The 144,179-nt window shown below is 35.3% G+C and overlaps 1 protein-coding gene across 1 annotated transcript; it reads right to left on the bottom strand.

Moving 5' to 3' along the window:
• Window positions 1–79,428: 79,428 nt before the first annotated feature.
• Ndfip2 (Nedd4 family interacting protein 2) lies at window positions 79,429–136,652 on the bottom strand. The gene is made up of 8 exons (XM_026400263.2): window positions 136,332–136,652; window positions 104,029–104,194; window positions 98,065–98,198; window positions 92,538–92,631; window positions 88,342–88,466; window positions 84,425–84,491; window positions 82,068–82,173; window positions 79,429–80,185 (listed from the first exon to the last, which is right to left on the bottom strand). The coding sequence occupies exons 1-7, from the start codon at window positions 136,650–136,652 to the stop codon at window positions 82,070–82,072; spliced, it is 1,011 nt and encodes a 336-aa protein (XP_026256048.2). The 3' UTR covers window positions 79,429–80,185; window positions 82,068–82,069.
• Between the last annotated feature and the right edge of the window lie 7,527 nt (window positions 136,653–144,179).

Below are 144,179 nucleotides of genomic sequence, written 5' to 3'. Positions count from 1 at the left end.
TGTTGAACATTTGAATCATGGCTACTGTGATGACGAAAATGAACTTTTAAACTTATTCTGTTGTAACTCATTTAAATTTATTTTTTGTACTGAAGATTGAACCAAGAAATGTTTTACCACTGAGCTACATCTCCAGTCCTTTTTATATTTCAACTGAGACAGGGTCTTCCCAAGTTTCTGAAAGTCTACCTAATTGCTGAGGCTGCCCTCAAACTTAAAATCCTCTTGTCTCAGCCTCCCAAGTCACTTTGATTACGGACATATACCACCACACCTGGCACTAATTTAACAGCCATGTGTGAGAGTTAGTTACCAATTCTGGATACCACATATGTGAAGCTTTCCCATGTTATCAGTTTTTGTTTGTTTGTTTTGTAAACATATTTTTTAAGATGTTGTGAACCTTTATTTTATTCATTTATTTATATGTGGTGCTGAGAATCCAACCCAGTGCCTCACATATGCTAGGCAAGTGCTCTACCACTGAGCCACAACCCCAGCCCCCATATGTTATCAGGTTCTGTTTGTTTGTTGGGTTGGTTGGTACTGGGGATTGAACTCAAGGGTACTTGACCACCAAGCCACATACCCAGCCCTATATTGTATTTTATTTAGAGACAGGGTCTCACTGAATTGTTTTGCACTTACCATTGCTGAGGCTGGCTTTGAACTCTTGATCATCCCATCTCAGCCTCCAGAACTGCTGGGATTACAGGTGTGCACCACCGTGCCTGGCTATGTTATTGGTTTTTAAGTCTAGTCCTCCTTTTCTTTTTAGGGAAATATAGGAATATTCATAATACCAGTTTTACCATATATACTTGGGTAAGAATCTTCAAGATCACCCTACACAGAAACTGGGTGTATTCACAATTCAAAAGTAAAATTATCTGTTGAAGGAACACTCACTTAGGTCACTACATCACAGAAAAATTGTGTCTCACCTTAGTCAAGCTTAAACCAGTATCACATTTTTTTAAAAAAAATAACGTCCTGAGATGCAATTCATGTACCATAGACTTTACTCCTTAAAAGTATGTAATTCAACGGTTTTCAATATATTCAGAGTTATGCAAGCATTGCCACTATTTAATATCAGCACATTTTCATCACTCCAAAAAGAGACCTATGACAATGACTCCCCAGTCTTTGGAAATTACTAATCTACCTTTTGTCTTGCTTGACACTCATATTCTCATTTATTAAACAACAAATCTGTGTGAAGTAAGGGGGTCCCTGGCTTACAATGGCTAGACTTAGGATTTTTTCTGATATACACACTCATTAGGAATGGTGCTTTGAATTTTGACTTTGGATCTTTTCCTGAGCTAGTAAAATGTGGTACGATCCTCTCCATGCTGGGTAGGGACAGTGTGCTGCACACCCCAGAAGATATGCGATCACCAGAGAAAACTGCTGATTTCAGTGCACTGTGTCCTGAGCTATGATATTTTGCAGGTTGGATGTATTAAGTACATTTTTCACATACTACATTTTCAACTTACAATGGTTTTATCAGGTTGTAACCTCATCATGGATCAAGGGCATCTGTCATCTTGGTTTTTCTTCCAATCTCTTCTTTTTCATGAATTTTAAAATTTTCCTTGCTATTTTCCATTTCCACATTGTCCTGAATTTCTCCTTGCCTGTCCTTCTTAGCTGACACTCCTGTGCCCACATTTTTTAATCCATCTTCATTCAGTGGATCTTAATTCTTTGAACTCCAGGACTCAGAGGCAACAGTCATTTTGTCACCAAAATAGGACAAGCCAGAAAAATTAGAATAGGCTTCAGGATCTAGAATTTAAGAGTCTGAGACTGAAAGGAAAAGCACGGGGAGAATGTTGAGTGTCTCTCAAGTTCAATTTAGAAGCTATCTGAATAGTGTTATTCCCACTCCTACTCCAGGCTCTGTCTGGTACCATTCCAATTCTCAGCATTTAAACAATGCCTGGCATATAATACCCTGTAATAAATCATTGTTGAGTGAAGGAAGGAATAAACATATTTCTCTATGATGTCTACTGGCTTGCCCCTCCCAGACAGCCATTCCGCTAGAGTGTTATTTATTTTCCTTCAAAAATTGCTTATTAAATGCCATCCAGGTGCTTGGAAGTAAAGTTATTTGTCAACTGGGAGTATTTCTCCCAGATAGCTGAAGCTGGGGAATTATCTGAATTCTTCCTTTGGATTTACACCAAATTATGAGGAAGGTTCATTTAAGCCCCAGAAAATAATGTCCTTTTCTCCACAGAATATGAAATTAGAAATACCTTCACTTAGAACTCAGATTTCCATGACTCTTCTTAGGCACTCTTTCTCCAGTTTACTCCACAGCCAGTGTTGTTGGGTGCATGCTGAGAATTTTTAAGGTCTCTGTGATATTCTTTAATGCATCCATGGGAGGGAAGGAAAAGAAGTGCGAGGGAGGGAGCTACAAGTCTCCACACAAACCTTTCTTTCAGTTCAAGTATGAAAAGGGAGATAAAAAAAAAAAAAAAGCCAACTGCAGACATACTGTACTCAGCATGAGCCAAGAGCTACCTTGAAGATTGGCAGTTCCAAAAGGCATCAACAGGAATCCTTTTGGTAATTACCAGTTCGGAAATGTCATCCCATTGATTGTGACAGACATAAACCAGCTGTGCTTTGTTGAGGAAGAACAGAGGCCAGGCCTGAGCGGTAACAAACGGCCGGGCCAGCTGCAGCCTGCATGCCGGCCTCCCCCCAACAGAGCTCTCCCATTTCATACTTGCCAAATGCTGAAGCAATTAATCACACCGTAGAAGTGGATCTAAAACGTCTGAAATTGCCTGTTGAAGATTAACTGAATCTATCATATTTCCAGTTGGATTGGGAGGGAGGGAGGGAAGTGTCTTTTCACTGTAGAAAGATGCTTGGTCAAATTAATTGCTGAGATCTCAGGCTGATTGCTTCAACTCCAACTGGAATTTAGAGAATCTTCTGGCCAGAAATCCTTATTCTTAAGTGAGAGGCAGAGAAAGGACATAGATTTTGCCTTTATGAATCCCTGGGGTGGAATCAAAGGCACTCAGCTCAAGCCAACACAGGTGTCCTTGTAGTCTAAACAATGATTGAAGAGCAGTTGTTCATCCCTCTGCACCAACGCCCACCCTCTCCTGGGTGGAGAGTCTCTGGCAGGGGTCACAAGGGCTCCTCAACAGGTCATCAGCCTCACCCTCGGGGGAAAGTGGGCCTCTCAGCTGGGCCAACAGTGCTGTCCTGGGCAATCTGAATCAGCCACAGCCTTGGAAAGCCATGCTGCCTAGGTTTCCAGAACAATCAACTGCTGGCATGTAGCTATGTGGGGCAGCTCACCCCTGAATGCCTGAAGTGGAAAGTGTCTGGTGACCCCAGACCTGGTTTGTGGGCAAGGGGTGGACCTCTTATCTCCAGCCCCTGAGTGGTGGGTCTGGGCTAACCCAGGGAGTCTGTATATAGTCGCTGTCCTCACATGCCCCAGACCTAGCCTCCAGGGAGCCCTGGGAGCTTGTCATCCCACAGAGGGAAATGACCATGTCTCCTTTTGACCCCGCCAGAGTGTCTCATTTAATTCTCTGCCTGTTCATTCCTTCAGAAATGTCGCCACTGCAGATCTGCAGGATCTGCAGGCAAGTTTACTGCTTTCTATTTCAGACTATTCATTTACATAACCTTGACTCCTGCCAAAAATACTGTTGTTGCTTTTATTTAAAAAATTTTTTTTTGTTTACACAAATAACTTCCTAATAACATAACTTCTAAATAATACCTAATGCATCTATTAACAATACTCTAAGTAGGATAAAAAGTCTATAGGTTCTTATATGGAAAGAAAGCCCAATATATATTGAAAATTGAAAAAGGCAACTATAGATTGTTTTGTATGAGTTCATTTCCAGAAAAATAGCCATATATGAATAACATTTGGAGGGGGAAAAAAAGTGCATTAAAATTGTGGATAACAGCTAATATTATTAGCTGTTATTTAATTATTAATATAATTATATGGGGAATTTTTTATTTCCTATATTTTGTGCTTCTGTCATGTCTGAATTTTTTCATTTGGAAAAAAATTAACATTAAAATATACACATAAAAATGGAATATTATTTAGCCATAAGGAAAAATAAATTCCTGTCTTTTTGTAGCAAAACTGACAGAACAAGAGGACATTATGCTACGTGAAATAAGCCAGACATAGAAAGACAAGAACCATATGTTCTCTCTCATATGTGGAAGCTAAAAAAAAAAAAAGAAAGAAAGAAAGAAAAAAATGTCGACCTGAATGTAGAATAGGGATTACTAGAAATTGGGAAGGGGGATGTGGTGGTGGAAGGAGATAAAAGGAGACGGGATTTGCTCAGGGCACACTATATTACCTGTGTTGAAATATCACACTTGACCCCATTCATATGTACATGTTAATCAAAAATAAGTAAATAAATAAAGATATTGCCATACTCGTGTCTGTTGTATTCTGCTTCCTTTCCTATCCTCTACTATCCCCCCTCCCCTTCCCTCCCTACCCCTCTTCTCTCTCTACCCCCTCTACTGTAATATGTAAATCAATGGAAGTGTAACCGGTGTGATTCTGCAATCTGTATACGGGGTAAAAATGGGAGTTCATAACCCACTTGAATCAAAGTGTGAAATATGATATATCAAGAACTATATAATGTTTTGAACAACCAACAATAAAAAAAAAGAAATCTCAAAAAAAAATTAAAAAAAAACAATGCTTAGGACTCCTAGATATTTATAAATTATGTACTTCTTTAGAATTATGTATTTTAGTTTAATAGAGAAAAAAAGACATTGTCAAGAACAAAAATTAATAGTGTTATTCTTTGACTCTGTTTTCTTTCTTACTTTTTATTTATTGATTGATTGTAATTTGTTGTATAACAGCAGAATGCATTTCAATTCATATTACTCACATAGAGCACAATTTCTCATATCTCTGGTTGTACACAAAGTAGAGTCGTACCATTTGTGTCTTCATACATATACTTATGGTAATGATGTTCATCTCATTCCACTTTCTTTCCTGGCTTTGCTTTCTTATGTCTAAGATGTAAATAAAATTAACTGTACATACTAAAAATAAATAAATAAAGATAAAAATAATTACTAAACAAAACCAATTATCATTGTGATTTGAGAACAGAGAAAGCCTAAGCTCTCCAGAACACCAACAGCAGCATCACCTGTTAGGAAAACAGACTCTCAGTTCCCACCATATGTCAATATTCATATCCTGGTTAAAATAAAAATGCACCGACTGTTCATGTTCAATATTACCTCCCTTACCTGGAGTATGTAACTACTTTACATAATGAAAACTAAATTTTTAAAACTTAGAAAATAAGAACATTTATTTTATTTTATAACTGGAATGGATAAACAGGTTTTTGTAGAAACAGATTTTCAATCACTTGATGACCTTTCCTCCAAATACCAGGCATTGATCTCTCTCTCCTGGAAATGGAAAGTCAAACTCAAGTCCACACTCTCAGGTGCACACAGAGAATAAAAGAAAGAGACAAATAAGCAAACAGATGGGGAAATACTTACACCAAGTACAAAAACAAAGTAAAAAGGGATATGGCCGTGGGGCTGGGGCTGTAGCTCAGTGGTAGAGCCCTTACCTAGGATGTATGTATTAGGCACTGGGTTCAATCCTTAGCACCATGAACATAAACAAATAAAATAAAGGCATTTTTTTAAAAAGTGACAGAGCCACAACAAAAGTTATAACTTATGTTGCTTGACTGAATATCCAACAATGTCTTTGCACCTTACTGACTTCTTATCACTCAGACCAGAGGAAAGATTTTGAAACAACCAACTCCAGGCTTAATTGTATCTATCAAGGAAGAATAAGTTGATGATATAAAAACAAAAAGAAATTGGGGGTGTCATCTTGAGCTTGTGATATTAAAAACAACAATCAAGAACAATGAGTATAGCCATATTTTAGACAAGACCATTGGTCCAAAATTCTTAAATTAATACAATTTGGTTGTAGTAGAATAGCCTGAAAAAAAAATCATTTGACCTGTACATCTATCCACAGTGCCGACTGGAAGAGAAAAGAAAGGGGGAAGCTTTTGTTTGTAAAAAGAAAGAAATTAAGAAAAAAGAAAACGGCTATAAGAGATTTTACTGAGGACCCAAAGTTTTAAAAGAGCATTAACAAATGATGAAATGATAGGTCCATGATCAATGGTTATGACCCTCTCTTTCAATATACTTATATTTGATGTTTGGCCTATGTGACGATGGAAATGATAATGGCGATTTTTTCCCCAAGGGCATTTCATAGAAGCTGAGACTTCTATGAAGAGCTGAAAATGTACAAATCTTTGGGAAAGGTTATCTGTGCGCTCCCCTGGGAATGGGAGCGTTGCACACTAGCAGGAAGAGAAAATGACACACTATGCTGGTCATTTTCTGAAGGAAGAAAATAAAAGGCTAAAAAAAAAAGTGCTTTGAAGTACCATTACATGCATGACTTTGGTGGACAGCCCTGGAGGCAGGGGAAAGAGAAGATGCACTGACCATTTAAGAATCAGGGGCCAGTTGAGCCTACAATCTTAGACGCTGCCCACACATCTGGAACATTTCAATAAAGGCCTGGGAGATAAGATTGACAGCTTCATGTCAGACACAATTAGAGGAATGAGTGTTTCAATCCCTGATATGTAAGATGAAAGTCAGGGAGGACAAAAGAAGAAATAATAGCAACTCTTCAGATAAAAGTGAATAGGACAGAGATATTTGTGAAGTAAATAAGACTGATCTGCCAGTCATTCTCCTTTGAACCAGCCACCTCTTGACAACCCTCGCTGACCTTCCAGCACTTGAGTCTCAAGAAATATCATAACAAAATCTTCCTCCAGGATTCTAGTCCTTATTAGTACTTGTCATTTCTAAAGATCATTATCATAGCTTATTAGTTGATCTTCATAATACTTAAATGAAAAAATAGAGATCCTGTTTTAAATATGGTTCTAACAGCCTTTTTTTAAAAAATACAAAAAAGATAGAATGCATTTCTGGTTTAATGACTAAAAGATGCTGCATCATTAGCATGATTTAATATGTGCTCTATTTCTCTTGGATTTAATTTTCAACTTAAACCTTTCAATTTTTTCAAACCAGCTCTGTCTGATTAAAACAATGGAATGAAATATGTTATTTATATTCCACCTTCTTCAAGTAGAGATTTGAGGTGATTTTCAGTAAAAAAGAAAATATATGCATGATAAAATTAGTAGAAATTCACAGAAAAATTAAAACCTAGGACAAAAGATATGACCATTCTATGCCTTATAGTTTACACGGCTGCTGTGAATGAGTTGCAAGCATTTCCCAGATCTTTTTGGTAGAATATAAATATTTTCATTATCATGAAAAATATCCAACATCCACCTATGAAAGAATATAGAAAAAACATATGCTGCTACTTTCTTTTGTTAATATTATGGACAAGGTGCAGTCAACATTAGCCACTGTTCCTGTCGAAAAATTACAGCACTCATTTTACTACTCCAAGTGTATTCCAGGGAACAATAGCATTGGCATCACCTGGGAGCTTGTCAGAAATTCAGAAACTCAGGCCCCATCCCAGACCTGGTGAATCAGAAGTTGCATTGCAACAAGACCCCAAGTGATCTCCAGTACATTAAAATTTGAGAAATACATCTTCTAGAAAAATTATCAGTTTAAGGCAGAAAATATCTTATTATTTTTTTTCCACAGCACTATAGAGAAAATATTACTGAGGTTGAATAAAAGTATAAATAAATTATTTTAAAACAAATGAACAAGTAGAGCAGGCAGATCAGAGGAGGGAGGATAAAAGGGAATGGGAAGATGTTGGGGAAAGAGATTGATCAAATTATGTGCACGTATGAATATAGCACAATAAATGTCACTATACGTGTAATTACAATGTGCCAATAAAAAATGAACAATCATAATAGAAAAAATATTAAACCACAAAGACCAAAATGTAGAACCAAAACCAATAGATACAACTCAAAATTACAGTATGTATTTTGCATTTTAATAATTATATTATTTTAAATAATATTAATAATAATGACTAATATCTATTGTTTATTTATGGCAGGTTCCCATAAGCACTTTTGATGACCTTCTCAACTCCGTGAAGTAATATTATGCCTGTTTTATAAATGAGGAAAGTGAGATTTGAGATTAAACAAATTGCTCAAATTAACTATTTAAAAGAAATAGACCTGTAATTTAAGCAGGGGCTGTGTGATTTTAAAAACATATACAACATAGCTACAGAAGTCTAATGAGAGCCTCTGATCCCTGGGTTTTTGAATGATGTAAAGTTCCAGGACCACATACTTAGATCAGGAGCTTGAAAAGTTTACAGTGGATCAAGAGATTGAATGTGATCAAAGTCAATAACTGAGTAGTTCACATATTTAAACAATTGTAACACACTTATATTTTTGTGATGCTATAAAAATCACAGGCATAGTTCCTCAAACTTAAAATATATTCTGGTACAATGTAGATAAGAAATAAAGAAATGAATTAGATAAATAATAGGAAATGACAAGAAAGCATACTTATTTCAACAATCCCAACTTCACAATATTTGACAAATATTCATCCCTGTGGATGTTTCTAAGTGTAAATTTTCCCTGTTTCCCTTGACAATAGCTGTCAAGTATAATTAATCCTCTCTACAACTGAGAAACTGAGGTTCCAATAGGCCAATGGGAATCAAGAGCCTCCTCAGGTGATATGTGGACCCATTGTTAAGATACCCATGTACATTATGACTTTCTATATTTTTTTCTCTTCTGTTGAAAAGTAAAGAAAGAGATAGCAGGTAATCTGTATGTGTATGCATAGGAGTGAACTCTATATAACAAATATAATCACAGTTGAGAATGAATGTATAGCTGGAAAGATATGTGAAAGGTGAGGTGCAGATCCACAAAGGAGATGAGATGCATTCCTTTGTAAGGGCTGGAACTTAGTTTCATTCTTTATAATGAATAAACAATGGCCCATGAACCCAGCACTTAGCACTGTGCCTGGTACTTAGAAGCTACTTGATACACAGCTATTAAGTACTAAAAATAAAATCACCTCTGAAAACTTTGTAATCAGATGTACCTGATACTTAAGTACCATTCTCACTAGTTCTATGATTTTAAGTAAGTAAGAAAGTCTCAGTTTCCTCCTCTGTAAAATGAACATAATGATGCCACTAACTTCATTTAGTTATGAGAATCAAGAGAGATAATTCGTATAAACTGTATAAATTGTGTATAAATTGCTTAGCACGACACATTAAGTGCCCAATAAATGTACCTAGAGATACCAACTTTCCAATGAGATTACATTCAACCTCAATTTTACCTTGACATCTGAGCCTCGTTGGTAAGTTTTCAGATGTATAGACTAGAAAGAACCATGAACTGACTGCCATTTTTGGCAAGTCTTAACCATGGCCATGTCCCTGACTCTGTTCACAATTCCTAGGAGATCTTTTATTAAAAGAAGATAATGAGTTGTCTGGGTGTTATTCTTCATCAGAAAGAGTCTGTCAGCCTCTTACGTACCCACAGGGTTCCCCTTCTAAACAAGAATCTCTGCAGTGCAGTTGAGACCACAATAGATAAAAGCTTCCCTCCTCTTTGTGAAGAGGAACTACTTATTTGATGTCCCGGCTTACCTAGGCCACACGTTCTTTTGAACACTGAAAATCACCAAATCCACCACCTCATATTCAGGTTTCTTTGACTTTTGGTGTCTTTGAGTTCTTAAATCCTTCACACAGCCCCTCAGGGGATACATGTAGTAGAGAAATTACCCGGGAACTCAGGCCTACCCTTGCTTACTTTCACAGAAGATGAAAACAACGCGAGATGGCTCCTGTGGGTCGCAAAGGAGGAATTAAGCCCTTCAGGACTGAGTTTCTGAAGTTATTCTGGATGTGACTGTTACAATTTTGACAAGAGACCACCATACAATTCTTAGCAGGAGTTGAAAAACAATGGCCCGTGAACCAAGTACATCCCGTGGCCTGTTTGTACATGGCTTACAAGCTGAGGTGGGATCTTACACTTTTAAAGGGTTACAAAAGAAGAAGAAGCAGTAACAGTGACAAAGATCATATGTAGTCTCCAATGCCTAAAATATTAAATATCTGGTTCTTTACGAACCAGTTGGCCAACTTCTGGTTAAACTTTGGAGCTCTTCTGCCTCAGATCAAGTCACATCAGGACATCTTACCAGCTAGAACTCTATAATTCGGTTTATACATCTCTCAAATGAGAAAATAGTAATTATCAGTGTTTGGCACAAAATAAGTCCCCTGTCGAATATTTGCTTTCATTACATATGTTGAGCCAAAGAAAGAGAGATAAGTGAAATTGGTGTAAATGTGATTTTCTTATTTGTTTTCTACTCTTATTCATCATTAGAGTCCCAAAACTCGGCATAGTTCTTGACATATAGTAAAAGTTCAATAAGAATTTAGTGAGTTAATGGGTATTAGATTCTTTGATTTTGGAATGCATTTTAATTTTTTAGTAAGTTCATTTTCTAAACATTACCTGTTGAATAGACAAACACGTGAAAGCTAAAAAATAAGGGATTTTTTTGTTTATTTGGTTTTTTTTTATAAATAACTCTTTAAAAAAGAAAACTACAAAGAAAAAAAGAGAAATTGAGGAAGAAAACTATAAATTAAAAGAAATGTAATAAACATATTAACCAACACAATGTTTAAACCTTATTTGGTTTGGGATCAAACAAAACTCTTTTTTTAAAATTGAAAATTTTACAATTTTAAAAATTGAAAATTTGAACATGAAATGGATATTTGGTGGTATCAAGGAACTAATATTATATTTTGGGAAGTGACAATATATTGTTCTTATGTTAAAAAATAAGATTTAAAAAAGAAAAGAATTTCCTGGAATTTTCTTCAAAGTAGTTTGGCTTAAAATAAAGAATTGAATCAATTATAAAAGAGGGGAGAAAAAAAGGAAACAAATCTCCCTTGTAGAGGAATTTCAAGCAATTTATGTAGATAATCCCTCAGGGAAGGACATAACTTAAGTGTGGGCTGGGCATAATGACTGCCCCTGGAGGGTGGAGGCTGGGAGGATGGGAGAAAGCAACCTTTCAGTGGAAAACCTACAGACGTTCCTGTAGCCCAGTGATCAAGCCAACATCAACAGTCATAAATCACTGTAATAGTGTGTAGGTGATGAAAATGGGACCTCCTCTCTATAGATTCCTCCCAATATCTCATAACCCTAGTCTTCTATGACGAGAAAAACACCAGACAGATAACAGTACAGAGCATTCTGAGCTCACTCCTCAAAATCATGAAGGTCTTCAACAAGAAGAAACTGTCGTGGCCAACTAAACACAACATGGCATCCTGGGTGGATCCTGAAATTTAAAAAAAGGGGCTTTAAGCTAAAACTGAGGGAATCTGAGTAAACTAAAGACTTTGTTTCATAATAATATATCAATATTGTTCATTATTTGTAATGAATGCATAATAGTAATGTGAGATGTTAATAACAGGAAAAGCTATGCGTGGGATAGATAATAATGTATATAACCCTGTGTACTATCTTCTCAATTTTCCTATAACTCTAAAATATTTTATGAAATAAACTAATTTAAAAATGTGGGCAAGGGGATTCAATGAGGGAATAAAGGAAACAAGATTTGACTCAGAATTAATAATTAACAAAGCTGGGTTATGGATACAGAGAGATGCATTACATTGCCCTATCTACCAAATATGCTTGAAATGTTTCATCAAAAGGATTAAGAAAAATAAATAACTCTTAATATGAAAATATTATTAAGAAATATTACATTTACCTCATCATTCTATTTAAATATTAGTAAGATTACCATCTACTCAGTAACTTTAGAAATAGAAATCTTGATTTTGGCATCAATTCCATATAGAGCACTATTTGTTTACTAACTAGTCTTTTCACATAATATCTATAACTACAGAGAGCAAACAACTAAGATCTCTGTTGAAATAGATTTATAAATTTACAAATGACATTTGTCTATTTCTAAATGTGAAAGTAATGTAGATTAAACTGTTCCATGTTAAGATTCCTGAGTAGATACTCTCTTTATCTTTAAAATTATTGCTTCCTGGGCTGGGATTGTGGCACAGTGGCAGAGCTGCTTGCCTCGCAAATACTTGGCACTGGGTTCATTCCTCAGCACCACATAAAAATAAATAAACAAAATAAAGGCATTTTGTCCATCTACAACTAAAAAAAATTTTTTTTTGAATTATTGCTTTCTGTTATTTTGCTGTCTGAGAAAAAGTCTAGGCTGATGAGCTGCTGGGTGTCTATCATTTACTAGTCACCACAGAATCCCCAACTCATACATTTCATCCAACTTGTTATATAATGCATATATATGCGATTATTTTTGTTAATATCAGGTAAATATTGGAATAATAGTACTTGATATGTTAAGTTTTAAAAAATAATTGTAGACAAGGAAAAATGTTCTTCTCTCTCACATAATTCATCTTCTAAGATAATTTAGTCTCAAGTAACAACCTTGATCAACCAAATAATAATTAGATAAGAGCACCTTACAATAATGATAGAGGTTAAGTAACTCATATTAAAAACAGGGAAGCTGCAGCAATGAGAGGTTAAATCCAAATTCACAGAACTGTTGAGTGACAATTCTGGATACACAAACACAAGCCTGGAGGAACTTAAAGCCCACGGTTTTGTACTATATCAGATGCCTTGCTTCTCAACTATTCTATACAAAGACCCAAACTGAAATATCTCAACTGCTCTACTTCCCTAGGGCCGGCTCCCTTTCTCCTTCTGTAAATAGCAGGTCAACACCAGCATTCTCACAAAGTTATGACATCAAGTTAGAAAAAACACACATATAACTTATGTTTTGTTCTTCTTGTCCCTTAATTCCATTGTGCAATTCATTTTCCTTTATGTTTATCAGGATACTAAATCATTTTTATTGCTATATTATTTGATCCCCAAACAACCATTTTCACCTGTTCAAATGTTGCCGTGGGCACTGTTACAGAGGTTTAGGGAGTTATTGAGTTCTGCTCTTACAACACAAGAGATTTTTGTCATTATTTATTAAATGTGCCAGACTGATGATGTGCAAAACAAACACTTGAGAGCAAGGTTAAGTCTATTTAAGAAAAAGGCTGCAATAAGAACCATACAGGAGTTGCAAAATCTGTTCTTTCTGAATGCTAAAAGGAGTCTTGATGATAGGAAAGCCTGCTCTGAGATTTACCCGTCATTCCAAATTTCACCTCTTTCATTCAAAAGGTTCAGTCAGGTAAATGAGACATAGCCCCAGAAAAAAGTTAAAGAAAACACTGGTTTATGAATGACACCTTCAGCAAACTGCTTTGTCTCCACCACCTTTCTGAAGGATGATCAAACTTCACACCTGCTCAGTGAAGAACTTGATGACAGAATGAATGAGATAATGCCTGTAAATCCTGGAAGCTTTCTCAGCTAAGGGTACCATATGCAGGTTTTTCCCCGGGTAACACTTTAACAAGCTGTATTACTTCAGTGGCCACCAAGAAGACTCTTTTACCCTGAAGGCATGACAGCAGTTTCTATGGTTAAGCCCCATTTCTTGCTAGGGGTCTCAATAACATGGAGAGTTCTTGGGAACACTGAATTCTAATCCTCACCATCTTTTTGAAACTCTGAATGCTTTAGTTTCACCCACAAAAGACCTAACAGATTTCCTACAGAATAAACAGGAGAGAGAATAATTGTAATGCCTTTTGCAGAAACAACTGTTATGACTATTTAGAGAGAGCCAGCAATGTACAAACTTGTCCCCACTTGTTGAGAAACCCTGGTGAGCTCCCCTTACTCACACAGTAGACAAGCCGCCCAGCCTGGCTCATGATGAGTCTTGTCGTAATTCAGCTGGAGCCACTGGTAAATATCCACCTGTCTATTACTCATTAATAGAGAGAGACAGGATGTCAGCTGTTTCCGTGACTTGGAGAAACAGGCTTTTACCACCTTCTGGCTTACTCTCAAAGCACCAGTAGAAACAATAAGACAGACAAAGATAAAAAGAGCAGGAAGATGCAGCGTCAAAAATAAAAATAAATCATCACTGGATACAAAGATTACAGCCTTTAACTTGCTTTACAGGCTTTCATAATTCAACGTTGGCAGTTTGGTCAACTTCTTAGAAGATGAAGAAAAATAGTTTCCAAACTCATTTACATGTGAGAGAAAAATTTTTCTGCTAATGCTGGTGGATATTGTGATCTTTGTTGCTTATTAACCCTCATGACTGATATTTAGATTATAGAACTTGGGCTGACTCTAGTTTGGGCAGTAAATAATTTATCTTGTAATATGCTTAATTATGATATTACAAGGCAGACAAAATTGCTTCCTGTATTCATTTTTAATCCCAGAAAGGGCTTCCCGTGTCAGTTATAATGCAAAAACCCTAAAATTTAGTGATTTAACAGAATAGATGTTTATTTCTCATTCATCTAACAGTCTGTGGTAGATGTTCCCAACAGCAGAGAATTTCCCATCACTTGACTAGCCAAGGACTCAGGCTTCATTCGCTCTATGGCTGTGCCATCCCTTAGAACTACATCATCTTCTGCACTCAGCAGTGAAAGAGGACAGGGAGCATGAAGAAGGCGATTGATCCTATGCATTGGCCTGGAAGTGACATCCATTGCACATGTAGCCCAACTTAAAAGGACACTCGGACATGCAATCCTGGCTGGGCTGCCACTGCCCACAGACACTACACCTTGGAAGGAATGCTAAAATCTCAGCAACAGAGAGTCACCTCTGTCATAGGTACAAACCTATAGGGATAGGACATACAAAGGAAATTATGCTCAAATGCACCCCCAGTCCATTGGAGAATGCCTAAAATTTAAAAAGTCTCTCTACCTGTTATCAGCAAACATTCTTCAGACTGTCTAGTGATTTACACAGGGAAAGGTTTTGTTTTGTTTTGGTACCAGGGATTGAACCCAATGGTGCTAAACACACTGGGGCACATCCTAGTTCTTTTTAATGCTTTATTTAAAAGAAACAGGGTCTTGTTAAGGTGCTTAGGTGAAGTCGCTAAATTGCTGAGGCTGGTTTTGAACTTGTGATCCTCCTGCCTCAGCCTCCTGAGCCGCTGAGATTACAGGCATGAACCACCACCCCAGCCAGGAACAGGTTTCTGTACCATCCTCTATAGAAGAAATTTATAGGATATAAAGTGTACTAGAAGAAGTGTACTAGAAGAAGAAATCCTGAGGATCTGAAGAGAAGAAGAACAGAAAGAGGGCTATGCGATCTCATCCTCTGAGGTCACCCAAACCTACAATAGAGCCCTGGGACCCCCATGAACACTCTTCTCTCCTATGTTCACTGGGAGACAAATTCTGACACTGACAAGGGAAGACTAAAGATTTCAAATGCAAATTCCCCCGAAATTCATGGTCAGTCACACCTACAGCCAGTGAGACTCTGGCCTTGTGCTAAAAGATGGTATTTGGGCTGGGGATGTGGCTCAAGAGGTAACGCGCTCGCCTGGCATGCGTGGGGCCCTGGGTTCAATCCTCAGCACCACATAAAATAAAATAAAAATGTTGTGTCCACCGAAACCTGAAAAATAAATATTAAAAATTTCTCTCTCTTCTCTCTCTCTCTCTTAAAAAAAAAAAAAAAAAGCTGGTATTTGGCTTTTGCTCTCAGCAACTGTGGCCAAGTGTCTGCCTTGAAAAACCTCCTTTAACTAGTTCCTTACCTCCATATCTGTGAAGGACTTAACTTTTTATGGCAACTTCATACCCATCAGACTCATACAATCTTTGCAGCAAGAAATGATAAGTAGGCATTATTATTCCCTTTACAAAAATAAGGTAGGAGAACTGTGGGGAGGTTAAGCATTCATTCAAGCCAAAGCCCAAACCTGAAGTCATCAGCCAATATTCTTTCCATCATGAAATGCCATCTTACTGGAAATGCCTATTCCTCTAGGCCTGGGGTGAAGCCCTGTTTGACAACACAGTCCTCTAGTCCAGTCTGTGTCGAGAGTTCAGTTCCTTTGATGCCTTTATCCCACGGATAATTATGTATCATTACTATGCACCAAGCGCTCAACGTGTGGCAAAACAAACACGCTGCTTTCCCAAGGTTAGAACACTCACCAACAAATAAATGTATAATTTCACATAATAAGTGCAACAAAGGAAACAAATGGTGCAATATAAAGAAATGCAGGTGCAGAGGTGGGAAAATAAGGAGAGGAAACCCATTTGGACAGGGCTGTCAGAAAAACTTCTCTGAGGAGTTGACACTTAAGCCAAGAGCTGAGAAATGATGAGTGCACAATGAGAAGTGGTAGTGTTGCTGAGGTGATTGTCCCTGGGGCAAGAAAGCTTGACATTACAAGGAGGGGGGAGGAGACCAGTGTGTGTGCATGTGATCAAGAGGGAACAGAGAGGAGAAAGAGGCAGGCCCAGGCATGGAGGAGTTCAGGCTTTATCTAATTTGCAGCTGGGATCCAGTGAAGGGTTTTTAGCAGAAGAGTGATGTGATCGCATTTATTAAAAGGTAATTCTGCTCTGCTACAAAGAATAGAAAAAGAGAGAGTGGCCGAGATAATGTAGAGACAAGGGTAAAAAAGCACTGCAGAGAGGCCCAGGAACAAGATGCTAATACCTTGGAATATGGCAGTGGTAGATAGATGGGATCAAGTACAGAGTTGAAATGTATTTTGGAGGCCTTGCCAAAGGACTGTCTTTTGAGAAACAAGAGAAAGCAAGGCATTAAGTTTATCTGTGGATTCTTGGCTTTTGCAACAGGCCTCTAAAGGTGCTATCTTTCAAGAACTTGGCCACCCTAATGGCAAAAATGACTAAGCATTCAAATTGGGAGGGGATGGGGCTTTGCCCACTTTATAATGACTACATTTCTCAATTCTAAGATGACTTGTTTCCATAATTTAATTTTCTGTAAAAAAAAAATGGGATGTGTCTTATACTTAATATTAAGGGAATATTCCCAAGAAGTGATCTGTGACAACACTGTCATCACGCATAAATATGTGAACTTAGTGGAGGTGGAAGGCATCTGTTCCTCAGATCATCAAGTCACTTAGGTTATTTGTTCTGATTGCACAATTCATGGTGCATCATAACACGCTTTGCTACCTTGCTTGAATAGAGATTACACTACAAAGCAGCCTTTAAAACAATAATGTATTATTGTGTATACAGCAGAAAAAAAGAAGACAATATAAAGCTGGAGGACACAAATTCACCATAAATGATGCACATATTTGATTCTGGAAAGTAGATTTTTTTTAACCCATAAACAAAGAGCTAGTGTTTTCTGGGCCCTAAAAATTAAAGATTGCCACAAGAAGATAAAACTAGGCTGGGAGCAAGGAGGAGGCAGCAGGGTAGAGAAAGTGGCTGGAGGAGTTGTCACTGAGAAAGATATAAATGTACTGGCTGTCATTTATTAGGCGATGTATTAAAGGTAGAACAAATTATATAGTGCTGAAGAGTTCATTGTAGAATTTTCTAATAGGAAAGGTTGACGTGAGCCATTCAGACACTAAACATCTATTGATCTAAAACATTCAAGTGACTTTCAAAGAAACTGAATTCTAGTGAAATGAAATTCAATTAATTGTGATAGGATGATATGCCAAACATTCATTTCACTTATACTTTGATCTTCTCCACATTATCAAGCGCTGGGGGGAAGAATATTTGTCTGTCATGTTGGAAGAGGGCTGCACCTCTGTATTAGTCAGAGTTCTCTAGAGGAACAGAATCAACAGGAAGTATAATTATAAAAAGGGGTATTTACTAGGTTGGCCTACGCAATCAAAAGCTGGATAATCCAAGATGGCTGGCTGTAGGCTAGACAGCTGGAAGAACTAGTAGCTTCACAGTCCAAGAGGCTGACCCCCAGAACAACTGGGGATCAACTGTGCTACCCTAGTCCGAGACCGAAGGCTTCTGTAGAACCACTGGCAGAGTCCACTTTGGAAGAGTGCAGAAGCAAGAGTCCAATATCCTCAGACTATCCCAACAGCAATCAAGAATCCATTCAAGAAGAATAGAGCTTGCATCTACTGCTGCTTCCTTCTTCTTCCTACTTTTATTTCATCCAAACCATCATCCTATTGGATGGTGCTGCCCATGCTTAGGGAGGATCTCCATTTCAATTGGCTATCTCACATGCCAATCATTTCTAGACACACCCTCATTGAGACACCCATAAGCCTCTTAATCCTTAGCATCTCTTAATTCAATCAAGTTGACAATTCAAATTAACCATTACAACCTCCTTTCTTTGGGGTGAGTAACTGGAGATTGAACCAGGAACACTTAATCACTGAGCCACATGTCCAGTCCTTTTTATTTTTAATTTTTTAGTATTTTTTTTTGTAGATGAACACAATATCTTTAGTTATTTAGATCAAACCCAGTGCCTCACACGTGCTAGGCAAGCACCCCACCACTGAGCCCCAGCCCCTTATTTTTTTTATTTTGAGACAAGTTCTCACTAAGTTGCTTAGGGCATCACTAAGTTGCTAAAGCTAGCTTTAAACCTGTGATCCTCCTGCTTCAGCCTCCTGAGTTACTGGGATTATAGGCGTGCACTCCCATGCCTGTCTGTACCTCCATCCTGGAGGAAAAATAAACAGACATGGAGTATCTGACAGCAGGCACTGCCCACCAGGCAATCCATCATGACAATGCAAAAAATAGCCAACACTTCATACTGCAGAGTTGGGGGCTGGGGTGTGGCTCAGTGGTGATGCACTTACCAAGCGTGTGTGAGGCCCTGGGTTTGATTCCCAGCACTGTAAAACAAAACTAAGCCACACATTCCAGAGTTGAACACACCCTGATGGCAGGGATATAACCAGAGCTAGAAAGGAGCAGCCAATCTGGGCTGAGAGGATAATACCTGGCACTGGGAAATGGTATCTTGGTCAGGCATGTCAGTGACACAAGAACTAACTTGATAAGCCATGCCGACCCATGCCAGAAGTTAGGCACAGAAATAAACCAAGACCAGCCAAATGAGAAGAGGTAAAGACTATTCAGAACTTGCTATTACAATCCACCTTCACTTGCATTTCTCAGTTCTAATATATCTTTTTTCCCCATAATTTAATGTTTCTGAAATCAGGATAACCTCAAGGGATCAGCCAGCATCACTTGCAGTTAAGCAAGAGTGGGGGAAATGTAGGGCTTTAGGAAAGAGCTGAATGGAGGCTACTGGCATGAGGAATGTGTAGTCAGGCTAACTAGAAACAAGGCATCTTATGTGATTAGTTAGGGGATGAATATTTGGCTTTCTCCTGTCAGAACTAAGCTGGAAGCAGAGACAAAGGTGGGAAAGCTGTCAATTACTGATCAAGTCCTAGACCTTTGGGGCTGAATATTATAGGGGTTATTGTTTTAATTTCTGGGCTCATTGTGAGCCGTAGTAGTTTGACTTCCGACAAGACTGACTTATAGATAGTAGGCTGGCCTCCTGAGCTTGTTCCTATAAATAATTGGTTGGATTCTGGGATGGTTGCTGCCATTTAAAAAAAAAAAAATCAACTCGATTGTTTCATAGGGTCTAACCACTATTCATTTGTATATTTGTCTCTCATAGAGCATCAGAAACTTTGCCCCAATAGCAGAGGGTTGTACTTGGTAGCAGAATCAATGATAGGAAGAACTGGCACTGCTATTATCCTGGGTCTTCCAGGAGGTCAATGCATGGTACTACTGTCTCCATAAGAGAAGACACTTGCTATGGAAACTACCCTGTACTCAAAAATACTGAAAAACCTTAGGACTGGAAAGCAATTAAATATGGGTCTGATCTAGATTGGGGACAGGTGGAGAAGTGAACATATATGTCAGCAAAGCAACCAAAAATTTTAATAGAACTCAACTCCTATGAAACATATCATGAGCCACAATTTAAATGTTTTTGTCAGTGATGGGCTATATATGTAACCATATATGCTATATAGTCTGTGTTGTGGTAGACTGTAACTTCTAGGTTTGTGAAAATATACTCTATGATGTTTGTACAAGGATGAAATTGCTTAATGAATGCATTTCTCAGAAATTTTCCCCATCATTAAGTGGCTTATGGCTATGCCATCTTTTCCATCAATTTTACTTTAATCATCACTGAGGATACATCTATCAGTGTAGTAAGCAAGAGCCCTTTATCACAGAAAAAAGCTAATGGGACTAGGTATAATGTTGAAATATCAAAGATAAACTCCCATGCAGTATTCTAAGACATAACCATGACTCTTAATTAGGCAACATTGAATTATATGTGTGCTTCATTATGAGAAAATCATAAAAAAAATCAGCCAACAAAATTGGCTTCAACATCAATATTTATGAAAAATACCAACATTCATCAAGCATACAGACTGCACAAATGGTTTTGAGGATTGATAAAGAACCAACTTCTCTTTAACATTGTATTTCAGTTGAAGAAATCATCAATGAAAAGTAATTTATTCAGCATATTTTCCCACTAAATACGAACTGGAAGCTGACCAACATTTTCTGGGATTGACCTGACACGTACCAATACTGCATTCATTGTTAGGCTGTTTTGAGTAAGCTACTGTCAACACTATTCATCATTCCTTAGATATTAGAAGTTCATCTATTACAGCCACTGCATTATTTCATGAAGTGTTTTCTGATACATTTTAGAACAACATCACACAATCATTCCCATTTTACTAGTATTGAAACTGAGACTTAGATAGACTCTGAGATTAAATCAAAGCACTAGTTAATAAGTGTGAGAGCCATGTTCAAACAGTTTTCCTCTTCAAAGCCCATGTTCTTAATCATTACTTCCATGTGGCAAGCTTCCTTAGGAGGAAAATATTTAAATGTAACTCTTTTATCAGATATATCAGAGCATATACAAAAGTGAGTGTTGGGCTTCAAAGTATTTACTTAAAGTATTTACTTAAAGGAGCTAAGTATCTATTTGAACTTTGAACTCTCCCTTTTTTATTTCTTTTTTTGAAACTCAAGCTTATAATAATACTCTTGCAAGTGCATAATCACCCATCAGAACAGAGTAAGCAGCTGCCTCTTCAGTGTGCGTTTGCAGGGATAAAAAAAAAAAATGCTTCAGTGTCCTCCCTCCCCTTACCTCCCTCACTGGGTGAAAACTGAAATCCCTTCAATAAAAGCATAATCCCTTTAATTTAAATTTTTTATCCTGTGCTAAAATGGAAAACCCCGCAGGAAGAGTACCAAAGGATCTAAAAGCAAAGTACCACACTGGATTGCTCTCACTGCAATTTATATTAATTCTCTTTTATCCTATTTGTAGAAGGCTCACTTGTTCACATTTTTCCCATTGTCACTCCTTAATTTGGGAAACAAATTCACACTAGAATGTAAATGTATGTGGTGGCACTTAATGTCTTACTTACCCAACACAATCTGTATTATAACAGTGGTCACCTGGGAATATTTTTTGTTTGGTAAAAGTTTAAATCCAGTACATCCAAGGCTGACGCAAGAGGATCATATGTTCAAGGTCAGCCTGGGCACACAGTGAGACCGTCTCAAACAACAACAAAACTTCATTATTAGATTCATGATTTTTTTAAAAAAAGAACACAGTACTTTAAAAAAAAAATTATTCTTTAAAACTTTTTTTCCAAGTTGATAGTAGAAAATATACTTTAGACCTATCTTCTCATACTGATAATCACTCTTTCTCAGTCTCTTGGATTACTCCTCTTCAGATCAGTATGAGGCTTTTGTATCAGTCAGCATTTGGTTATCATAACAAAATACTTGTGATAAACTACTTTACAAAGAGATTAATTTAGCTCACAGCTTTGGATATTCAAAGGCATGACACCCACCTCAGCCCATTGCTGGTGAAGGTACCACAGTGGAGAGCAGGGGACGACAGCAAAAACAACAAAGTATTTTAGGAAAGGTGGTCACATTTCAAAACAGGAAGCAAAGAGGACAGGAGAGGCGAGACTTGTTTGATAAATAACCTTCCCTGGAGAACTCGAGATGTCCCAAGAACTACCTCATGCTCCCAATGACCTAAGCCTTCCCACTGAGCCCACCTTTTAAAGTTCCATATTACCTCCTAAAACTGCCACTCTGGGGACCAAATTCCCTACACATGAATCTCTGGGGGAATACAAACAATATTCAATCCATAGCAGTTTTGGAGAACCCATCAAATTTCCACTACAGGAAATTTCAAACTATTCCTATTTTTTTTTTTTCCACAAGGAGAAAAAGTGAAATAACTATTACTTTTTACTTAGCACGAGAAGCATTTTATAAAAATACTCACTTATACAACTTACATGTTATTCCTTTTAACCACCATGCAGGACTATTCACTATACTACCTATAACTTGTTCCAAGTCACAGAATAAGATGTTTTAGAATTTAGAATATGGGTTTATCCTTTTATATGACCAAACAGAAAGTTGTAAACCCAACCAATTTAGTGCCAATAGCAAATACTTGTTAAATACCCACTTTATTTTTGGGCTGATCAGAAATACACACAGGTATGAATCAGGTGAAGAAATAGGATCAAAGATGTATTTATGGAATAGGAACCTCATACATCCTACATCCCTATTTTGTTGTTTTCTCAAATCCTATTATTCATTTACACTTATTTAATACTTACAAAAATATTTGATAGAAAGGCTTTCCATCCAACAATCACAATTTAGGTCACATATTTGCTTACTCTGTTTCTAGTTTTTGTTTTTTTGGGGAAATTGAACCCAGAGGCACTCAACCACTGAGCCACATCCCCAGACCTTTTTATTTTGAGACAGGGTCTCACTAAATTGCTTAGCCCCTCACTTTTGCTGAGACTGGCTTTGAACTTGTGATCCTCCTGCCTCAGCCTCCCAAGCTACTGGGATTCCAGGTGTGCACCACTACATTCAGCTGTTTCTAAGTCTTAGTACAGGTGACAATGAACACTGGGGCTATCCGTTCTCATACTCAGCTGTAGACATGAGTATTTGATTCAAAGGGATAAAAGTAAGCTATCCTACTTAATTTCTAACCTTAATCACACAATGGATCTACTGTTAAGAAATCTAAGAGATGTTAAGAAAAATTAGAGATGCACACTGTAATCCCACAAACTGAGGAGGCTGAGGCAAAGGGATCACAAATTTGAGGCCAGCAATAGCAAGATCTTCAGCAATTCAGCAAGATCCTGTCTCAAAACTAAAAGGATGTGACGCAGGGGTAAAGCATCCCAGGGTTTAATCCCCAGTACCAAAAAATAAATAAATATTTTAAAAATTTGGAATAAAAAAAGTGGAAAAAGAGGAAAGGGAAAGGGGGAAGAAAAAAAATAAATAAGCATTCTAGAGAGAATTACACTTGCTTACATTAAAACAGAAGAATTCAAGTCAGACCTTCTGTACCTTCCCTCCCTTAACTGCATAGTTAAATAATTTGCAAAATGGTGGGGCAAAGAATTTTTGCTGTCTTCATATGTTTTCCACTCTTGATCTCTCAAGACTTTCAGTGATTCTTTTGGCTCATCAGATCCCTTCCTCAGATTCTATTTAAATGACATTAATGTTTGTTCACTGGGAATAGGGCTCATATTATCAACTTATTTAACAAGGGCTACGAAATTTGAGACAGACTGTGGGAAAATGTTGGCTCAATGAATAGTACCATACCCCTATTTCTCTTTTCTGGGCCAGAATGTCAGGAAGATACGTCCCTGAATTCACACGGGTTACTTTCTCTGCTGCACATTGCTTGGCAGATGGCTGAGTGTGGACTAAAGTTCTTTAGTAACTTAAGTGTGGGATGAAACTGAAGCCAAGTTATTATCTTCACTTTTTTTTTTTTAATCAGAGAAACAGCCTTGAAACTCATGACCCTATTCTTACATAGTGAAATGTCATTTTTAAAAAAAAATCCTGGTTCAGTTTAACAAACCAGAGAGAGACTAATATTCCACGTATTTATCTCTAAGCTACAAAGAACATCCTGTTACAGAAAAACTCTTGACAGATTATTAGATATTTTCTAGGGAACATTTTTCTTTCTTCTAAAACTTTTTAAATATAAGATAGCATACATATCAAATAGTATATAAAACATATCCTTTTATTTATGTTTTATATGGAAAATATATTGAGAGGTGATTCAAATATATTAAAGAACCCATGGCTGCCCCTCACTGGTAACTTCTTCCTTTCTTCTAGGGGCAAACACCATCCTGAATCTACTAATCAGTCCTTTATTTTTTTCACAGTTTTAATTTGTATGTGTAAATCACTAAATCATTTGCTAATTGATTTTGCTAAGATTTTTAGCTTTACATAAATAAAATCATATAATATGTGTTCTTAGATGGTTTGCATCTTTTACTCAACAATTCTGGGTTTCTCAGAACCATACTACCATGAAGATTCTTACATGTCTCATGACATTCCTGTGCATAAAAATTCCCAGGAGTTAAAGAGTGGAATAGTCAGTCATGTCCTAAGCATATAGAACATAGTCACATCTTGTTTTGTGTAAATCAAGTGTAAATCATTTTTTTCTTAATAAGACAATTTAAATATCATTTACATAACTAACATTTTCTTTCAACCCTATCAAAATATTTTATAATTTTGTGCATTATGTGGTGATTTTTATTTTTCTCTATGGATTATATATTTTTGCTCTTTTATTTATAACTTTTTCTTTAGTGTTTATAAACATTTTCATCATTTTTCTAGGGATTACTTTTGTACTTTTTAATATGCTCAGTGCCCTGTTTTATTATTTCAACTTTTACTATCAGGTTTATCATGAGATTTGTTCCCTCTTATGCTTTGATATCTACATATTACTTGCATAACAATGAATTTTTCCACTTTCTTCTTTTATCCCTTTTCTCCAAAGTTTTCTTTGCATTCTAATTTGTCATAGTTTATAGCATTTTTACATTCCTTTTCCACAATAATTGCTACTTTTTTAGTCTTAGATGGCATATTTATACATTTTTCAAATGGTCACCATTAGTCCTTCTGCTATAATTTTTCCAGTCACCACTCAATAGTAGATTCCTCAGGAAGAAACAATGAGTTTAGAATTTCCTGAGTTCCAGTATAGTGAGAATTGTTCTCTATAGCTATTATAGTTTGGATCTGGAATGTTCCCAAAGGCTTATGTGTTGAAGGCTTGATACTCAATGCAGCAATGTTCAGAGGTAGGGCTTTGGGGAAGTGATCTCATTGATGGATTAATCCATTGATTGGCTCATAATTTAATAGATTGTTGGAAGGTGGTAGAAATGGCCAGAGATGGATCCTAGTTGGAGGAAGTAGGTCATTATCTGGCCATTTCTACCACCTGAAAGGATATATCTTGTCCCTGAACCCTTCTTTTCTCTCCCCACCCCCTCTCTCTTCCTTCCTCTCTCCCTCCCTCCCTCCCTTTTCATCTCTACCTCCCAGCCACCATAAGGTGAGCAGCTTTGCTCCACACCTCCCTTTCACCATGAAGGACTTCTACATCACAGGCCCAGGAACAATGGAGCCAAAAGACAATGGATGGAAACTGTGAGCCAAAATAAATATTTTCTCCTTTAACTTGTTTTTCTCAGGTATTTTGTCACAGCAATGAAAATGTAACTAATACAATAGCCTTGGTTAGATGACAAATGAATGGTTTTCACTGATTTTTTAAAATGTGCTTCTTTGCCTTCTGCTTTGTTGTTACTTTTCAAAAGTCTAATTTTTTTTTTTTTGTCATTGAAAGTTATTTCAACATTTACCTATAGGCCTTGAAGCTGTATCTTGAAAATCTGATAATCTATTGATAAAATATTTTGAGTTCTATATATGAATAATAATATTATCTGAAATAAATGATTCTAGCTTCACTTCCATACTCTCTGTCTGTCAGTCTGTCTTACTGAACAGGCCTAGGCCACTTTTTGATTACAGCCCAGCATAGGCCTCCTTCCTAAGGACAATTCCCTCTACTTCCTGACTCTCTGTTCTTGGTTCCTCTCTCTGAGTCCTTTTCCCTAAGAAGTAACCTGAGGTTGCAGCAGAGTAGTTTTCCAAGCTCATTTCTACTGGCACTAAGTTGGAAATACAAAGTCCTCTGTCCAGTTTGTGCTAGCTCTGCCCTCTTCAGTTCAAGCTAACGTAAACAGATCTTTAACTTTCTAATATAAAATGAGAAGACAGATAGCACTAAATTAAAAGTGCACTAAACACTTATATAAAGAAGTAATTAAGAAATTAGCAGCTCTAGGGTTTGATGCCAGGAACACTGGGTTAAGCCCACAATTTGCCCAACATGGACTCATTCTCTTAATCGTCTGTTTTATCAACCTAAAATGTTGATAAAATGTGGATGAGAAACATAAGTGAGTAAACGTTGAATATATTTTCAGGGCCTATTACATAGTGAAAACTAAATACATACTGGTGATTTTCAAATGATTGTTATACCTTCCTATGCAGCATTAATGTTCAGCATAGACAAATTAACAAAAAAAAAATGATCAGCAGCAAAAAATTGAGCAAAGATAAAAGAAACACAAGCTGTTTAGCCATTTGACCAACATTATAAAGAAAAAATAACAAGTAGTGGTAAACTCTTTCTTAGAACACTTATTCTTAAAGATTAATCATTGCAATTACTATATTAATTTAGCCTATATCAAAAGCAAAGTGCAACAGAGTAAAACACTTAATTGTATTCTAAAAAAAAAGTGGATAAAGAAAAACACTAGGTTGACTTTGAAGACATGCATAGAAGGCAGACGTTGTCAGACTAGGATTTGGTTTTAAATGTAGAAAAAATGCCTTTATCCTAATTAAAACGTTTCATAGAGGACACTGACATATCGCTGTCACTCAGAAAATTAGTGACTGTGTGAACACAAACTCTAATAAAAACCTTCTGGCTTCTTTTCAGTTTCTAACACATACTCCAGAGTTCACACTGTGGTTATCAGGAGAAATCTATAGAAAATAAAGCTGAACAGAACTGCAGAGCATCAAGGGGCTTAACCTTGTCAAATAGGGATGAAGCCGGAAGTGCCATGTGACAGTGACTGACAGAAATGAAAACTGATGAAGGGAACATACTGAAATAAAGATGGTAAAGTAAATGAGGTCTGTACTCTATCGTGGCTACGATCAGACAAAAAAAAACTGATATATGTATTACATGTTTCAGCAACCTGGTGAGTTCCAGGAGCCTCTTTTAACCTTCCTGCAGTGTGTTTATGTAATCCTGATCAAGGGCAATGAGGGTCATGTGGAGAGATAACACTTCTAATTGTACAAATTACATTCCTGATGTACTAGTACCAAGGTTATTACAGTTTTAAAAGTTGTACACTGAACCATGTAAGGTCATAAAGTAGAGGGGCAAAAAGATTTGTAGATGACAGTGAGATTCTTTAATTTCACCTTTCTGGGTTTTTTTTAATTACTATAGTTCTCTCTCTTTCTCCTTGTCTCTCTCTTTCTCTCTCTCTTTTAGAGATGCAGATTTATTTAGGAAAGCAGAGACACACTCAAGAGAGAATGCAGATTATCCCAGGAAAGAGATATTTGGGGGGGATAATTGGTATAGTCTTTTTATAAGTTATGGTAAATTATACATAACATAAAATTTGCATCCCAACCATTTGTAAGTGTACAGGTCAGGATTGTAGAGTACATTCCATTGTTGTGCAACCAATCTCCAGAATTCTTTTCAACTTGCAAAGCTGAAAGTCCATACGCATACAGCAACAATTCCCCAATTTTCCCTCCCCCAGCTCCTGGCAACCACCTCTCTACTTTTTCTCTCTGTGAAGGTGATCATTCTAGGTAACTCATTTAAGTGGAATCATAATACAATGGCTTATTTCTCTTACCATACTGTCCTCAAGGTTCATCCTTGTTGTTTTGGGTCAGAATTTCATTCCTCTTTTAAGGCTGAATATTATTCTATTTAACTATATGTCTCAGATTTACATTCATGAAAAGAAAAACTGCAATATCAAGTAACACATATTTCTTTTGCTAAAATGTTAAAGTAGGTTAATGAGTCTCCAAACAGTATATCCCACGCTCAGAAGCTTTTCTTGACTTGTACTTTTTGCTATTGATATTATTTATTTTAATGAAAGCTTCAATTTGTCATTCAAAACCTTTCTGCTCAGTGATATTCATTAGCTGTTGGTTGGTCTTGTCAGTACACAATCCTTTGATATCAGAATAGAGAGATAATTAACTCTTCTTCAGACAGAAGGAAAACACCTCACAATAGTTGCCACTATATCCTAAAATTCATTGACAATACATAAGTAGATGAGAAATTATCTTTTTGAATAATGGACATAGAAAGAAGAGAAATATATACTTAAAAAACTAAACCATATAGATATTCCAAGACTAAATGGATAAGCATTTCAAAATGGCAAAAATGGCAAATTGCTATAAAAATTAGTACTAGCATTGCATTCAGTCCTGAAGACCATTTTGGGAATGGGCACTGTCACCATTTCCTGTGTGAGACCCTTGTAAAGGCCTTCCAGATAGGATTCAGGATAGTAGGTCCTGACTACAACATGCAAATTTGCTTCAAAATTACTACAGATTTAATGGATATCATTGTATTTTTGTAGAGTCTAAGATGAACATTAATTTAAATAAGGATTTTTAAAAATAGCTACTATTAAGATATAAATCAAATGATAATATTTGAAATCAAGAAAACACTTCCTAACAGAACATAGTCTTGGCTATATTCTGAAGTAGAAATCTGTTATATTCATTTGTTCAAGGGGGATTGGAATTCACAATTTTCACCTTAATATAACTGTCTCATCAATACTAAGAAATGTGTTTGCAAATATGAAATCTCAAAAGCCCACTAAAGGAAAGGAAAGGCAACATATTTAGTAACACCTTTTCTATACCAGGCACCATATATGCTGCCTTTAAATCCCTTCTTGCTTAAACTTTGGAACAATTCTGCAAGAAAGGCAAAATTCGCCCAGTGGCACGAGAGGCTGAGGCAGGAGGATCACAAATTCAAAGCCTGCCTCAGCAATTTAGAAAGGCCCTAAGCAACTTAGTGAGACCCGGCCTCAAAATAAATAAATAAATAAATAAAAGGACTGGGGATGTGGCTCAATGGTTAAGTGCTCCTGAGTTCAATCTCTGGTACCAAAAAAAAAAAAAAAAAAAAAACAGGAGGGGGGGTGGTGGTGGAGAAAGTTTGCTCTATTTTATAGATGAAGAAACTGGAGCTGAGAAATTAAATAATTACCCAAAGTTACAATGCTAATTAGTAATAAAGCCGGGATGAGTGCTTGGTTCTGTCTGGATCTCAAAGCTATGCTGCTTCCTTTAATGTGAAATTCTGGAAGAAATTCCTCCAATACATTGTACAAGATGATTCAATTTCAGATCTCTGCACTATTTTAGCCATATTCAGAATATTTTTCTCAGACACTTAAGAAAGTATTGAATCATGAAAATCTAATAAATACTTAAGAAGTGTGATTAAATTATGCAAACATTAATTTCTGGGCAGTTTGATTCCAAGTTATTAACTATTCTAGAATGTTCTTTAAGGTTTTCTTTTGTGTGTATGTACCGCTTGTCATATGGCAGAATCACAAAACAAATGATGTTGTATTGAGGGACATGCCAATCATCTCATTTTGTTAATATTGTCTTCTAATAAATTTGTGGAACAAGTGAGTGATTTAATGTAGGTGTTGTGATTTGGATGTGAGGTGTCCCCCAAAAGCTCATGCATGAGACAATGCAAGAAAGTTCAGAGAAGAAATGATTAGGTTATGAGAGCCTTAACCCAATTTGTGAATTAATCAACTGATGGAGTTAATTAAGTGGTAACTGAAGGCAGGTGGGCTGTGGCTGGAGGAGGTAGGACATTTGGGGGCATGGCTTTGGGCACATATTTTGTATCTGGCAAGTAGAGTCCCTATCTCTGCTTCCTGATCATCATGTGAGCTGCTTCCCTCTGGCACACTCTTCTGCCATGATGTTCAGCCTCACATTGAGCCCTGAGAAATGGAATCTGCTGTCTATGAATTGAGACCTCTGAAACCGTGATCCCCCAAGTAAACTTTTCCTTTTCTACATTAGTTTTGTTTGTGTTCTTTTAGTCACAGGAGCAACAAAGCTGACTAAAACAGAAGGCAATGATATGAATAAATGAAAAAAATAAGATGGAAAGTAAAAAAAAAATAAATACATCATGGGATTCCAGAACAGCAAGGAGTCTCATTTCAGGACACATGTCCAGGATCCAGAAATAAGACATTCTAGGATTGACTAGATGCTTGAAGGCCTGAAAATCAGAGAATTGGCCAACCAAAATCAAATTGCGGTACTTTTTCTCACATGTCCAATAGCTTAGCAGGTTGCTGCCCTTTGAAAGTTAAGTACAGGGGCTGGGGTTGTGGCTCAGCAGTAGAGCGCTTGTCTAGCACATGCGAGGACCTGGTTTCGATCCTCAGCCCCACATAAAAATAAATAAATAAATAAAATGTATTGTGTTCAACTACAACTAAAAAATAAATATTAAAAAAAAGAAAGCCACTACACCTTCCTCTTACCTAAATCTTAGTGATAATGAATTTCTGTTACTTTAACAGTTAATGATATTTCAAATTAAGCAGATGGACATCATGTTGCTTGGGTTGTCCCTAGTTTATTATTTCTCCAATTAATCTTCTGGTATTTTTCTGGCTACTAGCACTGTAGTTTCTATGATCCAGATTCTTAGTGTCTTTATTTTCAACTAACTAATCCTAGATAAAGAGTAATTGTTCTCAAAGGAGCATTGAATGGCTTGAGAATGAGAATGTCCTGTGAGACATTTTGAAACTGTACAACATTATGTTCATTTCAGGAATAAGCAAGTTCATGCTCTAGGAAGGTAAATGTATTCCCCAGTGTTACATGATTAGGAAATGGCAGAATCAAAAGTTTGCATTGAAAGTGCTTAGAAATTTTGTAACAATTTAAAAATACAACATGTCCCTGTTAAATCTAATACCAAGTAAATTAGGGTTTGTACTTTATATGTCTCAGGGATTTTCATTTAATTTTTCTCACAGTTAGTTTTATTGCATTCTCAAAAGTCTCAGTTTGCAGAATTTGAAAATTAAAGAAAAAGAAACTAATCCCTTATGGCAAAAAATTCAAGAGGCACTATTAGACTTTAAGATTATTCCCCAAGGTAAATCACCATCCTTTCTATGAGGACATGGGTGAAAATAAGTATATAACTAGGGATTTGATTCACTATCTCAAAATACTTTATAAGAAATGTTAAGAAATGCAAATATTTACAAAGTATGAGAATCTTCTGACAATCTTTCAAAAGCAGAATATAATGCACAAAGAGATAAAAGCTGTACTTTACAATAGCAAAAGAGGACAGCACCCAAAACTCCAGGTTAATCAAATCAAGGATGTTGGGTGAGTCTGACATTCATAATTCTTCTTCAGAGCATGTAGCTAAACCACAGATCTGTACAACCACAGTCCAACCATTGACCTTTTCAGGTGTCCTCTGGGTCATTGATCTGTCCTGGAGAAAACATCCAGTACCTTTCCCATCACATCAGGTCACTCCAGATCAGGAATAAATGACAAAAGGGTGTCCATGTTATCCAGTTGAGTAACTAGAAACTGCTTAGTGCAATCTTGAAGGATTTTGCCTTAGATAATATCTGCATTCAAGCTCAGTACAATTTACAACATTAGTTTTGAGATTAGATTTGAGGTAATAAGTGATGTTCTGTCACTTGGTATATTATAAAATGGTTGTTTCAGGCCACATGTTTATAGTAGAACTGCTTTGAGCATTGTTGCAAATGTGAATTGTTTCATTTTCCAGTTTTTTTTCATTGCCTTGATTTTCATGTAATTATAATCCTTTATTCCACCCCAGTAGCACTTTACCTTCCTTGGATATTTGGACACCCAAATATTGCAGATGGTTATCAAGGCCTATCTTTGCTGTCTCTAAGCCAAAGCGAACCTATTTAATTCCTTTAACCTGTCCTCCTAAGTCAGTGCCTTCCACCCACCTCAAGCATCTTCCTGACTTCTTGTCTGAACTTTTTCCAAGAAAATGTCTACATCTTTCCTGGTCTCAAGTTCCCAGAACAAATGTGGTTTTCAGGTGCCATTTCATCAGAATCACTTCCTACCCTGGGGTAAATCTCTTGAATTCTTCACATCCCTTTGGTCTTTTTCTCTCTTCCTATATCCAGGGTGGGTCCAAGGTATTTCACTGCCCAAGGCAAAATGAAACTTTTCTTTTATGCCATGTAATTGGATTCATTTCAGAAGGGCTCATACTCTCGTCCTCTCCCCTTTTTGCTTCTGAATTATAGATAAACTGCTAACTTATCAGGTTGCAAGAGACCAGAAGTAAATACAAGGTCTCTTATTCAGAAATCTCATAGGCTCTAGGAAACAGAATTGTGGAATCTGGCAATTCATTTAATTCCTAAGAGCCTCAGTGTCCTCATCTTTAAAACTAGGCAATTAATCGGGAGCCATCAGACAGAGGTGGCTCTGGTGCCTGGAGTTCCCATGTAAGCAAACCAAAAACCCAACTCAGTGTAAACAATAAAACGAAATTTAAGCTTAACCAATCAGAAAGGGCCAACTAACCTCTAACGAAGGACTTTTCACTGGAATGCTCCAAATAAGGTTCTTGCTCCATTTTAACCAATCAAATATTTTCTTTGCTTCATTTCCACAGTCACCCTATTAAAACCTTCCCCCATGGCCTTTCTGCAGAGCCTCAAACCACATGCACCCTGGAACTGCCCAGTTCCATGAATCACTGTCTGCTCAAGCAAGCTCTTTAAAATTTTAATGTGCCTAAGTTTAACATAACAAAAACTGAATATATATATATTAAAAGAAAAATATCCAAAATTATATGTAATATCTAAGGAATTACACAAAGTAAGGATTTGGGGATGCTATTATAGTTTATTAGGAAAAAACAAAGCATAACAAAATGACTTAGCAAATGTTAATGTTGCACATGGAAGAAATGCCACCAGTAACTCAGACTTCTTGCTTTATTACATCAAAATCTTCCCAACCATGAATGATCTGTTGTTCAAACATATACTAAATCAGTTCTCGTGCTATCAAGGAAAAGAAATTAGCACACTTCTTAGAGTCCCTGTGTAATCTCTTCCATTAAGCCTAGAAACAGCATTTGTGGACCTAGAGAACATCATGTTTCCAAAAATCACATTCTAAAAGCTACTCTCTAAGTCAGAGTCCAGTGAGAAAGGAGTATACAGATTATCAGACTGATTAGTCATATTTTCCCTGAAAAAAATTAAATAAAGATGTTTGCTGTTGCTAACTTTAAAAGAAAATAAGACCTGTTTACTGACCATACTCAAATGTAGAGCACTCCCAAGTTTTGTTAAACAGAAAAGGCAATTTCTTTCCCACATCTTTTCTGACACATTCTTTACCACCTTTAACACTCTTACTATTACAACAGTCAATCCACTTGTAATTTCTCTACTGCCTTCCACAGGATACAGACAGATTCAATAAGAGAAGACCAGCCACCTCACACTCCAACTGAATGCTGGAATGTTCTGGATACTGGCCAGATTTCACTCAACAATTGATCCCTCCGTTGCTTACACAAGTCAGCCATCATTTCTCAGCATTGTCCAACTCCAGGAATTGCCCTGCTTTGAAGACACCCCCACCAAAGTTCAGTGTGCCAGTCCTTGCATCATTGGAATTAACCCATTGAAGGTTAAAGTCTGTAGGAGCTAGGTACGATGATGGCACACACCTATAGTCCCAGCCACTTGGAATGCTGAGGCATGAGGATCCCTGGAGCCCAGGAGTTTGATATCAGCCTGGACAACATAGTTTAATAGTTTTAATAAATAAATAAATAAATAAATAAGGCTTTAAGGTTGGCTGAGAACTTTGTTGCAAGGGCATTGTAGTCCAACTTCTGAACCCAATCTTGTTTCTTTCACTGCTCTAGATGTTGAACTCCGTTCTCAAATAAACCTCCTGCACCTGAATCTGTTAGATGCCACTTTCCAAGGAACCTTTTGGGATCCATAAAAGCACATTCCAAAGTGGGCTTTCGTATCAGCTGTGTAAATAGTTGTGCTGCTGGCCATAAGTACCCTCTTACTGTATGAGGAACAGAGGGAGAGAGAAAGAGACACTGGCTCACATGGCTCACTGCTGCAGCCTTCACCAGTGGAGAGCGGGGCCCATGGGAAGTACATGTGAACTAGTGCAATGTGTCATACATTGGGTTGCATGCTTCTGAGGTCAATGAATGCTGGGAAAGAACACATAGCTGAGAGTGATTAATCACCAATTAAGTATAAATTTTTAAGCCAGAGGGCTTCCTTAGGCAACATATAAAGAGACTCTCATCTTTTACAACCAGAGGGCCAACAAAACTTGGGAGGGATTTGACTCACAGCTTAATTTAAGAATAGCAGAAAAAAAATAAAAATAAAGAGTCGCAGAGATCCAGGGAAAGTTGTATTTTCAACCTTGACTCATTTGGTACTCCAATTGAGAAGGCTCTAATTGATAAGTATTAGGAATCCAAGATATGGGGTAGAGAATTTGGGTTGACACATTGCGAAATCTTAACTGCTCATATTTTTTTTTTAAGATCTCTGAGCCTCAGGAGTCATCCACTCCTCCCAGATAAAGGCTAGTGACTTTTTCCTTTCCTAAAATCTATGAAGATACACCTACCTCACAATCTCTCTCTCTCTCTCTCTCTCTCTTTTACATACACAGAACTCTTGATCTATTCCCACTTCCTGGCCACCAGGCCAATAACTAGAGTTAAGTCAACATAAAATCCCACTGAAGAAGTATTAGGTCTGCTAAGAAAGCAAAAGGAATGCTTTAGTATCCCAGGAGGTCCAGGAGGAAATAGAAAAATACATATATAACTGGATTCTAAAGAGTATGGACCAATGGAAATAGAACACACAAGTGGACCAGTGAGAGCTTCTGTTATAGCATCACTCTCCAGTGAGATAAAACTTATCACACCACCCATGATCAGTAAGAAAAACTAAGATGGATGTGACACACTTGGAGGAAACAATAGCCCTCATAAATCAAATAGAAATGCAGAACTAACATGGCGGATGGCAAGAAAGGACTGAAAATAAAACTCAAGAAATGGGCATGCTGGAGTGGAATAAATGAACCACAAAAATGAATGAACAGACCTGAGGATGTAGCTCAGGGACAAACCACTTGCTTAGCATGTCTGAGGCCCTGGGTTCAAACCCTAGCACTGAGAAAAAGAATGAATGAATGAGTGAATGCATGCATGAATACCTTACCTTTCCTTGGGAAGGTACATTTATACACTGCTACCAGAATCCTCATTCTAAAACTTACTTCTGGTCACATTATATCCTCATCATAACAAACCAAGTAAAATTTCATTGTTTTAGATACTAATTATTTCTAATTTATGTTCATCACACCTACTGTTGTCCAATAAATATTTGTTGAATAAATGAAGAGACCCAGCAAGTTCTCAAGACTCAGCTCTCTTTCCCCTTGGGTCACTGACATTAGGTGGCCTATGGCCAGGAACCTCAATTCTCTTCTGAAATGGAAAGATTGTGGCCAAACATTGAGGGAAGCAGAGCAGGGAGAGACAGACCTAACCACATTGTTTCTGAAATCCTGAGGTCAGATACACCACTAGTAGTTGAGGATAAATAGATCAAAAAATTTGCAGAATAAATACAAATTAAATTTTTTATACCTTTATTTTGTTTATTTTTATGTGGTGCTGAAGATCAAACTCAGGACCTTGCTCATACTAGGTGAGCACTCTACTGCTGAGCCACAACCCCAGCCCACAAATTAAATTTTTAAAAAATTTTTCAAAATAGTGTTTATTGTCAAATCTCAATTTATACATATTGAATTATCCCATAAATTTTACTGACTTTCTACTATGTTCTGGATATCCTTTTAGATGCTAGATTGACATATGCAAACACCTGACTCTTTTCATAATATAATGATAATGCCATTTTATAATGCTATATGAAATTAGTACTTACCTAAAATAAAAGGAAATAAACTCTTGTGATTTTAATGAATATTTGCATTTTAGATGCAACCCTCTTCTATTCCACTATATTCTTGGTTATTGCAATAATTTCTGCTCAAATTATTTAATGTGAAACAGACAAAACCAAAAGAAAGTGGCATAGGTACTAAATAAATAACGTAAAAATAAGTTAACTAGTAAACAGAATCTATTTCATCAAGTTGGAAATAACAATGTATGTGCTATGGTTTAAATATGGTCTCTGCCGCCACACACACACTAAGGGTGGGTTGATATCTAACCTCATTTTGAGCTATTAAGAAAATGAAAACTTGATCAATTATAATATTTAAATATGGGAACTTTGGGAGGTGATTAAAATTATATCAGTGCTTCATGATTGAATACTGCTGACATTATAAGAAGAGAGAAGGACCAAAGGATACTTGTACACATACATGCATATTCTCTGTATCTTGCTATATGATGCCTGGTACCACCTTGGGACTATGCCAGCAAGAAATCCCATCAGATGCAGCCCCCAATTTGGACCTCTGAATTGTGAGCCAAAATAAACTTCTTTTGTATATAAAGTATGTTGCTTCAAGTATTTCTTTATAGTAATGAAAAACAGAATAATATACTGTTTTATATATATATATATATATATATATATATATATATATATATATAAAATGTGTGTGTATGCATGTATATAACATAATATATTTATAATATAATATATATTTACTAACTAAAAATTGAAATTGGTTTTAGTCTTGATAAGAAAAAATGATAACGTTAAGAATCTTTTTTTTATAAAGGGTCTGATTCTGCTATGTAAACTGGCAAGTTTTCTCTAAGGTAAATTAGCATGGAGTTAACAGGCCAGATTGCAAATTCAAGTGGATCCTTTTAGAAAATATGAAGCTCAAGACTTAGAACCCTTATAAATGTGAATATGGGTGGTGAACTCTTGGTTTTCAGGCAATGGATAACTCATTTGAGATTTAGTAACTGATTCACTTTAATTAAGCCTTGATGGTGTCAGGTCTGGGCGCATCAAACAGAAAGAGATTCTCAAGCATCAACTAATTTTAATAAGAGAAGCTCTTTTCAATTTGTTCAATCCCCACCAGATTTTCTGAATGTTGAATTACATATACTATTAGTTATTTAAATATAAAAATGGTAGACAAAGGTTCAGAAGACTTTATATAGTTGGGAGGGGTCAGAAGATCTTTGATTTATTGCATTACATCTCTATTTTTTAAAATAGGGGATTAATACAGTGTATGCTATTACTTATTTAGTAATTCTATTTTATCACATCTGAAATTACAAAAATTAATTTTTTTCTATGTCAAATTTACTAATTATTAGTTCATGAATTATCACAGAAGTAGTAAAATTCAGGAAAAACAATGACACATGCTATGCAAGGAAATTTTTAAACTAAAGAATGATTTGAAAAATTAGATATCGATATCACATTAAAGAAACTTGAGCCTATGTGCTAATATTTCTATTAGAACAGAACTCTTTAAACTCTTTTCTGCTTAGCTAACAACTTTCTAATTCCAAAACTACTTTCTCTAACATCTCCTGGTCTGAATAGTTTTTCTTTAGTTTCTTTTTTTCTTAGTTATTTATTAATTTATTTTGGTGGGTGTACTAGAGATGGAATCATGCTGGGCAAGTGCTCAACCACTGAACTACACCCCAGCCCCAGGCTGAATAACTTTTCTACACCTAGCTCTCAAAAAGCTCAATGTTCCAAATTTTCAAATATGAAAAGAGAGATCAAAGACAAAGAGAACTCAATTTAATAGTTTCAATTTCTCTTTTTTCCTATTGAGTAATGAGAAGTATTTAAAAACATTGACACATGAAAAAAAACTCATGTCATATTCTAGAGCATAAAAAATACTGAGTAGAAAATTACTAGACTATAAGAAATACTCAGTATAAAAGTACTAATCTAATATTTAATAACTCAATATTGTTGATATCCTTAAAATGTTAACATCCTTAAAATTCTTTATTCAAGTTCCTCATTTTTCTTGAAACAAACAGAAAAAGCTTGAAAGAATGTATAGCAAAAGCCATCTTAAGATGATCAAGATATGAAGTTAAAAAAAATAACCCCTGAGGAGAAAAATATGTCAACGATAAGCATCAACATAATTGATAGTAAATTATCTGTGAAGAAGTAGAGCTAAAATTAAAACATGATCACCTATGTTGGTCCTTTGAACATAAATGTTGAAAATATAAAGCACCTCAATTTTTTGTCTAAAATAATAAATATTGATATCATGTATGATTTTATACATGTACATTGCGTGGCTCAATAGCTAACGTTCTTGAAAACCATTTTCCAACAACTTAAGAAGTCCTTTTAAAATGATTCTCCTAGTACCCTGTTTTCCAGACAGCACATTCTAGAAGTAAAGATAGTCAGATGAAAATATTTTCCAATTCCATCCCAGTTGAAGAAATTTAATTCATTTTAATTTTCTTAACAAAAGTCCCCAAGAAAGGCTATCTTGGCTATAGGGAGGCATCTAGCATTTTATTTCTCTCTTATTTTCCTAGTGATAGCTCCTATTACATTGGAGGCATGATAATGGCACCTACATCAAGGTACCTGACAGAAGTCGTCATCACCAATGGCTGACAACAATACCAAGGATCTAGTACCCTAAGGTTGATGTCTATGCTGAGACTTTCATCTCCCATTTCTGCAGCACTAGAGCTGATGAATGATGAATTGATGAGATTTTATTGAGAGGCTTTAATTTTTTCTTGAGTCTGTCATTGTATCTCCTTTATGCTATAACATGTGGACTAAGTTGGAATACAATTAGCCTCTTTTCTTTCAACGAAATGAGGGAATCTTGGTTTCTCTTAGGATAGTCCTTCCTCAAGAGGTGTGTGAGCATTCACTTAAATAGTTTGCTCCAGCGAAGTGTCCCACTCATCCTCAGATATACACAGATACCTCTGAATTCTTTACTTCTTCCCATTTATATCTCCACATGTAAATATCATTTCCAACACAAATAGTCCCATCTTCCCCCAAGGCTAACTCTTTCCCCACCTTCCTCATTTTGGAAGATGGCACCTATATGTATTCAGTTGATCAAGCCAAACATGTGGACGTCAATGTAAATCTGTTTGTCTTATCCCCTACATCCAGTCTCCCTGCAGGTTGTATCAGCATATGTGTAAAGCTTCATGCTTCTGTCAGAGTTGCCTAGTTGAGTTTCCTGCACCCACTCTTATCCCAGTACTGTCCTTTCCTCACGCAGCGGTCAGAGTTCAGAGTGACCTTTTAACAAGTGATCCTTCCCTGCACTGTAATCAGAACCCAACTCCTTTCACAGCCTATAAATCTATTTGACCCAGTTCTCCCCTCCTGTATTACTTATCTTTTGCTATATAATAAATTAACCCAATTCTTATTGGTTTTGAAGCAGCACTTTTTTTTTTAATCTGAATTCTGAAGGTAGGAATTCAAGGGCAATTTACCTGAGTCCTCTACTTCAGGGTATCCTTCAAGCTTCATTTGAGGCATTCAACAGAGCAACAAGTCATCTCTGTGCTTGGTTGGGGAAGATCCTCTTTCAAGTTCACTCACATGATAATTGGCGTCATTTAGTTCATTGTAAGCTGCCCATCTAAGGATGTCAGTTACTCATTCATTATTGGCCAAAAACCACTCCTAGTTGTCTGCCCTATGGTTCACACTATATGGCAGCTCAAAACATCACATTTTGCCTCACCAGGAGTGAGCCCAAAAGATCCAAAGACAAACAAGAACTCATTGAAGAAGTCAGTTTTTTATAACATAATTTCAGAAATGACATTTCTAACTCTTGCTGTCTCTCTCCTCTCTCTTTCTCTCTCTCTCTCTTCTAAAAGAGTCTCTAAGTCTAGCCCAAACACAAGGAGGAGGGGATTACACAAGGGCACAAATAGCAGGAGGTAAGAATCACTAGGAGCCATGTCAGAAGCTGCCTACCACACCAGCTCCTGAACCTCACGCTGCCAATATTCTGACTTGCCTTCTATCATCTGAATACACTAAGCTCGACTTCACCTCATGCCTTCACTCTAGCCTTTCCTGCCCAGAAAGCTTGTTCCCTGCACTTCATATGGCTGACCTCCTCTCATGAGTCCAAGTCTCCACCCAGGCATCACTGTCCCTGCTAGATAAATTATAAACACTCTGGCTAAGTTTACAACCGGCCCCAGTCCCCCTCTATCCCATCATCCTGTTTTATTTAGAAGTAGAAACCAAGTCACCCAAATAATCACTCCTTCTTTCTGATTTTTTTCTGGAGATAAAAAAAAAAAAAAAAACATTGAAATCAAAACGAACAATAGCAAAAACAAAAAAGCTGGGTTAATGGGAAGATGGTGGAATGAGTTCCCCAAAGTTAAGAAGCACCAAAGAAGTTCAGAGCAGCCAGTGTGTCCCTGACCTTCAGTTGTTACTGAAATTCACCTTGATTTCTAAAGTCGCCATGGGGACTGGTGGGACCCTGTGCAGATATACAGCAAAAAATAAGAAAGCAGCAAATGCACCTCAGGATGTTCTTTTGTGAACTAAATATCTGCATGAAATCAGGTTAATTTATCACTAATTTTTAATTTTCCTTTCATCCTCTAAGTAAACCAGTGTTTATAGAAAGAAACTAGAAAAATATGTCAACCGCTAGAATAGAGGTTTTGGCCTATGAACTGAAAATATAATGTAATTTCAAATTACATCTCTGAAAAAACTCTTAAAGCTTAAAGCCATGAGAAATCAAGCAAGTTGGATAGCTGTGAGAGGAAGTTCTTAATTACATAGCAAGTCAAAGCATGCAGAGAACTCAGAATTATTTCACAAGATTTGCACAGTGGCTCCTTCCAAACGGAGAGGGATGTTTGGCCATAATCTGTGTACTTCTCCAAACAAGACTGTGATTACAGCACATGCCCAACATTGATAAGGATGTTTTTATTAACTGGGGAGTTGATTTCAAAAAAATTCTTTTACAGAACTTAAGACAAGATTTAAACAAGAAAACAAGTATTTGTTTAGGTTGTACTTTTTGAATGTTGGCATACAAGTGAGGCTAGTTGTGAACTGGGAGTATGCTGCTTGTCTTGGTGACACCTGAACTGGATGACCTTGCCATTGCTATTGGAGAACTAAGGCCACACAAAGTGTGTTAATCCTTGGAAAACAGAGAGCCACTGGATATATCGGCCAAACTTGCCAAACACTGCTGTGAAATAGTAAGGGTTGTTTTAGTTAGCATTTACAGTTTTCCTTTCCCAGCCAAGTCTCTTAGTTTACAAAGCGCACTTGGCATTGGTGATTAGTGTACACACTCAAACTTTCAGGACCAACTATGCATGAGATCATATGAGAGCAAACTTGCTGTTTTCCCACTATAATTTCAGTCACAAACTTTGTGAGTTCAGGGACCCATTTTGACGAAACCTAAAGACAAAAAAAAGAAAGAAAGGAAAAATTAAAGTATATTTTTTCATATTTCCTAAAGACAAGTTTCTCCTGAAGAATCAAACATTCTTTAGTTTAAAAACAAAACCTGGTGAGAGTTGGTAGAAAGTGCCCTTGATAAAAAAACAAAATATCAAATTTAAGTCCACAAATTTTATTTAATTCTGACAATAATACACATGGAATATTTTAATTTGATGAATTAAATGAAAAAAGCACAGAGAATTTAAAAAAATAAAAGCAAAACAACATTTCTGAAATAATAATGGTTATTGGAGAGACTGTCCCTGCTAGATAAATTATAAAGGTACAGTTATTACTATTGATAAAATACTGTCATATGAAAATAAAAATAGATCAACAAAATAGAATAGAAATTGGAGAAATAAGTGTAATGTGTTTCATATTTGATAAAAGTAACATCAAATCAGTGGAGAAAAGAAAGGATGATCCATACCAGGTATGAACACAACTGCGAAGCCACCTAGGAGAAATATAACTTTGATTCTTTACTTCATAACTTACATGAAAGGAACCCAGAGGAGCCAGATATCTAAATATGGAAATGCTTGTCTAATCTATCAGATCCCACATCCCTCTCTGAACTCAGTTACCTTTATTCTTCAGACTACTAATAGGACTAAAATTTGTCATCTAAACTCAATCCAGGTAGGTTATCATTGATATATTCCTTTTCTCCAATAGCCTCTTCTGAAGGAAGTTAATAGGACTGTCCACCCATTCATTCTGTTAGATGTGTGTTGAGAACTTGCCAGGTGGCAAGCTACATGAGGATCTACCGCTAAAGAAATGGCCAGGACAGACACTGGTGGAGCTTAAGTTTAGCAGAGAATGAGATAAATGTTACAACTGGGAAAGATGGAAATTACCAGGAGGGAGTTCACGTAGTCCAGGTTAGAAAAATCCATCTTGAGAAAAGTGAAGCTTAAACAGAGCTGGACAGGGTTGATGCCCAGGCATGAGGAACAGTAAGATCTGGGTGAGAGAAACCACAATTCACTAGAATAACTGAAAGATGTTTGGTGCACCTGGAGAGAGGAGTGGTGGTGACAGAAGAGGCTGGAAAGATAAACATAGGCCAAAAACCTTGGAACCTCTGTCAAGGGATTTGGGTTTTATACTAAAATCATTGGAACATCATTAAAAGATCTGAAACTGGAGAACCTCCAATTAGATGTCTAAGGGTTTTGTTTGTTCTGTTCCATTGTTTGATTGCAATGTGGAGCATGCATTTTTGGGGAGGATGAATGGGGCAAGGACATATTCCTGAGGACAGGTGGTTGTGACCAGAACTTACGTCGCAATAAATGAAGTCGAAGAGATATAGAAGGGAGAAATCTTTGTAAAAGACAAATCTGATAGTGTTATTTGCATGATCAAAACTCTTCAAACTTTCCCTATTTTTCTTAGAATAAAATTTCAGAATTCTTAACAGGACTTAGAGGGTCCTTTGTGGCCTGCCCCTGCCCTCTTCCCTTTGCACTCTTACCTTTTTTGTTCTTTGTGTGTGCCAAGATCTTTGAACCTGAACAGAACCTGCCTAAATAACTTTATATAGGATTAAGTGGTCCACTATTGTATTCCAAGAACAATGAATGAGCAAAGTGGTGACTTATGAACTACTGAGGAAGTCAGATCAATAGGATTTGGAAGTGAGAAGGATGAGAGACATCAAGGATGAAACCAAGATATATAGCCTGAGGGGATGGAGTAGTAGCTCAGTGGTGGACTGCTTGCCTGGCATGTGTGGGGGAGGGGATTCAATTCTCAGCATCACATATGAATAAATAACAAATAAAGGTCTATTACCAACTAAAAAATTTTTTAAAAAAGATGTATAGCTTGAGTGGGTGATTTGAGTAACAATTTAGACAAGGCAAGGAGCAGATGGATGTTTCAATGCAGATAATGTTGAATTTGAGGTGGTCGAAAGTTATCCAAGGTGAGATGCTAAATAAACAATCGGATACCAGTACTTACCTCCTGTTAGATTCTGTGCTAGGCACTTTCACACATATTATCTTATGTAATTAACTAAAGCCAAACACAGATAGAAACAATTAACTATATGACCTAATTTTTAAAGTAGGCTCGCACAAATTATGTTACTGCAGACTTTGAATAACCCCACATCTATTCATCTGGGGAAATGAGCAATTTATCCTGGAGGAGTTAAAAAGTGATGATTTGAATCACTTCATTCTCCAAGTATCCTTATATCACAATTATGGGATGACTTAAAAAACAAAACAAAGTATAAGTGGGTTGCTAAATAATTTTATTCCCATGGAACAGTTTAAGCCTGTTCTAGTTTTTTGCATAGATAATCATGGGGCCCAGCACATTTTAAATAAGCCATTAATAGGGATAAGGAAGGAAATATCCTAACACTCCTATCTTCAAAAACACTCATCACACTCATCACTTCATAGTACCTACTTTTTAAAAATTAATTTATTTATTTAAAAACATTATATATAATAGTGGAATTCATTATGCCTTATTTGTACATTCACATAATTTAATCAATCTCTTTCCCTAATACCTCCCCTTTCCTCCCTGATCCACTTGCTCTACTCTACTGATCATTATCCCTTCTATTATTATTATTATATGTATAAGCAGGATTCACTGTGGCATATTTATACATGGATTTAGCATTATTTGGTAGAATCCATTGCCCAGTACTTCCCTATGCCTTCCCCCTTCTCTCCCTTTCAATCCCCTTCCTTTACATCATTGATGTCCTTTCTATTCTTTTGAGATCCCTCTCATTTTTTGTCCCCCCACAGCTTTCACAAATGAGAGAAAACATTTGACCCTTGACTTTCTGAGTCTAATTTATTTCATTTAGTACAGTGTTCTCCAGTTCCAGCCATTCACCAGCAAATGACATAATTTTACTCTTTTTTACAACTGAGTAAAATTCCATTGTGTATATATACCACATTTTCTCTATCCTCTTGTCAGTTCATGGGCACCTGGGCTGGTTTCATAACTTGACTACTGTGGACTGTGTTGCTATAAACACTGGTATGTATGTATTATTATAGTATGCTGATATTAGTTCTTTTGGATAAATATTGAGGAGTGAGATACATGGGTCACAAGATAGTTCCACTCCTGGCCCGTATTATTTCCTTTAGCAATTTCTTTGATTTTACCATCTTGCTTTTGACAGTGTATGAAAAGTAAAATTTGTCAACCACTTCTTATTAATAGTTTATGTCCTTATGAATTTTTTGCTATATGTTTAGGTGAAACATTCTGCATTCAAGGACAGATTTCCACTGAATCCTTCAAACTTTCAGACTCTTTTTAAGTTTCTCAGCAATAGAACTTGCTCTTGGCTCTACATTATTTTAGAACAGTGTTCCTTAATATATAACAAACACCAGTATCAACAGGATTCTTTTCTCAAAACACACATTCTGATAACTTCAGAACAATTAAGTCAGCATTTCTCAAGAAGGGGCCCAGAAATCTGCATTTTAAACAGCTGCTCAGGTAATATTTATACAGTTAAGTTTGAAAATTTGGATAATTTTTTAAAGGGAGATAATTCTCATTATATATCTTCAGTGCATTTTTTTTTTCAGAGCTGAGGACCTAACTCAGGGCCTTGCACATGCTAGGCAAGAGCTCTGCCACTGCGAAAACCCCAATCCCCTCATTATATATCTTGCCATCAGAAATAGTATGGAATACCTTGTCGCAGAAATGTAACATACTAGAACAACAAATACACTGAAGATTTGATTCTTCAGATAAAAACAAAAAGATTGCCAAAAAAAAAAAAGTTTAAAAAAAGACTTCATCCACCTATTGCTGCTGCTATAATAATTGCTGGAGAAGTGAGTTACAAATACTTTACATGTAACTACTAAATACCAAGTAAGTATTCATTAAAAAACAAAAAACTAAGTGAAAGTAGGAAGATACACATTACAAAATAATTCCTAGACTTTGAGGGGTTTGTTGCAGATTTTATTTGACCTTTTTTTGTAAATGTTGTTCAGTGAAATTTCCTAACAGGTATGACATAACTGATTCACTGCATTGGACTCTGAATTGTTATCCACAATCTTTATTCAGCATATCAATGTCTGTATCATTGTTAATTACATTATATATAAACATATATATAAAATTATATGTGTGTAGTATATATATATATATATATATACATATACAAAAAAAACCTTTAATAACACAAATAGAGAAATCAGAGAGTGATTGAAACTCTCATTTTCCAAGACAAATAAATACTGCTATTTGAAAGATTCTGGACAAATAGAAGCATATGAGATCAGATCTCTGCCTAAATGAATAATCTGTGTTTTTTTAAATTTGAAAAAGAGAAGAAAGAATCATTTCTGTGAACATTTTTCATGTACAAAGCTCTAGTCTTTTTTAAATTCAGATACTAAAAGACTAATTTTTAAGAATTTCTCTTTTGTAAAATAAGTAGAAATTTCTATTATCCATCAATTACACATAGGTAAAAAGTAACAGAGAGTGAACAGAAGAGAGATACATATTATGCATGCAAGGCAAATTAAAACTCGGGATGTTGGGGGGGGGTATGCTTTGATGTACAAAAGAACCATTGTTAATGTGGGACAAAACCTCCCCAGTATGGAACAGAGATAAAAAGGAGGGAGTTTCTAGTAGATCAAGGTCAACTGAGATATGTGAATAACATAAATGCTATTAATCTAGTACTACATGAATCACAGGAATTCAGCAGGGTATGGTTATGTGGCAGAGTTCATGGTCGGAGTGTGTTATGTCACTTTGTATTAGATAAAGAGCGTATTCATCAAGATTCCTAAATACCATCCAAACTGGCATCGAAGAAGTTTAAAGAGCTTGAGAGAACAAATCAAAGGACTAGATCTGAGGCTCAGAAAGGTAATAGGGATGTTCAAACAGTGCAGCAAGTCTTGCTACTTGCAGGCATCCATACAATCTCACTCTGAGGAAATAGCGTGAGAAAGGATTTCTTGGTTGGATTGCTAGCAGCTCATTATGCCCAATGTCACCTCACTCATTATGCCTTTATTTAATAGTCAGAAAAGATGCAGACTGTATTACCTTAAAAGATTGTATGCTGGAAATGTGGAGTTTATTTCTTCTTATGACTAATTTAAAATACAAAATGAGCTGTTTCTCCTTTCTTTAAGGAAACTATGAAATCACTAAATAAGGATCCTTCTCTGTTCTCAGATTCAAATTTGCCTAAATGTTTGAGAAATGTTTAAAAACTATGAACTCCTAAGAAGTGTATTAGAAGATGTACATATATCTGAAGAGCATTCTAGGCCCAGACCTTTTAAAAGCAGAATTAAGAAGAGTTAATGAGAGTAAAGGACATGAAAAGGAAGAATTGAGAAGGAAAACAGAAGAATGGCAAATCACAACAGCAGACTAATCCAAAAAAAAAAAAAAAAAAAAACAAAGGAAGAAAACAAAAGAAATAAGAAAGTGAAACTAAGAAACTAATATAAAGATTAGTTTTTTAATAGTCAATGCAAAGTAACTTTTTTCACCAATGGATTGCATTCTCATCAATCTAGCAAAGCAGAGAGCCTTATATAAATAAATACATGGAAAAAAATCATTAAGAGCAAGCACCCCAGAACATTGGCCCATGGATGACTTTTTTTCTTTTCTTTTTTTTTTTTTTTTGGTACCAGGGATTGAACCTAAGGGCTCTCACCCAGTGAGGCACACCCCCTGGCTTTTTTATATTTTATTTAGAGACAGGGTCTTGCTGAATAACCTAAGGCCTCACTAAATTACTAAGGATAGCTTTGAACTTATGATCCTCCTGCCTCAGCCTCCCATGCTGCTGGGATTATAGGCATGCATCACTGTACCCAGAGATATCTTAATTTGAACACAGCTGGTAATTCTACTGAGTTCCTATGACTTATACCCTATTGCAACCCCACTGATTCATTTATTCAAGAAATATTTAAGTGCCTTGAATGTACAAGGCATTGAGGATCTATAGTGAATAAGACAGCCATGACCCAGCCTTCCTAATAGTTTATTTTTTTAAGATGGATGTAGGTGACTATAGTAAAAGTGAAGTGTTCCTTAAAAATTCATGTCCACTCATAATAACCTCAGAACATGACCTCATTTGGAATTACTGTTCCTTGTAGATGTTACCAGCTAATGCTCTTCAGCTTAAGTCATCTTATATTTAAGTTGGGCCTTAAATCCAATGACTGGTGTCTCTGTAAGAGAAGCAAGCACAGAGAGGCACACTTGAAGACAGCAAATGGAAAGATGGAGGCAGAGAAGAGGCAGGGAGTGGAGCAAAACATCCCCAAGCCAAAGAGCACCAAAGATTGCTGGCAGCTTCTCCAGGTGAAGGGACAGTCGTGGGATGGTTTTTCCTCATAGCCTCCATAAGGAGGCTCCCATTTTCTGGCCTCTAGAATGGTGAGAGTATACATTTCTGTTGCTTTGGGCCACCAAGTTTGTGGTAACTTGTTATGGCAGTCCTAGGAAACTAATAGGGTGTTAAAGAGGGCTCATTAGAAAATAAGACCCAGACCTGAGTCGCCCTTATCACAGAGGGCCGTGAGCATGTGAGTCCAAGGAAACACAGATGCAGATGTCTTTAACGAAATTCTTAATAAAGGGATCAACAAATGAGGTTGAGTTCACTAACAGATGGACCCATTATCAGAGTTAGAGGGTCTTTGAAGGAATCTAGTAATTCTATGCATTTCACAGTTGAAGAAATGTGACCTGTCTCCCTACTTTTTTCTCATTTGCCTCAAGGGATGCAGATGATCTGTCCTATCTGAGACAGGAAGTCTCCAGCTGGTGGACACACTGAATGATTCAAATGGATTCTCCAGAAGGGGGATTTATGACCAGTAAGATCGGAACCAAAAAATTTGTGTATTCAATGGTGATTTAGAACATCTACTCTGTAAGTCTTCATGAAAGAAGCAAGTGGCATGAATTCCTGTCCTGTAGAACACATACATAATACTGACTTTAAAACCTGTTCTATTTTACTATAGGCAAAGTCAAACAAGTACATTTTTGGTTCCTTGGGTTAAAATTAAAGGTTCAAAAACAGAGTAGAAGACAAAGGAAACTTGTCCCAGTCTTTTCTGATTGCTATACAGAATACCTTAGACTGTGAGACTTAATAAACAACAGAAATTTATTTCTTACAGTTCTTGAGGCTAGGGAGTCAAAGACCACGGCACTGGCAGATTTGATACCTTAAGAGGGCTATTTCCTGGTTCATAGATGGCTGTTTTTTTTCTGTGTCCTCACATGGTAGAAGAGACAAAGGATCTCTCTGGGTCTCTTCCATAAGGGCACTAAGCCCACTAAGGATTAGTTATGATCCCATATTAATTATGGGCATTCTGCCTTCATGCCTAATCATCTGCAAAAAGACCCATCTACCATTACTTTGGAAGCTAAAATTTCAACACATGAATCTTAAGGGGACATAAATATCCAGTTCATTGCAAACCTTCAGAACATTTCCAACGGTGGCACTTAGAACAACAGCATTGCTTAGCTTTCTGACTTATGGTTAATTAATTCTCCTGCTAGTACCAGAAAACTTCTAATCAAAAAAAAAAAAAAGCACATTCACACACACACAAGACCCTATTCAATGGCCTTGAAGAATCCCAAAAGTAATCAAAATTTTGAGGAGTCCAGACCTTTCAAAGAAGAAAAATTCATCAAGCCTAGGCAGAGACTGAGAATCTGGACAGCAAGTGGCCAGAGAGGTGCAGAGAAGCCAAGCAAAGTTTCTATCAGTCTCATGGGACTGGACAAACAAAACTGGGGGTTTCAAACTATCAAGGGGTCCATGATGAGAGAAGCCAAGATCCTCAAGAGAAGGTTCAAGCTGCTTTTCCACTTGGGACGGCCCTCATTTGTTTCTGATTCAGCTCAAGAGATAGGAAAGCTGATCCAAAAAGTGTTTGCCAAGAGGCTAAAACACTAAGCAGAGCTATTGGCAGTCTCCCTGGGATATGGAGATTAAAAAAAAAAAAAAAAGACAGAGTTCAGAACTGCCAAAGTGGAGATGCCCAAGTAAACATACCAGGGCTCTGCTTGAGACTTCTTACACCCTTGAAGTGAGGGCAGACCTAACAACAGTGCAAACCTTGAAGACTTGGATACAGCTTCAAATCAACTCACTCCCCAATTGGATTAAGATGATCTGCTCCTTAAGTGCTGACCGTCTTCTGGAAGCTAAAGAACATTCTCTCTGAAGCAAAACACCCACCTAGGCAATCTTCAGTTTTTCATATACCATGGCTTCCATGGAAGATTACCAGACACATCCAGAGAGAGGACCAAGAGGAAAAAAAAAAAAAAAAACATACTAGACCCAATGATGATACAGATACTGAAATAAATGGACCCAAATTTAAAAATAAGGGTGTGTTTTAAATCTTCCCTCCCCACCAGATAGCCTATAAAGAAAGGATCACAGAAAAGTTTATAGCACATAACACAGAAGGGAGCCTGGCTAGGAAGGAATCTTGGTCACTAGGGAACAGGCTTCTCCTCTGAAGATTTCAAGACAGTCATTCCTTGTGGGTTGTTTTTTTTGTTTGTTTGTTTGTTTGTTTGTTTGTTTGTTTTTTGCTGGGGATTAAACCCAGGGGCCCTTTACCACTGAGCCACATCCCCAGCCCTTTTTATATTTTATTTTAAGACATGGTCTCCCAAAGTTGCTTAGGGCCTCACTAAATTGTTGAGGCTGGCTTTGAACTCATGGTCCTCCTGCCTCAGCCTCTGGAGCCACTGGTATTACAAGCTTGAGCCACTACACCCGGCTGGGTTGTTCTTAGTAGGAGGTGACTATGATCATTGCCTGGAGAATCATTTCTTTACCCTCAGGGATTGTTCATATGAAGCAGGACTTCCCAAAACACTCAGAGTCTTGAATTGCTCTGCAGTGCTTGCATTTTAAAAAATAAAGCTGCATTTTAAAAATAAATTTCATGGTAGACCTGATAGTAAGTTGGAGGGGCTTCGAATACCACGAGCAAGTTTCTTGTGAGTTATAGCCAGATGCTGACCCAGACTGTAGGAAATAAGTAAATGGGGTTTCCACATAGATTTAATTAATATTTTTTTTCACCAGAGATTAAGGGAGAACAATGGGCAATCACATATTAAAGAATTAATAACATTAAGATAAGCCTCCCCATTAGCTAATTTAGTTTACTTTCTTTGGTCTTTTCTCTCTTGCTTCTCCTTTTCGGTTTCTTCCACGAATACTGCATTTCTTCCTCTTCCCTTAAGCTATGCACACTCTCCTATCTTCCCCCCGAGTCCTGGCTTGGCACCATCCTCCAGGTAACAGCTTCTGGAACCAAGACCAATGTAAGGGAGACTGAGGAGGTGCCCAGCTACTTCCCCTGGCAGCATTAAAACTCTCAGAATGAAAGAAGAGCTCTAACCCTGACAAGTGCCTCCATGGGGAGGGAACCATTCACTTGACTCTAACTGGACCCTGGGCTCAGCTTGGGCTCAGGACACCACATCTGTGACTTGTGTGTATTTCCTGGCTAAAATCAAAGAGGCATGTTTTGCCCAGTCTATCCCTTCCCATAATCACCTTTAGTGGTGAAGCAGTTAATGCAGTATTCCTTCTCTTGGCTGGGAGTTTTCATTTTTTGTTGGCACCGATTTATCCCTGGAGACAATAGCAGATTGTTTCTGGTGTGCACAGAAGGATCCTGTTCTGGCAGGCAGGCTTCCAGTCAGCAAGCTTCACATCCTCTGCAAAGAACGTACGTGTGCCTTGTTCGGACCTGACTTTCAAGTATCTTTCATAAAGACAGTCATCCTAGTCACGACCTGCAATGGTGTTAGGAACGTGTACAAAACTGTAAACAATGCTCTGCAGACAGTTTAAGCAAACTGAAAAGAGTCAGGTACAGAAATCCTTGGGCCAAAATGCTCGGGACCTCAGACTATGCATATTCCCTGGGGAAAAAAAAAAATCTTTCTTTTCCTTATACCTCTGCCCTCCTCAGCAGCCTTCAAACAGCTGTGTTGGGCAATCATAACCACAGCCATCACTCCAGATGAGGAGCTTTCCTGGCAGGAAGAGAAGGGATTCAAAGCAGCACAGAACTGCCTATTTGGGTCTAAGGGTCTGTCCCTAAGGCAGATCCCACCCAGCCCTGCCCTCACTCCCCAAGGATGTTCCACTGTCCCTAATACCCAGGAAGAAAACATCTTAGACGCCATGAGAAGATATCCTGGGAGAAAGGTAGTCCATACGATGAGAAACAATTACTAAGATCTTCCTACAGGCATAGTTCATAAAGCACAGAGCATTTAGGCTTATCATATCTTGAAGAATTACGAGTTTAAAGGAAGGAAACAAAGTCAACAAGGTAAAGAGACTTACCAGTGGTCACGCAGATGGCAAATGACAAAGCTATTTTCCAAGAAAGAAACAATCCATCTCTACGCAGAAAATTGCCAAATTAGTTATGGAGCTCCTGTGCCCTGGAGGAGGTGGCACACAACTTCCCAATCCTTGAGTGGGCACTAGGCATAAGAACTTCCTTCCAAGAATGCAATGAGCTGGGAGAAACCTGCCAATCATCACCTTAGGCAGGCCATCAAGATCAACATCAAGGATGTTCACTCATCTTGATAGTGTGGACCCCAGATTTGATGTCATAAGAATGGCAGTTGGCCTCTGTGATCTTCCTTCCCAAACCCCATCATCTCAATCTGGTTATGAGAAAAATATCAGACACATTCCAATTTGAGGAACTTCCTTCTGCTGGATATTCATCAAAACTGTCAAGGTCATCAAACACAAGGAAAGTCTGAGAAACCATCACAACCAAGAGGAGCCTAAGAAAACATGACTAAAGGTAATGCAGTTAAATACATCTTAAATGGTGTGGGTGGGGGATAGATTACCAATACATTCTGATCTTTTTTAGATTAATGAGAATATGATAGAGAAGAAGAATAGCAAAAGAATGTGTTATCATTAATTTCCATTTAGTCATCTAAAAATATTTAAATATTCTAAAGAAAAAGCATAGCAAAAAGCTTTAATAGGCCTAACACAAAAATGGCAAGTAGTACCTTCCAAAGGTGGCCACATTTAATATCTATCCCATTTCACATGCTGTCTTCTAACAAAGTGACATCCGCATATCTCCTTAAGGGTCCATTGTTTCCTTCCTTAAAATCTATCTGGACCTTATAACTGTCCCACTTGATAAAAGTTGCCAAATTTGGCTGCATGACTTCTGAGGAGAGGTCAGACAAGACAATGTGGCTTCTGCCTTCAATTTGGATCCTGAACAGGGTGAGGCTGGCAACTCCTCTGGACATCTATATACCCAAATTGATTGGCATGTGGGCCCCTAGCTTTTCTTGTAGAGGTGGAAATGAGGAATGTGGCTAAAGAAGGAGGCAAAGGTTATACTTTTGGTGGGCCAGGGAGAGAACAGAAGAGATACGGAATGACAATGTGAATTTGTTTTGCACAGTAGGCCTGATTTTGAGTCTCTCTGAGAGAGTGGATTGAGAAATGGGGAGAGGCAGGCTCCTCAAAGATCTTGTGAGACTCTGAGCATAGTCTCAGCGGCTTCAGGGCCCAAGAGTAAAAGTTCAGTCTGTAAGACTTAAAGTATTGGTAACCATGGTGGTTATTTCTCATTGAATTATTACATTCAAAATCTGGTTTAGGGGGTTGTGGTGGTAAAATGTAACTTAAAATTTACAATTTAACCCTTTTAAAATATACAGTTAAATACATTTACAATGTTGTGAAACCATCATTACTATCTTCAAAACTCTTTCGATATCCCAAGATGAAATTCTGTATGCATTAAATGCTAACTAAATATTCCCCCTCCTTCTAGCCCCTAATAGCCACTTTTTTTTTCCTTTTGTTCCTGCAGCCATAACAAAATGCCACAGATAGGATAATTTAGAAGAAAAGAATTTTATTTCTTATAGTTCTGGAGTCTAAAAATCAAGATCAAGACGCTGCAACTTGGGTGTCTGGTAAGGGCTGCTCTCTGCTTCTCAGATTTCCTTCTTGTTGCTGTGTCCTAACATGAGAGAAGGCAGAAGGGTGAAAATTGATTAGACTGCCCCCTTGACCACTTATAAGGTCACTAATCCATCTGTAAGGACTTCACCCTTATAACTTAATCACTGCTCAAGGTCCCACCTCTTCAAACTGACATGTTAACCTTTCACTTTCAACATACGGATTTTGACTGACACATTCAGATCATAGCACCACTTTCTCCTTCCTGCCTCTATAAATTTGACTATTCTAAGTACCTCACGTAATTGAAATCATATACTATTTATGTATGATTATGTAATTTAGCATCATGTTTTTCAGGTTCATCCATGCTGTAGTGTGTATCAGAATTTCATTACTATTTAAGGCTAAATAATAATATTCCACTATAACCCTGTGTTGTTTATTCATTCACCCATCAATGGATAACTTGGCTGCTTTCACCTTTTGACAACAATGAATAGTGCACTAAAATGTGCAAGTATCTTTCTGTTGCTGTTTTCAATTCTTTTTTAAGATTATTTTTTATTTCTATATGACCACAGAATGCATTACAATTCTTATTACACATATAGAGCACAATTTTTCATATGTCTGATTGTATACAAAGTATATTCACACCAATTCATGTCTTCACACATGTACTTTGGATAATAACGTCCATCACATTCCACCATCCTTTCTAACCCCATGCCCTCTCCCTTCCCCTCCTACCCCTCTGCCCTATCTAGAATTCATCTATTCCTCTCATGCTCTCCCTCCCTTCCCCACTATGAGTCAGCCTCCTTATATCAGAGAAAACATTCAGCATTTGGTTTTTGGGGATTGGCTAACTTCACTTAGCATTATCTTCTCCAATGCCATCACTTACCTGCAAATGCCATGATTTTTTTCTCTTTTATTGCTGAGTAATATTCCATTGTGTGTGTGTGTGTGTGTGTGTGTGTGTGTGTGTGTATATATATATATATATATATATATATATACACACCATATTTTTTTATCCATTCATCTATTCAAGGGCATCTAAGTTGGTTCCACAGTTTAGCTATTGTGAATTTTGCTATAAACATTGATGTGGCTGTGTCCCTGTAGTATGCTGTTTTTAAGTCCTTAGGGTATAGACTGAGGAGAGGGATAGCTGGGTCAAATGGTGGTCCAACTCCGAATTTTCCAAGAAATCTCCATACTGCTTTCCATATTGGCTGCACCAATTTGCAGTCCCACCAGCAATGTATGAGTGTACCTTTTCCCCCATATCCTCACCAACACTTATTGCTGTTTTCAATTCAATTTCAATTGAATATATACCCAGTAGTGGAATTGCCCTGTATGGTTTGTTGATCACTTGGATCATTTTGTCAGAGGTTCCCTTGATTCCCCTGCCTTTCCAACATTTGCTTAAAACCTCCAAGAAAAAACTAATCCTAGGATCTGCCTTCTTAGCCCTTGCTGCAGGCAGCTGAGCTGCTGGAACAATTCTTACAACCATGCAGATTGACTGTAGTGCAAAAGTCACATGTTGGAGTCTTGGCTGGACTCACAGCACAGCCTGTCAATTCCTGTCACCCACCCTTTCAACGGTTACTTCAAACCTTCAACACACTCCTGAAGCCCCAAACCCTTCCTGGGCCCTCTTCTCTTACTACCTCACTTAATCTCTTACACCAAGGTCCTGCAGCTTCCACCATTCACATAGCAGCTTCATGATTTTTGTCCTAATTATATACTTTAGAATTATCAATAATTTTCTTTAAATAACTGATTTTTAATTCCTTTTATCCAGAAACTCTCCATTGTCTTACATTTGATATACTACCAAAATTATTACATCAATATCTTAATATAATTTGTGTCACTATAACAAAATACCTGAGGCTGGGTAGTTAGAAGGAAAAGAGATTTGTCTGGTTTACAATTCTGGTGCCTGGAAAGTCCAAACTCTGGCAGTGACATTTGTAAAGGGCTTCATGTTTCACCATAACTTGGCAACCATCATCACATAGTGGAAGAAAGCATGAGCAACAGCCTTGAGCCGCACAAGTAGAAAAGCCAAACGTGTAAAGGGTGGCCTTCCTTGCTTTATAACAACCTGCTCTCGGTAGCAGTCCCTTAAGATCTTTCCCACTCCTATGAGACAGGCATTAATTAATTTCGAGTGTAGGGATCCCATAATCCAATCATGTACTACTGAATCCCACCTCTTATAAGTTCCTCAGCCTTTCAATACCCTCACATTGGGGACTAAACATTCAGCACATGAAATTTGAGGGAACAAACCATACCCATTAACCACCATTAAGTACATTACAATTAGGAAAACTGTTGACTATAAATGGAAAGATCACAGCCATGGAGCAAGTGCCTGCTCCGCTGCTACAAGGTCTCCTGCATCCATACGTATCTCTGTCTCCTTCACTCCATGTGCAGGGAGCAAACCAGGTGTTCCCCTTCCAGCTCGAGGGGCATCACCCCTGGACTCTTGACACCTTTTTCCATTGTCCATCAGGATTTGATCTATCAGGATACTCCTTTCACCTGCCACATCTTGAGCTCCTCAGTTCTCGTCGCTCTCACAAGAGATGAAAACTGCCCCTACCTAAGTCTCCAGGCTCTTCTGTAATTACACAACCTGTGACATGTTTTTCTCAGCCACACTGAAGTTAAAAACTTGAGCTTCTAACATGCCTTGCTTCTTCCCACCTTCCTATCATTTCTCAGACTGCTTTTTCTATCTGTAATACCTTTTTTTTTGCCTCTCTCTCCATTTGGGGGTATAGGAAACCAAACCCAGAGCCTTGCATAAACTAGGCAAGCACTCTACCATAGAGCTGCATCTGCAGCATCTTTTTTAAACTTTTAGCTGAATTTGTAAAGGGTCTCATTAAGCTGAGACCTAGTTGCTGAGACTGGCCTCGAACTTGAGAACTTCCTGCCTCAGCCTGTTTGAGTAGCTGAAATTACAGGTGTGCACCATCACACCCAGCTTTCCCCATGAAGAGGAGGAGGAGGGGGAGGAGGAGAAGGAGGTGGAAGAGAAGAAGGAGGAGGAGGAGGAGGAGAATGGAGGAGGAGGAGGTTTTAGTCAACTTTTTTGCTGCTGTTACTAAAGAATCTGACCATCACAAAAATAGGGGAGGAAAGTTTATTTGAGGACTCACAGTTTCAGAGGCCTTAGTCCAGAGAAGGCCAGCTCCATTCCTCAGGGCTCAAGATGAGGCAGAACATCATTGCCTAAGAGTGTGGCAGAGGTAAGCAGCTCACATCAAGCTGATCATGAAGTGGATACAAAATATATATCCCCTAGTCATGCCCCCAAGTAACTACTTCCTCCAGCCACACCCCACCTGCCTCTAGTTACCACTCAGTTAATCGCATCACAGGGATTAATTCACTGGTTGTATTAAGACCCTCACAATCCAATGATTTCTCCTCTAAACCTTCTTTTGTTGTCTTACATGTGAGCTTTTGGGGGACAACTCATAACCAAACCATAACAAAGAAGAAGAAGGAGAAGGAGGAAGAAGAGGAGAAGAAAAAGGAGGAAGAGGAGGAGGATCAGAATATTTGTATCTACCAGAGGATGAGAAATTTTATTCTTTGTTATGCTATCTAATTTTAAATAGGCATGTCATGTGATTAAGTTAAGAATATTTGCTTGTTTTGATACCCACCACCATTCCTCATTTCAAGACACTACTCTTTTTTCTATATTTTTCCATTCAAAATAACATTCGGTTTTATAATATTGACAATAGCACCATCCAGTCCAAAAGCTCAGTTCTGAGTTTATGGTAAAAAACACATGTATTAAAAATTTCTCTTGCCACAATATAAAGTCATTCCCGGTAGATATAACATATATTTATGTGTAACATAAATTAATTCTTTAAATGATATCTGGTTACTAAAACAAACTTCTCTCTAATGTCACCAATAGATGTCAGGCAATTTAAACATTTAGGATGTTTATAATAATTTGATGTTTTGATTATTAAAAATTATAGAATTACTATGTATAGTATAACTCTTTTGATTTTTCAAACTATGTTATTACTATAAATCTTTCCTCAAAGACTTCATATGGACAAATTCTGTCATCAATGCTTTTGTTCATATTTGAAAAGGAAAAAACAAAGGCTAGTTCTTGAAGAACTTAACAATGTTTATAGGGAAGATATTCCCTTATGGAAACTTTATCCTCCTGAGTATCTTGTGAAATTCCTTTCTAAGTTTTATTTTTCCAAGGTCACACAAAGGAACAGAACATTTAGTTTATTACCTCAATGTCCAAATCTAGTACAGTGCCAGCAATTTTCATTACCAAGCAGCAGAAATTATAGGGACTTTCTTCTCACAGACTTCCCATCAATCCTAGATTCCACTGGATTCTGCACAATGATTATTAAGTAAGGCACATGTTAAATATTATATTTTTTTTCTAGAAGATCTCTATAAAATATGAATCATTTTAATATTGTTTGTAGTTACCCATGAAAACTGGTGCACAGCCTATTTCTGCTGGGTCAGTATGATGGGTTGCCAAGAGACCAGAGAAGATATCAGGGATGGCATGTGAAGCTTACGTAAGATTTGTAGAAAACTGCTTATGGAGAAGATCCCGTGGTGACCTCTGCCCCTCACAGGGCTTCTCCAGAGAGTAGCATCTCCAGTCCTCATGGAACTTTGTCCCGTGGTGGCCGACCTGAGAAGCGCCTCTTTCTCCACCGTACTCAAAGAGATTCCATACCAGTTACCACAGGGGGGGAGTGTATAGGGTAGATTACAGAAACTGTGACATCATTGGCTTGCTTTATCCCATTATATGACCAACACTCCAAGAAACTTGGCATCGGTGCAAGAAAGCAGTTTCTACAGAGAACACTCGTTTGCCCTAGTTTTCATGAGAGATAGTCAGTGTCCTTCCAGATAATCCTTATCTGGACATGCTGGTCTGGGCCCACTCTCATTGTTCCCTTGACTTGGCTAGGTTCTTGGGAATGGAAAGGGACGAGTCAGGACATGGTGTTTGTTCTTTTTTTTTTTTTTTATGGATAAAACAACTGCCAAGCTAGTAGTTGGTGAGAAAATATCCCATATTTAACATTTCACAGTTCTCCACCTAATAATGTCACGTATAGATTTTTCTTCTTCCACATCTCTCGTATCTTCTCGTTTCTACCATAATCCTGTGATTGTGTGGCAGGTGTCCTTCCCTCCCACCCACACACACACCCACACAGGCTCCACTTCCCTCTCAGAGAATCTTACCTTGGTGCACATTTGGGGAAGTTATATGCTTCAGGGGGAGCTGAACAGTTTCCTCATCTGGTTAGTCTAAATTATGATCTTTGAGATTGCCCTCACCAGTGACTAATTTAGGAAAGACATATGAAATCCCTGAGGCCCTCTGGAGAAGGATTTTAAGGACATCTGGGAGGAAGCTTTCTCTTTTCCTCCTTTTGGATATTGTTGGAATGAAGGACAGTGAGCCCCTAGAAAGTTAAGTGTGGGCCCCAAACCAGGCATTAATGGCAATGAAAGGGAGAGAGTAAACAGGGAAATACTTACAACGAATAGACAATATGTAAATGTAAATATGATAAGTATACTTAGACCTATATAAAAGTGTATACGAGCATTTCTGCCATAAGCCATATTTTAGTCACTATTTTTTAACATATTTGTACGTGTACACAATATAACAATATAATTTGGCCAATATCATTTCCCACCCCTTTCCCACTCCCTCCCCACTTCCAACCCCTGGTCTTTCTCCTCTTGCATCTTTCCTACTGATCTCCCTTGGACTTTCATGTTATTTCCCCTCACCTGCCTCACCTTTTTTTCCTTTTTCCTCTTTTTCCTCTCTAGCTTCCACATATGAGAGAAAACATGACCCTGGACCTTCTGCATTTGGCTTATTTCACATAACATAATGTTCTCAAGTTCCATTCATTTTCCTCAAATGACAATTTCATTTTTCTTTATGGCTGAATAAAACTCTATAGTACATATGTGCCACATTTTTTTTTGATCTGCCATGAACCCTTGATGCTTCAATCAAAACTACAAAGCTGCACACTACCAAAAAAAAGTTACATACTATAAATTATACAGCTCTATAAAAGAAAAACCAATGAAAAAAAATCAAGGAATGAACTACACCAGGCAACAGATCAGCCTGGTGATCTGATGAATCTGAGTTGAGTGGAAAAGCTCCTTGCTGAAGAATGAATATAGGATAGTAGCATTTAGTTAAAATACAAAATCATATTTAAAAAAAAAACTTATCTTGGATATACAATTATAGAAGATTTGCAAAGATAAATTGTGAATTCCCTTTAAAATCCAGGTGTTATCAATGTGGTGATGATCCTAGCATTTCAGCACAGTATTCCTTAGCTATCCCAGATGTGGCACAATGGGGCCCATATGTGGTTCAGACCACCACTCTAGAGGGTGTAAACCACAAACCTTGGCAGCATTTACCTTTGGCCAACTCTGCAGGTTTAAAGAGAACAAGAGCTATAGAGAAATGACTTCTGCCTCCTAAATTTCACCGAATGCCCAAGAGGTCCTTGGAGCCTAGAGGCAGAGACCTACTGCTGAGGTGGATACACCTCAGAGAGCCCCACCAGAGCAATTCTTATTGGAGTTGTGCAGGCAGTTACTCTGGAAATCTTGGGCCTGGAGAGCCACAAAGGTGTAATACCAGCTTGAAAGAGCCACAGTCCTTGACTTCAACCTGTGAGAGCTAGGCATGGACTATGCCCAGAAAAGCCATGGGAGCAGGGGCCCTAGGTGCCTTGACAGCCCAAACCTCACCCCAGTGTATCTGGAAGGAGAGCTGTGACGACAAATAAGATTACTAGCAAGCTGCAAGATTTAGTTTGTCTTGTTGAGTTTTGGACTTACTTAGGAACTGTTACCGCTTTCTTTTTTCTTTCTTTTTTTTTTTTAAATTTTCCATATTGGAATGAGACTATATCACCACTGAATTTTGAAAGCACATAATTCGATGGCACAGGCTTCACAGCTGAGGGAAATTTACCTCAGGATGGATTGTGCCTTAGGTCTCACCCATATCTGATTTAGATAATATCTAGATAAGACTCTGTACTGTAAACTTTTGAGTGGTTGCTGGAATGAAGTAAGACTTTGAAGGCTGTTAGTATAGAATGAATGCATTTCGTATCTAAAAAGGACATAAATCTGAGAGCAATGTAGATGGAAAGCTATGGATTCAATGTGTCCCTTTCAAATTTCAGTTGTTGTCAATGTATTAAAAGATGGAACCTTGAAGAGTTGATTAGGCCATGACAATTCCTTCCTCCAGAGTTAAATTAGGTGCCCTTACAAAGGGGTTTGAAATAATAAGTTGGCTATTGCTTGCCTTTCTGCCTGATGCCATGTGAAGTCACTGAAGGAAGGAAGTCACTGGACCAAATGCCAATACATTGATCTTGGATTTCCTAACTTCCAGAATTATGAAAAATAAAAGTATATTATTTATAAATTACCCAGTCTGCAGTATTCTTTTATAGCAGCACCAACCATCTAAGAGGCTAATACCTAATAAAGAAGAGCAAAAAGATGACAAATACAAAGTTCAGGATAGGTTCCCTTGTGGTGCAGGTGAAAGGAATCCATAGGGTCTTCAGCTATTCTCAAGCTGAGTGATGAAAGATAGAGGTGTTCATCTGGCCATATTGATGTCATTATTGTACACATTGCAAGCTACCAATTTTTCTGTGGTGTTCATATTTAATAAAAACTGACAAAGAAAAAGGAATGATGTGAAGTGACCAATTAGGTCTGTTGAGTAATTAATAAATTGGAAAGTTTTTATTTAGAGAGCAGAGTTACTTTCATTCTTTGAGAAGAGTAAAGCACACTGGATGTGGTGGCACCCACGTGCAATCCCAGAGACTCAGGAGGCTGAGGCAAAAGAATCCCTTTTTTGAGTCCAGCTTCAGCAATTTAGCAAGTCACTGTCTCAAAAATAAAAAATAAAAAGGACTGGGGATGTAGCTCAGGGATAAAGCACCCCTGGGTTCAATTCCCTGTACCAAAATAAGAAAAATTAAAAACGATGGAGAGAATGGTAAGGCCTTCTATTTTTATCTGTGGTGTGGGATCATATTATAAGTCAAGTCAGTGCACAATGTTGTGTTGATAAATGGACATGATGAGGTTCTTAGGCCTTTGGCATGAGGTATTATGTTTGTCTATCTAGAAATTAGGCTATGCTTACTGTTTTCATACCTGTAGGTATCAAAGGCTAAAATCTCCTCTAGTGTTTTTGTTTTTGTCTCTGGGCTTCCCTAGAGACTTTTTCTTAAATAAGGTCAAATAATAGGCCCTGCAGGGACTTAGTACTTAGGATCTATACTTTTGCACAAAAGGGAGGGAAAGCACAGTTCTAATTTATTAGTGCTTCTGAATCAAGGTTCTCACTTAAACTTGTTTTATATTACAGTATTTTTTCTACACCAGAGAAACTATAGTGACAGTGCTGACATTTATTTTGTAAGAATAAGAACTCCTGTATTAAATTTTGATGGACCTATCAAGTGGAATCCTCCTCTCCTCCCAAGTTGATACTTAAACATCTATATGTGTGTATTTTAAGTTATTTTATTTGAAATGTAAAGTTCTGATGTAATTTTTCAACAGGTTCTTAGGTTAATAACTATATACAGCCATTGAATATCATAAGCTACAAATTCAAGCTAAAAAATTATTTTTCTATGCCTCGGTGAATTTATTTCTTGAGAGTTCATTATGTTAATGACATAAATTTAATTCTAGACAAGCAGAAGTTCCTCAGCCAATTCAGAATATTTTCTGCAACCCCTTTCCATTTCTCCAAGATAGCATCTAAGATGCAGAAGCATCTATAACATCTAGGCATTGGACATCTGGGCCCTGTTGTCATCTGTCCTTGCTGGCACTTTTTGCTGGTCCTCAATTTCACTGGTCCCTACTGTGGGATATCTATCCATGCTAACACCTACCAATGGCCATCTGGTCTTCCATTTAAATTGAAGGACAGTTTATTTGAGTCACCATTTTGCTAACCTTGGGGCTCTTTGGGTCCAATAGCCTTCTTTTCTTGTTTCTGTCACCATCTTAGGGAAGGTATTCGTTACTTTACCTAGAGACCATGACTTGTAACATGAGTGGGAGAAATCTGGAACCTTGTCTCCCTTCCAGGAAATGAAGCATTTGAGTTGCAAAGTTCTTTACTATCCTCAAGCATGTACAGAGAGTCCTTCATTTCCTCATCCCATCCTCTAACCAGGGCTCTTCTTTTCTGTTCTCTTCTTCTTCCAAATAATGATCACATTGTCTATCTATGTGGGCCACCTCAATCTGTTCAATTCTTCTAATGATGATTTTCTGTGGCCACAGTTTTAAACCTTCATTCTCCAAAGTTCTTATTTTTGAAAGATTTTCTTAAAACTCAAAAACCTTTTCTTCTTCAACTATTGTTCTTGCCCTGCATGTCAAATATGAAAATGAGAACTCGAAACTGAACATTGACTTTTTGTCTAGTTAAGTTCCTTGCTTGTTAGTCTTTGCATTAGTATTATATTAATAATATACTGAGACCTGTTGGTACCACCTTCCTGCTGCCTATGTGGGAACATGACAAAGTGTGGTAGTCACAGGACAGACCAAGGAAGGGATATATTTTAGGCTATTATCTCATTGCACTAAAGAAAGTTTTGAAATTATTTTTGATACTTATTTCAAAGTTAAGTATGGTATTAAAAGTGTTAAGACATTTTCCTTTAACCCACCACAAATAAGTGAATGATATTAATGATTTGTAAATGAACAGTAAACCTATTGATGACATACTGATATATCTTTATTTGGGGGGATTGGTTTTCACGTATTCTAAGGGTCTTTACTAAAGTTAATACTATTAGTGAAAACTAACACACATGTCCCACATTTCCAGCGGGACAGTTATAGCCAACAAAAATCCAAAGCCCCAATTTGACTTGGTCAACTTGCCTGCCTATTATGGTTTGGATGTGAGTTGTCCCCCAAAAGCGCACATGTGAGACAATGTAAGACAGTTCAGAGGAGAAATAACCAGATTATAAGTCTTAACCCAATCAGTGAATTAATCCCTGATGGGATTAACTGAGTGGAGCTTGGAGGCAGGTGGGGTGTGGCTGGAGGAAGTGGTTCATTGGGGGCGTGGCTATGGGGTATATATTGTGTATCTGGAGAGTGGAATCTCTGTCTGCTTTCTGATCACTGCGATGTGAGCTGCTTCCTTCTGCCACCCTCTCCCGCCGTGATGTTCAGCCTCACCTTGTTCAGCCTCACCTTGAGCCCTGAGGAATGGAGCTGGCCTTCTATGGACTAAGACCTTTGAAACAGTAAGCCCTCAAATAAACTCTTCCTCCTCTAGAGTTGTGCTGGTTGGGTCATTTAGTCACAGCAGTGAAAAAGCGGACTAAAACACTGCCTGTATAGACAAAGATCAGGATGGCAAAGACACAGTGGGCATCAGTCACAGTCTTGGCTCTTTCTGTTGAAGAAGAAATACTTGCAATTTGTGCTCATTTCAAGGAGCTGAAAATCTATACCAGACCAGTCCCACCTAGGCTGCCAGAAGTCAGCATTTCAAAGTGGTTTATTCCAATCCCTCTACATTATTTCTTTACCTAAAAAATTGCTTTCTCCTATCCTGGTTACCAGAACCAGGTAATCCAAGTCCTACCAGTATATTTAGTCCTTCTTTATAGAAAAACCTGAGAGGAAAGAATAATACCTACAAATTGTTAGCTTATATCTGCTTGTAGCATGGCCAAATTTGGAGGTTGGCTTCACTTGTGTTTCATTCTAAATATCAAACAATAGTTGGGCCATCCCTGGACCTCCTGTACTCATTAGTCTTCTCCTCACATTCTGTCTGTCAAATGAGATTTTTTATAAGAGACATAACACAGGAGGCAGCACTGGACAATGACTCACCCTACTGCGAAACTCAGCTGGACCATTAGAGCCCCTTGAGCTGACCAAAGAGCCATGATTAGAATCTTCATTTTTTTGGCTACTGTTGAAAGCACTAACGTCATGTTCCATCCAGTTTATAGGCCATGATTTACCACTGCTGGACAATGATTGCATTCACTATTTATTTTCATGAATAAGGCTGCCATGAACATCGTTAGAGTATTTTTCTTCAGTTGAATTTTTTCCACGTGATAAATTCACATAAATTAAATTATTAGAACCATTACAAATGAAAATTATGACAATTGTAAATAAATGAGATTTAGGATAAAACATTGTTAAGAAAAAGAAGAATGCAAGTTTGCCTGAAAAATAACAATAACTGTGCATGTGGTCAAGACTTGGAAGGAATATGCCTAAATGAAGATTGTATCAACATAATGGGATTATGAATGGGTTCTTTTTTCTTTCAAAATTTATAAAATAATGTTAAATTCTGATGGAATTTTTTTTAAAAACAACTGACATTTTCTAATTATAGAAGTATGTCAGTTTCTCATTGAAAATTATTATTCGTTAAAGAGTATGTGGGAAAAGAATGGATTTTCTTTAGAGTCTTATAGTTTTTTAAGGACATAAACCATTATTTACTGGAGGTTTCAATATTTGAAAAGTATCCAAAGAACAATAATAAAAAGAAACAGTACCCTGTTTTTATTGTACTATTTTTTCTCATAAATACACCATTTGAGGGGTTGTAATAATGGTTGATGTACCAATTAATCAGATGAATAATGATGTTTCATATTTATTCCTCATTCATTCAGTTTCAATTTAATTTACAACATATATGTAAATTCCAGAGGAAAGACAAACAATAAGAAAATAACATTAAAGATTAAGTGGCTTTTCTTTGGTTGGCTTTAAACCAGTCTTTCCTTCCTCTATTCCTTTTATAGATATGTGAGTGCCAAAGAATTTCAGCCCTGGGGTTGGGGATGTCAGGCCTCATTTCAAGACTGAGCAAGACTTAGCATAAATAAGATATTGCCTTTATTAGTAATATTATCTTAAAAGATAGCTAAGAGCAACTAATGCATTCTAGTTGCTTACTTGAAATCAAAAGATAACAGACCCTAATTTTTTCTTCTTTTTCTTCCCAAGTGACATTATATGCCACGTTATCTTTACTTCAACGATTAGGTATCTTCACCATTGAATAAGAAGCTTTCATTTCACATCAAAACTTCCAAATAGACTAAATTAGATGCTATTTAAAAAAAAAAAAAACATGACAAATACATTTCACTGAGATCAAAGTAGGAAAAGGCTGTAGTCACTGTGAGAGCTGTAATTTTTATTTTTCTCTTAAAAAAATTGTTTGGCTGATGCATTTACTGTGTGTGTGTTGGGGGACAGATTCCCAATTTGGTAAGATTCAAAGGAAAGAGAGGCTAGGAAAAAAAAAATGGCAACTGAAGTTCTCTATCAACTTGCATTTGCTAATCTGGAAGGAAATTTTGCAAATAGGTCACTCATTAAAAGTTTATATGGTGAATTCAGGAAGACTGATCCTGAGCAGTGAAGGTTTTATAGACCATTCTGGGTGGGCGTAAGCATCAGGCAGAACCCAAAGCATATATAAACCATTCTCTTTCACATACTCATCTGGCCATTCAATAAGTATTCCATTATTCCTTACCCTTAAGTAAACATATCAAGTATTTTTTTCTTCTCAGGAACCAAGAGAAGAAAAACTTGATTATATAATTAAAGAAGTCACTCATTCCTCATAGCCTTTTACAGATATGTGAATGCTAAAGAACATCAGCCCTGGAGCTGGGACATGAGTCCTTATTTAAGGACTTAGCAGGACTTCTCTTTCTTTTAAGACTATCATCTTTTTCATTTTTAAAAATTTTCAAAATTTACTCAAACATCTGAAGAATAATCAACAACAATATTCAATAGAGATGGAAATGGTTACATTTCTAAAAGCATTAATTTTTACTAACATGGGCAAATAATAGATGATATACATGCACAGGAAAACAAAAACTTGCTCTAGTAAGAGCTAAAAATACTCTCCCTTCTAAAACTCAATAGCTTTGTTTCCAAGTATTTCTAGAAAAGTATTCCCAGTATATAGGTCCCATTTGCAGCTGAACACTTAATTCAAGATGTCTGTTTACTTCATGGTTCCCTGAATGATCTTATTCTCTTCATTTCATTCTTCTTCCAAACTTTCATCTCAAGGGCTTTTTTATGTGGTGAACACAGTGTCAAGCTCAGAACACAATAATCATGAAGTTTTACCTATTTATCTCTAGTAATATTCTTAAGTCTTAACAAGTGGTTGTAATCACTTGCATTTTCCTCCAATCCAAGTCACTTGTACGATTAAATACTTTACTAATAGTCACATGACCATTTATTGGTATTTTCTTCTGGTTTGGATTTTTAGTAACTGCACAATTGAAATCCTTGTAGTGATGAGTGATATTTGAATGAAACCTGGTCATTTCATACTATGTTATGAGACTCTGATTTGTACCTTCTGTTTTAACCTTCTCCAGCAGAGGGAGTGGCTGTTTCAGTTACTGCTGAGTAGAGGTAGACATCCAAAGTCCCCTCTAGTCTTATACTGGTGCCAGAAGAGAGGCATTCCTCTTAATGGTGGGGAGGGAAGAGGTTCCAGCTCCCAAGTGGTCTTCCGGGACACTGAAGAAAGGGTGACCTTGTTACTGCTGGGCAGTGGTGAAAGTCCTGACTTACCATCAGGCCTCCTCTGGTGGCCAAGTTCAAGCTCTGTACTTGGCTTCTCACCCCAGTGGGGAGATTTGGATACGTTGTGACAACCTAACAAGAGTGGCACTCTAGGTTTCTCACTTTGCTTGAGGAGGTAGGGATGAGACCAGTTTTTTTCTGTGTTGTTTGGCAGCAGTAGAGTAGCTACTATCCAAAAGCTTTGCCTTGCTCACCAGCCGGTTTTCTGGTCCTTTGAGTAGAAAGCTCAGAGTTTTGTTGAGGCCTTTTTTTTTGGTTTGTGCCCTTTGATATTTCTGGGTTATTAGCTTCTTTAGTTCCAGGTCTGGGATAAGTGAGGCAAAAGACAACTCAAAGAACTCCCTCCAGTGCTGTTCCTTGGATCTCAAGGACCTTGGCCAGACTGCTGGCATCTCCCTATCTTCTGGGATCTTTCTATGTTTATTTTATATTCAATGTCCAGGATTATTTAGTTATAAAATTTTTAGTTTCCTATTATTTTTAATAGGAAATATGAAAAGTATGTCTACTTCATCTTCCTAGATGCAGAAGTTCTCTAGGAAGATGAAGTACACATATTTTTCATATTTCATATTTCAACCAATCTGATTTTACCAAATTTTCAACCAATCTGATTTTACCAAATTTTCAACCAATCTGGTTTTACCAATATTTTCACATTTCAACCAATCTGATTTTACCAAAACAATGTCAGAGGAAACTATACCAGTGAGAGGACCCTTCACTCTCAAACCCTAATCAATATTAAATGCAGATACTTTGCTTTCAAGTCAGTTCTGAGCAAAAATACAAAAGTCCATCCAGGGTAAGGTGGAACCTCCAATGTGACCACGTTTCCAGGGGCATGCAGTATAATAAAAATCCCAATAATTTTTTGACCAATTCTACATAAGAATTGGTCCCTACCAGGGTTCTAGATAAAATCAAATATGATCTTGCCATTTTTCCAGGGCCAGGTGGCACTGTGGATTAGTATAACCATGGAGTCAGGAACCACCTGAGAGAAAGGCAGATAGATTGTATTCCCTGGGAATTTGAAATTGGGATTCAGACTTCATAAGTTAGGTTCCATCAAATTCCAAAGCTCAGGGCTCAGTCAGACATTTATAGATGTTCATGATGAGACTGGTCTAAGTACAATAAACCAAAGAAACTAATCTGTCTTTGTTAAAAGAATAAAGCAGATACTCAGAGAGCAAAAAAGACAAGAAACTACAGTTTTCCAGAGGAAGCTTGTGTGAATGTTTCTGATTCAGCTCCTGTTCATTATTTATTTGCTAATTCCAGGTCCCTGTACATACAAACTATGTGCCTTACCCATGAGTTTCATGAATCAGATATTGCTAAATTCTTATAATAGTTCAATTACACTTTCACCCTTTGCAAAGTTTTCTCAGTCTTTCATAATAGATCTCACCATACAGCCTAGATGAGTGTAGGTTTTTGGTCCTGCTGCTGTAACTCTCCAAGTGGGGCATGTTTCTCCTTATGATTGCCAGCATGACTCTAAACCCTGACTTACTAGTACAACACACCTTCCTCTCTACATGCTTGCCTTCTTTCCTTCCATTCTGCCTCCTAGTTCTCCTTCTATCTTGTTTTGCTCACATTCTCTATTGTTTTTCAGCATAACTATTGAACTTGGAGAATTACACAGTTAATAAGAATACAAAGATTGAAAGAACATGATTCTGGACAAAAGTTGCCCAAAAGCCTCTGAAGAAGACAAGCTGAAAACAGAATCACAACACATGCTAGAAAAGCAAAGCATTTATAAACGAAGGCCCACTAGATAGGTATGATGATCAGAGAAGATAGATAGGGACTAACTTTTATCTCCTCCTCCATGAAGCTAGAAGTGGATTAACTGCCAGCAACAAGAAGCCCTTAGTACATTTCTGGCATAATTAACACAGATTGGTTAATAATAAGTGACATTGTGAAACAGACTAATATGCATCCTAAATTCAAAAGAATATGAGGAAATTATATGACCAAGAATCTGATTGTATCGATTCCATTGGTTAAAGCACTAGAGGACACACTGGGTTACTTTGGAGAGGATAACCCTTGATTTCTTCTGAGCAATCCAAAACAAGCCAGGTAGTATCTGTTTGATGATTTTATAAAAGGAAAAAATCCTCGTCTAAAAGACTTCAAATGTAAGAGTTCAGAGAGTCTTGTATTGAGTCATCTCTATGGGAGGTGGCTAATGGGACTGCTAGCTAACAGCAGAACTAATGAAATATATTGCAAGTCTCTGAGGATCCCAAGATGGGACCCTTCTTTCTCACCCAAGATATGCATAAATTAAGTAATGAAACAAAGCAATGTCACATGGAGAATCAAAATATTGACTAGATTGGAGGAAATAGCTTAGTTAAATGAACCCCAGAACTGGGTACCCTGGTCCCCTACCCAGATGGTAACAGACTGGAACCAGCTTCCCTAGGCAGTGGCAAACCAGAGCCTGCCCTGGAGAACAGAGCACAACTGGATCTCCTGTGAGCTGTTAGCTCCCCAGAGAAAGATGAGAAGCTGAGCAGAGCATACCCAGGTATTTACATTTCAAATTTACCCATCAAATAAATGACTCCCCTGGGAAAGAACTAATAAAAAGGTGGAGGGAGGTCAGGAGTTTCACTAATTACATTCCTTCATCATGGAGAAAACATCAAAAGTGGGGGAGGTGCTCCCCCTCCCCTTACAGTAGTCATTCAATCTAAAAAAAAAAATCTGTTTAACAGACGAATTATGAGAAATATTATCCTAGAATTCGATGACCCATAAATTAGCCAATGAATATGCATGGCTGAAGGTACTATGCTCATATTATGAGTGATTTCTCTTTCAATTGTCTTCTAGAATTTTTTTATATTGGGGTTGTACTCCTGCCTTCAGACAATAATAAGTTAGGTTTATATTAAAAAGAAAAAGGTGAGAGAGGGAGGAAGAACAGTAAGGGACAGACCAGAAAAATAGAGGAAAAGGAAGAGGTAAGTCACTGTAAACAAGTTTGTGTAAACAGTCCCAAACTTTCAATGTATGTCCTTTGAATCTGTACAAGGTAGAAAGAACAATTGATTTCAAAATCTGGAAACTTAACAGACAAGAACAGGTAGACATCTGTAGGACTGCACACATTCCCTTTCTTTAACTCTTCTGCAAGCAAAAATTATTTTTTATCTGAGGGAATGGAGTTCCAGGTAGGGAACAAATATTAAGAGGGAGGGTGAAGCAGCATACACTTTCTAAGGAAGCATCTATGCAAGGCTGTGCTAACGTGGATAACCAATGAGTCTCAAGGTCATTTATCCTGCACTGGATCAGTGGTCAGGACTTGGGGCAGAGACTGTGAGTAGGAGCTAGAAGGATCTTTGTGAAGGGTCTTCACCCAAGTTCAATTTCATTTCTGCAAAATAAAAACCCAACTCAGGCATATGGAAGCTGAAGACTATAAAAGGGAGTGCTTACTTCACCTGGCCTTTTCCATTTGTTTTACCAAAACCAGATTTGAAAATGGCACGTGCTACTCTTGGCAAAGTTTTGTTGGTAGTCAGGGAGGATAGCATTGAATCATCTTCAAACTGGCTGAATTGTGGCTGTTGACAATTCCCCTAAGCCCATCTTTAGAACCAGTTGAGACTCATACTTGGAAAAGAAAGAGAAGGAAGAGTGAGAGTTAAGCAGATATAAACCCAATATTTACTGCCAACGTAGTGAACTGACTTGACAATCAACAGACCAGGTGCAAGGAGTCTGGATGGTTAGTCACCCCTGTGGGAAGGTTAACACTGTGATTTTTCTTTTTCACGTTGGTGACTTCTGATGGCCTGAGCAGCTCTCCTGTAAATTCTAGGGAAATTCTTAAAAATCAAGTGCAAAATTTTCCATGTCATTGTGAGCCACTCACTTTGCCAGGGCAGATTTTACTGACTTTAGATATCTTAAGAGCAATCTAAACTGTAGCAGTACACAGTACACAAGACTCAAAAAGCATATCTGAGTCCTCCTTCAGCTTCAGATGTCAGATTTAGCTCAGGCAGGAAGAACTTGAGAATTGACAAAAGCAGGATGTGGTGGCTAATTTTATATGACTTGACTGAGCTAAGGCATGTCCAGATAGCTGGTAAAATATTATTTCATGTTTGTTTGTAAAGGGGTTTCAAGAAGAGTCTGGCATTTAAATCAATAGGCTGGGTTAAGAAAATCCACCCTCACTCATGTGAGTGGGCTTTTGAGGGCCCTAACAGAACAACAGTGTAGAAGACAAGCAAATTCATTCTCTCTCAGTTGAGATCTCCACTTTTTTTTTTTTTTTTTTTTTTGCTTGCTCTCTGCCATTGGAAATCCTGGTTCTTGGACCTATGGATTTCAGGACTTATACCAGTAGCACCCCAAACCTTATCTTTGGTTTCAAATCAGAAGTGATGCCATCAGCTCCCCTGGGTTTTGGACCATGATACTTACACTTGGTCTTTCCTGGTTCTCTAGTTTGCAGAATCTCCAAAATCACATGAAACAATTCCAGTAATAAATATCTAGAAAACATATTTATATACACACACATAAACCTATTGCTCTGTTTCTCTGGAGAATGCTTTTACACGGGGGTTCCAAATGTCTGTAGGATCAGCCAGAGAGCAGTAACTAACACATCTGGAACACAGCTTTGGTTCTTAAACATGGGAAAGTAATTTTGAAGACAGATCATTTTGGTCTTCTCTAAGCCTATCAAGGCTAGGTTTTCTTGTCCATCCTGAGCTCTTTATACCTAATGACCTGGGGTTCCAGAAAACTTTTTACTAAATAGAATTATAAGATCATAAAATAGAACTACTAAATGTTACAAATATCTGATTTTGGAATAGTCCAGTTCCAATGGTCTTGAAACCACAAGTCCACATCTAAACACTTTAAGGATCAAGTAAATAACCCTCAGCTTTTTGGTAGAAATAAACTATGTTTACAGGAAGAAAAAGTACTCTTCCCTGATCACTGTCTCCTGGAAATACAAAGGAAAGGTGGACTTTCCAAGTCATTGTACCTGGGATCCTCTCAACTTTACATGAAACCAGAAGTTATATGGACATTATAGAGCACAGCATCACCCTATTAAAAAATTTATGTGGAAAAAGCCTTTAAGAGTATGTAATAAATTGTTAACAGTGGTTAATTCTAGGCAGGGAGATGGAGTTAGGAGATAGGTGAAAAGGATATTCACAACTTATATACTCCTTGTACCGGTGTTTTTGTAAAAGAGGGATGCCTATCCCAGTGCTGATGTCTGAAGTCAGTAATCCCTGCCACCAGGACAAAATGAGTAGCACACAATGAGGTGGCAAATCTTGAGCATGTTTTTTTTAAAGATATCTATGAGGTACAATGCACATTGACATTACACCAGACATTAAATCCTGCCTTCAAGCACGGTGATGAGGCATGAATACAAATACTGCGACACACAGTAGAAAGTGGTTTAATAAAGCGGCTTAGATGAAATGTTATGAGAACTGGAAATATAATTCTGAATGAAAACCAGGGAGGCAGAATGTTATCCAAGAGATGAAAAAATTGTAAATGGTTATGAAATGTTTAAACATATGGCACATTTATTCTTTAAGATATATTTATAATGTCATTACTCTAGTGAAGGATGACCTGTTGTTCCCAAAGTTCAATCACTCTGCCCCATGATTATATTCCTGTCTCAACATAAACATATTTGCCTATTGATATATCTTCCTCCATTAGACTCAGAGTTAAAGGCAGAAAGCATTTTATGTATATCCAGAGCCTGGCACTTGTGTCTATACTCTCCAACCACTTGTTGAATTTGTTGAACTTTGTGCTAGTTGTTGGGGTGGAATACAAAACTGAATAATCAGATATAATATCTACCATTGAGAACACTAACACAAAAATCATCATAGCACAGTCTCAGTAATGCCTTGTTAGAAATGCAAGGCTATGGGAACTCAATAGGACAAAACCCAGTGTAACAAAATGAAAGAGAAATACCAAAGAGATGGTATTTAAGCTTTTTGGGAAGGTGGAAAGAGGAATAGGCTACAAAATGGATTCTGTGAAGTAAAAGCATCATCCGTTCAAGAACTATAAACGGGAGGAATTTGAAAATTTTTAAATGACCAAATTATGACCAGGGCAGAGTCTTGGGAACTTAACTTTCATTGAAGTGTTTCCATTTTAAAGTAATAGACATCTCTGGAAATAAATCCAAGGTTAACCCATGATTAATAGGGGAAGCTGGGGGATTTATTTATCCTAGAATCAGTAACAACCTGACCAGCAAGTTATTTCCTGATCATTACCCCAACCAGAATTTCAGTGCTCTGGCTCCCTACACAAAAGAAATGAATCACCAGTTATAAAGCAATATCATAATTCACTGTGAAATTCCAAGGGCCTGACCTCAGGGCCCTCCAAGCTTCTGCCTGGAGAGATCTATGTGAGGTCCCTCTACCTCTATCAGCTAGAAGCTAGAATACTTTACTACTTGGTATGCACTCTTCCCCTCAATGTTTAATTGTATCCCTTAAAATCAAATGTCATCTAGGCAACTTTTGCTTTAATTTCCCTTGTGACAGAAGAAATGAGAAGCAAATAATAGGTTAACATGACCCTATCCTATCACCCTTTTCAGAGGGGCTCACAAGAAACACAAAGAGCAAAGATGTAATAATAATGGCTACCTTTTTTTGGTGGGGGGGGGCATACATTTCATCGAATCCTCAGGGACCTGTTGTGCTTTGCAATAAACAGGTGAGGAAACTGAGGATTCAACTAAGCAAATCATCTGAATTTGTTTTGACAGCTGAAACGTGAGTCTAGGGTTAACCAATTCTATCCCAGCAACTTATATAATTTATATAAGCTCTAGGTTATGGTTTCAAACCTATTTTAATATATTAATCCTATTTAAATATTTATTTTTTTAGTTGTATTTGAACACAATACCTTTATTTTATTTACTTTTATGTGGTGCTGAGGATTGAACCCAGTGCCTTGCATGTGGTAGGCAAGCACTCTACCGCTGAGTCACAACCCCAGCCCTCTATGTCAATTTTGTTGAAATATTCACAGAATTGAAACTTTGGGACTTACTGGGTTACTTAATTTAGCTTCCAAACCCATTCTTTCTGTTAAACAAAGCTGCCTTTCAATAATGTATATGCTTCTCAAGAATGGAGAAAGGAAGTTGCTAGTGGAAATACTCATGAGGCAAGAAAAATTAACTATATTATAAAAGAGTAATCCAATTCTGCTTGCTTTTCAGAATTACCAAGAAAATAACTACCACCTCAGCACAAATGGCTCCATTCGGTCACACTACCCACATTGCCCTGGTGATCTGACCCTGCAGAGCCATGTCATGGGTACAGACACTAAAACTAGAAGGGTCCTTATTCTAAATCTTATAGCAGAAAATCCGAAACAATAACACGTAAGGGTCTGATTTTATATGCCTTTTTCTTTCTTTATAATAAATCTTATTTACATAAGCCCTAACATTATCACATATATTTGAGGAGCTAGATATAAAGTGGACACAATGATGAGAAAAAAATTAACAGTAGCACTAGACTAAATCCCAGAAACTCAAACTCTGGAAGGAAATGTGCCATCATGAAATAGACTGATTGGACTGGAACTTCTGGAAATTGAGGCTGGAATGTTAACTTCCCCCAAACTCCCAGATGATTATGTACGATTTTGCATACTGAGAACAATTACTGCCCTGGAGAGTGGTCCTATCAGAACTATTCAAGCAAAAATTTATTCCTGTAGTTCCCACAGGATTAGGGAATTATAAGAGTCAGATGTCTTTAAAAGTACCTCTCATGCATCAATAACAAATTATTTTAAATGGGTGAAAACACATTTGTTTCAAAATAAATACAAAACATAACTATGTCTTTGACTATGTATTTTTAAACACTTCTCTCTAATTTTCAATGAATCGATATGTATTTCCCATAGTCTATACATCATTTTAAAACTCTGAATTTAGGAAGTGATACTTCACACTTATCCCATCACTACTTATTATATTAGGATGAGTGGTCACCAATGCTTGGTAGCAATTAAGAATCCTTAGGTCATCTCTCTGAATTAATAAGATGGGAATTAAAATTTTACAGCCCAAATCACATAGACTGCATAGCCAAGTAAAATCACTGTGCTGGAATTCAGATGACTAAAAGCCTAAATTTGGTAAAAGAAATAATATATGTATTATTTATGCATGTGTACTGTTCTTATGCCTGTGAAGAATTTGTACTTTCCAATAAGGTTATTTTCTTCTTTTCAATATTCTAAAAGCAGTGGCTGTCCTCTACATTTCAGCTGAGCTTTGGGTAAATTTATTTTACTTGCTGAATTTGGCTAAGCTAAGAGAAGAAACGTCTTTTGTGTCCCAGATAGTAAAGTGTTGATTTAATTAAAATGAACACATCCCAAAAGAGCAGAAGAGTAATAAAATGGTTCTTTGCAAGCATGAAGAGATAGGAAAACACCTCTAAGATTTTGTGAACTGCATATGATTTTGGTTTGCAATAACCTTAATTATTAATGGGGTCACACCCCATCTCTTTGTTATTTAGTTATAGGATTTGAAGTTTTAAAAGTTTTCATTAAAATATGGTGGGTCTTTTAGAAGCCAATAGTTCAACCTCTCAAAGCAAAACAAAATGAATTCTAAGCTGAGAACATCAAAAAAGTAATGCAAACAAATGTGTGGAGTTCAAAATAAACATTTTTAATTTTTAAAAAGTGTGAAATAAGGTGGCTTTTTCTATTTTTCTTAATAACTTGAAATTTTTGCACATTGGATCATGTACCAAATAAAACAAGCCTATAAACAAGTCTCATCTATGATGACCGCTATCTTTTGCAATGTAGAACTGAACACAAATTGTCAAAAAGTTGATTTTTTGGGCTGGGATTGTGGCTCAGTGGCAGAGCCCTTGCCTCACACGTATGAGGTACTGAGTTTGATCCTCAGCACCATATAAAAATAAATAAAGGTAAAAAAATTGATTTTTCTTTTTGCATTTACTAAAATTAAACTGCAATCTGTCTCCTAACAAATGACTGTAAAGTTAAATGATGTTGCACCTTCTAACCTAATTCTATGCCACAGTCATTTTTATCTCAAATCTTAATGTTTTGTCATGTACGTTAAACCAAAGTGGTGATAGTATATTTTAAATCTTAAATTGCTTTTAAAAGGATGCATCACAGGTTCACATTTCCACATCTATATAACTTTATTAACAAATAAAATACATGCCAGCATGTTTATATATGGGCAATGACATTCCTATAATAATGAATGGCACATTATCAACCAACAGTTGAACTTTTTCAAGAATGAGGTTTTAAAAAATAATATACTAATATTTCATATGACTACTTGAATTAAATAATAAATGATTAAAATAACATTTAACAACAGTTAAAAAAAAACATAAAAGCCACTGTTCACTATTTACCATAAGTTGAAGTCATTCAAATACAATAACTTCTATTTAAAAAACAAAACAAAAAAACTATGCTTTTTTACAGGCCAAAGAAATGGCTGGCTAGAAAGACTCTAACAACTGGTTCCTGCCCCTACCCCAGTTCCTTCTCTCAAAGGGTAGTAAATTAAGGTAGTCACTTCCCAGTACAGTGAACAAATATATTTAGGATGATCATATAATTTTTTCTCCAAATTAGGACTCTTTTGAGAGAAGAGGAGGCACTATTTAAGCCAAGAAAATGGGAATAACCAGGATTGTTCTGAGCAAACTTAAAATACATACTTAAGTACAGTATCAGATTCACTGTAAATACTTTTGTGCTTTTTGGAACAGTTGGAAAAAAATCTATTAAATAAAAACCCTGAATTTTTCTCCAATTGGATATTCTGGACTCCACTTTTTCTGTTACGAGAAGTTTAAAAATATTGTGATTATCATTTTAGCAGGTTAAAATGTATGAAAATCAAAGGCATGTCTAAAATGACATATACTTTATAGGTTCAAAATAAAAGGCTGCAAATTAGTATTTTTTTCTAGTAACAGATATTTTCATTTTAACAGTGTAAATAGGATTTGTTTTAATTTTAAATTTCTAAAGTATCCTGACTACGCTATATAGAAAAATGTATTTTGCCTTAAAATAGTTAATTGCATAACTACATAAAAATGGATTATCCTAGCCATCACTAGCTTAATCAAATGATAGAAATAATTTTAAACATTTTTGCATTAACTTCCAAGCCACATTTCATATGCATTCAAAAAATGTTTAGACACTCTAATAAGAGTACTGATTTTCAATCTTTAAGGCAGAGTGCAAAGGCGGTCATGTGTTCCCCAAACACAACAGTTATTCAAGCTCAAGCTCACAGGAAATGAAGGAAGGTATGCAGTATTTGAATAAATCTGGAAGGGAATATTAAGATTTGGAAAAGAATATTTTGATGCCTCTGCTTGGATGATGAAATTAAAGGTTACCACTGAATTATGTCAATTAAAGAGGATGATATAACATGCATACATGAACCTTAACAGATTTAGAAGGGGAAATCAAACAAAAAGTGAAGTTTTAATACTGGATTAATAGTGATACTTCAGAAAACAAATATAAATATCATAAAAAATAAAATGAAATTTTAATAAATTGATGTTTGATAGCTGAGCTTCCTGATAATTGAAAACTACCATATGTCAAAGTTTAATTTCATTTAAAAATTATTAAAAGAACAAAGTATAGGTCTGTGGGAAATGAACAGAAGATATGAAGAAATCCAGTGGGAATCTGTATATGTTACTGGTACATTCTAATTTTAATTTCCAAATTTGACAACTAAATTAAATATTTTGTTTACCCCATGCTATTGTTTTACTTTAAGAGGTATAACACAGGTACTTTAATCAACAATAAAAAGCCTATTGCAGCAGAATAAAATGAATGAGGGAAAACAAAATGTAGGAGGCTCAATTAGCAAACAAAACTGTATGTTTTATTTATCAAAGACAATGAAAAAAAATTAGAAAATACAGAGAAATACAAAAGATATTAATAAAGCATTTTTTTCCAGAAATGGAAAATGTCCCTGACCAATCAGGTGTATCTTTTAGTAGTAGCCAGTGTCTAATAAGTGATCAATTTTATATTTTACATAGCTATATTAAATGATTTTTATGTTTAAGGATAATATAATTCCCATCCTTTTTAATGTTGGCATTCAAAAGCAAAGATATAACTAACTTAAAAGAAAAATAGATGAGAAATAAAATGATTTGCAAGGTGCAAAATGTAGTAGCTTGTGAATGTAGAGCAGATTCCAGTTGCAGTAATAGTTACACACTCTCATCACACACACATACTCCATATTCCACAGATAATTTTCCATAATTTGAAAAGAGGTATTTTGCATATCTCAATTCCGGTTATATTTCTTTTACAAATTAAACCTGTAACCTTAAAGCAAGGAGCTATTAATAAAACAAGATTTTATTTACTGAGCTTAACAAATTAAACATCTGAAGAAAGATTATTACAGTGATATTGAAAGATATTTTTATTGGCTTTAAAAGACAAATGTAAATGAGAATATCTTATTTGAAAAATTAATTTTTAAAATTGGCTTAAAATTTATATATTTGCTACACTCTGTTCCTGCAAGAATCTCTAAGATGGGTAATCCTAATAAACAAGCTTCTCATTTGAAAATCCCTAAAACTATTTATGTACCTTAAACATTTTATTTTCTTATAAAGGACAGTTTGTAAATCTCACTTTTCTTAAGACTTGCCAGAAAACAAATTCTATCTTTAACACCCCAAATTTCTATCTATGTTTAGTTTGCTTAATTTAAAATTAATGAAAACATATCTAGACATAATTTCTAAGAAAAAAATGTAAAAAGTAATTATGAATGATTATTTACAGAAAGAATTTTCCTAAATAATAATATGTTCAAATATGTTCAAAAATTTAACAAATCCTTTCTTAATCAGCTCTTCAGGATTTAATGAACGTTATATATAACAAAGTTTTTGATGAAGAATTACTAGATGAATCTAAGAGCCAGAAACTAAAGCATTTGACATGGTTAATGATTTTATTTTCATTATACTAATGGTCAAGTCAAAAGTCAATGGCATTTACATGCTGGAAGACTGTGTATCACTCAACTCTTTCAATTTCATCAAACACTGATTAACCAAATATGAGTAGACTTTACCACTACAACTTTATGGTTTCTTTCAAGGATATGCAAATCTTTAAATGGGCACAAATGCAAGTGTGCAAAACAAATGAAATATAAATAAAGAATGAACAGAAATGGCTTTTAAGCATAAACCACCCTGCCATTCAATTTTGAAGCTCCATCTTTTCTTCACTAATTTTTCTTCTATTATCAGTAGTCTTCTATCCTATTAAAGTTGTAGGTTTATAGATGATCTGAAAATTTCACATTGGTATTAGAAAGGAATGTTGGGCTGATGCAGTCTAGAGATAAAGAAAGAATTAGTCTTAAAATGTATTAATTTGTACTTTATCTAAATTACAGTACAATAAAAACTCATTTTACAGCAGCATTACATCAAATATATAATGTTCTTTGGATAAAGATAACATAGTCTATTTTAGAATATATTCTAAAGTATAATTCTTCTATAGGCATCATCAAGAAAATATATTTAAGACTAATTTCACTACTCACAAAACAGATTAGTAAACTTTGCCTTTTTATCCCTTAAAAAGAAAATATAACACCTCTGTGGGCAGGTGATGCAGGAACTTTAATGGAACACTTAAAGTGATACTTTAATATGATCCAGAAATACATTATCGTCTTTGGCAGAAATAAGGAAAGTATACATGCTTATGCATGACCTATGTAAGTTATAAATAAAAGTTAAGCAACCAAATCACAAACCACATAAATTTTTTAATTAAAAAAAAAAACAGGAGCTGTGGTTGTGGCTTAGTGGTAGAGGACTTGCCTAATATGTGTGAGGCACTGGGTTCTATCCTCAGCAACACATAAATAAATAAACAAACAAACAAATAAAATTAAAAAAATAAAAACAGGGCTGAGGCTGTAGCTCAGTGATAGCATGATTGCCCAGCATGTGGGAGGCACTGGGTTCAATCCACAACACCACATAAAAATTTAAAAATAAAGGTATTGCGTCCATCTACAATTAAAAATATACATTTATTATAAAACTAAAATCCTCCCTTCATATCCACAGGGGATTGGTTCCAGGACCGGCCCCCCTTGGATACCAAACTTCTTAGCTGCTTAAGTACCTTACATTAAATGGCACAGTATTTGCATATAACCTACACACATCCTCCCATAAACTTTCAATCATCTCTAGATTACATATAATACCTAATACAATTGAAATGCTATGTAAATAGTTGTTGTACTACGTTGTTTAGTGGATAATGACAAGAGGAAAAAGTCTGCACATGTTCAGTATAGATGCAATTTTTCTTTTTCAATCCATGACTGGTTAAATAAACTGAAGCAGAACCCTCAAATATAGAATGTTTACTTGGTTACAGCAACCCTGAAACACTTTATCCTCATAGTCCTTTCAATCAGAAATTAAATGTTTCAGCAGATATTTTGTTTATGAGTTCAAATACTTTTTTAAAAAGTTTAAAGAATTTATAGATACGAATTATTTTGGCACTTGATTTCAAAATAGACAATTAAGATAAAAGGTATTTATATATGTACATATTCCTGGCTGTACAACAAATAAATGCTATGGCTACATATCAGTGTCCAGAAACACACTGGATAACTAGTAAGACAGCCTCTACTTATTGTTTTATACTCCCATTTATTCGTGAAAGCCTTCATTTTAATACAAAATGATACGTGTTAAGAAAACAATAACACAACTACTTTCAACATTCCAGATTGTTAAAATGCCTGCATGACAAACTGCTTTTTTATCTCAGATTTAGTCTTTTTTATTAACCAGACATTTATGTAGATTTCACTTTTGTTTTATGCAAAATGCCCAACACTTCAGTGTGTCAGATTTTGTTTTTCAGGTATGCAAGTTTTGTGCTGGTGGTTACTTCAAACACAATCTATGAACAATCTTTAAAAAGAAGTTTAAAGAAGTTTTTGTTTATTCATTATATATTTAAAAATTAAAATTTATGAAATTCAATTTTGAAAATCAAAGGTACCTTAAAAAGTCTATAACTTATAAAGTTTCATTAAGCTGCTGACAGTATAAAATGTATTAGCTATGCTAACTTTGAGTAAAAAATTATAAGTACACATTAAGCATTTAATATGCATCTAGTAAATGTGAGTATAGAAAAGAAATAACAAGGTCACTATATTTATATTCCTTACCTCTATAATAGGAAGAAATATCTTGTTCTATGAGCTGCTGCCATACTTTCAGACATGTTTCTGACTTTTAGATAATTAACAAATCCTCTGAAGAAAAGAAGCAGGCCTGGGAAGATTGAAATAATTCATATATATTACGTTATTAAGCATAAAGGGGCCTCATAAATATAAAATAGACAATTATAAATAAGACTCTTTTGGTTCAGGGAAGTTAATCTTCAGGGTTCCATTTATTTTATATTATGTTTTACATTAATGATAACTCCACCATGAGGAAAGATAATGAAATTTTCTGCCATCTATATTCTTTCAGTTTGGTAAGCTTTAATGTATCAAAACTGAAGTAATGCAAATCCAGCTATGACAATCCAGAATTACATAAAAAAATACACCTAAGTGATTTCTTTAAACAGCAAAATTTCCTGTTGCACTTAAACCGATTCAATGACAAATCTAATTTTATAGCAAATTTATCAATTAATATAACTACTGTATAAACCAAGACATGTTGTTTTTATATGAAGCATTCAAAGGAGAACCTATGCATTTAGTTGCTAAATAACGGTAGGGAAAAAACAATACTATCAAGTGCCCATATCATCTGTAATATATACATTTGAAGATAAATTTATTATATGTATATATATTTTTTAAAGGGGGGGGAGGGAGGGAGAGAGAGAATTTTTTTTATATTTATTTTTTAGTTTTCGACAGACACAATATCTTTGTTTTTTATGTGGTGCTGAGGATCAAACCTGGGCCGAACGCATGTCAGGTGGGTGCACTACCGCTTGAGCCACATCCCCAGCCCCTGTATATTTTTAAATTATAAGTTCTTTAAGTAATAATTAAAAACTAACATATAAAAAAATTAAGAAGAGTCAAGAAAGAAAGCTTGAGAGGCAGTCACTCTAGTAATTTCTTGGATTATTAGACATGAGATTTCTACCTAAGTGTTTCTCCTTGGTAAAACAGTATTTTGATAAATACTAATTTATAGCAAAGATATTTTTAACAATTAAAAAAGCAATGCCTGTACAATGTTCAAAGCTTCAGATGAAAAGTGTTAGATAAGTATAAAAGCACTGCCAGTATTATTATAAGTCTTTAAAATATTTTAGCATATAATTTTTAGAGATATATTTTATAAATTTATAATCAGAAAATGGTAGGTGACAATAACAAATACAGAAAATATATGTGTGTACAACTTTCCTCACCAGGAGAAAAAGTTATCTGTAAATTTAAAACATAAAATCCAAAAATAAATTTGTACCCCAACTAAAAAACAGTAATCAACCATTAACAAAAAAGCTTATCTGTAATAAACTGGAGGAAAAAAGGAGAAGAAATACTCAATTCAATTTCCAAACTCCCTAAATAAATGCTAGATTATGGCTCTGATGTGGAACTGGAATTGTTCTCTGTATTCTATTGTGCCCCACAGTTATTCTCCTAAAATTTCCTTTAATATCTTAATAATGTCCATATAAACAATTATGGTTAAATAATAAAGAACAAAAAATTCAGGAAGTCAGAATATAGTAAACAATGTAAAACTGACTTAACCCTCATACATGTCTAACTTCTCAACACAGTCATGACAATAAAATAATTCCACTGATTATCAGAGAAACTGACCACCAAGAGTCTGTTTCCAAAAAAAAAATCCTACAGATTTGATAGCATGGCTAAATAAAAACTCAAAGAGAAGACTGCCACCTACTGAAATGCTATTATCATTCTAGCAAAATTACTTTTCTGGTAGAAACAAAGCTTATTCATACCAGTTTGAACTATGGATTAAAAGCATAATGTAATTTTAAGATTAACTTAGTTACCATACATGTAAAACTGAAATCCATAAAACTGATCAATATTAATGAAAAGACATGCCTTATAAGAAGAAAACCCAACAGAAATACTGTATTATTAGGCTGAAACTTTTCCATATGCCTGGCTGATTTATGATTAATGCAGGGCACATTTCAAAAGCATAAACCATGTTTCCATGATCCAAAAATAAAAGAATGCATAAAACACCTAAACTATCCTACTCTCAAATTTCCTAATATCATTAAAATAAATTATGCATGTTTATTTTGCAAGATTAATACTGGTGACAATTTTTTAAAATCATGTTGGGATTTTCAAATTTTGTGTAAAATTCAGTTATTCAAACCACTCATTCTTCATATTGATAGCCTCCATATAAAATTAATTGAAAAGCTAAGTATTTGAATGAGAATTATACAGCAGAAAAGTTTGTTAAAAATTTATTTCCATCTTGTAATGTTAGAGAATATCAGAGTTAAACTAAAATTAGTTTAACTGAAGTGCATTAATAATAAACTTACCAAGCACAAGAAATATCCACCAAAGCCAATACTGTCCATTGAAATATCCAGTAAAATAATCAGAAAACTAGAGAGTGAACATAAATATATTAGTCATATTTGCATATTTGAATTACAAAATTGTAGATTACACTCAAATTCAGAATAATTTACCTGAAATAATTTACCTTAAAAACAGAAAGAAAAATAATGAAAAAATACTTATTGATAATTACATGAAAAAAAACTCTCTTATGCAAAAGCAAACAGACTTCTGTTACTAACTTTATTAACAAAAAACAGTTGAACTACTTACAAAAAAGAAAAGTAAATGCTATATATCTGACAAGTATTTTCTCATTAAAGCATTCACATGTCAGTCCTTTTCTTACAATCTCTCAAAGCCACAACTACCATCCCAAACACACTACAGCAACCCGCTGCTTTAGATATTAACACCAAAAGCTACATTAGTTTAATCTTATCAGATGAGGATGTTCTGGTGGCCTCTAAAAAGAAGAGCTTTTGACCTTCTGTATGCCCCCTACTGTTAATCACTGCCCAAAATACTAAGCACATAAAGACCCCCAACTCATTGGAGTCTTTTTATTTTCAAACTAAATAGGGTAGCATTCAGTTCTCAACAGTGAGCTGAGAACAGCTAAATGAACCTTGAAGGGGCATTTCAACAGTTCCTATTGGTGGCCATGGCAGATAGTTTTATATGTGGGAATATGAACAGGCAGATGGAAGGTAGGTTTGATGGTACAGAACACAGGTATCTTTTCCTTGATTAGACTCTAGCTACCATATTTCAATACTTTTAAAAGGTTTAAAAATATAGATCTAATTTTCTTCAGAGTTACTTCTGATAATTCTTCCTATTCCTTCCCTATCATTTTAGCATCAACAATGCCCTGAATAATTATATTTTAAATGTGTTTCATATAACCTACCTTAAAACTATTAAAAATTAACTTGTTTTATTACATTATTTCTACAGGTTATTCTTATTGAATTAAATGCACATTTGTGCTCAAATATTTTCTAGAGATTTGCATGAAATCTTAAAAATCCAATAGTTTTGGTAATAACCAAAATACGAATTATAAATAATGTCATGGGCTGATTAGCAGAGCGTTTGCGTAGCACGTGTGAAGTCCTGGGTTCAATCCTCAGCACCAAATATAAATAAAATAAAGGTATTATAAATAAATAAATAAATAAAAACGCTATTTGGGAAGCAGATCAACTAAAGGTTATCTCTTTTTAAAAGTTTTCTAAGTATTTTCTCTGGAATCATTTTCAACTAATAAATAAACTATACACTAATTCTTAAGAGTCAGAAATTCCAAAGAGTAAAAATTTCAAGTACTATTAAAGATGCAAATCCCACATACTCCCAAACATTTAAAAAATATATAATAAAGAACTTGAAAACTGGAAGATTGCAGCTTATAAAATAGAACTGCAGTATGCTTTTTAATTGTTAATGATTAGAAATAAAAGGTTCTCATAGAGACTTTAGAGGTTATAAAACAAAAATAAGGAACCAAAACAATACATTTTTAACTTTTTGTACATGGTACCCAAACAAGATGCAACCAGGAAATCAAGAAAAGAGTCATTCCTATCCAAAAATATCTAGCATAGAGTTATTTACTCCAAAATTAAGAATATAATTACCTTCACCTTGAAGTCAAGAGGAAGACTCATTATGTAAAAAGGATAAAGAAGCTTTAGACTCATTACTGAATTTAAAAATAAAATGTTTTAGAATACTGAGATGGTATCATAGAGCTGAGCCAAGTTGGGTTTTTTTTTTTTTTCTGTTTAGTTAATAAATCAATCATGTTTACTGGCCAACCACAGGCTACAGAAATCAAATTTTAAAAACCAATTTATCAACATTAAGAATTTGTCTAATGCTATTATACTAAAACACCAGTATTTTGTTATGTCCCACTTTCAAAAAGAACTTATTTTTAATAAAACCCATGCATGGTTAAATAAACAAAAAAAATCAAAAGCCTTAGGCAGAAGTAATAAAATTCTGGGCTAAATATATTCATACAAAATCTGAGATTCATGGCAGATCAGAAATGAAAAAGAAGGCAACAATATGATTTATCAAATACTTATCATCTAATAAAGGGAAATACCAAACTTTTTGGAGAAAATATTGCTTGACGCATTTCAATAAGTTAAAGTACAGTGTAACAAAGGCAGCACAGAATTAGGAAGACAGGCATTGAATTGAGAACAAAGTAAATTCTAATCCACGTATAAACTGTGTGACCTTAAGCAAATTATCACTCTTTTGTATTTAGTTTCATCGTCAACAAAATTGCTGGATCATCACCAGCATTAGAGTTATAGATAGGGTTAAAGAATTTGGTGTTATCAAATTATACCTGGAACATGGTCAATGAATGATAGCTATTATTATTTTATACAAAGGTTTAAAATTCTTCTATCAGTTCTCAACACTAACAGCTTAATATTAGCCTTAACTCAAGCAAACATATTTCAAAGGGAAACTAAAGAGTCCTGGTAGTTAAACTTGATTTGGTATACATCTTATGAATTAAGATATATAACTGGCATTATACTCACAAAACTGTGAGAAACTCCAAGCTTCGGTTTTAGGTTCCCCATCTTATCACATTAACCAGCTTTGACTACTGGCTAACCCTTTTCTTAACATCTAACCCTTCTTCAACTCTCATTCTAGGAGAGAATTAGGCTATAATATGCTAAAGGAATAGGTTATAAATAATGGGTAACTTCTTCCTTATGCACATAAATGATACTAGCAATTAATCAACTTGAGGCAAGTTGAGAAAAGGATAAGGCCTAGGAGAATGATCAAAAGTGGCTTTATTTATTCATCATTTTAATCTTCTGAAAAGCTACCCATATACTTTTAAGTTCTGTTATACAATTAGTAAATTAAAATATATAAATTATATAAGTCACATTTACTTAAATATTGGTTTCTACTCAAATAAGTTAAATTCTTCTAATGTTTTCAGAAGAATCATAGGTCTTAAATGTCAGCATCTCTTAAATACCTAAAGCACTTTGATCAGTCTCCTAGGCCTTATCCTTTAAAATCTAGGAAAAACAACATTTGTAAAAAGAAGCCCAAAAGGAAACTTCAAGAGGCAAAGGTAAAGAGCCAGGGGATGATTGTGTTAATGGTACTAATGCCTATTTAATTTTTACAGGGATAGGAAAGTTGTTGTGATGGAGAAGAAGAAAAAAAAAAAAAGGAATGTTTCACTCTCTCTCTGAAAACCATCTTATAAAGGATGAGAAGCAGGCAGATGGTGATTTCAAGAAACAACAGAAAAATAAGACTTAGAATGAATATAAGGAAAAAAGATGAGTTCCTATAGCCATTTCATAGGCCTTTACTTCTGAGCTCTGAATGTTACAAAAAAAAAAAAGATATTTCAGTTTATTATAATTTGCTAAACAACACAAATTCATATTTTCATCTGATTATAGGCATGCTTGCACTGGACCACAGTAGTAGTAGCCACCTCTTACTAAGCACACACATTTGTGCAGTAAATGAAAAACCTACTCTATTTACCATACTTTATAAAAATTCTGTGAAGCAGATATTATTGACCTATTTCAAAGAAACTAATACTCAGAAGAACAATTAATTAACTTAATGTGAGGATACACGAGATGTGAACTTAAATTTTTCTGATTTCAAAGTTCTCCTATACTAACAATTAGCAGCCTCTCATATAAACTTATAAAATGTTCACACTAAAGAGATCACTATAATAATTATATATAAAAGTAGAAACCTTTAATTTATTGAATTCATGTGCAAAAAGTGAGCACTTATGAACTATACAGAAAATTTCACATCTTTTTATTTTAGAAATAGTAGAGGTTTAGGCTATCAAGATACTCACCCTGACAATAAGGATCCACTTGATCAATGAAAGTCCAAATCCACAGATAGCACCATACCTTCCAGCTATGGTGTTGGTGATACAGAAGGATAAGCAAAATCCAAGCCAGTTGAAAATAAATGCCACTAAAAGCAACAGAAACAGTTTTTTAAAGATTATAATTTAAAAACAAATTAACATATATAATATTAAAAATATGACATTTCTCTACCAACTGAACCATCTTTGTAGACTGTAATTTACCTGTTGCAAATGTATACATGAACAAATGAGTAAATTTGGTTTCCTGGTCAACAAGAATCAGGTCAATAAGAATCAATTCCTTAAAGCTTATTATCAGTGGGTAAAACTACATTTTTAACCAGCTAAAAAACAGACCACAATGTAGTACTCATGTAGTTCCAACCCAAAAACTGAGTATAAGCAATCAGCCAACAAAACTGGCCTTTTTTCAGAGGTAAAACAATAAAACTTAGTACTTCACAAATATTTTATGGGCTTCTTAAAGTATAGTTATAATTCTTAGGTGTTCCTTTTCTGGATTCATTTACAATATGTAACCTCATCTAAAAGCTAAATTAAACTATAGCATTACATTGACAGAACAAGTCACCAAAGTACTGTTTTTCCAATGTGTGTGGTGTCCATGTAACCCCTTTGAGAACTGTAACTTTTCACTTCTGTGTTATGTCCGTCCTCAAAAGAGTTTACAGAATATAGATACTCAACATCATAATCATTAGAAAAATGCAAATTAAAACCATAATTAGATAATATTACATACGTATTGGAGTGTCAAAAGTTAAAAATAAAAAATAATAGTCAATATTAATTGCTGGTGAAGATATAAAGCAACAAGAACTCTCTTTTACTGCTAGTTAGAATATAAAATGATATAGCTACTTTAGAAGACAATTTCATTTAAGTCAGAATTAACACTTCAAAACACTCTTAGTTCTTTTTAAAGTTACAAATAACTTAATTTTTCTTTAGTTATGTTTCCCTCAAATCTAAAACCGGAATGACTCAGGTGATTAATTACAGCACATCATGTTAATACTCACATACATGGTACAAACAGCGGAACCCACAAGAAAAATTATCTAAATACAGCCAAAGAGAATCTATTATATGTTAAAGTACAGAGTTCAAGGTCATTTCCACTGACCTGTCAATTATAATTTCTTGAGTTTAACTGACAATCAGCTGGATTTTATTTCATTCTTTAAAAAATTTTATTAAAAATAAGACCAGAGTAGGTGGGGATATAGGTCAAGCGGTAGCGCGCTGGTCTGGTATGTGCGGGGCGCTGGGTTCAATCCTTAGCACCACATAAAAATAAAATAAAGATGTTGTGTCCACCGAAAACTAAAAAATAAATACTAAAAAATTCTCTCTCTCCCTCTCTCTCTCTAAATTAAAAAAAAAATAAGACCAGAGATATTCAGTTTAGACATGTATATGAAGCACTTGTAGTAATACTTAAAAGGATGAAGAAGCAAAAACATTATCATGGAATACATGCATTTTTTCCTTTACATTTTCTGAACAAGAACATGAAATTACATTGCCAAGTTTAAGTGTAAAGTTTACTTTTTTATTTTTATATACATATATATTTATATTTAGTTGTCAACAGACCTTTATTTATATTTATTTGTATGTGGTATTGAGAACTGAACCCAATTCCTCACACATGCTGATAAGCAAACATTCTACTTCTGAGCCACAACCCCAGCCCTTAAGTGTAAACCCTCTTTAGTTATATGAGATAAGAGATTGAAACACAGATGTCAAAAATAAATAAGGCAAGAATATATCTTACAAAAGGTTTAATTAAAATATTCTTACTGATTTTTAACTGACTTTATTTGTACAAATACAATCTGAAATGCTCAAATTACAAACCCATTAAAGAAAAACCTACTTCTAGATCTTTTTACCAACAGTAGCTATTAGTTCAAGCATGGAAAATACAACAAGTTGCAATTTGAAGAATAACCACTAGATGGTAGTAATTACACATAAATCTATGCTTTTATCAATGCAAGCTCTAGGCCTAGTCTACCAGGAAAAAATTTTATCAGGAAATGAAGATTAAAAAAAAAAAAAAAATCACTCTTATAACATTTGTGCAATATTTATAGAATAAGAAGTATTTAAAAATGTAAGCTGTAGGAAGGCTGAGGCAGAAGGATTACAAACTCAAATAGAGTCTTGGCAACTCAGGTCTCAAAACTAAAAAAGGGCTGAGGTTGGGGGCTGGGGTTGTGGCTCAGTGGTAGAGCAGTTGACTAGCATGTGTGAAGCACTGGGGGGTTCAATTCTTGGAACCATATATAATGAATAAAATAAAGGTCCATCAACAATTAAAAAATACATATTTAAAAAAAAGGTGTGGGGGCGGGGTCTGAGGTTGTAGCTCTTTGGTAAAGTACTTGCCTACCAGGGCAGGGATTAAACCAGGCCCCAGGTTTAATCCAAAATATCACAAAAAAATAAAACAAGCCATAGAAAAATGATTTAGTAAAAATTTAGTAAAAGTCAGATTATTTATATTAAATCTATATATGTGTATTTACATTAATTACTATTGCTGAACAAAAATAAAGTCACCCAACGTATTTGTTACCATATATTTACAGTATTTATATCAGTGCAATATTTTTAAATTTAAAAAAATAAAAAGAAGATGATATAGGGTTAAGAGAAATGCAGAAGTAGATAAATAAGAACCAAGCTCTGATTCAAAATAGATGGTTAAATAATAATATTTTTATTCCTGAGAAACAAGTATTCATATCACAAATAGTAAAATAAACTTAATGATTTTATAAGATTTCGAATTAATGTTTAAGCTACTATTTTGTAAACAAAATATACACAAAGTTTGTTATTAATATGAAAGTGTATGGGTGAATTAAAAGTCCAAAACTAAAGTTAAGTTAAAAACTAAGTTCAGGGCTGGGGATATAGCTCAGTTGGTAGAGTGCTTATCTTGAATGTACAAAGCCCTGATTCAATCCCCAACACCACAAAAAATAGAAAAATTTAAATAAATAAATAACCTAAAGTTCACCAGATCAATAGTACAAAACATCAGATATTTGTAACTAAAGTCCATATTCTTTCCATTGTATCTAAGAATTGCAACTAGAATCAATTTGTGATTTAAATTTCACATATATATTAGCCAGTAAACTAAATATAATTTAGAAAATTTGAAGAAAAAGTTATAGCTGCCTGCCCTTCTCCCACCACCAATGTCTCTTCTTAGCAGATGAAATAAAGAAAGGGAAACAAGAAACCATTTCAAAATGGAAAAGGTTAAAGTGAATTTCCAGACTCAAAAGTAACTGAACACATGAAGAATTTTTTTTTTTAAGTTGATCATGGCTCTTTAAATAAGTAAACTATTTCTTGGTTTTACCACGAAATAAATCTTAGAGCTAAAATGAATTTAATCAGCATTCTCTCTAAGAAGGTATGAAAACTCGATCATTTAAATAGGTAGTTAAATTAACCCTATCATTGTCTAACAAATTTGCTTAAATGAATATTGGGTTTCTACTATTCGTTTTAACTATTAAAGCAGTTTATTGAAGGTATTAAAATTAGTCAATGATTTTACCACATGCTATTCTCAGGAACTGAAATAACGAACATCCCTCATGGAGTTTAAATCTATAAGTCAAACATTAATAATTTTGTAAGATGTTAAAAAAATACTATTCTTCTAATCTTCTAATTATGCATCATTACCCCAAAGAAAACTTAAACTTAATTTCATACCTTTGTGCCTCCAGTGATATTGTTCTGGTTACCCAGAATATCCCCCTTTCCAACCCTTATTTTGGCTTTAGACCACTCAAATGAAGTCTTCTGCCCCAAAATATATTTTCATTCTATACATTCCTACAGCACTGAATGAACATTTAAATGCATTTCTCTTATAAAATCTTCTTTAGTTTAAATTAGCTTATATATCTTTATGCAGTCAACATCTAGCATCATGAATGCAATGCATAATTATCCAATAAATGTTTAATAAATTCTAGACTGTAGTCCTCTCTAGAACAATTTGTATTTCAAATGAGGTAAATACATGCTAATAATAATTTATTTTCTTCACTGTTATACATATATACAGCTAACAAATATTTTTATTAAAAAAAAAGTCTGGAAAGATCACTTACTGAAAAATGCCAGCATGAAAATGCCATCATTACCCACTCTAAGTTGGTCTGCATCACTGAAGTCATCTCTTGGTGGACACTCTTCCTCTGGATTCTGTGAAACACATAATATCAGAATAGCTCTAAAAAAATAATTTTATATTCTTAATGTAACAATAAACAATAAAAATTTCAATAGAATCTAAGGTTCTCAATCTGTTAACAAAGACAAAATGAGATAATGAGTAACACTGAGTTAGACTCAAAAAACATTAGCAAGTCTTATTTTTTCAGGGGCACTCAAAAAAAAGTGATTTTCAGATAAACATAAAAGAGATTAAGTTGAATAATATCAATTCATGAAAATGATATCACGAAGATAGATGTTACCCTGTTGCATTAGTGTCAAATGAGAAAACAGGCACTTTCAAATCAGTAGTGGAATTCAGTAAGTACAATTCCAATGGCTGGCAATTTGGCAAACTTTGTCAAAATTAAAGTATATACCTCTGGATCCAGCAATTCCAGTTTTTGAAATATATTGTACAAATACATATACACACACAATCCCACTTGTAAGAAATGAAATATAAAGATAGTTCTTTGCAACAATGTTAATAAGAGTAAAAGATTAGACACAATTTAAATGCCCATCAATAGTGAACTGTGGTCTGTAATTCCAGTGGCTCGGAAGGCTGAGACAGGAGGACCTTGAGTTTAAAGCCAGCCTCAGCAACTTAGCTAGGCACTAAGCAACTCAGTGAGATCCTGCCTCTAAATAAAAACAAAAAAGGGCTGGAGATGTGGCTCAGTGTTTTGAGTGCTGAATTCAATCCCTAATACCAGGAAGAAAAAAAAAGTTAACTGTGTCAGGAGATAATGCTCCAGAGGTCTCTCATGTTTCTGCACATCTTCCAGGTAGAAATACTGGTTGCCTTTTTCTGGATGTTTATATAGTGAAGAGCTTTGGAAAAGAGAATGCTTCCCTTCATAGCAAACGTATGAACATTCTTATCAACTGTTAGTAAAGATGAGATCCTTAAACTCAGGGTTCCTTCTCCTATTAATACACTCCACCACATTAAGTTGGGAAGCAGTCCTCCTTGTACTGCCCTGTGAGAACCAGGGCTCATGGAAGTGACAGAAATAAATACTAATACTCTGTACTGCTATTACTGTGAATAATAAAGTCCTAAGCAGTCCTATGTCGTCTACCTGCTTCCAGAATACAGACAGACCAATCAGATTGCTTGCAAGTTTGGTAAAAACTCAACACTTGATAGATTGAGGAAATAAATTATTTTATATCTATCCAATGAAACAAAAAAAATGTGAAAATTTTAAAGCAATAAATAAATTAAAAAGAACAAAAAATGCATTGAATGCAATCTCCAAAACATATTATATGAAGATAATTTGTATAATACCATTTGTATACAAAACTAATATACTAAGGTATGAATATATTTTCTTATAAATGCAAAGAACTTCTCTGAAAGCACTGATTGCTTCCAATGTTCAACAAATATTACTGGAAGACCCAGCAATTACTATATAAGACTTTGCTTCCTGGTCCTTGTGATATATCAATACATACAAAACAAATATGTATGACCTGGAGTCTATATTGCAGACAAGGGAGTCAGACAATAAACAAAACACAGTAGTAAGTTATGTATATAATTATTTAAAAACGCAAATGCTATGTCAGAAGAGAAGAAAAATGAAAGAAAGGGGAAAGAGCGAGGGGGTCTAAGGAAATTTGGGAATGTTATGGAGTTAAAAGTTAAAAGTTTTAAATATGGTGGTCAGCTAGGCCTCACTGAAGTAAGACTTAAGCAAAAACTTAAAGGAGTGGTAAGAGGGTAAACTATTCAGGTACCTCATAGAAAGAGTTCTAGGCAGAATAATAAGCCAGAACTAAGGTCCTAAAATAAAATCACACATGACACGTTAGAATAAAAGCAGAGAGTTTTCCATGGCTGGACTAGAGTGAACACAAGAGAAAATAGGAAGAAAACACGTCAAAAAGGTACAGAAAGTCCACTGAAGGATCCTGGATATTACTGAGTAAGAGGTCTTACTCAATTTTGATCAAATGAATGTTACGTGATTTAAATATGTAATATCTCAGGCTATTTATATACAATCTGAGTTCAGTACTAACTTTTCAGGTTCAGTCAGAGAAGGTAGTGCCCTGCCTAAGAGCCTATAATTAGAAACATCAAGGTAGAACTTGAATCCAGGCTACTGATGTTCTTTCCACCTAGTCTTGGTAGTTTTATGTATATACTACTTTCTTAAAAAGAAAAAAACTTTCGAAGCCATGTTATATTGTTTATTATTTGAACACAAAGATTCCTTAAAATCTGTGATGATATATCCTGGCAAACTTATATGGTAAATTTAAAGACTGGCAATGATTAAATGCATATTAAAATTTTGTAACTTTCAAATTAATTCAAGAAATAACATGAAAGTACAATATGAGCCTTCCCAAAAGAAAAAAAAAACACTATCAATGATGACAAAAATGTTTCATATTATTTTAAAACATTAATCCAGAAATTTATCAAAGGATGTCACTTTTTAAAAGATAGAAGGCATACAAAGATATCTTTTATAATATTGACATTGGTGAAGGAAACCCACACACAAACATATAAAAAGGATATATTTGTTCACTGGAGAAAAATGGGCATTAATTACACTACTATATTGACTCCATGGGACATTCAACCATTAAATAACAGGAAAATATTTACATACAATTCTAAAACAGAAAGGACAGCATCTGTGAAATAATTTCAGCTACATTAAAATTTATTAATAAATCCAAAAATTTGTACAAGACACTAAAATATTTTTAAAATAAGACCTGTAACAGAATGGTTATGGCATTTTCATCTTCCTAATTTCCTACAGTGGCTAATACAAAGAAGGCATTCATAAACTTAAACAATTATATTTTATTAAACACTGAATATATGCTAGTAACAAATTAGGTACTAGGAATATGATAAATATAATTCTACCTGTCCTGGAGTTGCTCACAATTTATCAAGTGCTAGCTAGTTCTTACATTAAAAGGTAAACTACCGAAACCATTTCAAATAAGTTACCAAAAAAAAAAAAAAGATGTTAACCACTATAAGGTTTTAGATGAGCCTACCTGATGAACAAGCCCTATTCAAAAAAGTTTATAAAATGATTTGAAATTCAATTACTTTCCTCAGAAATATTAAAAATGAGTAGAACTGACATAAACCCATTTAACCATTATATAATATGTATGCAGCTATACACATCAGAAATAGAAAAGAGTAGGGGGAAAAAATTTAAAAGTAGAAAACAAAGATTATGTTACAAAGTTTCTTGACTATCTACCTATATAGTCCCAATGAGAGTTAATTTAAGAAATAAATTCAGAGCTCATCCTTCTGAGACTCATTTACAACTAAATGTGCTCAAATGCTAATGACACCAGGTTTGTTTTATAATTTTAAAAAATTTAATAAGTAAAAATTACATTTACATAATATATAAACATATATATATTTATGCAACTTATGTTTTGAGATGTGAATCCATTGTGGAATGGCTAAATTGAGCTAACCGACATGCTTTTCCTTATATATCATTTTTGGTGGTGAAAACACAAGATCTACTCTCTTGAGTGATTTTAAGGTATGGACATTTTAAAATTTGTGTGTGGAGATACATATAAACAATCATACATTCAAACTCTGCCAAAAGTAGGTGCTGGAGCACTGGTTGGGACACCCTGATAAATTTAAGAGATATTTTATGAGGAACCCAAGTTAATGTCTTTTGTACAACCATACTTTGCTTTTTATGGAATTCTTTATAAGACCCAATTGCATTAGAAGAAAGTAAAAACAGAACTTTTCTTTGTGGACATGTTCCAATTCAGGTTGGGAATCACAGTTTCTTTCTAAAACAAGGCACTGGAAATGATGACAGAATGGAATAGTAACACTTCAGAGTTTTCTCTCCAAAGGGGGTAAAATCACCTTTGTGCTTTTCTCAAAGTCCAGATAATGCTTCCTACTTTAAAAGTAGGAAGTTAGGGTAGTAAAGTATCCAATGCCCATAATACAATTTAAGGATCTTTGGCTCTGCTAATAACTAAGGCAACATCTCCTAAAATACAGTTTAATTTATTCTGAGAGTCATTCATGAGCACTTACAAACTTCCATGTTCTAAGCAAGCTAGAGTTCACTTTGACAGAAACTCCCTACTTTATAGCTCCCTTCCTTCTCTGTAATTCTCTCTCACAATATTAAAAATCCTTCTTGACAGTGTCATCAGTCAATAAGCTATATTTATGCTACTGTCTTAAGGGACTTAACTTTCCTCTCTGAGAGAGGTAAGTTTTAAAAAATAAATCAGGGGTTTATTATCGTTACCTAACTTCGTAACTGTTAGCTATATGACATTTATGTGTGATAGAAGATGGGAGTGGAAGCAGGGATGGGAAGAGCTATTGTTGATGGAAAAAGCTCATCCTGGAAAGATGCTCATCTATCAGACCATCTAACTGCTGGGCTCTGGCCTCAAGTACAGGAAAGGCTTCTTTCTGTCTTGACTCCTCACCTAATTCTACCTTTCCTGGATGAGGTTTTGTTTTGTTTTTGTAATTTTCCTGAACAAAATGGGATAAATCTAAGAATCTGAAATGACACTTCCAAAGCAAGAAAAAAAGGAAAAAAAAAAAAAAAAAAAAAGCCCTGCTTGCAGCAAACACTAAAATATAAATAATTTCCACCTTTTACCTGACTGGCTGAATAGCATACATGCATCTCATTGTCATTCCATTAGTGAGACAGCTACTTCTTTTACCAGAACAAATAACATATGTATCTTACTGACCCCATTACTAAGGCATATACGAAAGAGAAAAGGAATAGGAATCTTTCACCATTACTCCAAAACTCTAGAATATGTTAAAAGGAAAAATAAAATTTAGCTGAAAAGAAAAGTATTTAAAGGCCTTATTTCTCTCGATACTATTATATAGCCTATCTTGAGTTCTTTCATGAAGTCATTAGCCTAGCTATGCTAGGATGAATCGTGACTAAAGTGACAGAATATGGAATCTAAACTTATGTAAGGAGAAAAATAAGTACATAGACAATGAAGAGGTCAGTAAACTTGAGGTCTAGGTGAAAAAGAAGAACTGTTAGGATGGTGGTACACAGAGCAAGTGAGTTAGAAGGGTAAAAAGTTAGCTCATGAGATGCCTGAAACCAAAATTTTATGAAGTGATACATGTATTGGTAAAGACAAGTTCTAAAATGACCACAAGCTGAAGTGGCAGGGGAATATCAACAGAAATGAGGTCAAGAAATAGAGAAGGTGAATTTAACTTGGAAAATGTCAATTTCACCATAAACGATGCAAATAAGTAGTAGTAGGGAAAATACAGGAAACGACACACTGTCTTAAGGAACTACTGATATTATTAAATGCATATAAAATAAATTAACAAAAATATTATCAAAAGAAATGATAAAATTTTCTTACTCTTTGAGATGTTTCTGCCGCTGCAGCTGCCATTGCAGCAGCTTTAGCCTTCTCAGCCTCATCATACGTGGGCAGTGAGGTAGCAACACTGTAGGGTGGTGGCACAGGATAAAACTCACTGTAAACTTCCGCATCTGAAGAAAAAGAATTTAAAAAGAAAAATCATTAACAAACTATTTAATATAATCATATAGCCATGACCACAATAACTTACAAAAGGACACAAGAGACTGCTACTGTAGTTCCACATATAGCACATCAACAACTATTATAATCATATTTTAGTCATTTATTATAAAGAGAAAGAACTGATAAATATAATCTAAAGGTTATTACATTAATAAAGCACCTTAAGAATGAGATTTTGAAAAGGAGTTTCAGACAAGGAAGGTTAAAACTCAAAATACATGACATCCTCTATGTGTTTATTGGTATGTACAAAGAAATTACTTGCTCATTATCTCACAGCCAAAAAAGTTTTTAAAAATCAGAATAATAACAAACATTTACATAATACTAAGCATTTCATAACCACTTCTAAATACATTAATCTTAGCTACCCTGAGATTCAGAAAAACTTAAGTGACTTACATAGTACTAAACACCCAGTAAATGGGAGAACCCAGGGAGTTCCTGACTTCAAATACTTTGCTCTCATAACATATACAGAGTAAATTTTTTACATATGTTTATTTCAGCAACTGCCCTAATCTCGTCAGCAAACAATATTTCTCTTTGCTAAAAGATTGATGAAATCTTGCTCTTTTTCACTCTTATCCATTTTTCTTCCCATTTTTACCATATTCACCTGTTCTTTAGATTTTTTTTTATTAAGTATTTCTCCCTCCCCAGTATTTAAGCTATTTTGGAAATGAGCTCCAGAAACAGATATACATGTATGTCATATATACATACATAATATATACATGTATGTCATATATACATGCATACATAATAGTATATATATTGGGGTGTGTGTGTGTGTATATATATATATATATATATATATATATATATATATAGTGTGTGTGTGTGTGTGTGAGAGAGAGAGAGAGAGAGAGAGGGAGAGAGGGAGAGAGGGGGGGGGTATGTGTATGTATGTAGCAAGTACAGACTACATATTTTAAAAATAAAACTGCTGGATGTGGTGGTACATGACTGTAATCCCAGGGACTTGGAAGGCTGAGGCAGGAAGATTGATTACAAGTTTGAGGCTACTCTGAGCAATTAAGTCCCAAAATTAAAAAAAAAAATAAAAAGGGCTAGAGATGTAGCTCAATGGTAAAGAGCCCTTGGGTTCAATCCCTAATACTAAAATGAAATGAAACTAAATAAAATAGAATAGAATAAAAATAAAATTGTATCACTTATTTCTAACATAAGTAGGATAAGTCAAATTATACAGGTCAGTGAACTCTATGAGAATTATGGTAGAATCATTGATATGGAGAAAAAAGGTTGAGTTCATATTCCACGAAGTTTGACAACCATTTTATGATTTCATCAATTATACCTACACTATTTCTATATTTTCTACATGAGTTTAAAATGTTCTCTATCAGACTTCCTTCCATTTACAACATGAAAACAAAGTTAGTTAGCAATACTTCTCCTCTTAGATTTTCATGTCTATATAAAACAATGCTTAATGCTATCAATAAGAGCTAAGAATCTATAGTTGATTAATTTTTAATCTACCAACAGAAAGTGCTAACAGCAGTATAATACTCAATGTTATCCACCAGAAGACACAAGAGGCATAAATTCTTAGAAAATACTAGTCATCATAATGTAAAAACACCATATGCAATCAAGTAAATAGATTTCTTTCAGTGCTAAGACTTAACTGAAGCAAATCTAAGTGAAAACAATAGTTATGAATTTTAACACAATAATTATTAAAGCTATAAATTTTAAAAACTAGAACAATGACACATTATTCAAGATGATACAGTCTTTTATACCAAGAAGTATGTAAATTTTTGAAATTCCTTAACACTCAAGATAGAAAAACTCAAAACTACTCTTAAGATTCCATCTCAACCCAGTCAGAATGGCAGTTATCAAGAATACAAGCAATAATAAATGTTGGAGAGAATGTGGGGGAAAAGGTACACTCATACATTGCTGAAGGGACTGCAAATTGGTGGCCCACTTTGGAAAGCAGTGTGGAGATTCCTCAGAAAACTTGGAATGAAACCACCACTTGAACTAGCTAACCCACTCCCAATCTATACCCAAAGAACTTAAAATCAGCATACAATATTGACATAGCCACACCAATGTTTATAGCAGCAGATTCACAATAGCTAAACTGTAAAACCAACCTAGAAGCCCATTAACAGATGAATGGATAAAGAAACTATGTTATATACACACAATGGAATATTACTCAGCATTAAAAGAGAATATAATTATGGCATTTGCAGGTAAATGGATGGAGTTGGAGAATATCATGCTAATCGAAAGTCAATCCCCAAAAACTAAAGGCCAAATGTTTTCTCTTGATTAGTGGATGCTTATCTATGAAGGGGGGGATGGGAAGAACGAGGAACTTGGATTGGGCAAAGGAGAAGGTGGGGAGAGGTTATGGAGGTAGGAAAGATGGTGGGATGAGATTGACATAGTTACCCCAAGGTACATGTGAGACTTGACAAATGGTGCAGAGAATTGAAATGTTGCACTCTATTTGTGTATGATAAATTGAAATGCATTCTGCCGTCATGTACAACATGACAAGTAAAACAAATAAAAATAATAATTTTTTAAAAAGAAAAAAATCCCCACAACTAACAGATGGAAATTGAGGAGCACTAAATTACTATAGCATTGATGTTCACTTTTTAATTTTAATCTTTTTTTTTCTACCCTGAAAGGCAGTGGTTCTCAGAGAATTAAAATCAAGAGAACACCAGCTCCAAGTTCTCTCCTTAGAAGGTGAGTCATCTCAAGCAAATCATTTAAGCACTCTGAAGCTCTGCTTTCTCACCCATAAAACTAACCCAGGAAGGCTATTACTACTATTATGGGGGGAAACAGAAGAGTACTCAAGAGGAATATATTATGAAACATTATAAAAATGTCACATATTATTAGTGATGTCAGATCTATAAAAAATAAAACAACCTCAATCTCCAAAGAAAACTAGCACACCCTAGGCTTAACATATAATACATTATAAGAAGCTGAAGAAAAATAGCAACAGCTTTTACCGAAGAAACCCAAAATTCTAGATTTACTCATAGTTCTTGTGCTGGATTAAAGTTATGAGAGACTTTTTAGTAAGAGTTGTAAAAAATGAAGAAGACCAGTCTCCACAAAGGACACTGTAAGAATAACAGAACAGGGGCTGGGGTTGTGGCTCAGCGGTAGAGTGTTCGCCTACCATGTGTGAGGCCCTGGGTTCGATCCTCAGCACCACATATAAATAAATAAAGGAATTGTGTCCAACTACAACTAAAAAATAAATATTTAAAAAAAAAAAGAATAACTGAACATCTGGACACCAAGCTCAACTGGTTTTTAGAGTTGAAATGTAACCTTTAAAAGTGATATGCCGTATTATTAATACTACTCCAAGTCATAAAAAGATGGGAAGCTTCTCCATTCATTTTATACTACTTAAAAATTACAAAGTTACAGATCCCACTAATAAAACTGTAAAAACTATAAGTAAAATACTAACAAATCGAAATCTAGAAGGGATCAGTACATGACATGAGAGGTTATTCTAAGAACACAGGGATGAATTAGTTTTTTAAAAAATCTACTAATAACACATTTCATTATAACCAAAATTAAAGAAGAAAAACCACATCATTTTATGATCAGATTTTTCAAAAATTGCTTTAAGGGGTATCTGGCCTACTGAAGCCATTTATTACAAGGGAAAAAGCCTGCAGAAAGAAAAGGTTTGGTAAAAGAAGTAAGAGGAAGTGTGTAACCATGCTAGTTTTAAATGGTTCTCATCAAGAAATAGAGACTAATTTCTCTACCTTGAAGAAAGACTAAACTCAAGGACTCACTTCTAACAAAGCAAATATAGCAGAAGTGATACTAACATTTAAGACAAGATCATAACAGGAGACAGCATTTCTACCTAGTTTTCTCTCAGAACGCTTGTTCTTAGAACCCAGCCATTATTCAGTGAGAAAGTCTATGCAACAGGAGGCTAAATATGGATGTTCTGGCCAAAAGCCTCAGCTGAGGTCTTAACTAAAGCCATCACACATGAAAAAGGAAGTCTTTGAGATGACGTCAATCCCTGTTACCATTAAATGAAAATCACATGAGCTCATGGGAAAGAATAACATAGTTGATCCCAGGACATCTCCAGAACCATGAAAATTAGTAATGAATGATTGGTATTTTATTCCATAAAGTTGGGTGTCATTTGTTACACAGCAGTGTAGTAATGATAGTCACAACGAAGGGATCAAGATTTCGTTCTTAAAATTAGTATGTTCCATTATTCAGACATGGACATCATAAAGAAAACAACTAATTTTCTTTCTTCAAGATTATCATCAAAGTGATTTTTATTTTATTTTTTTGATGCTGGGAATCAAACCCAGAACTTCACAAGGTGCTATATATCCCTAGCCCCAAACTGAGTTTTCATTCTTGTCGATATTATTTTAATTTAATCAAGTATTGCAGATTTCTTTGAAAATATTAAAGAAAACTTAGCACATAAATTTTAATAAGTAACAAACCAGTTGCTAATTCCAAAGAAAAATAAAGTTGGTGGAAATCAATATAAAACTGTGCATAAAAAGCTGGTAGTATAGCTCAGTGGTAGAGTGCTTGCCTCACAAGCACAAGGCCCCAGCATCACCAAAAAAATAAATAAATAAAGCATATAAAATGGAAATACTGATCAAAACATTATAAACAAATAAAAGGAATATGCATTTATTAATTTAATTAGTAAGAACACCTTCATGGACAAGATTATTTTCAGTAACTAAATAAAAAAAAAAGTAAATGAATTTGATGGAAGAAATACTGGGTCCTAAAAAAAGGGGAGAGAAGTATTGGGTCTTTCTATACACTGCAAATGAAAAAATGGTAACCAGAGAAAGTTGGCATGACTTCCAGAGAAGTAAATGGCATTATGGAATAAGAAAGATGAAACATTCCAGTAAAGGGTGTTATCTATAAAATATTTCCCAGTAACTGATTTTTAAAATACATGTTTCATAATGAATATATAAAGTATTAAGAGCAATAATTTAGATTTTATTCAGATGTTATCAGACTATTTACAGAAGTTACAACAGTATACAAAAATCATACAATCATAAAATCAGATAGTATACAAAATCATAGTAGTATACAAATCATCATAATGATTAGTTTAGCACTGCTGAAAATATGTAAATTATGGCCAGAGAATTAACTGATTTGTTCTCTAGAATGTCCTGAACAGAAAAGATAAACAGTAAGCAGAAATCACTGTCTTGTATTTAAGAATTATTACCGTACATATGGAATTAACACTATGTATACCTTTTACCTCTGATCAGATACACTACATTCCTACCTGCTCCTATCATCACTAAAACTTTTGTTTTATGATTATATATGCATGTACATACATGTGTCTATACATGTGCATATTTATATATGCATGTGTATATGACGTGTGTATACATGTGTGTTTACGTTTGTATATTCATATACACATGTGTATGTTTGAATACGTGCATGTTTAAAAGTCCACTTAATTACACAAAACCACACTAAAAAAAAGAACTATAATCCCAGCTACTCAGGAGGCTGAAACATGAGGACCACAATTTCAATGCCAGCCTGAGCAACTTACTAAGACCTTGTCTCAAAATTAAAAAGTAAACAGGCTAGAGATATAGCTCAGTGGTAAAGAGTCCCTAGGTTCAGTTCCCAGTATAAGGAGGTTAAAAAAAAAAAAAATTAGTGAAAACATTACTAGCTGTTTCATACCTGAAGTTGTAGGTACTTCCACAGTTATACTACTATAAGGGGGAGGAGAGGAGTCAGTTTCAAGTGCTGGTGCTGGAGGAGCAGTCTGCACAGTCTGTGGTGTTGGGTTTGAAGTGGATGGCTGCTCTACAGCAGATGATTCTGAATTATCCTCTTCATTATGAAGCTAAAAGAACAAGGGAAAAGGGAAATCAAACCAAATTAATGATGTTTATTATTTTTCTTAAATTTAATTTTCAAAGATAATTTATGACAAATGATCACCTTTTAGCATTTTAAAAAATGAAAAATTTAAAGATCTAATCAGTCACCTAACACTTCTTAAGAAATTCAGAATTTTCATAGTTTCTTTACAATAAAAATGAGACACAAAATTGTTACGAGTTCACAAAGAAAAGTTTTAGGATTCAAGATAAATTTAAATTCATGTAATCCTATAGTAGATATTGTCTTCCATGTATCAATCACAATATATGTATTGAAAAGGAAACAAAAAATCCTACTGGTGTAGTCACAATACCATCTCTACTATACTTGAATCTAGAATAACTGGAAATGGAAACTGAATTATAAAACAAATTAATGATGTATAAATATTCTAAAATGTAAAATATTAAAAACTGGTCTTCCTAAAAATAGAAAAAAATACCATAAAGCAAATGAGTCAGTGAGTACAGAATTCTAAAAACTGTTTTTCATCACAATTGAAAACTCTGTAAAAATAACATGTTGAGACGTTTAATCATTTAACTCATTTACTCTTCACAACCAATCTAGAGATGTTTAATCATTTAACTCATTTACTCTTAACAACAAATCTATAATACACATGTGTATGTTTGAATACGTGCATGTTTTGATACTATTACTATTCCCAATTGAAACAAAAACCTGGAAGTACAGAAACTTAAAGTAACTTGCCAAACAACACATTGTCAGAAATCAAAACCAAGCATGTGGCTACAGACCTTTTATTTCATTTATAGTACCTCTGAAAAGATCATTCTTTAGTAGTTAATAATACCTAATACAGGTAAACTAATAATACAATGTGAGCAAAGGCTTCAATGCCATAAAAAGTAATTCATTAGGGAGGAACTATAATTGATCCTTAAATAATTCAGGAAAAGAAGCCTTATTAAAATAGACTAAAGTACTTTTTTACATAATACCTTTATTTTGTTTATTTAGTTTTCATATGTGGTGCTAGGGATCGAACACAGTACCTCATGTGTGCTAAGGCAAGCAGTCTACCACTGAGCCACAACCCCAACCCAAGACTAAGATACTTTTAAACTAGAATCTCAGTTTGAAAATAAACCACAAGTTTTCATTATTATTTAATTTCCATATCTTAATTTGTTAAAACTTAAGGAATTTAATGTTAAAAACAATGCTCCAAAGAAATTTGACATAGAGCTAGTACACATAACAAATTTAAACGTTGTGATGTAGTAAAACATAGATTTGGGGTTTTAGATAGAACATCAAGCAAATTCTTGATCTACCTTTCAGTATCTTTGGTAAACTTGTCTTCTGTGTACCTCAACATTCAACTATAAGTTCTGAATACAGCCAAATCCTCATAGGGATATAAAATATTTAGAAAGCATCTGGCATAATAAGGGAAGACGTTAAATAAATACTTCCCTTTTACTTAGTATACTTTAGTATACCACAAAACAGAAATTGTGAGGTCCTTCACTATCAGTCCAATAAGTAGTAACTAACTTGCCTAAAAAGTTACTTACACACACACACACACACACACACACACACACACACACACACGAAGGTCAATTTACTAAAATGCTTCTTCCATTTGTCTTAGAAAGGATCACACTAGAAAACCATTTTTACAAGTTAATAAATACAACTTTCAATGGAACTATCATAAACACACCTAAAATTTCTTAAATTAACCAAGATAACTCTTCCACAAACATCACAGCACCAAGGTTTGGATAATAAATCAATTCTCTTAGTGGTAGAGCACTTGCCTAGCAAGTGTGAGGCACTGGATTTGATCCTCAACGCACATAAAAATAAATAAAATAAAGGTGTTGTGTCCACCTATAACTAAAAAAAGATATTTAAAATTAATTAATTAATTCTCAGAAACTGAATTATTGGTTCAAATAATCATAATGTGAATTTTTATGAGTTTTACACTTGCTCGTAGCACTTTCTCAGTGAATTACAAAACAAAATGACTACCTTCTAGGCTGAGGGCAGTGTGCCTTCACATTGCATACTATCCAGAACTCTTCAGCTAGTCATCTTTAACTGATTATTCTTCTAAGAGCAAATATGTCAGTTGAGCAAGGCAAAACAAATAAATGTAAAGATATTTACTAGGCAGTATCAATTAAATAACTAAGTACAGTCATATCAAAAAGAGAAAACCACTTCCACACTGCTATTAAAACTGCAAATGAAATACAATGAGCTTGACTAAAAGAAAAAAATCTTCTACCACAAAACAGCTCTCCTCTGAGGATTCCACACAAGATATACTTCTTATCACATCAAATATAGTAAATAAATGTGCTCCCCACAATGACCAATTCATTTTTAAAATCTGCTTAAGAGTAATTAGAGGTTCCTCTACATATAACCTCTGAAATAAAGTTTTGGAACCTATAAAACCTATCCTAATTTATTTAAAATAGCCTACCTAACACCAACTGTTTTATTTTATAAGATTATGATATGCAGTAAACATTTGCTGTACGCATTAAGAGTAAAATCAATGACTTAGTCAACAAGCTCTACCCACTATAGCATATTACTTTCAATTTGCTTTAAATGCAGTATTGTAACTTTGACATCTTTGCAAGTAATAAAATTGCTTCTATAAATTAATCTACTGTGGAGACATTTTAAATAAATCCATGAGTGTTCCAATCAAATTACATGTCTACCAAATTAGACAATGCCATTTAGGAATACTTTCCCTTAATTGTTCTGTCCAATGATGCTATTTTACATTCTTTAACAATTACCTAAACAGCAAAACAGGGATAGGGAGAAGGAGAGAACCAACATAAACCAGCTATCATTCCATCTCTTTCTACTACAGACCTCCTGAAAAAGATATGGGCAAAACAGTGTAGCACACGAAAACTAAAATTTGCCTTTTAATATAGTGACTAGGGTGGTGAAAAGTTTCATATTGAATGAACCATGGTTTGGTTTGGTTTAATTTTTGTCTGAAGGAAAAGAAATGACAAGGCTGCCTTAAAACTACTGTAGCTAGTCTCCACAGAGACTAAAATAGTGGTTTTTAATGTCAAGAAAACTGTAAGCATTATCATGAACTCTAATGGGAAAGTCAGCCTTCAGTGTTTAAACTATTGCTTCTTCTAATTGATATGTTTCCTACAGCATAGCTTTTCATTCTATCTTAAGGTAATAAAACACTAATACAGTAACTGGAAGCTTTGCCTTTGTGAAGTAAAAGACCTCACTGAATGTTTTCTGAAAGAACCAAGATGAGAATGTGTAGATGTGTATGAAGTGCTGCCAGGTGAGGAGTGCCTTGCATCATAGCCATAAGATCACCAGCATCATACAGCTCCCCCTAGCCCTTCTCGTTTCTTTTCTTTCATTTTAATTTGAGCACAGTATAGGAAGAAAACATTCTTCCCATTACTAGATGAGGATTTTGTTAAAGAAAAAAAAAACTATCTTAAAGTTGAAAAAAGGTACCTAAATAGCTGATATTTTTTGTATACTACAAATATTATGACTACACTTATTATCAGAGGGCAGAACTGAAAATAAGAGTTAGTAGTTGCAACTGGGTGCAGTAGTGCACCCCTGTAATCCCAGCAGCTTGGGAGGCTGAGGCAGGAGGATATCACAAGGTCAAAAACAGCATCGACAAAAGTGAGGCACTAAGTAACTCAGTTGAGACCCTGACTCTAAATAAAATACAAAATAGGGCTGGGGATGTGGCTCAGTGGTTGAGTGCCCCTGAGTTCAATCCCTGGTACCACCCCCATAAAAGGTTAGCAGTTGCAATGAGATAAATTTTGGCTCGATTAAAAATCATTTTTAGGGCTGGGGTTGTGGCTCAGTGGTAGAGTGCTTGCCTTGCACGTGTGAGGCACTGGGTTCGATTCTCAGTACCATATATATAAATGAATAAAAGAAAGGTCCAGCAACATCTAAAAAAATTTTTAAAAAACATTTTATTATTAGAGATACCCATAGCACTGGTCTTTTTGTATGACAACAAATCTTTTCGAGATGAGGCTGTGGTATAATTAGGGTAACCTATTTTTCCCAGGACACTTTCACTTTATATCTGTTGTTCCAGAGACCCACCCAATTTACCCACCACTTTCATTCTCAAAAATGTTTAAATTTGATAGTCAATACATTTAATAAAATTCCAGTCTTTAATAAGATATTACAGAGTAGATGCCAAAGGTTCCTCCAAACTCTTAGTAATACTGTCACTAATAAAAACTTATAGTAATTTCTATCATTCTAAATTTCCTTATTTAACATCTTATTTAAACAAGAAAAAGACTGGAGTTATAATAAAATCAAATGGCTCAGTGGTAGTTTCAAGTCAAGTTTCTCATCTAAGTTAACTGAGGAGACAGTGAACTACCTATCTGTGCTCCTAGGTATTAGATAGCACAGGTGCTAGGCAGTCTCTACAGACAGCCCAGCTGTTCTGAACCAACAGCTCACAAGAAAGATTCTACATACCCATGTTGCTCAGCAAATGGAGTTAGATTTTCCACCAATAAAACTGAATTATAGCAGTTTTTCTCATACACACACAGCATTAAACACATAAGCAGAATTTTCTCAAATTTAGTTTTCCGAATATTTTTCCCACTAAACCTTTAATACCTCTAGACTCTTTTACAGATGGTGGGAGCTAGCATTTGACAAAACAAAAATATGAACAATTAGTAAACAAATGTATAGACAGCCAATGAATATCAATGAAAAACTGCAAGTTAATAAATCATGCCTAATTCTCAACTTTTTGTTTGAATATGCACTCAAGAATTGTGTTATTTTATATTTCATAATATAGGGAAATTTTCTGCTAGCAAAAACATTTCTTGTTGGTATAACAAAACATGTTAGTATTTCATGGTGCTCTACAAAAGAGGACTATGAGTTCCAGATGTTTGCTTCATCATTTGAACAAGTCTGATTAAAACCAACGGTCATTTTTAGCAAGACACAAGTAAGTTGTCTTTAAAAAATAGAGGTTTTGGTTTCATCTTAAAACTTCTGCTGTCTGTTGTTCATGTTATGTCAAATTAAAAAAAGCTGTAGAAGGGAATATACAGTGAAATTGCATTAAAAAGTAAAGATTTTATATAATATATATGAACAATCAAAATTTCTAGGATACACAAAAAATAACTATAGGTGGTGAGATCTTTCGTCCCAAATGTAAATTAACAGAAACTTTTAATTTTTTAACAAAAGAAAAATGCAATAAAATGAGACCTCTATTTTCTGGCTTGGCATGTCTCAGAAACAAAAATGGAAAGATATATACTATGTGCATTCTCCAACATAAAATATGACATTAGTATCCTTACAACAGCTCCCTTAGATTTATATTTATGCAGGCTTTTTTTGGTTGAAAATGATACAGTCTGGAATTATAACCAAATAAAACATATATCTACATGTAAATTAGAAATGCTGTCTTCTTGACCTGGGGATGTAGCTCAGTGACAAAACATTTGCATAGCATGCACAAGGCCCTGGATTCAATCCCCATCACCACATTTAAAAAACCAAAACAAAACCCCACAAAGTACATTGAAATAAAATTGAGAGTATTTGTCTTAAGAAAATAGATAGTATTATTATATTGATGGGAGTGATTAAGTTGATTAATGAGTAGAAAATCAAAATTATGTTGCCAGATTAGCTCTTTTTCTGAGCTCCAAATGTGTATACATTAATGTATTTTTCACAAAAATATCAAAAAAGGGCTCTGGATTTTTGTTCAATTCTGTTACTTCTCTTGGTGCCTAGTTAATTCTACATATTGTATAGATCTCATAATCAAATTGTCATGAAAACTTTTATGAACAGGATTCTTTTGATATAGTTATAACCTTAATTCTATTCTTTGGAGCACTTAACACAATAGCATTTTATTTATGTAATCAATCATTTACATTCTGTTTTCCCAGTTAAAGTAATAGCTCTACAAAAGTAGACGTTATATCTGTGTTGTTAAACACTAAAAATAAAAGTAAGCCCTCCAAAAATACTCCAATTCAGCTTTGGTTAAAATTAAAAGAAAATGCAACATAGGTTACCTGTCACAAATAATCATAAATTGGAAAGCCATGAGAGAAAATAAACATTCTAATTCAAATCCTTTGACAATTCTCACAGCTAATTATTACTTTCCTAGGTAAGTAAAAAGGGAAGGGGCTGAAAAATACTTATATCTCAAAGACCTCCAAGGAACAAAGAAACCAACAGGTGGGGTAAACTTTATATTAATTTCTGCTTTCAAAAGAATTGCACCTCTGGTTAAATTCCTTTTCATATGCTAAAACTGAAACCTAACTATCTTAGATCCCAAGATTCCCTTCTTGAACATAATGTGCTCTATATGGTACACTCATTAGCTGTGTTCAATCCTTTAGTTAAATGACATATGCTTCTTAATATGTTATAAAATATCAACAAACTACAAAACTCTATTTAGCTTACTAAGATCTTATCTAAGAAAAAAATGTATTTACAAATCTGAATATGATCTTAACACAGATTACAGCTTGCTGATCTCCTACTCTTTAAAGAATGGGGGAAGAAAGGAAATGAGGGGGAAAGGCACACTCCCAATAACCCATCTCCTTCAGATACACCCTGCCTGTCTGTAATTACCCCCATTTAGCCCATTCAAACTAGGATGGACTAATTGGGTTACACCCCTCACAACCCAATCATTTCACTTCAGAACATTTCTGCATTAACTGGGACCCCTGTTTTCCTCCCTCCCCCTCTTCTCTCTCCCCCTTCCTCCCGACACCTCGACACCTGTCCCTCTCCCCTCCCCCCATCATTTCCTTTCTTTCATCTTTCTCACCATCTACCACATTTGCTGACTTATTTTTGGTGCATGCAAATCAGAAACCCTTGGAGAATCTGTCAAAATGTTCTTATTTAATTTGATTAAGGAGAGGGGAAAGGAATAAGAATTTTTATTACAAATTGCAGTTATCAACACTCTTCCAGGAATTTAAATAAAAGAGGGATTTCAGGGATATAATCACCTATCTACCCTAATTGCTTAAAACTGCAACCTAGTTAAGTACTTCTCAAAAAGCTGTTTGCATTGATGAAACAGAATACTGTAGTGTAGAGAGACACAAACCCAAAACAGATTTTGAAAAAAGCCATTCCTTAAAATAAACTTTAAATATCTTATATTTAAACATATGTTGGCATAAAATTTTTAAAAATGTGGCTGCACATCTTCCCATGATGAAATATATATTTATGCCATGAATTTGTGGTCTTTCCATGCTAAATTGGTGTGAGGTAGATTGTTGGATTACTAGACTTTGAGGAAATATGTGGAGGGGGCCAACAGGGAGCAGTGCCCTAAGACAATCTTAAATTCCTGGAAACTTGGATGAGACCCCATTCCAGGACCTTACTATTTACATCAATGAGGGTATTACTTCACACCAACTAACTCCCACCTGCCAGCATGGGCCTTCAACTGGGAAGGGAACATAGGTCAAAGACAGGCTTTTAGGATGATGCAATTAGAGTATACCCAAAACTGTGTTAACAGGATAAGTAGTAAAACTGGAAAGTGATGAGGTACCTCCCTTCCTCAATACAGCCAAAGGAATACCAAGGCACTTTTCAGTATTTTCTGTAAATTAAAAGAACTAATTTCCAAATCAAGCTTGCCTTTCACTGAATTATGTTTAATTAGAAATGACATAGGTGATTCTTACGTTTAATATATCCTTCCTTAAGTGGCTTGAGGACAAAATTTTGGTTCGGAAGGAGAAACTGCAGAAGAAATTTTAAATGATCATGTTTGAATCTTAAATCCTGAGTTTTTAAAATATTCCAATGCTGATTTTTACAAGCCAACATACTGATATTCTGTTAATACAGAGATTAATAACATAATGATAACTGCAATTTATAATAAAGTCTTATCCTTTCCTCTTCCCTTAATCAAATTAAATAAGAACATTTTGACAGATTTTCCAGGGGTTTCTAATTTGCACGAATCAAAAATACATTGGCAAATGTGGTAGATGGTAAAGTTTAAAAACTAAAATGGCCTGGGGCTGGAGTTGTGGCTCAGAGGTGGAGCACTCGCCTAGCATGCATGGGGCACTGGGTTCCATCCTCAGAACCACATAAAAATAAAATAAAGGTATGGTGTTCACCTACAACTAAAAAATAAATTTAAAAAGAAAAAAATCCTAAAATGCCCTGAAGAGTATGCTTCATAATTAAGGACTGGGATCTCCAACATTAAAGCATAGTAAAAAATATTAAAATAGCTATCCATGAATTTAAAATAAGCACCCTTTCAGCAATCAGAATCTGAATCTTCGAAAGAAAGAAAGAAAAGGAAAGAAAGAAAGAAAGAAAGAAAGAAAGAAAGAAAGAAAGAAAGAAAGAAAGAAAGAAAGAAAGAAAGAAAGAAAGGAAGAAAGAAAGAAAAACTCTCTAGGAACAAAACAACAAAAAAACAAGAGCTAGGAAGTTTTGTAATCATTTTCTTTCAGGAAACACCCTGTTGCAAGTATGTGCTACTTTATGAAGCCCTGGGGGCTGAAGGACCCTGGTTGAGGATATTTCTGTCTTTCCAATCAGATTATTAGCTTTTGAAAATTTAGGAAGTATGTTTTGTTCATTTTGGTAATCCCTAAAATAGGGTGTAGAGCTTAAGGCATGGTTTCTCATTAAATGCACAGCTTTCTAAGCTTATTGGAGTTTTTCTCTTACCAAAGGAGAGATGACTCAAGTAACAAACACCATGTGCACTGAACATATCAAGATCAAGTATCATGCCTCATACATATTATTCCATAGTACTTACATATAGTAGAAACTTGAAATATTTAATCATTTTATTGTTGTAAGGCAGTCACTATAATTTAAAAATTGAGTATCCCAAATTTACTAAATTCAAACTGTTTTCCAAAATCCATAGATCACTGAATAAGTATCCCACAAAACAAATATAAACTCCAACACCATCATCCAAGTCTTTAGAATAACTAGAGATGACCATGCTTCCACAAATAGACAGTCAACAGTAAACTGTCCCCCAAAAAAAGATTACAAGTAGGTTAAGGTCCCTGAATTAGAGATAAACTAAGCTGCCTGACAACTCTTCACACATTGATGGAAGCATCAGTGACTTATATGGTATAATAAAATTATAAATGTTCACACGTAGAACTTTTTATTCATACAAGAAAAAAAGCACAATAGTAAAAATATATATATAAGGGCAAGAACTTGAAATAGGTCACAGAAGGGGCAATTTTTTTAGTGCAAATTAGTAAAAATAAGTCTAGAAAAACAAATTTCATTGGAAAAACACATGCAATAACATCATGCAAGTTTGGGGGTTTTATTTGGTTTTTTTTGTTTTTACCACTGAGCTCTAACATGATGTAAAATTTCACTAAACTTAATAAGACATGGATATGAAAATCAGCAAAAAACTGGAATTTTTTAAAAAACTGCATGTTTAAATTTTAAATTTTAGAGATCAAATATCTGCCATGAAAGATGAAGTGTTACTAAAAATGTTCCTAGTAATTAAAGAAGTAAAACATATGCTGGAAAGGATGGACTTGATCTATTGTTAGTAAAAATATAATAAACTAATTCAATCTCCTTGAAGAGCAATTTGGCAACTTCAGGTACTGCAGACCAAATAATTCTACTTCTAGATGTTGGCATTAGAAAACTCTCACATACGACATAAAGAATGCTCAAGGTAATGAAAAATTTTACTCTATAACTTATATAACAATTCAACAATTGAAACTGTTGAATTTTATCTGTATTAATCATCAAATCTTAACAACATGCTAAGTGAATAAAGCCAATTCAAAAATTAAAAAATAGCCAAATACATTGTAATACATGTAACAAATATATTGTTATAAAAATCTAAAACTAAAGTATAGATTGCATAGAAATACAAATATAATCAGTAAAAATAAAGCAGAAAAACATTCACAAGGATAAATATCAACTTCAGCATGTTAAGAAAAGAAGAGAAAACATGGAAAGGAAGACTTTAAGGAAAGTTCAAGATCTAAAGCAAACATAGCAAAAAGATAAAATCTATTATCTCCATGGTGAATATAGAACTGTTTTATATTATTTTCCATACTTTATTTTGAAATGTTTCAGAGTTGTGTTTAAATTTTTTTAAAAAAAGCCAAGTTTTCTTCCATAACTAGTCAAAAGAGAGATTTTCAAACGTGACCCATATATGCAGTGGTGCACACCTGTAATCCCAGTGGTTAAAAAAAAAAAAAACTTTTCCTAGAGTTCAGGCATTCTTTAAGGTTTCTGCCTTTGGTAGTAAATTCAAACAAAATCATACTTCTTATTTTTAAAAACAGCATAAATAGCATTATCTCATTCTCATAAAATTATTTCTACTTATACATAAGCATGAATGAAATGCTGTTCATCAGATGTTATCATACATTATTTCTGGTTAATAAGATTTAGGTGCCTAGACCGCTTGTCTCTCTGTACTTACACTGCCAACATTTTAAAAACTAAATAATATATCACATCTATAAAAAATAAAAAGGTTATTATTAAAACATTCACACACTTCAGCCTAATAATTCCAATTGTAACACCATACTTATGAAACTAACCAGAAATTTAAAGCTGTTCATCATAATGTTATAATAGATAACTAGAAAAAAAAACTATTCATTCAAAATAAACACTGCTAATATAATGGAATATATACAGCATTTAAAATACTGCTTTTAAAGAATACTTAACAACATAAGGAAATGCTCATGATATGATGTAAAGGAAGTTAAAAAGTTTTGAGGGGTATAAACCATACACTATTCCAATTTTAAATAAGAAAAAAATGTTAACAGTTTCAAAATGACTGTTCATAGACAAAATATGTAACATGGTTGCTGGCAAGTTTTTTTTTACTTTTTTTTTACTATTTTTTTACTATTCTTTATTTTATAGATTACTGTGTTAATGTTAAACCTTTTAAGAATTACACTATACTACTACATAAAAGAATGTTTTGTTTTAGAAAATGTATAAAGAAATTTTTAAATGCAAAGAGATCTAATGTCTACCATTTATTTTCAAGTATTTCCAGGGAAAAATATGTGTATACACATATAAATAAAAAGAATATCAAAAAGCAAATGTGGGGGCTGGGGATGTGGCTCAAGCGGTAGCGTGCTCGCCTGGCATGGGTGCGGCCTGGGTTCGATCCTCAGCACCACATACAAACAAAGATGTTGTGTCTGCCGATAACTAAAAAATAAATATTAAAATTCTCTCTCTCTCTCTCTCTCTCTCTCTAAAAAAAAAAATAAAATAAATTGCACACTGGCTGTGTAAAGTCATATGCTGGTAACTCTCTTTTTAAAAAAAAAAAAAAAAAGCAAATGTAGTAAAATGCTATCGCTTGGGGAAACTGGGTGAATGGTACACAGCAATTCAAGTGTTTTTACCACTCATTTTTTTATTTCTAAAATTATTTTTAAATAAAGTTTTCCTAAATGGTAAAAAAAAATTGTTACATGAAAACAAATACAGTAAGTTAAAACTGTACAAGTGAGGCCCTACTAATTTCCAATGTCTCTGGAAACCCTATATGATCATTAACTCCTCTACACACTCAGACATTTCATAAAATAATCTCTCCACATTTAATAGAAATCCAACATTCCCTAGATGGTTCTACATCCCTGGAAGCCCTTTCAAATAGGAATGTGAATCTTCCCATACCCACTCCTCCCCTTACATGAGAACAAGACAATCAAGAAATTTTCCTTGGATACTGTCAATAATAGTTCAAAAGCCTGTCTTCAAGTTCACAGTGTCCATGCAGTTTGCCAGACCCTTTTCACCCTGTTCTTGACAAGTAATATTTACAACACCCCAAATCACCCTTAGGAAAAAAAGACCTAAAGCCAGCTCCCACTTCAATGTGATTCCCTTGACTTTACATCCTACTTTAGTAACAGAAAGCTAAACCATCTTAATGTTTCACCTATAAAATAAGAAGTGATGGTATCTGGAGTTGACCTCAGTTCTCTACTCCCCTGGCAGATTCCCTGGCCTGGTCATCATTCAGAAGTGCTTCCTCTCCAAAACAATAAATTGGTACATCTTAATTTTTGATCACAATCTCCTAGCCTTAAATCTAGTTTTCTCACTCCTACTAAGTCTATTATTTGTGACCCTCATTCACTAGCATCTGATTTTACCTTCTGCTATAGTTTGGATATGAGATGTCCCCTCAAAGCTCCTGTGTTAACATAGGAGGTGAAATGATTAGATTATAAGAGCTGGAACTTCATCGGTCCATCCTAATTTGAATGGACAACTGGGTAGCAACCATAGACAGATGTACCGCTGCAGTAAGTCAGGTCACTAAGTGTGCCTCTTGGGATTATATTTTGTCACCCTGGCTCCTGCCCCTCTCTATGTTCCCTGACTACCAAAAACTGAGAGGTTTCCTACACCATACTCTTCCCCATGATTTTCTACCTCAACTCAGGTCCAGAGCATGGAGTTCATGACTATGTACTGAAAGCTATGAAAACTAAGCCCAAACAAAGTATTTTCTTCCACTAAGTTGTTCTCTTCTTGGGTATTTTGGTCACAGCAATGAAAAGCTGACCAACACAACATCTATCGTGTTGTAACCTGGATAATAAAATGAAAAACTTACATGACATTCACCAGTACCACTCCCTAGTCCTCGTACCTCAGTTGCAGTTACCCCACCAAGACCCAATCATCTGGAATAAGCCTGCCTGTGGAGGGTGAAAAACAAATGAGACAACCGATTTGGTGCCACAAGGAACTTAGTTTCCAAGCCCAGCAGTGTTCTCACTATTAACCCTCACCAACAGAAGTATTTCAACACCACCATTCTCCTTTACCCATTTCCTATCATGGAACCTGCAGTCAAAATCTTTGCTTCCGACTTTAGAGATGAAAATATGCTTTCAAGCAAAAATTCCTTCAACTTCTCTCCTACAGCTCTAAACTTAGCCTTATGGCACCCCTCCTAACTTATATTCTTCACTCCCAAATGCCAGACAAATATACAGAGAAGATCCTGCTTCTCAAAGGAATTTTTCTTTAAAGGATATCTCTTTCTCCTTTCAACACTGACTTATTTCTCTCTACCCACACATATATTTTATTCACACCATACTTTTTAAAAACCTGCCCCTAGCTAAAAATACTTTTCTCATGCTTTTTCAACTATTTCTATCTCTCGCTTCTTTCAGTGACAAACATCCTGAAAGGGGAAAAAAAGGTATCTATCCAATCTCATTCTCTACACTTCCAATTCTCATTTCCTCCCCCAATCCATTACCATCTGGCTTTTACTCCAACATCTCTTGCTAAGAATGATGAACTTTTAACTGTTCAATTCAAAAGCCCATTTTCAGACCGCCGCCTAGCTAAAATCTTCAATATAATCAAAACACTTGACTATATTTTTAATGAGTTAGTTTGTTTAGCTTCCAGAGAACTATTCCCTTCTGGTTTTCCTCCTACCTTGACCAGTCATCTGTTCCTTTTGTAGGGGTCCTTGTTTTCCTCTGACAACTTTTTAAGATTCTTAGCTGAACCTTAACAATAGATAGCAAGTTTGATACAAAGAGACTAGAGTGAAGCTAGATCATGTATAACTGGTTTAGTTTAATTACATTCACTGGGGTTTAAAGCACAAAACCACTGTTACTGTTACCAATATTCATTTGTCATTTTAAAAATGAATGCATTATCTTATTTGAATTTGTGTTCTTTTAGAAGATCAGATAGTGCTAAAACAATAAATTAGAAAACAATATGTTTTGGTGTCAGATTTAAATTTAAGATACAGGTCTACCACTTACTAGATGGAAAACCTTGACTGTGTTATTAACCTCTTTGAGACTCATTTTCTTCCCATGATTCATGCATTCTCATTCAATCAATTAGTCATCAATCAGCCACACAACCAACACTTACTAAATGTCTAACATGTTCCAGGTATAACATTGGGTACAGGAAACAGGTACAAATCCCATCTCATCAATCCCCAAAACTTGTAGCTTCTAATAACTAGGAGCTCTGAGGCAAGGCCATAATACTGCTCTGTATAATACTAGGACTACATCAAGGAGAATGGAGAAAAATAAATGCTAGCATATTCTATCACAGGTAAAGCAGAGAGCTAGCACCAGACCAACACCAACTTCCTTCATATAACATTTAATTTTTTTCCTCCTACAAACCCAGAGACACTAAAACCAAAATCCTCAAGCAAAATTAAATACAGTAACATCAATTGCTAAAACATGCTGTTGTTGATGATTCATTCAGGAAGCAGTAAGTGCCAGGCCACCACTACAGACAACAGTTAAAGGGTTGATCCATCAAAATATTATATGCCAAAGCAAATATTCTAAACAGTTGGTTGATAAATCTAAACATATAAACTGAATAACTTCAGAATATCAGAAGACAAACACACATGCATACATACACACTATTACTTGCTTAGTTTCTCCTGCTATTAATCATATTCCCCTATACTTATTCATCATATCATTATTGTTTGAGATCTAGGTTCACAAAAAGAGTCTAGTCTAAAGTACAGAGATATCCAATATAACCCCTGCCCCACACATGCAAAGTCTCTCCCATTAGACACTCCCCACCAATGTAGTACATATTACAACTGAGGAACCTATAATGACATACCACTACATCTAAAGTCCATAGTGTACATCAGGCTTCACTCTTGGCTTCTGACATATATACAATTACATCTATTCTGACAAATATATAATTACATCTATATATTCTGTACAACTATACAATCTGAGAGTATCATACACTTGGAAAGCACTTATCTTTTTACTCTTCATAGTTTTGCTTTTCCAGAATGCCATATAATTGAAATTATAAAGTATATATGTGAGTCTGGTTTCTGTCACCTAGCAATATATATACTTCCTCTATGTCTTTTAAGGTCTAGATAGCTCATTTCCATCATCTGGATGTATCATAGTTTATTTATCTATTCACCTACTGAAGGATATCTTGGTTGTTTCACAATTTTGACAATTACTGTAAGCATACATGTGCATGTTATTGTGAGACCATAATTCCCAACTCCTTTATGTTAATATCAAGGAGTGTGACCGCTAGATTGTATGTTAAGAATGGGGTTGTAGCTCAGTAATACAGCACTTGTGTAGCACATGTGAGGCACTGGGTTCAATCCTTAGCACCACATGCAAAAAAAATAAATAAATAAAATAAAAGCATTATGTCCATCTACAACCAAAAACAAGAAGAAGAATATATTTAACTTTGTAAGAAACCACCAAACTATCTTCCAAAACAGCTGTATCATTTTGTGTTCCAGTCAACAATAAATGAAAGTTCCTTTTGACCCACATCCTAACCAGCACTTCTTGTTGTCAAGTGTTCTGAATTTGGGCCATCCTATTAGGTGTATAGTGGTAACGCACTGTTGTTATAACTTGCATTTCAAAATGGTGTAGAGCATCTGTTTATATGCTTGTTTGCCATCTGTATGTCTTCTTTGGTAAAGTGTCTGAGGTTGTTTGTTTGTTTGTTTGTTTGTTTTTTGTGACAAGCTCTTGCTATGTTGGCCAGCCTTACTGTTATCACTGATCTATAAAATGGAGACTATTTTCTTATAGTGTTGTGAGGATTACAAAATAGTCTTACAAATCACAAACACAACAATGCCTGATACACTGAATGTTCAGTAAACACTAACTTAAACACTAAAACAAAGGCACCCTACATATTTTCCTATTTAACAACTGTCCTCTGAAGTGGATATCCTCCTTTTTGCAGATAATGAAACAAACATAATAGAACTGAATTGTCACACATAATTAGAGGCAGAATCAAGATTCAAACTCAGTTCTGTTTTCTCTAAATCAGGCTCTACTTGAAAATGACTACAATAAAAATTCCCAGGTAGCAATCTATCCTACCTCTCCCAAAAAGTTGACTTTTATGATTATTTATAATGATAATTTGAATACATACACACACAAACACAAATACACATTCAATTCCATTCATACCCTTCTCTTTAATGCCGCTAATACAAGCCACCTTTTTTTTAAAGAGCTATTTTGACAGAATCATCAGTTATTATTTATTGTGGTATATAACACTCAAATCCTCTCTTTTAGCTAAATTCTGAAATACACATTATTAACTATAACCACCCTAGTACGCAATAGAATACCAGAATTCACTCCTCCTTTCTAACTGTAACTAGGTACCTATTAACCAACCTCTTTCAACCCTTCTCTCCAAGCCACTATTATATACCTCACCTAAACTATTGCCATAGCTTCCTGAACAAAATGGCAGACACTGACATTTGGGAAACTCCCAGAAAAACGGCTGGTTGTAAATACAGTTTATAGGATATAAATAGGCACAGAAAGAATCCCAAATTTAAAGAAAACCTCTGGAAGAAGGGGAAAGGAAAACACAAAGTAAGAAAAGAAAGAAAACCTCTAACACATAAGGAAAACAAAACAAAAAATACTAGGAAGAAAATTAAATACAGAGAATAGGGGAAAAAATCTACAGTTGACTTTAGTTCCAGCATGGCAGTGGCCACCAAAGCCAAACCCCCCACTGGAGGTTTACTACTTTTTGCAACTTTAAGCTCAGGACAAAATATAAAAATAAACAACTATCCAGGCATCCCAGATATTAAGGAAAACATTCTGGGATATAGAGGGATAGTAAAACTCTATACTAGACTAGATAGTCTCCACCCCTCTCTCCCCTCCCCTCCCTCTTTCCCTCCTTGCCTCTCCTAGGAACTATTAACCCTCAAACCACGCCATATGTAAGAGTCAAATAGATTAATAAAGACCTAAGGAATTGAGCTAAGATTTGAACCACTATACATAGAGTGTGAGAAAATATTTACAATCTGAATTTGTGTTCACTGCCTGCTAAAACAAAAATATTAACATTCTCCAGAGTACAACAAAAAAAAAAAAATCAGAAGATCCAGGATTAAATCCAAAATTACTACCAATAATGGAAAATATAAGTTATCCTCCAAGGAAAATGAAATCAGTAAATGCCAACCCCAAGATGACTCAACCTAAGTCACCAAACATGAAGCAACTACTATAATTGTGTCTAGGAAGTAAAGCAAAATTACCTTGGGATGAATGAAAAGACAAGAAATCTCACTGGGTAAATGGAAAACATTTTTTTAAAAAGTCAAATAAAAACTTTAGAATGAAAAATAAAACAAAAAAATTCACTAGGTAGAATCAATAGCACAAAGAATAAGAGACAGTGAATTAAAGCTGATAGAATTTACCTCCTGTAAGAGAAAAGAAAATGAGTAAAAAAAAAAAAAAAAAGGTACAGGAACGTTAAACCCTTAAAATGTTAAAAAAAAAAAAAAAAAGAAAGAAAGAAAGGTGATGCTTAAAGGAAATGAGAGATTTGAACAAGAAAAAAATAATAGACATAATTTCTCAAATTTATAAAAGTAGTAAATTTACAAATTCAATTTTGATTAGACCAAAACAGAATAATTCAAAGAAAACTACAAGTACACACATCATAATAAAACTACTAGAAAAATCAAGATAAAGATAATTTACTAGAAGTAGCCTGAGAAAAATAATATACCATATATAAAGAAATAATAATTCAAATAATTACAGAATTCTCATCAGGAACCATGACAGGAAGAAGACATGGAAGAATACCTTTAAGAGCTAAAAGAGTTGAGTCAAGAATTCTATACCCAAAAGTATATTTTTATTTATTTACTTCAGGAATAGAGGCAAAATAAAGATATTTTCAGATAAAGGAAAGCTGTAAGACTGAATTATCAGATGATCTGGACTTTATGAAATGTTAAAAGGAAGTTTTTTTAGGCTGAAAAAAATCTATCATAAAAAAATTCATTCATTCAAGTATGAATAGAAACATAGGAAATGAAAATTATACATTCTTATGTGCATATAGTATATCACCAAGATGGATGTATTAAGCATTAAAAGGACTCAAACTTAAAAGGAAAAAATCTTAGAAGTTCATTCTCATTCACAGAATAAAAGTAGAGGGGAAAAGGGCAAATTAAACACATTTATAAATAATGTGATTCATCTTCATAATAATTCTATGAGACAGGTACCTGTGGTATCCTTAATTTATAGATGAGAAAACTGTAGCATTTGGCAACTGGCCCAAAGTCACAATGCTTTTCAGTGAGGAATCAAGAGTTAAGCACAAGAGGTAGGACTATAGAGAAAATGATCTGGTAGAAAAAGTAAACATTTAAGAAAGCCAAGTAAAATTAATAAACCAGCAAGTAGTTGAATATACATATTAAAAATACAAAGTTGAATAAATAAAGTAGCTAACAGAGTTAAAGGTCATTTATTTAGAGGAGAAAGATATAAAGGACAAATGGTGCAAAAGAAGATTGTTCTTTCTCATTGTTTATCTTTGCTACTTGAACTTTTTAAATGGTGTATATGTTCTATTTGGCATATTTACATATGAGGGTTAAAGAAAACTTGCCTACAAGCAGAAGTAATCTTCCAGTATTGGGTTGTTAGTTCTGTACAACAGTTGAGTTCACTTGGTTGCTAGGTGACTAACAGCCTCTTAATGCTATTCCACCCATCCTCCCCCCGTCTGGCATTACTATAAATAAAAGAAAGTTAACTGTAATGAAAGTTTATTTCTCAGGATCTTTGATGTATTTTAACTCTGTTGATATGTTTACAAGTAATAAAATTTGTCCTCCATGCTTTGTTGCATAACCTTGAACAGAATCTCCCTTAGATAGTCTTCTATAAAATGAGAAGACTGAAGAAAATGATAACTAAAGATTTTTCTACTTCCCCAGTATTTAGAAACATTTCTTTTCCTTTTCACGGGTGTCCAAATAATCTAACTATGGTTACTATCTTGCAAATGCAAACTACTAGTTAGAAGAGGTATTAGGCAAAAACACCAGAATTCATCTAAAAATTATAATAGCAATATTCTAAGAGCAAATTATATACCTAATTATAGACATCAAGAATATCAATACTATATAGATTACACAATACATTATTACTATTCCAGGACAGAATCTTTAACACTATACACCTCTTTATAAATATGATAATAAATCCATATCTCCATACATACATTTGCAATCATTCAGAAAATGCATTCATTTATTTCTTCAATAAGTGTTTATTCTGCACCTATAATAAAGAAGTCAGAAACAATGCAATATACTATTATAAACACAACAGATCTATGTCCTACTTCCTACTAAGTTTACAAGCCAGTGGGGAAATATATACCATGAAGGAAGGGCTATAACAAGTACAAGTACAGCATGATAAAAGCATACACAAACCTAGAAGTGAAAAGTGGGAAATAGCAATGCGAATACAGAGGGTTAGATAAGGTTTCCTGGAGAAAATAACATCAAAACATAAATATTGGAGCTGGGGTTGTGGCTCAATGGTAGAGCGCCTGTCTGGCACATGTAATACACTGGGTTCGATCCTCGGCGCCACATAAAAATAAATAAATAAATGTCCAACTACAACTAAAAAATATTTTTAAAACACCATAAATGTTAATAAAGAATAGACATCAGTTCCCAGAGGAGGGAGATAAGAGAGAGAAAAGGGGAATATTACATTCAAAAACCACAAGACAAAGTGGGCAAGGTTAGAGGCGGTGGTTACAGACAGCAGAGAACACGAGTATGATAGTTCAAAACATGGCTGAAGTGTGTGATGAAATAAAAAAATAAGTAGAAATAAGGTAATAAGCAAGGGCTTATGTTGCTATTCAAACATTACAAACTGAAACTGAAAAGAGTCTCAAGTATAATTTTGAGACTCCTCCCCTTTTTAGGGAAATCACACAAAAAAAAGTCATCTGATATAAATGAAAGCGCTCTGGGTGAAGAGAACAAATGTTGTACTAAAACTATCACTACTGAATTTCTTCATTCTAATATCTTACAGCCTACATTTCTTAAGACCCTCCAAAATCAGTAAAGAGTTTAGCCCCATCATATTAAGACTCTTAACAAAAAAAAAAAAAAAAAAAAAAAAAAAAACTCCAGTTGTATTTCGTTACTCTCAAAGCCTCTATCCAAACAACACAATTTTTTCATATAATGTTCTGGGTAATTCTGGAGAAACATCATAGACAAACTTTTAAAACACAGCACATTCCTGAACTTTTAAAACATTAAACTGTTCATGTTCAAACAAATCTTAAAAGTAAGTAAGTCAAACCTTGAAATAATCTGATAGTAAATCTTGAAACTAGTGCAGCATTTCCCAACTTGCATTTGGCATGTCTTTAACAAGAATTTTACCCACACCTTAATTCCAGCTAAGTGATCAAACTTTTCAAAGAATCCATAACAACATAGCCTGAAAACACAGACATAATGATGATTTACAATAATATGGTAGGTAGACTGGCCTTAATTACAATGATCTTGTCAATAAATTCAAACTTAATAAATGTCAGCAGAAAGTATTCCATAGTTATTAAACTTACTTCAGAACTACATATACAATACTTTTAAAATTCTAAAACAATATATTATCAATAAAATTAGACAATGTTTTAAAATGTAAGTCAGATACTAAGGACCAAAAAGAACATAAACACTAAGTAATCAATATAAAACAAATGAACAAAATCAAAGCAGTACCCACAACTTCATAGTTAATGAAGATAAGTACTATTCAGCCAGGGCTACTGCATTATGGCTTCCTGAATTACTTACTGAACAACTCATGGGGGCATTATGGGGTGAGGGAGACAATGTATGTTAAACTGGAAAAGAATGCAAAAACAACTACCACCACCCACAACCTTAAAGAATCCAAGACTCATAGCAAAAAAAAAAAAAAAAAAAAAAGAATTGAAAAAAAAATTAACAAAGGCAAGATCTTCAGCTAGCAACATTCATTTAGTCATTCATTCTTTTCAAATACTTATTGAGTGGTAACATAAGCCAGGGTATGGAAAGATACAGCACTGAACAAAATAAACAAAAATTTCTCTGTGCTCATGAGGCTTACGTTCAGAGAGAAGAAGAGAGGTAGGAAATAAATAAGTAAAATATTTGCAATATCAGATGGTTCAAAGTATTATGGACAAAAGCTAAAACAAAATGGGGATAGAGAGTACTATGAAAGGGAATATGAATGGTGCTTTTACACAGGGTGAATAACAATGACCTCAATGAGGTGAACACTTAAAATGAAGAGGACTTCACCAGACTTAAGAAATTTGTCTTTGCCATTCTCACAAAGAGTTTATAACTTTATTCCACTACCCACTTCTCTACATCCTATTTCCAGTAACAGAGTAAGAGCCTGTCCAACTTATTTTCAGGTAAAGAAAAGGTACAAAACAACCTCACCTAAGGATTTAAAAACTAGGCCAAAAAAAAAAAGCAACACCTAATTTCTCAGAAACATCCTTCAAAGTGTCAAAGCTTTAAGCCTGTAAAAGGTACATTCCTATATCATTTACACTTGGGTAGACAAACTGTAGACAGCAAACTCATCTTCCAATCAGTTTTTGTAAATAAAATTTATTGGAACACAGCCACATTCATTTGTTTTCTATATCTTGATATAGATATTGTTGCTCTCCAAGAACAGATCTGAATAGCTATGGCAAAAATCACAGGCCTGAAAAGCCTAACGTATTTACTATCTGGCCCTTATTAATAAAAGTTTACTTACTCCTGACTTATGTCATCATCACCACCATCACAACCACCATCCCAACAGTAAGACTACTTTCAGGGCCTTCCTTATGATCATGTGATGACTGCAGTTACACAGTCCCCCACTTCCTCAAGAGGGCTCTGTGATTGGGGTATTATGTTTTGTGATCATTGTCCTGAAATCTCTAATAATTTTATCTTTGAATCTGAGGGGTTTTGTTATTGTTGTTGGGTACTTTTGTTTTCTGTTGTTGTTGTTGTTGTTTGGGTTTTTTTTGTTTGTTTGTTTTGTTTTTTTTGTTTTTTTGGTACTGGGAATGAACCCAAAGGTGCTTTATACATCCCCAGCCTTTTTTATTTTGAGAAAGGATCTAACTGGCCTCACTTAGTGCTGAGGCTAGCCTTGAACCTGCAATCCATCCTCCTGAGGTATAGCCCAGGGCACTTGGATGAATATGAGTTTTACAAGTGAACTCCAGTAGGGGTCTGATGCTGAACAGGGACTTAGAACCTCAGCTCATAGTCAATTTATCTCTCTAGGAAGGGCTCATAGTCAGCTGGCTCAGTTTGACCTCCCCATCTTTACCCTACAACCAGGGGCAAAGCAAGGCAGTGCTTCTCCACTGCAAGGTGGCATCACTTTGGCAGATTCAGCCAACAAATCATAGGAGTCTCTAGCCTATCACCGATTTGGGTGATGGTTATGACCTAGCAGGGAGACTGTGATACACTGGAGACTGTCTTTCTGCTATGAGTTGGGACAGCAGACTACTAGAAGGAGAGACTGACTTCCCCAACCCAGAGTCCCATATTTTCTCTTTTGGCATTGGGTCTTGTAAATTATGTAGCTGGACTCACTTGCTTTTATGAAGCAAAAATTATAAACTGGAGTTACAAATGAGAGTTCCATTATTCTATCAAATTCAGCACACAAGTTATTTGTTTTGTCCTATTCCACTGTAAGCCATTTCATTCACCTTGCTACAGCCACATAGCTTTCTTCCTATTTCCTAAACCAACAAACTAATTTCCACAGATAATGATTACACCTGCAATACTTGTCAACTAAAACAGGATCTTTGAATCTGAGGTAGAGCAACCAAGTCTCAGTTGACTGTCACAAGTGCATGGAGGTAGCAGACTATCCTGATCTACCTACTAAGGTGTCAAACTGACTAATTCAAAGATGGCATCCATCAATTTCTTCCCTGCATGTAAATGCAACCTTCTCCCCAACAGATATGAAAGCTTATTCCCTCTCCCTGTGAATCTGGGCTGCCCTTCAACTGCTTTGACCAATTGGATGAAGGAGAAATGACATTCTGAATCTATAGTTCCTGGCCTTAGGAAGGATGGCAGCTTCTTCTTACTTCTATGCAGTCAGAAGCCAAAGTCACATTGAGAAGGTGTGTAAAGAGGACACACAGACAAAGCAGAAAGAGAAATGAGATGTGATAGTCAACAGTCTCAGTATCAACTGCCAGTCAAGTTAGTGGATCTTGGAAGATCCAAAGCAGCCAAGCCTCAAAATAGATGCAGCCCCAACTAACATCATATAGAGCAAAAGAACTGCTCTACTGATCACAGTCAGCCCATGAAATTTGTTTATTTTTATTTGTGTGTGTGTGGTACTAGAGAGTGAACCCATGGCCTCACACACACCAGGCAAGCTCTCTACCACTGAGCTATACTTGTAGCCTCAACACTTGGTATCCTGAAAGATAACAAAATGCTTGTGATGGAGTATTTTGTCACAAAGCAATATAAAATTAAAACAACAAAGAGAGAGAGAAGGGAAAGCATATGGAAATGGTAGGAGACCTTCAATGATACACAAAATTATAAGAGGTTGTGAGGGGCAAGGGGGAGGGAAAAAAAGGGGGGAGAGAACTGAACAACAGCAGAGGAGGTAGAGAGGGAAGATGGGAGGGGAGGGGAGGGGAGGGGAGGGGGGATAGTAGGGGATAGGAATGGTAGCAGAAAACAACAGTCACTAATATGCCATTATGTAAAAATGTGAGTGTGTAACCGATGTGATTCTGCAATTTGTATTTGGGGTAAAAATGGGAGTTCAAAACCCAATTGAGTCAAATGTATGTAAGATGATATATCATGAGCGCTGTAATGTTTTGAACAATCAATAAAAAAAATTAAAACAATAAAGTCTAAACACCAGCTTCATCACAGCTGGGCCTATTATTTAACTTCTTTGCATCCCATTTTATTCATTTACAAAATGAGGATTATAGCACTATCTACTTCACAGAGTTGTTCTGAGAATTAAATGTGTTGATATGTATAAAGTACTTAGCACAGTTCTCAACACAGTTTTGACATAATGCAAGTAGTTACTATTCTATTATTGCTGTTTCATTATTGATAAAATTTATTACTTATTCCACTAACCTGCTTTATTTTCTTCAAACTGCCTACATCTATCTGAAACTATACTTACTTGTTAACTACCTGAAATGATGGTTACTTATTTATCTGCCTCCCTCCAACAAAGAAAGAACCATGAGACAAGAATTTACTGTCCTATTCACCAATTCCTAACATAAAAATTGGCAGGTAGAAATATTTTCTAAGATATTATGTATTGACTAAATGAATAAATGAGTTATAGGAAATGTTTCATAGTTAACCAATTATGATGTCTAAAAACTGCTTCCATCTTAAGCATAAATTTGATGAGTCTCCAAACATAAAATAAGCCTACACACTATCTATATTATGTAGCCTTTTCATGATGCAACTCCAATGCATTGACTCATTACTATACATTACACCATTACTAGAACATGAACTGCTACAAAGGCTAGCATTTAATTCAGCATCATTCAGGTTGTTGATTTTGTTTGTTTGTTTTTGTACTGGGGATTGAACCCAGTGGTGCTCTACCACTGAGCTACAACCCTAGCTTCTTAATTTTCTTATTTCTGAGACAGGGTCTCACTAAACTGACTAGACTGACCTCAAACATGTAATTCTCCTGACTCAGTCTCCTGAGTAGCTAGAATTACAGGTGTGAGCCAACACACCTGACTTCGCTGAAGCAATTTGCTCATATGTATAATTTTTTTTAATGAGCTACATTCAATCAAATCAATGACACACACAGTTATTATTATGACATGCTCAGAAATAGCAAGAGAAACTCTAGTCTGGATCCATTTAAAAACGATTCACCCTAGTAACAAAAATGAACATAATAGTGGTCTTCAAGCTATATATGACAACTTCATAAACAATATGTTTGAGTGTTGCTGTACAACTCAGTACACAAAACAACTGAGTGTGAATTTCTTCAATTACAATTTTTAAAAGTTTAAAACTTATTTGAAAAATGAAATAGAAATCAGAAATTCACAGAGCCCTAAAGCATCTTTTAAGAAAAGCACTAGTCTAGAAGGTAGTTATAAAAACACCTAATTCAGTATAACAAGTTCTCTAATACTGTGATTCCCAATTTTTCCTTGGCTTTAAAAGAAGATGACAGATGCAAGAAACTCTCCCTGTCTCCTTCTCCTAATTATAGATTCAAAGGAGTTTTTACATTTAAGAGTAAGATTTTATAAGACAAACAAACTAGACCAGGACTACTTAAAGTCAGGGAAGTAGGAGAGAATACACTATGGTTGAATAACTAATAATAAGTAGGTCCTTCTAGACTACAGTAATCAGTGCATACAATTTAAAAGAAGAGATTCCTGAGATATGACATTATACAGATATGGAAGACCCATCCCAGGAACCTGTAGCTAAGAACAGGAATTTTAAACTTCAAAAATAAAATAAGGCTGGTGGAATGGATGAAATTTTAGAAAGACTGACAACACCAAAATTTTACAACTTTCATTCACTGATGGTGGGAGTGTAAAATGGGAAGACTATTTTAGGAAAATATCTGGTAGTTTCTTATATAAGTATAAATACACCTATCCTATTATCTCATAATTCAATCCAACAGAAATAAAAACATGTCTTCAAAAAAATGTGTACAAAAACATTCACAACAGCTTTTTTTTTTAAATGATTTTTTTTTAAAGAGAGAGAGAGGAGAGAGAGAGAGAGAGAGAGAGAGAGAGAGAGAGAGAGAGAGAATTTTTAATATTTATTTTTTAGTTCTCGGCGGACAAAACATCTTTGTTGGTATGTGGTGCTGAGGATCGAACCCGGGCCGCACGCCAGGCGAGTGCGCTACCGCTTGAGCCACATCCCCAGCCCCAGCTTTAATTCTAATAGCATAAACTGAAAACAACCCAAATGTCTACCAATAGAGGACTAGATAAACTGCAGTATAGTCATACAATTTATATTATGAAAAACTATTCAGTAATAAAACAGGATGAGCTACTAAAATAAATAATAAAATGGATCAACCTCAAAAAAATTATGCTGAATGTAAGAAGTTTTGTAGACTATATGCTATATGATTCTAGAACTGAAAAAATAATTTGAAGTAAAAAAAAATCAGAATAATTACTTAGGGAACAGAGATTGATCTGTTGGGAATGATCATAAAGGACCTTTGAAATAATCTTCCGCATCAGATCAATAAGCTGTACATGTAAAGAGCAAGAGTACAGATTGAATATTTGTATCTCCCCAAAATTCATATGTTGAAGCCCTGAACCTCAAAGTGATATTTGAAGGTGGGGCCTTTTGGAGATAAGAAGGTTTAGATGAGGTTATAAGGAAAGGGTCCCCATGATGGAATTGTCTTCAAAAGAAAAGTGAGACCAGAACTTTTGGCCATCTCCATGCTAAAAAGAGAGCCCACACCAAAGAACTGAATCCTCCAGCACCTTGATATTAAATTTCTGAGCCTCCAAAACTTTAAGAAATGAATTCTTGTTGTTTAAGCCACTCATCTAATCCTTTTCATGGCAGCCCAAGACAACACAGGCAGAATAGTAAATATTTCAGACTTTATAGGCTCCGCCTCAAATTCTCAACTCTGCCATTGTAAATGAATTGGTTGTGTTCCAATAAAACTTTATTTATAAAAACAGGATTTGGACTGTAGTTAGCTGACCTCTGCTCTAATTTTCAAAGTAGTACACAGTTACATGGATCAAAGTTCACTCAACAGGGATGTTACATTTGTGTATTTTGGTCTATGTTGATTTTAACCCAAAGAAAAAGAACTATAAATAAATAGTGAACTCTAGGCTTTTGACAAGTATGTGATTTTTCAGGAAGCACAGACATATGCAACTTACTTTCTAAAGAATCAAAAAATAAGTTCGATTGACAAATATACAAAAACACAATAAAATGAACTGCTAACTACAGGCCCTAAAATTTATATATATGATATATAAAATTTAATGGCACAATTCTTTCAAATCCTAAGAATAAAGTTCACAGTATCAATATAACAGAGAACTCAAGCAAGATAGAACTAAAAAGTATTAGATTATGCAACTAGGTAACCTTGATTATGTAAAGGGGGTGTAGTAAAACTATAAGTCAGATAAAGCATATTGCTAAGTTCAAAGGAACTAAATGAAGATCAAAGAAATCAGAGTGGGTCAAGAAGAGAGGATGGCTGGACATGCCTATAATCCCAATGGGTCAGGAGGCTAAGGCAGGATGGCGAGTTCAAAGTCAGCCTCAGCAAAAAGCAAGGCAGTAAGCAACTCAGTGAGACCCTGTCTCTAAATAAAATACCAAATCAGGATGGGGATGTGGCTTAATTATTGAGTGCCCCTGAGTTAAATCCCCAGTACCCCCTTCCCCACAAAAAAGAAGAGAGGATGAAAACTAGAGAGCAACACAAAGTAAAAGATTATAATACTCCTTTAAGTTGGAAAATGAAAGCAAGCTACTTCACCTGAAAAATCACCTTACTTTATCTTTTCCAGAACATGTACGTGGGCTTGAATGTCCCCACACATTCTTGCTGAGTATACCATCTGCAAAGCTTTCCATTTCCTGATACTGAAATGTTTTTTGTAATAAGCTACATAGGCAAAAAAGATCAAGACAACCACATCATGTAACTGTCCAAAGGAGAGGTAAACTAGCCTGTTTGTTGTCTGCTACAATATTTGTAAGCTGGCTTTAAAGGGGAATGCACCCTTGGCTCTGCATTCCTCAATTATGAAGCAAATCCCCTGCTTATGTCCATCTGAACACCCATTATAGGTTCTTGGAACTTGAGAACAAGAGAAATCTATTCAAATATGCTGATGTTCAGGATGCCATGAGTAATGTTATTTTTCTTTGATTTGGGATTTTCCTGTTTTCTGCCAACCACCACAAAACCTTAACAGACTAAAATATTAGCTTGTAAACAGGGCATTTATTTATCATGTACCAGTCTATGTTTTATATATATTTCGGTACTTCTTACACTATCCTATGAGATGGCACTTATATGAGGACCCTGAAGCTTCAAGATGCAAAGTAATGGCCAGGCATAGTGGCACAAGCTTGTAATCCTAGCAGCTTGGGAGGCTGAGGTAGAGGATCACAAGTTCAAAGACAGTCTTAGCAATTAGAGAGGCTTTAATAATTCAGGGAGAACCTGTTTCTAAATAAAATATAAACAGGCTAAGGATGTGGCACAGTGGTTAAGCACCCCTGGGTTCAATCCCTGATACCAAAAAAAGAAAAGATGCAAAGTAACTAAGGCAATATCTCAAAAATTGCAAATAGCACAACTTAAATATAAGCCTAGATGACATTAAAGCCTGTTTTTTGTTTTTATGGTACTGGTGATCAAACCCAGGACCTCAGTGAAAACTAGACAAGCACTTTACCACTGAGCTATAAAATAACTAGTTCCAAATCCTGTTTTTGGCCATTAATTATAAAGCTTCCTTTCTAGTTGATTTATCAAAGGCAAATTTAATTCTCCAGATCCAAGAGCAAAGTATTCAAATCTTCATAATGTGAATACTTCAAATCATGTTTCACTGAAAACTAACATTTTAGAATGGAAATATTAACATAATCTTAAATTTTTTAAAAAATAACTGTGATCAAAGATGAGGAAGAGCAAAAGTAAACAAATCCAAACCACTGTCTTTACTATAAAATTTCTCGTAGTTTTAAAATGCTAGTATATGTTATAAATCTTCCAAGAATACCTATTATCATCATTCTGGAACACAGTCTAGGAAACTACTGCTAACAATGAAAACTGCCAATTTAACTTCTACACAGAATACCTTTTAAATCTTAGTAGTCACCTCAGTGGAGGTATATGATCCTTTAAAACACAGAAGATCAAAGTTAGAATGTGGTCTAACAGCTGTAAGACAAGTTAATTATTTAATAATTTGGGACACTGTTGTTTTCTGACCAAGCAAAACTAAATTTCCCATCAGTCAAAGAAACTATTTACTTGCCTGATTTTTTTTTTTTTTCAAATTAGAAGGGTAACAATCAAGACTCTTTGCAGTTCTACATTGTTCTACTTAACTGCTTAACTCTTTTACTTAATTGCTTTACTTAACTAAATTCAGATCCTTTTAACAATGGAAGGGAAGAAGCAACCATAGAAAAAGCAGTTTCCAGAGAAAGGTTATCTATTCATCAATGCAAGAAAGTCATTCTGATGTTCTGGGCAGCACTGTCAGTTTTCCAATATGGAGAGCTGAATTTTAAACCTTTAAATAAATAATAAAATAACACGGCATACCATTCCATTCCTATGGATACCTGCCTGTCTCCTGACTTAGTCATCTCTTAACATTTAACAACCAAAGTTGTTTATTGCTCCAGTTTATTAACCATTCCAGAGTTCGCTCACACACACACACACACACACACACACACACACACACACACACAAGCTAAAGCAGTCACAAAACAGCTGTGGTCATCCTAAAAGTCAGAGTCAGAGACAGAAATCTAGCTTCTAAGTCTACATAAAACTTAAATTTAGCTGTTTCTGTAACATATACCAAGACAGAGTTATTAATGAGACCATTCACAAAACCAAGAGTTATTCTGAATAGATGAAATTGCTATGTAATTACAAAATAACAGAAATTAAAATGCAAATTTAAATTGTGCTAACATTCTCTACTGCTTTTCATTACAGGAGAAACAAACTGATATCCCACCTAAAGGCAGTAGAATAACTGAGTTTTGCCCTCTGCTATCAAGGAATGCCTCCACCCATTCAAAGTCTATATAGGTCAAAGCTTCGGACTGAAAAAATAAGGGGCAATAAAATATGATATTATAAGCAGGGCATGGTGGCTCAATTTCTAATTCCAGTGACTAGAGAGGACAAGTCAGGAGGATTCTAAGTTCAAATGTGGCCTGAGCAACTCAGAGTCTGTCTCAAAATAAAAAAAGAAAAAGGGCAAGGGATGTAGCTCGATAGTAAAGTGTCCCTGGATTCAAATCCCAATGTCAGAAGGAAAAAAAAAAAGATATTATCCACTTATCTTTGAAAGTAGTAGAATAAAAGAAAGTATCTGAAAACTGAAAGAGCATGGGCTGGGGTTACAACTCAGTGCTAGATCACTTGCCTAGCACATATGAGGCACTAGGTTCAATCCTCAGCACCACATAAAAATAAATAAATGTATTGTGTCCATCTGCAACTAAAAAAGAAAAAATTTTTTTAAACGTGAAAGCAGATTTCAAAATTTTGGCAGCAGGAATTTTGAAAAATAGTCTCAACTGGTAATACCTACTGAAAGCAAATGTAACAATAAATTATTTAAAGTGCAGCTACATCAATTAAAATTGTTTTGATTAGTGACTTATGTATGAGAACACTGTTGATCCCAATAAGCAAATTCACCCAAAAAGAAAGAATTTAAATCACTTCATACCATTAAGAAAAACAAACAGAACAGAAAGATAAGAAAAATGAAAAAGGTACCACTGCTAATATTATTCCAACATTTATCTATTGCATTTTACTTTTGCTAATGTTTACAAAAATAAGTAATTTACTTTAGAAAAAGTAAAACCACCAAAAGTGTATACACTGACAAATTGAAAGACACCCTCTATTCTAGCACCAGTATTTCCCAAATCATTTCGGAAATACTGATAAATTTCCAGAAATTTCTTAACTTGATTTATTTGTAGGTTTTACAGGAGGTAGACAGGAGTTGACAACTGAAATACAGTGAGTTCTTCCGTAGAAAAATGAAAAATTACATACCTTGAGATGTCATCTTTCAGTACTCTTCATGTGTCAAGATGCATTTATTAATAGAAATTCTTAATTCACAATAATATGCAAATTATTTAAAAAAATGAATGAAATAATGGAATTAACTAATCTACATTTGTAAAATTTTATAATCTATAAACTGCATCATTACCAATAGGTATTAACATTTTTCTCCTTTTCCTCAGTAAACAGGTTTAAACTAAATTATCATCTCAAAGTTTATAGACTAACATGCTACCAAGCTGCAACAGAACTGTCATTTATTATTGAGTACACTTTTAAATAAGATTTACAATAAAAATTTCCAATGACATCATCAGAATTAATATACAAAGGAAAAATACAGGAAAACTGACAAAAAGTAACAAACAACACATTTCACACATTTAAAGTAACAGAGATTTATATAGTTGAAACCGCAAAACCTTGTGTTTAGTGAAAATCAATTTTTCAAACAAGATCAGAATTTTTTCAAATAAAACATTTCTGCTCCTTGTACCCCTCCTCCAAAAAAATGCATGTGGAAATGAAGGGGGGGAATGAATATAATCACTTTTAATAACTAACTTAATGGGAAAGGACAAAATGACAAGGTTAACGAGAGCAGGCAAGGCCAGCACTAAAGCTATTCTCCACAGTTCCACAATTCCTAACCCGCAATTTTACCAAATCTGCAGCCAACCTAGTACATAGTACTTACACCTCCCCCACCCACCCCATTTATGACGGCGACCACCTTCCTGGCAGGTATGTGAACTTAGCTGCTTCCAGATGAAAATCGCCTGGGCAGTCTCGGGAGAGACTGAGACAGGGAATAAGGAGAAATAAATGAGTTCTACGGTGTCGGTGGGAAGATTGTCTTACAGGGTGGAATATGTTGCGGATGAGGGGACCAAGAGGAGACATGGAACAAGAGGGAAGGGTCTTGAGTAGAGTCACAAGCAGAAATCCAACTGAAGAGGTGTGAGGGAAAAAGCCCAAGCCAGCGGTCCAAAATAATAATAATTAACTAGAACGTCCTCCCGAAGAATAACCTGAGGAAAGGGATTCAGGGGCCACAGTGGGCGTCAGTCCCGAGGTCCCAGGAGGCCGGGAACTCACCACCTGGTAGCGGCCAGTCCCCAGCTGGTGATGATCCATCCTGCCCGGCTCGGGATCCGGCTTCCGAGCGGACAAGTCCCCTCCGCGCTCAGCTCCCTCGGCCTCCCCCGTCGTCGACGTCGTTGCCGCAGCGCCGCTTCCGCCTGGGTTTCTGCCGCCGCGGTCGCCCGGCGGGGACGCTTCACTTCCTGTAGCTCCCGCAGTAGCCGCGGAGATCTCCGCGTCGCGCGCGGTTCGCTGGAGAAGCTCCGGGGCGTCGCGTGCGTTACTGAGCATGCTCGGGACGGTCGCGCATGCTCGCTGGCTCCTCCGGTGTTCCATCCGCTCTGTGGCTCAGAGGGTACGGCTGGGTGGGAGGAGATGGGAAAATAGGGGAAGTTCAGGGAAGCAGTGTAGGTTGTCAGTCTGTCGGGAGTGGGAGGTGACAAAAGGAACTGGGAAAGAAAAAAAAAAAATCCGACGTCCTTGATTGGATTTTTCTGTGTACACGGGTTTTGCGCAGGAACGAGCAAGTGCACTGCAGAGCGGCGGATATCGCGAGGAAAGAGGACGCGTTCTTACAACACCTGAGGGCCGTTTCCTGTTGTTATTCATCCAGCCTTAGGACACTGCAAGGCAATCCATCTCCAGGGCATTCCTAAAACGGTCGTTCAGCTTCATCATGGAGTCAGACTTGGTGGCGACGCCTGTAATCCTAGCAACTCCAGAGGCTGCGATAGGAGAATTGCAATTTCAAGGCCAACCTCAGCAACTTAGCAAGACTTACCCTGTCTCAAATTTTTAAAAAATTAAAAAGACTGGCAAAGTAGCTCAATATTAAAGCATTCCTGGGTTCAATCCTTAGTACAAAAAAAAAGTTTTTTTAAAAGATTATTTTTAGAGCAACTTAGGTTCACAATAAAATTTAAAGAAAAGCATAGTGATATCTTATATACCTCTTGTACCCACTACAAAGCCTGCCGCACTAGGGCAAAATGTTATTAACGCTGAACATTTGTTACAATTGATGAACCCATATTGACACACCATTATCACCCAAAGTCCATAGTTTGCATAAAGGTTTTCATTTTGGGTGGTGTACTTTCTAGGGGTTTGAATAAATGTGTAATAGCCACTATAGTATCATAGAAAATACTTTCACTGCCTTAAAATTCTGTGTGGAATACTTGTTTAAATCCTTTTTTTTTTTTTTTTTTGTTCTTGGTAGTAAGGAATACACAGACATATTCATATATCTCTCAAGGAAACAGGCCTCTAGCGTTTTGGGGTTATGAGTGAGAAGGAGAAAAGAAAATAATGAAATAAGGTAGGAAATTTTGTGGTTATTATCAATAATTCCTAGGAATTTAACTGTAAGGAATTACTCTGGACTATTATAATAATACTCTGTTAGTGTCTGATTAAGCACAGATGATATATGCATCTCTCACCCGGAACACAAAGCATGTTTCTCTAGCAAGTAGAAGAGTCTAATGGAGCAGCAAAAAGTACTTTTTAATCCAAAGGCCTGCTTTTTGTACCCTGTAAACTAAATAATATGTGATCCCACATGATCAGGCCCAGCTATCTTTTAAGATAATTGAACCCTTTCATCCTAAGTGATATTATAGAAGAGCCTATTAAGAAGAGGATAGAGAAGTGTCTGGAACAGCACTCACTTTACTTTCCTCATGAATAAGAGGAGATTCCTGGAAGGTCAATGGATGAGCCTAACCAACTTGTTTAAATATCATGATACAATAAAGAGGGAAATTCACTGAAATATCATCAGCTAAAAAGTTTAAGCCTTCCTGATAGCTTTTTCCCCCAAAGAATTCATCAGCTCTACCTGGTTTTGCTATGTTGACACATCTGGTAGTCAAGAGCATTACTAAGATAACAGTAATGAAAGGCAATGATATCATTCTTAAAACTTGCTTTGTAATAATCTACTGTAATATATTTTAGAATCTAAGACAACAAGTATGACATTTTATTGAAATCATTGACATAAGTACTCACACTCACATTATCAACCCAATTGGAATTGTCTATCAGTGATCAAAACAGCCAATGGTAGCAAAATAAAATTAGATTCCTACTCATTTATGTTTGATCAGGCTGATGTAGTAAGTGCTGAAATTATGTAGAATTAAGTTTTATATGTGCTTGTGTTCTCATTGACCTTTTTTTTAAAAAATCTTTATTTTATTTATTTATTTTTATGTGGTGCTGAGAATCAAAACCAAGGACCTCGCACATACTAGGCGAGTACTCTACCACTGAGTCACAATCCCAGCCCCTCAATGACCATTTTAATGTCCATTTCTCAAACAGACTTTTTCTCAGAGACTACTTCTTACTCCCTACACAATACTGAGAACACAATGTTGAAAACCAGAGACCTGATCAATGGCAGGCATCCTAAATCCTGTTAGAGTAACAAATTCTTTCAGTAGAGTAACAAAATCTTTCAGTTTTACCCTCCTCCAAAGTTTTTTGAACATTTTGTTACTCTAGTAGAGAAGGTAACAGAATTCAACAGGAAAGCACATTTTGAATGAGGAATAGGAGACAGTAGTAGAACAACAATGTATAAGTTTTGAGCTCTTCTTAATCCAGGGACTATGCATGAATTATTTTATCCTCACAATAAACCCACGAGTTAGACATTATTGTAACCCCAGTTTAGATGAGGAAACTAAAGCACAGAGATATTAGGTATATTTCCAACACCAAATTACCAGTAAGTGATGAAGGACACCAGAGCCTCCACTATCTTAAGCACTATGCCATAATACAATCTTGCAAAAAGAGGACTTATCTTTCTCCTTTCTGGCTACTACTACTGAAAAACTTGTTCAGAAGACATAAAATGACAGTGATGCAGCACCACAAGTAGCCATGTCTTTATCTGTATGAAATAATGTTTCTCGTCATCCCAAAAAAGAGCCATTTTGAGCTTTATTTCGACTAAGCCTGTGTGATCTCTAATGGACCATCACAAGCAGAGGCACTGACTTGTCATCCTGGAAGCAATTTCTTTGGAATGAAACATGAGTAACAATATTCTTTGCCACTTCAGAGGTCTTGAGTAATATCCAATAATATTTTCAAAATTTGATCTTCTGCTGATAATTCCAGTTACCTAAGAAATTGATGAGGTACAGTGTTACAGGCTACTCAGTAGAATTGTTGACTTAGTGCTCTTGACTAACCCCTCTTTTTCTGGTCTAATCAATATTCACCTCTAAACACAACCACCCAACATATTACTAGTGAATGCTGAAATACTGGGACAGATACACTTACCCAGATTCCCTTTCAAAAAAACTCACTCTGCCCAGGAATGCAGATATTCAACATATTCCAGCTATTAGCTTTGCCAGGGTTTCCTTTAGCTTTCAATCTTAGGTGGAGCTGCTTTCATGATGACATTCAGCCATTGAATGAGTAAGGCGGTGGCACAAGTTTAAACTGTTTTTACTTTACTCCAGATCTCTTTAAGGAGCATACTTTGCCTGTCAAGGTGGCAGAAATTTTGTCAAATCATGTGCAATCCTTTTTCTTTTCACATCTGTTTCTCTCCAATGAATCTCTTGCACTTTTATTTTTTATCAACATCTGCTTCCTAGAGAGCCCAACCTAGACAAGTACCAATAAGTAATAGAAGATTATTAATATCAAAATTATGTTAAAATATCTATAACTATAATTTCATGTGGTGATGTTTCATGTCCAGAATGACCCTCAGAACCCCACAATGTTAGCATTTGCTCATGTAGACATAATGTATCTACCACCTTAACACTAAGAAACTTCAATGTTTTACAGAGTGATGCTGTCGGATCACAGCGACCTCTTTATCTGGGACAGATATCCCATAGGGAACACTCCCACCTTCCAAGAACCATTTTCTCTAGAGTTAAACTCCTTTCTTGTCAATCATTATCCTCTCCCTTTACTTCTAACAAGATATATTGAGATCTGTACATGTGCACCAGAATTCTGTGTTGAGATTTTCATCAAAGAGCAATAGAAATGTCAGTGCCTATAGAGGGCTTCTACATAGGCCTAAGTCACAAGTAGCCAAGTGCTCCATATTTTTCTTGTTCAGTGACTTTCTTTTTTTTTTTTTGTCACTTCCTCTACAATATAGAACACATAACATAGAACTATTCCTTAAAGTAGCTTCTGATGGTTAGTGTGACCAAAGACTTGTACTTGGAATATGTAAGTTTTTTGTATATTTATCTAGAGAATGAAAAAGTGTAAAATTGAATTCTCTATCTGAAAATGTCTATCTCTTCTCAATTAGAATTTATTAGCCATTATTTTCTGAACTTTAAATTCCAAAATATACCTTAGAATATACAAGAAACTATTGCTTTTTACTTTAATAAATGAATAAGCACATTTATTACTCTAAAGTTTTATCTCTGTTACCATATCTTTAAAGCAATTCTGTAGGATTGAACCTCAACTTAGCTTCACATGTTCCTTATTTAACCAGTTTTGAGAGTTCTGTTATCTGTTCAGCTCTATAATTTTAGAGAGGAAATCCCATGTGAACAATTTGACAATCAGATATCTACTTCCTTGCCCTCTCTTTATTCTCTTTCAGTACAATCTAATTTATAACCAATGTTTTTCATCAGCCAGAATTTAACTAGAAAAACAGATTTTTCAGAAGATATATATCAACAAATTTATTGCAAATAATTGGCTTATACAATAGCAGGAACTGGCTAGGCAAGTATGAAACCATTAGCTCATGCCACTGGAACTCCAGGGCAGAAGCTGAATCTACTGGCACAAGCAGAATTTCTTCTTAGAGAAGTCTCAGTTCTGCCCTTAAATACATTTAATTAATAGAATCAGGCCCATTCAGATTATAGAGGATAATCTTCTTTACTTAAAGTCAACTGATTTTGAACTTCAATCACAGCAATGCCTAGAACAGTGCTTAATGAATAATTGAGGTGACAGCTTAGCCAGATTGACACAGAGAACTGACATCACATGTTTGTTTAAACACTATAAACTGAAATGGTCTCTATACAACAAAGATAAAGGATAGAGAGAAAGGAGAATGAACAGAAAAAAGACAGGAAGTACCAGAAACTTAGCTTAAAGATTCAAATAGGTTTCCAATATTTAAGTATTTCCTATCAGTTTTAATATATACATATATAAATCTTTACCATTACTTTTTTCCTTTGGTTCGTCCTGGGCAACAAATTAAATAAATCAACAATTACTTTGCCTTAGATATTTCATGTTTGAAATTGTGTAAATTATATTATTAAAATGAACTTTACAAAATTAAATGAAGTGAACTTTGTTTTACCTTGAGTGTGTAAGGCTGTTCTTTGACAATTCCAAAGCAGAGATTTATATGCTGTTATTTGCCTCTGCAAGCTATTCTCTGTCCTCATAAAGAGCAGAACTGACCCTAAATGTGCTGCCTATTATGACAGGTTTCCCTTGACTGATTAATGAGTGATCTTGATGTAAAGTGACAAACACTGTTTGTGAGGGTGTGGAGTGGGTGTAAATTACTAGCAGACAAAAATATCTCCTCTGTTAAGATGTTCTTCACATATTAATGAGCATTTGCTTTTTTCCCTCCACAACAGAAACTAGGCCTCATTTTTTAAACACAGTCTGATGTCAGTTCACTGCTTCACCATTAACAACATAATACATCATCAACTATAAGGTCACCATAAAATAGGCTGTCTGGTTTTAACATCGAGGATAAAGAAAACTCAATATCTATAGGATACAATGACGGTAGTAATAAGACTGAAGACTTATCACATGCTATTGTTCCAAAACTATGAAGAAATTCATGCCCATTTCCTGGCCTTAGGTAGGGAAAAATATAATGGCAGAGTAACTGAACTTACTTTTTTATTGATATATATATATATATATATGAATGACAGCAGAATGCATTACAATTCATATTACATGTAAGAGCACAATTTTTCATATCTCTGTTTTTATATACAAACCAAATCATGTCTTCAGACACGTACCTGGGATAATGATGTCCATCACATTCCACCATTCTTTCTAACCCCCTGCTTCCTCCCTTCCTCTCCCACCCCTCTGCCCTATCTAGAGTTGTCTATTCCTCCAATGCTTCCCCTCACTATGCCACTATGAATCAGTCTCCTTATATCAGAGAAAACATTCGGCATTTGTGTCTTAGGGATTGGCTAACTTCATTTAGCATTATCTTCTCCAACTCCATCCATTTACCTGCAAATGCCATGATTTTATTGCTGAGTAATATTCCATTGTGTGTGTGTGTGTGTGTGTGTGTGTGTGTGTGTGTGTATGCCACATTTCTTTTTTATCCATTCATCTGCTAAAAGGTATCTAGGTTGGTTCCACAGTTTAGCTATTGTGAATTGTGCTACTATAAACATCCATGTGGCTGTGTCCCTGTAGTATGCTATTTTTAAGTCCTTTGGCTATAGAGTGAGGAGAAAGATAGCTGGGTCAAATGTGTGTTCCATTCCCAGTTTTCCAAAAAATTTCCATACTGCTTTCCATATTGGCTGCACCAATTTATAATCCCACTAGCAATGTATGAGTGAACTTACTTTTTAAGAAGAAAAGGAAGCTCCTTTTTTATCTACCATTTTTATCCCAGAATAAATAAAATGATTATACTGCATCTATCTTCATTTGTCAATAAATCATATGTAAAGTTTACAAGAAATATCTATAAATTCTGCTAGTTAAGAATGATCACTGAAAAATCTCACATGATTTTCCCAAATAAAGACATCACATTGGGGCTGGAGTTATAACTCAGCAGCAGAGCACTTGCCTTGCACATGTGAAGCACTGGGATCGATCCTCAGCACCACATGAAAATAAATAAAGATATTGTGTCCATATCAAAAAGAGATCTTAAAAAAAAAAAAACATCACCTCAAGGTAGAGCTTCCTTTCTGCAGACCTGATTCTTAGAAACAAAAGCATAAATGTTACAAAAACATTCATGTACACACAAATATACCACAGAATATAAAATCAAACTTTTTGCTTATTCATTGGAATTGGGGCAATAATGGGGCTGACCGAAACTTCCTTGAACCTAATTGTCTAGAAAATAGAGAAATGTGTGTTTTTATAGAGCCATAAAACTTTAGCATTTGGGGCCAGGTGCAGTGGCACACACTGTAATCCCAGAAACTTGGAAAACTGAAATAAGAGGATTGAAAATTCAAGGCCATTGTAAACAATTTAGCAAGACCCTGTCTCAAAATAAAAAATAAAAAGGACTGGGGATATAGATAAGTGATAAAGCACCCTGGGTTCAATCCCCAGACCTACCCCACCCCTGAATAAAAATCTTTAGCATTTGTGTGTTTACCATAAAACTTTAAGACCACTTTTGCCAACAGCTTCATTTTGAAGACAGAAACTAAGGTTCCAAGAGATAAATACTGCCCTCGAATTATTTCTCTCTTTTTTTAAAGTTGTTTTTTAAAGTTTATTTTTTAGTTTTAAGTGGACACAATATATTTTATTTTTATGTGGTGCTGAGGATCGAATCCAGTGCCCCATGCATGCCAGGCAAGTGTGCTACCACTTGAGCCACATCCAGAGCCCCTACCCTCTAGTTATTTTTGTGAAACAATTATCACTCCATTTCCAGTTTCACTCAATTAATGTAATTTATAACACAATCCAAAATACTCTATTGACTTTTCTCACCTCACCCAATTAGAATTGTCCCTTGAAAGCAATACTAATAAAAGTAAAAAGTATAGAATTCCAACACATCTTGTACTCGACATATTAAAAACTCTTTTGGAAGAACTAGGACAGGCAAGTGTATTGCCA

This window comes from Urocitellus parryii, chromosome 2 (assembly GCF_045843805.1).
Source record: "Urocitellus parryii isolate mUroPar1 chromosome 2, mUroPar1.hap1, whole genome shotgun sequence".
Classification (NCBI taxonomy): Eukaryota; Metazoa; Chordata; class Mammalia; order Rodentia; family Sciuridae; genus Urocitellus; species Urocitellus parryii.
This window is presented reverse-complemented; position numbering and strand designations above follow the sequence as displayed.

Bases quoted from the DNA above. Each gene is read 5' to 3' on its own strand.
- Ndfip2 (XM_026400263.2), bottom strand. From the start codon at position 136,652: ATGGAACACCGGAGGAGCCAGCGAGCATGCGCGACCGTCCCGAGCATG. The intron at 104,195-136,331 runs GTGAGTTCCCGG...TTGTTCTTTTAG, and splicing joins GGACTGGCCGCTACCAGGTG to CTTCATAATGAAGAGGATAA. The intron at 92,632-98,064 runs GTAAGAAAATTT...TGTGTTTCACAG, and splicing joins CGGCAGAAACATCTCAAAGA to AATCCAGAGGAAGAGTGTCC.